This window comes from Pezoporus wallicus, unplaced genomic scaffold (genome assembly GCF_028554395.1).
Source record: "Pezoporus wallicus isolate ANWC-B61680 ecotype Strahan unplaced genomic scaffold, APGP_CSIRO_Pwel_v1 contig_3817, whole genome shotgun sequence".
Classification (NCBI taxonomy): Eukaryota; Metazoa; Chordata; class Aves; order Psittaciformes; family Psittacidae; genus Pezoporus; species Pezoporus wallicus.
Genome location: NW_026635157.1, coordinates 6,003,201 through 6,147,379, shown reverse-complemented (window position 1 = coordinate 6,147,379; position 144,179 = coordinate 6,003,201). Strand labels below are relative to the sequence as shown.

The following is a 144,179-nucleotide window of genomic DNA, read 5'->3' as shown; positions in this document are numbered from 1 at the left end:
TTAAATTGCATTTAAAAAAAAATCTGGTATTTTCTGGTATTTTCTGCTTCTCTGTTCAGTTAGCACAAATCTAATGAAAATACTGTGCATTGTTAAGTCCTCCATTTGAAGAAGTTCCATACAAATGTACCAATGTAAATTACTTCTGTGAAATTTATTTGCTGTGTGGTCATTAAACTTTTCTTTTTTTCATAGCGTCATATAATCATTTATGTTGGAAAAAGCCTTCAAGATGATCAAGTCTAACTGTTAACCTAGCAATGTCAAGTCCACCACTAAACCATGTCCCAGGGAAGTGGTTGAGTCACCATTCCTGGAAGCATTTAAAAGAAGTGTAGACATGGTACTTAGGGACACTTTGCTTCTGTTTCTTGTCCATGTCGCATGTGTTGGTGTAGATGCACTTCAGCTGGGCTATTGATCCAGCCACCTTTCTGGGGAGGAGAAACCCTAATTTCTACTTGACCACTTTCAGGTACTTCCATGGTTTCTAACATATCAGTAACCTTTCTGTCTTTGCTGCTGCATGGATCTCCATCTCCTATTGCTACTGAGATGGCAGACCAAAGGACCTCGCTAGCGCACTGCCCTTCAGATGTTGGAGTGCTGCCCCCAGGCTTATTTCTAGCAAGCCTGGTTTTACCTCTTTCCCAATTTAAATCTAGTTTAAAGCTTTTCCAGTGAGCCCTGCTAACTCCTGAACAAGAAGCATTGTTTAATATATTTAATTTCTCTCTCTTTTGTTAGTACTGCGGAGCTGGGGGGATTGCTGCTTTGTCTGACCTCCCCTCCATGGGAATAGTAACTATAATGGGTTTAATTAACTATGTAGTATTGACGTAATTAGTTATCCCAGTGATTACACTTCCTTAATAAAGGCACTTCATTTGGGATGCATTTCTCTTCTGCATGTGCAGAGTCCTACACCTATATTTCATAACTGTCTAGACATCAGAACTGTGTGCACACTTTAGTGAAGGCCCTTGAGAGAGAGGTTCTCTTGCATAGCTTAAGATAATTGGGAAGAAATTATTTGCCCCCTAATTTCAGACTCACCTACTGAAAGTAAAGGAGATGGGGGAGTGACAGCAGCTCAGTTGGGGGAAACCAAAAATGGTGAGGGGAGAAGAGCAAGATTTGGAAACTACATGCTCAGGCACTGGCTCTTTCTAACTTTTGGGGTCCAGAGACAGTAACACTAGAGGAAACAGAAAGTTTAACCTGTGGGCAAAGTAGATGTTGTATATCTGGTTTATTGATATATATTTATGTACATAGAACTATTACTGTAGGTGTTTATGACATAAGCCTACATCCATTGTATTATATTTATATACATCAAGCCTCAGTAACTCTGTTACTGTTACCACACAGCCAAACCAACAATAAGGAATGTATTTTAGTTTTCAATTTCGTTTTGCCTTTTGTTGTGCTTTTGTTTTTCTTGGAAGTCACTGTTCATTGTGTTTCATCCCTCTGGCTAATTTTGAAAAGCAACACTGTAAGGAGAGATTACCATATGAAAATGTCATTTTATATCACATGAATACCTCAAGAAAAAAAAAAAGTTAAAAGATCTAAGGGAGGAGATTAACTCACTCTTCACAGATCAATCTACCACAAAACACTATGAGTGAACTCCTTTAGATTACATTTTAGGTTATATCTGGGGGGAGGGATTCCTATCTGATAATATATACTAAGAGATTAATGCATTCTGCACGCAGCCTACTTCATAGGTAGGAGGTGTTATTCCTGTTCCTGTTGCTGTGTTTTATCTAACATTTTTAAAGGTGGGTTTTTTTTCTCTCTCACCCTATCTGCTCTTCTTCATCTCTTTAGTTTGCAGAACTGTGCTGCAATCCCTTCAGTCTTTCTTTCTTTCCCTGTTGAGAGAGACAGACTGAAATCACTGCAGGCATTTGAATGCTTCATGCAGCACAGGAGTGAACTCTGTGGGTCATTGTAACAGCCAAATACATAAACAAGTTCCCAAGAAATGGGGAAAGCCAGGCAAACGGGAAAAAATGCTTGTGTGACTGGCAAATACCACTTGTTCCCTAATCACAAGGGACGCGCCACTGGGGCCCCCATCCCTCATTAAATCAATAAAATCATGTGTCCTTTATTTTAATCCTGTATTCCAGTACCATGGATAAAGTCTGAGGCTTTTTATTTCATTGTTTCTAGCAAATCACTGAGATGATATTGACAAAGGTTGATTCCCCTACCTTAGTGTTTCAGAAAATGTCAGTGTGGAGGCAGGTGCTGGGCATTCAGCCACTTTTTTCAAAAGCAAAAAAAAAAAGAAAAAAGAAAAGCAGATCTGTGGCAGCCTTGCTGCAAATACTGTAGCTTTCTGAGACGTTTTGTTTGGTTTGATGTTGTGCTGCAATGACGAGAGAGGAAGGATCTGTTATGTACAGCTGCATGAATCTCTGGATTGAAGTTTTTACAGCCTTAGATCTTCTTTTATACAGTAAAGGGGAGATGAAAGCAAATAACTCACATGCCATGAAACAGGTACAATGGGATTCTGAAAGGCTTAGCATTCCTGGTAAGTATTTGATTGAAATTCAGACAAGAGAACTTTGCACTGTCATTCGGTAGAGTGACAAACATGGTAAAAATACCTCCAAAATCTTCGTTATTTTGTCAGCTCCAGCATGATTGAATTAGCAAAAAATGAGTCACAGTTAAAAAAAGAGCCATTCTCCCCTGAAATTTATTAAAGTTTGGGTGGTAAAGAAGTGCATGTTTATTTCCTAAATGAAATGCAGGCAGAATATGTATCAGGCCATGTAAACAGTAGTGCTACTTTCTTATGCAAGGCATGTTCAAAAATTATCTTTTACAGAGATACATAAAATGGCTCCAAATCTCACTGTAAATGGGGTTTCTGTTCCCCACAGTTATTTGTCCACTGTCAGGTCTTGTATATCTTATATTAAAAGATGCTTGGGTGAAAATGGTGAATAATGTAAATACAGGCTGGTTGTTTACCAAAGATTGTTCATCTTCAGGGAGAGTTCTTTTGTTCTGAAAAGCGTTCTGTGTGTATTTCTTTTCTGACAGATGCCACTAACACTACATTTGCGGTCAGTTTAGGTAGGGCCTAACCAATGTAAGTGTTAGTCACAGAACTGGTATGTGCTGTTGCTTTCAGTAACTTCAAACACTGGTTACTGACCTAGTCTGCGGTTTACTTAGTTTTCAAGAATGCTACATGGCAATAGATTAGAAAAGCATAAAATCCTTCACTGAATGTATCTGCTGACTCTTGGATAATGCCGGATAATAATAATGCTAACAATTTTTAAAATGGCAGTAAAAGAATTAGAATTCTTTTTAATTATTCTGCTTAGAATAATGTGGAACATTCTCACCTTCAAATAATATATGCCACCACATAGCCTTTCACTTGATCACTGAGTGATTGTACTTTGGAGTCAATAAGACCCCAATGAAAATCCTTGAAATGTTCTAGACGTACCATGATCACAATTGCAGACCTATTAGGCACTTAAACAGAAGACAGCAGGGTGTTTGGCCTACAGATTAGCTTTAATCCGTAATTTTTCTCCTATAAGTAAGTCATTAAAACCCACCAAATCTAATAAATTAATTAAGTTAGAATGTAGCTCATGCAGTCAAAGCTTAACTATTTTTTTTTAGCACTAATATGTGAAACAAAAGTCCAGTTTTTTTACCAGTTATAGAAGCAGGTATATTCTATGGCTTTGTCCACACACAGTCTGTCATGAGAAGGAGGAACAAATGCTGTGGCTTAGAAGGAGCTAGTTTCCCTATTGGGATTACAAAGCTCTGCATGGTCACACAAGCAAATTACCCCAGAAGATCTGCATACCACTGTGGCTAGGTAGTCAGAGATGTGTTTGGGATTTGTTCATCACCTATACTCAGGTCTGTCCTATTGCATTCAGGTCTGTCCTATTGCAGTGCGTTACCACTCAGTAACATCTAAAAGTAATCTTTTCTAGGTCGTCATATTCTTTACATGAGGTCCTGCTGCCTACCAATCACAACAGACAGCTTTCTCTACCTACAGCACCCTGGCCTGCATTAGGCATAGTTTTGCCAGCAAGTTGGGAGAGGTGATCCTTCCCCTCAACTCAGCACTGGTGAGACACAGTGTTAGGTCCAGCACTGGGATTCTAAGTACAAGAAAGATATGGACAGAATGGAGAGAGTACAGTGAAGGCCCACAAGGATAAAGAACATCTTATCAATGTGTATGGGAAGGTATGAAGGTGAGGAAGCCAGGCTCTTTTCAGTGATACTCAGGACAAGAGGCAATGAGCACCAATTAAAATGTGGAATTCCGCCTGAGAACACCAAAACACTTCTTTTCACTGTGAAGGTGGTCAAACACAAAAACAGGTTGTCCGGAGTGGTTGTGGAGTCTCCATCTATGGAAATACTCAAGATCTATCTGGACACGGTTGTGGGCAACCTGCTGTAAGTCACCCTGTTTGAGAAGTAGGTTTGGACAAGACAATCTCAGGAGGTCCCTTCCAACCTATATGATTCTGTGATTCTGTCTGTGTCAGACAGCTCACAGGAACAAAATATCATCAACAGTTAACATTTTGCTGGTAGCTGTGTGTCATTACAACCTGGAGTTTCCAACCAGAACAGTGATAAACTAGTTTGCAGACAGGCAGGCTAGCCTAGCAGTCAAAATGCACTTTGTAGCTAGATGTGGACACACCACTGGGACACTCCAAAGGGACATCCATACAGATTTAGAAAGACATGTGCTGTAAACAGAATGTTTTCTGCACTCTCTGTTGATTGAAATTGCATCCAGGGAACCCAGAGAAGGCTCAGAAAAGGTGCCAGGTTAGTACTTTCTCCCAAACTGACTTTGTGCAAGTAAATGAAATCTGTGCTTTAGCTTCCTACCTGAAAAATCAGGGTAACTACTAATAATGTTTCCTTTTCTATCTTGTGTATAGGTCCAGGTGTAATATACCAGACCTATTCTAATTGGTATAGCTCAATTACACATGAACACAGAACATACATAACAATGATGGCAACAAACTAGGATCCTGTCTATTGGAAGAAAAACATGTCTGTAGTGTGTTGACCTATTGAGTTTTCAGAGTAGGACTTAAGTGCTAAGCAGAAATTAAAAAAAAATATTCTTAAACTCCAGCAGCTGCTATGTAAACTAGACCAAAATGACACCAGCAAGAGATACCTGTCTCTATTTTGCAGACCCTAACGGATTGCTAAATGACCCTTCAATCAGTCTCTAAATCAATATAGTATGATACTCAGGAATATTTGTTTCTGCTTGTGTTAAAGCCATTCAGTACAATATGCTTAGTGATAAGTCACTAACCATCTTCCTGTTTTGTTGACTTCTTTCTGCATATAGTAACTAGGGCTGGCTGGAAGAGCTGTGGCTGAATAATCAGAGACTGTCAGTTTTATATGAATCCAACCACTTCACACAATTCAATCTTTTTTTCTGAAATTCCATTTTGAAGAAAAAGGGAAGAGTAAAGTTCTAACAGACTCAGACTGCCTTGGTTTGATAGTGTCAGAATGAAGACTGCAATTTCTTCACTTTTAAATACTTTATTTTAACATGTACAATATATATATTATTAAAACAAAGTCAAATTGAACCAGTATTTATTTGCAGTAGTTTAAGTTCTGATTTTTCTGAAATGTAAAGAATATTTAGACAATGGTGGTGCATAAATTTTCTGAATACATTCAAAACAAATTCAAAATTCTCTAAAGATTGGAAATTTCCATCTCCAGAGAGCTCACAGAATGTTTTCTATTTGTATGAAGTGCCCTAGCAAATCAGTTTAATAATGCTTTTTTATTGATGCTAAGCTACATATGTTGGCTGCAGAAGATATAGAGGATTCTGATGCATTTCAGATTGTGTAAGATGTGAATATGAATAGTGTGAAAGTTGCTACATAACAGGAAGGATGATACAAGTAACAAAAGACTGCAGGATCTGTTATGCAATCCAGTTCTAAAGCATAGCTGAAATAGATATCTACTGTGCCAGCCTTTACCTATTGATAGTCATAGGTTTAGCATGAGTTAACAATTTCCTCCAAGGAAAATATTATAAAAAAATAACACTTCTTCAATTATGCAATTGAAAGCTTCATTCATGCAATGCTTCTACTAACATCATTATCAGTGATGTGAAAGTCAGCACTGCAGAAGGTACAGGTGGGAAACCATATTATCACCCTCATTACTTCTGTATTTTTGATTTAGAATCATGCGAACATACTGCATTCTGGAGCATCTCAAGAGCTGTTTTACAATTTAAATGGCATTTTCTTATTCAACCCATTTGAGTCTTGAATTTAGCCCATTATATTTATTCACACTAGTGTCATAGAAATAAATCGGTATTTCTGTTTCCTGTCTTTAGCCCCACAGAGCCAAGTCAACTATTACTGTGAGACCTGAACTTTTCCTGTTAAGCCTATGAGCAAAATAACTAACATGGATTTATTTTGGCTTTTGGCTCTGCCAAGGAAGGCAATCATCTTGTGCAGGTTTAAGAGACCAGCATTTGGCTGTAAATTCTTACAGCTGACTATGATGCAAGTATCCTAAAAGACACACTTGACAGTGGGAACCAAGGCTAAGTTTGCAGGGCTGGCTGTTTAAAAATACATTTTTTTGCATTAAGACAGAAAATTTGTGACTTGGAAGTTCAGACACAGCACCAGATTAAATATAGTTGTCTGGTTAGAACAAATTTGAATAATATGCTTTATATTTTGGAAACAGAATTAGAATCACCAGAAATATGGCAAAAAGGCTGATCTTGTACTGTGCAGTGGTTACAAGAAGTGCGGGAAAGTTCAGGAGAAACCCTCTTTTTCTAAATTTTCTAAACTAGCACTGGTACTTCAGTCAGATTTTTCTTGTATCTGTGTTGCAGGTGAGAAATAATAACAGGAATCTTTTGATGTGTGCTGCTCCGTACACAGAAATCCCCAGTTATGCATTTTAATAAAGATGATAGTAAACTAACATCTAAACCAATGTTTTACAAAGCAAATGCTGTTTGGTGAGCTTTACAGAGTTTGTCAAATCTTGTCAAGAATGATTTGTCAAATAATTTAAGGCACAAAAATATACAAATAATCAAATAAATCATAAGAATATTATCTGATGAACTCTGCCTTTATGAATTAATGTCATCCTGTTATGTGTCAAAACAGCCAAACTTCATGGACTATTTAGAAAGAACTGATGTGGGATGAGTTTGGTGGGAACATACAATGCTGATCTGCTCAGTCTAAGGGTGCCTCTCAATTGGGCACACTTTTAACAGATGAACAAGGATCCTATAACCAGGATAATCCCAGTCAAATATAATGCAAAACTGTCTGGAGCCATCAAAATAGTAAAATGGAAAAAAAATCCAAAGTAGCGTGGGAAATGATGATATGAACTTAGAGATGAAGGGAAAATAAATTAAGTCTGGAGACCTTTTTCCGTATCAGCTTTGACTGTATGAATATTTTCCAATTACTTTCAACATGCTCTCAAAGTTAATTTGCACTGAAGAGCATTAAGACTGTAAAGCAGTAGAACTGTAGCCATTAATTCAAATCTGTAATGTTAAACAGGAGAGGTATATCAACAGATATTAAGAGAACACATAGATTCACAGGACTAAAGGACTGAGGAGGTTATGAAAGTTTCCAGTCAGATCACAGGCCTCTGAATTGTGCCTCTTACTCCCTGTACTGAGCCCATAAAGCTCAATGTTATCTTTCTCACTTGAGCAGTTAGCCAGAAATCCAGATTCTGTTGAATAGTTTAAGTCAGAAGGAAAGAGAAATTGATGCTAAAATCCTACTTTTTTATGATTTTTTTTTTTTAATATACAAAGGCTTCTTTTCTTCAGTACAACAAATATCAAATGGAGAGAGATGCTATCTTTCCTCCAAGCTCTGAGTTCTTTTCTAATCCGCACTTATCGCAAAAGCTTTCTGTTGGCTTGTCTGTAGGCTGTGTGTCGCAGTTTGTGTTCTGGCTTTGTCTGGTGCTCTCTTAGTTTTTTCTGCCTCCTATTCAAAGACATATACAAATTCATAGTTGACATTCAGCCACATTTCCACCAAACTATCTGAGAAAGGGTCAGGTAACTTGTTCTAATAACTTCTCTTTCTTGAGTTTGCATCTTCCGGAGAGATAGCTACATATTCCAGAAAGGTATAATTTGATGTCATCTTACTTCCAGAGGATGAAGCTCTAAAGCTTGAATAGGTTGTAAATAAAAAAGAACAGATTGTTGGGTTGTTTAAATTAGGTGTGGTAGCTGGCATTGCAAATAAGTAAGTGCACAACTTGTTTATCAACAGTTTATCAATACCTATTTGTAGTGAGCTGATGTGTATTCAAATGTCAATGGTCTGTGTTACATGCAAAACTGGAAAGCTTAGATTTCCTAGAGAAGGACTTGGTACAAATACCCATGGTTTTGACTTGTGATCCAAGTAAAATCTTTTTCCATTGCAAGGGCTTTAAAGAAACCATAGCGAATAATCAACCTGCTCATTCACCAACTAGAGAAATTTCTTAACTGTGGGTTCATGACCTAATTTTCATTATTATTTGAAATTAGATGAAGAGAAAAGGGGACACAACTTTCAGTACCACCAATGGAAAGAAATAGCACTACACCAAGAAGGGGCCAAAGGATAATACAAATTAGAAAACCAGAAGATTACTCCCTAGGGACCTCCTTTTTTTGTTAGTCACATGCCAGAAAGCATGACCTGAATGTAAGTTAAAAAGTAGGGAGGGAAGGTGAGGTGCCAAAATTTGTATCACAAAGTCCATTGTGCTACATGGGAGAACTACATCCCCTTTTTTCACCTCTGGTCTGGAAATATAAGCCTACTAATTTGAATAATACCCTTTCCACTGAGTTTTTCTGTTTACTTATCTATATGAACTCTTTTTGTTTGTTTGTTGGTTGTTTTTTGTTTGTTTTTTTCCCTATATATCTCTACTGTCTCATGAGAAATAGGGCTGGGTAAAAAAATAAACTACACACAGATTTGATGTCAACATGTGATCATATGGGTAATTTCTATTTTGCTACATTCTCCCATATGTTGTTTGACATGTGCAACCGGTCCTCTCAACAGAATTTCAGGCAAACCTCAGTACATTCATTTGAGTAGGAAATCCTCCTATGGATCGCAAGTGCTGTTCAACTATTTTGCCTGTATTTTAATAGCAGTAATAATTCTGTCACTGATTGTGTGATGAAATACATGCAGGACCTTTTTTTACAGGGAGAGATAGGAGATATATATATAAAGCTAAATGAAGGTAAAGCTGTAAACGAAGCTAAATATATGACTCTTCATCTGAAAGCTGTTTAATACACACTCTCAATCCCCATTTTATTTCTGACAAAGCCTCTCTGAAATCCATGGCATTGACAGAATAGAAAGGGACCAGTTTAGGCTCAGTTTAAGGTATGTATTTGGCCAGGGTTGTTTTGTTTTTTCTAAAGAGGTCCTTAATGTATTACCTTTTTGTAAAATGTACACTAGAAAACAAAAAGATTTACAATAAACTGAAGTGGAGGTTCGTGAGATTTGCAGACTATATACACTGATTACTATTTGAGCTTATTTAAAATCGATACCATGGGCTTTGCCAGGATCATATATTTTTAAAAATCCATATCAAAGTACTTTTATTAATACCTTTTAAAAGTACATTAACTTTTAGAATTAAAATTAGAATTACAGTAAATTTCCACTCTAGTGCTCTAACAATCAAGTTTATTTTGGCTGTAACATTGGGGATGGAAAGGGTAGGATACACCATGTCAGTTTTAAACACATAATAGATAAAAAACCTCCCTGGATGTACTTAGTATAGATGGTTGAAATTTTTTGTCATATAATATAGATATGCATGACAAACTATTCATATGTTTTGCTAAATATGTAAAGTTATGTTGACTGAAAAAAGGATAAAAAAAAAAACAGTAAAAATAGAGATTTTTTACTTTTGAAATGCTGTCTGACTGTGGTTTCCTTCAAAGGGCCTGATCCTGACCCAAAGACGGGGAGGTGCCCTTCACCTGATAGTCTTCTACAACAAAATTATTAACTCAGTGGACTAGGGAGTAGTGGCTGATATTGTTTATCTTGATTTTAGCATGGCTTTCAGAATCACATAATACCTCATAGACAAGGCTTTCAACACTGTTTCTTGTAAGATCCTCACAGAGAAGCTGACCGAGTATGGGCTGGACAAGTAGACGGTGAGGTGGACTGAAAGGGTTGTGAAAAGCAGCACAATATTTAGCTGGAGGCCAATCACTAGAGGTATACCCCAGGGGCCAAAACTGTTTAACATCTTCATGAACTACCCTGATGGGACGCGGTGTACCCTCAGCAACTTTGCAGACAATACAAAACTGTGTGGAGTTGATTGATAGCCAAAATGTGTGAGTTGTCATTCAGAAAGACCTTGACAGGATGCAAGAATGGGTCAACAGGAATCTCATGAAGATCAACAAAGGGAAAGGCCAAGTCCTGCACTGAGGAAGGAATAACCCAAGCATCAGTACAGGCTGGTAGAAAACAGCTTTCCAGAAAAGGCCTTGTGGTCAGGGTAGGAAAAAATTAGACAGAAGCCAGGAACGTGCCTGTGCAGCAAAGAAGGGCAATGGTACCCTGGGTGGCATCACAGGAATTGCACATGGCAAAATGCACATGATCTTCCTCTCTTCTTAGCATTAGGGAGACACATCTGGAGTACTGGATCTTCTGCTGGGCTCAGCAGTCTTCGTGGTTTAAGCCCAGCTGGTAACTCAGTACCACGCAGCCGCTCGCTCACTCCCCCACCTTCCTCCGCCTCACTCCCGGAGGGATGGGGAGGAGAATCGAAAGAATGTAACTCCCACGGGTTGAGATAAGAACAGTCCAGTAACTAAGGTGTAACACAAAACTGCTACTGCTACCACCAGTAATAATAATAATGATAAGGGAAACAACAAGGGAAGAGAATACAACCGCTCACCTCCCTCCAACTGGTACCCAGCCCGACCCAAGCAGCGATCTAGCCCTTCTGGGTCACTGCCCCCGGTTTATATACTGGGCATGACGTGCTGTGGTATGGAATACCCCTTTGGTTAGTTTGGGTCAGGTGTCCTGTCTCTGCTTCCTCCCAGCTTCTTGTGCCCCTCCTCCCTGGCAGAGCATGAGACTAGAAGTCCTTGATCGGAGTAAACATTACTTAGCAACAACTAAAAATATCTGTGTTATCAGCGCTGTTCCCAGGCTGAAAGTCAAAAACACAGCACTGCACCAGCTACTAAGAACGAGAAAAATGACTGCTACAGCTGAACGCAGGACAGCAGTATGAAAGATACATAGGCATACTGGAGAGAGTCCAGTGCAGGCCCACAAAGGTGTTTAAAAGGGCTGGAGCATCATTCATATGAGGAAAGGCTGAGAATTCTGGGACTCTTCAGACTGAAAGGGAAGGGGAATGATGAAGGGGAAGCCAGACTCTTTTCAGTTGTTCCCAGTGACAGGGGTATAACTGAAATTATACAGGAAATTCCATTTATAAACTTAAAAACATATTTTTACTGTGAGGGTGATCTAACACTGGAACAAACCCAGAGGCTGTAGATGTTCTCCATTCAAAATCTGGGATAGTCAAAATCCATGTGGACATGGTCTTGGGCAACCTGTCCTTGTTGATCCCTCTCTGAGCAGGGGCAGTAGACTGATATCCAGAGGTCCCTTCCCAGCTCAGTGACAGTGACTCAGAGAAGCTGCTTATGTTCAGAACCCCTAAAAATAAGGCCTTTTGTTTAGAAACTTCTGCTGGAATATGTTTGCTTCTAAAGTCAGAAAAGAAAGTTAAGTCATGTTAGACTCCATACTAGTAATTAGTTTTCTTAATTATCTGGCCAATGTTAGTCCAAGACAAAATGCAAGCTATCAATTCAAAAGTTACTGTTAGACACTGAAAAAGAGACTGAATTTTTCAGCTGATATCAAGGTCTCAAAACAGTTAGAGGTGGTCTGAGTCATCTCTTCCAGACCTTGTTTATTAGGACATGTCTACTAAAAGCTCTGTGACACCAACCAAACTGAAATTTTACATGCTGCTAAATTTAATTCATCCACAGCCAGTAGAATAGATGGTTTACCTCATCTCCTTTTACATTTCAGTAAACTGAAGCAATAGTCTGCTGAAGCAAAAATCACGTTGGCCCTAGAACATGAAAATGGACCCCATTTCCTTTAATAGAACAGTAGATCATGCTTCTTTGTCAAGTTTTGCCAGTAAAGCCATATTTCTGTCTGGATACATGATTTCATTAAAATAATTTTAATGGGTGACTTTACAGGGAAGGTTACTGTTTTACAGAAAAAGAAAATAGAAAAAGTACAGGAATGCCTCTTATACTGTAACATTAAACTACACAGTGGGTTGGGAGACAGGTAAAATAGAGTCTGATGTATCTTTCCAGATTACTGTATAACAAAATTAGCCCTGGCTGGCAGACATTCAAATAGAAATATTTTAAGTTATTTCCAGACTGCTAAAATCATCCTATTCCCTAAAATGATATGGTATACATAGACAATTTGTAAGCAATATGTTATCGAGGTTCATGGATCAAGGATATATTATTCCAACCTTCTGAAAAAAATTAAGCTATAGGGGTTCCAGTGAGATATCTGTTGCAGAGATGCAACCCTAAATTGATGCACAAAAGAATAATCCTTATGCAAAATGCCAAATGTCTGGCAACTGTAGATAGAACAAGGAAATCTTCTGAAAACAATGATCCTGTTAAGGAAGTATTCAAATGCCAACATTGTTTTGCTTCAAGTTCCTTAGTTTTTGATTTTGGATGAGTGATTCATGTGTAATATTCTTCTTTAGATCTGGATAATTGTGTGAAAACTACCAAAATATACTAATATCTAGCTAGTCTAGAATTACTACAGAGGTATCATTGGATGGACATGACAACAGCAAATGTTTTTATTGTTTAATAATATTTTATTTTTTCTTTTAGAAAAAATGCAGGTGTTTTTCATAGATATGGCGTAAAGTCTTGCTTAAATTTATGGTGTACATGTTCAAGTTATTTTTATTTGAAGAACTTTCTTGCTGTGGCTCACAGAGTAACTGAAACTCATGCCTTCATTGCAACACATAATATGCATTCCTTTCTTGGAGAGTTAACAGCAAATAACATTATCTGTGACTCTCCAAAATATGTTCATTCCAAAAGAGTGAGCTTTCATAAATGGTTAGTTTGTGCCATGCTCAAAGGACAAATGCTTGCATGAAACTACAGAACTGTGAGAAATATTGCTTAGGATCACAGACCTTTGTGAAAAGAGTGGTGTTGCGTTGGAATATACAGATGCAATGATTCTGATTCTCTTCTCTATTCAAATTGCACTTATTTTTTCAGGATCAGTACCAGTTGCCTGACAGCATGCCTAAGACTCCAAGGGAAGACCTGCTGCAAAGAGCCTACAGTATAAATAAGTGAAAACAAATTGCTAGAGACCAACAGAGAAATATAAAGATCCAGTAAGGTAGGTCTACATAATAGGCAGCGGCTTCACCACACCAGTAGCTAAACCATTGCCAATTCTTCTTGCAAACTGATTGGTAAGAGAGATTATTAAGAAACAATTTATAGTAGTTTAATGAAATCTATTTGTTAACTAGAAACGTCTCCCAGACAGAAAGAAAAACATGGGAGAAAACATGTAGATGCCTATTTGAAATTCTAGTGGGTGAATAAGAGCAGCATTTGTGGTATGGCAAGGAATAAAATGTAGGAATATAGGGATACAGTCTTTAGACAGTGATATACTGTCTAAATTTCTGTACTGCTTTCAGTATAGGAATGCTGTCATACAATTTCAAGTACTTGCTTTACCTATGTAAGCAGATATCTACAGTATAAGACTTTCCCTGGAGATACTACGCAGCTAGAATCTTCAAAATTTACATATACCCTCCAAATGAAGACCTAAGGAGTGGTCTGACTGGTAGATGACAATCCATAGCGCAGGTATCTTATACAGTCAAAATGGTGGTCTGGTATGCATGAAGGGAACTGTGCTTGAGTGAATAGAGAATCAGCCTGGGATTTCTGTTTGATCTAAAGAAGATAGACATATAGCAAAAAGACAGCTTAGTGAGTTGTCTGTTCAGAGATAGTGACTGGATGAATGTTTGCTTAAGCGATTACCCTGGCTAGAGGTGGTAGCTAAGTTAATGTTTGCAGTCAAGATTACCCATAAATATGGTAGGTATAGAAGGACAGTAATTTCTCAGTTTAACATTTTGCTTTTGGAAAATGCTACTTTTTACAAAGTGTGAAGTTTTGTAGAGGAAATTAATCTTCAGTGTCAAAAATTTGTCACTGGTAAAGATTAAAGGAATTTTGATTTATGGAAACGGAATTTCAGTTGACTCACCAAGATTTTGCTTGGAGAATCTGTCTGGCAAGTAATGTATTTGATCCGAGTGGAAAAAAATGGTGAAGATACTGGTTGGTTGTACTCTATGAACCCTGTGGCAACAAGAACTTGTTTCCTGTGTGGAGAATGGCAGTCCACACACAGAAAATAGGAAAAATTGGTGGTTGTTGGACCAGGAAAAGATTATTACAGATTTTAATGAGTGTGGTTCCCACTGAGTGGATTCTATGTTGGATGACAGTGCTAGAAAAAGATGAGTGGATTGAATACAAGGTCATCTCTCTTGGACAAAATCAGTAGGACTCTGTGAGACCATACAGACAATGACTCTGCTCCTTCCACTTTGAGCATGCTTTGAGCTCCCCCTTAAAAAACTAAATAGGGCCTCTTGGAATTATACTTGAGTGGGCGACTTCATGTCTGTGCAAGGCTGTTGGAAAGAAACCTGTGTCAACCTCTAGTCTCAGCCAGCAAAGATGGTAAAAGTGTTTGGATATAAAGAGAGCAGGACCCTTTCATACTGTGCTCTACCTAGTCATTGCTAACCAGGGTGTGCTTTCCTTGAGCCCAGGCAGGTTGCTGGTGGCTCTGCTGGACTTCAGAGCAGAGCTGAACTGAGTGTCATCACTTCTCCTCCGTTCATTTCTGTGCACAGAAGTAGGAATGGAATAAAAAGGGCTCAGAAGCACCATGGCTTCTGAAATATACCATTTTATTGCATTACTGGCTTCTTCTGTTCCACTTGAGTATTTTTTAAATTTAGCTTATTCTTGGTGTTTTCATAATTTTATAAAGTTATATAGCAGATATGATGTGAGAAGACATATCATGGGAATGGGAAAAGACATATCATATGCTCAGTAAATACTGGAGGAATCTTATATACTCTGTTTTGTGCTCATCAGAAGCATGCGAATTTGTCCTAAATCAGCTCTTGCTAGCAGTCTTCCCTACTGGAAATTATAATCATATGAGCTGCTCATGATACCACCATGAGAAAACCTTTTGTGTGTGAACCAGCTGAGTGTGCTCACAGGGGGAAGAATTCAGCCCAGCAATGCTATGCGTTTAATAGCTTTATCCATTCAGCTTTATAGCTTGCCATTGGGTGCAGATGTTTTATGACTTGTAACAGCTTAATGTGTCCTGGTGGATTACCCTCCAAGTTTCTCTTCATCAAAGCACTTGCTCCAGGTAACTGGAGTGTCAGATTTAAATAAAGTGCAATGTGAGAATGGGGTTTATCAGATTTTAAACGAAGCACACAGTGGTGCTAAGTAAAGTTTTGAACATGGTATGACATTTCCATGGCCCATCTCACAGGATCTCTACACCTCTCTTTCTTTCAGTGTGCAAATTACTGTAGTGAAAGGGGTAAAGCAGTCATGCACTGCATTCCACTACAGCACATAGCCAAGCTAAATAATATCTGAAAAGAGAGATATAATGTTTCACTTTAATTCAAAGTCAGACAAAAGATATAATAGACAGGGCAACACTATTTTGTTCCCCAAAGGTGAGCAGGCCCCTTATAGGCACACTGTTCACTAGCAGAGCTCTGAACCTTTGCCTCACTCCTTCTTTGCTCCTCCTGCTGTTATTCACATGTCCCTTGGGGCCATGAATATCCCCAGCCCTGCTTCCCATCCCTTTCCAGAGTTTTCTTCCATCTTACTCTTCCAACAATGCAATCTTCTTCCTTCTCATCTGTCCTCCAACCCCTCTATTGTTCATTCCAGTTGCTCTGGCTTAGTGCTGGTGAAACAACTGAAACCTCTGGAATGCTTGTTTCAGTGGAGGGCTGGCTGGTCTGGGGATCCATGCTGGTAGTCCCCAGGGTCTTAAAGTATCTTCCTTTTTACCTTTTGCAGAAATTTACTGGAGCAATAAATCTAGTGCAATGATGGAGAAAAACTAAGGCAGGGGATCTCTGGAGAGAGGGAGAGGGAAAAAGAACAGTACAGTGCAGTAGCAGTTGTGCTACTTTTGCCTGCCTTATGTCTTACTGGCATGTTTTTCAGTAAATCTTATCTACTATGAGAGGTGAAGGGGGAAAAAATCCTTTCTGACAGTAGGTGCATTGCCACAAAAGGCTCACAGGACAGTGAAGTCCAAATTTCTCAACATCTGGAGAGCCAGCACTAAGTAGGTTATCTGATATCTAAAGAGTCACAAAGGTGGCAATGTAAATGATATCTTTTCCTGAGGTAGACAACGAGGCAAAGATAATCACAGGGCTAAAAAGACAATGCATGTCATGCTGAAACAGAAAGAGTAAAAATCTCCAAGACCTCAGAGTGTCTCTGAGACCTTTAGCTTTTTTTTGACGTGTTTTTCCATGTTTGGCTATTATTAACACAACAAAAGGTTGCACATGGTTATTACTGAGGTGGCAACCTCCCCTGAATCATTTTTTTTGTTTGTTGTTCTAGATGCAATGCAAAAGAGTCATGTATTTTCTGTCTTTGCACATTTGGGCTGTGATGTCTGGAGTAGAAGTTTTCGGATTAAAGATAGTGAGCCAGAAAACATTCATTGACTTGAAAGGTAACAAAATGCTTCTATTTTCAAAAATGGGGGTGCTTTGAAAGTTCTGAAAGTGTTACTCTATAAATATCACTGAGCAAATCATTTGTACAGATACTATGCCTTGGTTATTAATTATTATTAATTCTTTATCCTACTATTAACAGAATACCTGCGAGCAAAATTTTCCATCTTTCTGGCTATTGCTGTTGTTTGCATTTATTTTATAGATGGTGGGAGAATCTTGGGATCCCAAGCAACATTACTGTCCTGCTTGCCTAAGTACCTTTTGGACACCTAATTCATTGGCCTGCTGGCCTGAAATGATTCAACCTGATCATATTTAAAGGTCTGTGACTTGTGTCATGTTTTATTTGGGTCTGCTAACTGTAATTCTTCACATATATGGTATTGTTTCTGTTTTCTAGGTTGGAGGAAGATAACTGACAACAGCATTATTCCTGTAACTGCAGCAGGTAGCAAAATTAAGATCTGAGGGAATTTCAGTGTATAATCTGTAATTCTGCTTCCTGTATTTCATGCATGCTACATTGAAAGTGAAGAAGGAAGGACAGGGTGAATGTAACTTCCTACACATCTGTTGAAAATGTGGCTTGAGTGGTCACAAAAAGGATTTATATGCATTATTTATTCCTCTATAGTTAAATACATGTTGCTCACTGCTCACTAGCTAAGGCTGGTAAATGTGCACCTGCAGAAGGGAATCTGGTGAGAATATGATAAAGGTCTTGCTTGGCTGAAGCACAAATTACCACTAGATTTGGGTGCAAAAGTTAGTCTTGTGATGATGATGATTCACTTGGGGCGACCGTGGTGTGTTAGTAACATGAGTTATAGCAAATGTTATAGCTATTGCATAAATGCAATGGAGTATTCACAATAGTTTTCCACAGCAGGAAAAAGCAATGGTAGAGGAAGGATTTTTTTCTTATGTACTTCTGTTCGTAACCCTTGTCTAAGACACTCTGTGCACTTCATGGAGAGATAGAGACACTTTCAGGAAGTGATTCATCTCAGTTTTAGATGTCTAAAATAAGGCAGATGGAACAGCCTATTTCTCTCCACAGAAGAACTTGTAGATTGAATTTCACTGTAACAAGCAGGCCCAGTAGTTAAAACAGCATGACCACCTGCAAACAAACACAGTTCATGTCTTAGCACCCTGCCACCAGTATAGTCAAAGTGCCCAACTCTATAACCAGTTCTTTCAGCTGCAGCACAAGTAGCTCTTCTGACGAATCAATGATAATTGTGCTCAAGTGTGAAGTCAGATTTCTCCAACACAGAACATAATATTCCAGTCTGTCAGGAATGTGCCCCTACCATGCAAAAAAAAGTCTCAGTTTGCATCTGTGAAGTCTGTATCAAGAAAAATTCCAGCATGGCTGTAAATTCATTTATTTTTATTTTCACTATTGAGATTTAGGATTTTATTATGCAAAGATGCAGAGCATTTTCTGGACACTTAATTCCATGACTACTTTGAAGAGAAAGCCATATTTTGCCCAGTGAGATCAAGGCCTTGCATCATGCAGAATGTCTGAATAGCTATCTTCCATAGATGTGTAAAACTTCGAAATGCCTCCTAAAACTATCATTTACCCTCCACTACTGCTTCCAGCTGCCAGACAGCAAAGAGTCAGGTGTCTAAGCTTGGGTGATTGGCCAAGCTCCATCTATAATTGATGGAGACAAGTACTTCTGAGGGAGAATTCATCTGGTCTATGGAGACTCTGAATCACAGGCTTCCTGTCTCTTGTCCCACGGCTATTTGTTGGCATCCCTGACTCACTTTGTGGCACCTTTCTATTGCACTGATAGGGCTGTTTGTGGCTACAGCATTAATCAAGCAGTTTCAATTGTTTGGGCTTAAAAAAATAAGAAAAGCACTCCCCTATTTAAAAGTAAAATCTATTCCCTGCCTATACTTTTTTGGGGTGCGGATGTAGAATTTGAACAAATCAAGTATTTTTTAAACAGCAATGGCAATATCTATTCAGGGAACTGATTTAAACAAAAAAAAAACCCTGTTCTTTTGCTATGTCTTGCATGCTTTAGTACAGGCATTAAAGAATAAAATAAAAGGACGTGTGTTAAACAGAATTGCCTGCTTTGTAGCTCTTTTTCTTAACTCCCTAGTTCTTTCCCTGCCTGGTTCAGTCCTTCTCAAGCCCTGCAGATCCTGGGGGAGGGAGTATGTACTAAATTCCTTTCAGCCTTGGTAAACATACTTCGCACAATCTAAACCAGGGTAGTGTTACACTGGTTTGCCAGACCCTTTTGAGTTCTGGAAGAAAATTAGGGAAAAAAAAAAGGAAAAAAAGGATATTTAACATCTGCATTTTAGTGGAGCAGCTACAAGCACTGTTTGTTATGGAAAAGGGGGACAATGCTAGGGAGTTTGAACTGAAAGGAGCTGGCTTGAATTTCTGGGCCTCCTGCCTCCCCCCTTCCTTGCCTGAAGGGCTGCTAAACCTGCACTGCTTCCCACCAGAGGAGAGCAGGCAGCTCGCTCCCCCGGCCCGAGCAGGACCCTCATGGCAGGCAGGCTGCAGGAGGGGAATTTTACTGCAGATGAGGGACAATCTTTATTTAACATTCTAAGTGTATGTCTCTTGCAGAAGGGTTCAACCTTTTGCGTTTTAGTAGTACATGGGTCATTTTGTTGCTGGTCTTAATTTCACAGGCCCTCCTTTCTATGCTAAGTCAGTGCTGTTCCACATAGCTGCTTAGGATCTGTGATAGCAACAGTAGATATAATGAAAAAAGAATGTTTAAATAAATAATAGATTTGCAGTGAGGATCACGGGTGCTGCTTGTGACTAGGCACTTCTGTGGACATCTGAGTCCCTGTAATTGTAATCTGTCTTTGTTTTAGATCTGTTTTAGAGGGAATGGGATCTTCAGCTAAAGTTAAATGCTTTTTGAGATGCTCTTTGGGCCCTGAGGTCACTGACACAGGGAATTTAGTTTTTGCTTTGTGCTCAGGATGTGTGAGAGCAGATTTTGGTGTGTTTTTTGTTTGTTTGGTTTTTCTTTTTTTTTTTCTTTTAATCCCAAATGCACTCATTCTTAAAATTACCTGCCACAGTCACCTCTCTCATACCCTTTTGCAACCAGCTTGCTGCAGTTCGTATTTGGAATTCAAGCTGTTGGCAACTAGCCACAGAAATGGCTCTGTCTCTGTTCCTCAGCTGACCAAATGTAACTAGCAAAGAGGAGAGCATCTTTGAGAGTCCATGGAGGATTTGCTTTTCCCTGAGAGAAGTAGCAGATAAACGGGATTAGAGTATTTACACAGTCCTGAAATCTGGGTCGACTAGGTCTTGCCCAAGGCATCCTTGTTTAGCTGCAAGATTTGATTGACTGTGCGCAGTGTCAACATTACTTTCTACCCTCGCTTTACACAAGCTAGTTATCTGAATGCAGGCAGCTCCAAATGTAAAAGGTGTGGTCAGGTTTTTCCCCTGGTTTGCTGATAATTGGCTCAGTCCCAAGGCTGTGCTGGATGATTTCGGAAACACTATCCTTACACCACATGAAGCAGTAACAAGCAGTATCTCAGCTCTCCCGAGTCTTAGTTTTGTTATTGATCTTGTCTTAATATAGGGAGGAATTGAATTCAGTGGTAGATTTGCCTGTGTCAAAAGGTTTCATAAGGGCTTGGCTTGCCTGAGCAGTGAAATGGCTTCAGAAGAGCACTGTGGCTGCAGCTGTATTTATGCATGAAGAAAACACATGTTGGGGCTGAGGTTGCTTGGGAAGCTTCCACTGGTGGCAGCTCTTCATCCTCCCTTTTCTCCCAACTCCCTTCTCTACCTCGGAAGGAGGACCTCCTTCCTCCACCCTAGTTGCTTTTCTTCCCCCCTGTCAGCACATAACTCCTTTCACTTGTGTGGTTGCACACTAACCAGGCCTCCCAAACCATCTACTTAAACCAACTAACCCACTGCCTTGTTTCCAGGAAAAAACAAGCAAACAAGCAAACAAACAAAACCCAACCGAAACCGTAAAAAAATATAAAAAACAGCCTTTCAAGGAAGATCCTTTCTCTGATGCAGCTCACAGCACAACTGCAAAAAAGCGAAGGTGGCACAAATTAGGGGATCATAGCTGTTTGTGTAAGGAGTCATCTTGTGCAGTATGACATTATCTTACACAGCATCTAAAAGCCACATGGAAATGTAGCCTGAGACTGTGATTTGATGATAAAAAATAATTAGTGTCATTTCTGGCCTTAGCAGTTGATTTTGTCCCTCTGCTCCCATCTTTATTGTTTTATTGTTTGATTTTGCCTTTTTTTTTTTTTTTTAATTGGATCAGTTTTCCAATTTGGTTCATGGTGCAGGCCTGCAAATGGCTGTGGTGATGGAAACAGGAACAAGCAGCTGGGAGCAGGCGGGAGGGACAGTTTAAACCAGTACTGCTACTGAACATTTGGTGTCATTGACCACAGCCTCAGCATTTCCCTGGATAAGCAGTAGAACAATATCTTCTCATCTAGTTGACATTTCACAGGTTATCTTAATTCTAGTTAGATACACTTGTCTCTGTGTTTATTTTGTTCTCCATTGAAACTGTGCTATGAGCAAGTTAAAATAAAAATATCAGGCTCAATTGTTTTATGCTATTACCATCAGCTCAAGGAGAACACAATCTTATTTAGCTTTTCTGGGCAATTTCTTTGAATTAATACCCAGAAAACTAGAACTAGGCTGCAAGGAAGCAAGCAAGACACTTAGCTTTGAATGACTTGTGTGGACTGCTCACTTGGGAACAAGAATGAAAAAAATAAACTACAGTTTATCACAAAAGATCTTTGCCTTACTGCAGTGGTAAAAGTGATATAGCAAAACCATATTGATTCTCTGGGTGACTGATAAAGCTACAGCACTGAAAGGATTCCTCACAGTAAAAGTAAATCCGAGTTTAATTTATCCATCCGAATGCCTTGAATAATGCAGCCTTCGTCTGCTGGTCACCTATCATCTGTGGCACTGTTTAAGATGATGATAGCCCTGTTTAGCCATGATAGGATCCCAAATTGTCTGGCATCATGCTAATTCCCAATAGCTTCCCTGTGCGGAGAATCACATCTAGAACGATTATCTGAGAACTTGCCCACTGCACAACAATAGAAAGGCTCTTTATTGTTTCTTTTTTTGGCTGCTATTCTCAGCTTGGTGGAACTACTGCTGAATTTTCATTAAACCAGCACACTTGCATGTACACATGACACACACACATGCACTTTAGGCTGCCTGGCAATCTGAGCTCATTGTATATTCATTACGTTTTCCTTATGGCAGAATCCTCTTAACCAAGGCAACTACGAAATACGCTGTGCCGAAAGATCTCTTGTGCGGGTATGTGTCCATATGTGCACATGCATAAGGGTATGTGCACACATACAGAATGAAAAGCGTTAAGTACCCTTAAGAGCAGTCTCCATCTAGCTCTCCTTGAACCGTATCATATCCCACAGCCCTGCCTCCCCTCCTCTGCTGTGCAGGATAATAATGTGGTGGAAACCTTGTGTCTGTGGGGGGAAGGGTTTAAAAGCATCACACTGAGGCTGGGCATTCTGCCAGGGGGAAGGGACAGAAGTGAAGTGCGCCTGGAGGTTTTCTTTTTTTAGACAGTGATTACTGAAGGGGAAAGAAGGCCAGTCATCATAGGAGTACAAAAAGACCAAAAAAAGTATTTACTGTGAGCTATTGGCAAATACTTAAGTCTCACTTTAGGCAAGAATTCCTCACCAGAGCTAAAAAAAGGCACAAAATGGTTGCTCTTAAAGAAGATGGTCCAGTCTCAAAAGCTGCTTCAAAATTACTGAAAATTAATGTTCTCTCTATCATTTCCTTTTTTGTATTTCCCAGACATGCACATATATATTCACACACATAAAATGCATGTCCCTAAGGTCTTAAGGAGTTGAAGAGAAGGACGGTGCAGAGGGGATGCCTTTGAAAGGGAGTGATTTATTTTTACTTAAAAAAACAAAATTCAGTTCATGCAGGTCCCCTTTGAGAGATGAAATAACTGAGTTATAGAAATATCAGGTCAGTAACTCTCATTTGCCCTAAGCTCTCTACAGAATCATTCAGCTTCTTGTTGCCCTGAAATGTGGAATACTTATACAACTCAGAACCACTGGCATCAGAGACAAAAGCCTCATGTCTTGTTGGCAAGGCAGGGCTGTGAAAAAACTCTAGATGCGTCCTTTTTTGGGGGAAAAAGTCCCCACCAGGCATGTGAAGCCTGTCATTGTATTAAGCACGTGCGGACAAGAATATCTAGAAGATTGCATAGTCTTTTCTGTACCTAAGGAAAATCATAATTATAAGGTTTGAATTCACATTCCTTGTTAGATGACAGCATGTTTAGGAAGCTTATGTCCCTGTTAAGCTTCTGACTTTTGAAATTAAATTAGGCATGGCAGAGGGAGGGCTTGGGTGATGAGGGAATATTTTTTGGCAGGTGAATGCAAAACTGAAGAGCCAGATTTGCCAAGCATTTTCCCAGGGATGTATGCATGATTTGCATGTCCCCACTCAGCCTCATAGCACATCCTCAGTGTGAAACTGATGGGGAAATGTCAGTGGTGACTGAGAAATTGAGTGCAACATGAAAAATATTTGGTTTTCCTTGATGCAAACTACTTGATGCTGGTGAATCGGTGGATTTGTTCCCCCCAACTTGCCCCAAGGAGAGTCTTCTGTCTTTTTAGTAAACACTTGAAAATGAAACTCTGATCATTGCATTAGCACTGGTTGGTGAACCTCAGAAGGAGATTTCCAAAATTTCTGAAGCTAATCCAAAGGCACAACAAAGCATTTTCATTTAGAAATTAGGCTAAAAATCTTTCAAGATCATAGTCTCATGCAGAAAGTATCATGAGACTGTTCTTGTGTATCATCATTGCAGTAATTCTCACTGCAGGATTTACAGTTATATGTGAATATTAAAGTAAATAAATAGCTGAGCTAAAATGTTCTGAGTTCATTTTAGGTTGTAGGCAATGGCTCTCTACTGATGATGCACTTTCGGAACTGTTTTCTTTGTCCTTAGGCTCTGATTTAGCAAAACATTTTAAAGCATACTCAAATGTAAGCATCTGGATTTTCCCATCAAAGTCACTATTCTATTCACATATTTAAAGCCAAGCAGGTGTTAGAGATTTTTTTTTCTAGGTAACTGATGCAGACGAAGGTCTTCAAAAATGAGTCAGAGCTGCCTACAGAGGAAACAGGAGAATCTGCCCCAGGCTTCCTCCACTTACTGAACATTAGAAATTCTGACTGCTCTGCCCAAAAGAATTCAACATTCCCAGTGAGGAAGGGGCCCAATTTCTAGCAAGACTGTGAAGATTTTGTGACGATTTACCCCTAATTAGAAAGTTGTCCTTAAGGGGCAACAAGCTGCAGGATATAAGGATGACAAGTATCAAATCCAGCACCTGGGAAACAAGTCAGTGCCATAAGTGAAGATCCAAAGTCTCCTAAATTTTTACAGTAGAGTGAAATATTTTTTATGCTTTGCAAACATGGGAAGTGGTAGAAAATTTGACTTTTGGAGGAGGAGTGGGCCCTGTCATAGCCCCCTGTTGAAAAGCAGCAGTTTTCTTTTGTAGTGTTCAGCTTTATTGACAGCCCCCCAGACAACTTTTGGCATGGATAAGGGCATACATAGAATCATGCATTGTTTTCTGGAAACCTCATAATGTCAGTGAAAATGCAAATAAATCAAAGGAGGAACATCATGAAAAGACAAGAAGAATTAATTTATGACAGAAGTTTAAAAGAATCAAATTTATCTAGCTTGTCCAACTTAAATCTCAAATCATGATGAGTAAACACTTTAAGACTGTGAAGAGCAAAGAGACACATTAAAGGTTTCCAGAGAATTATCTCTGGAAATATCAGGATGAAAGTAAGCAGCAAGAGATACTTGCTGGTTATGAATAGAAATATTCTATAGTGGTACAGAACAGGTTCACAAAAGAAGTAGCTCAAATAATTAAAACTGAATAGAACAAAACATTGGAAAACTATCAAAATTATATTTTAATACCTCAGTCATCACTGTGATGATATCCCTCTAGAAAAGAAAATTTCACTTACACAGGACTGTGATAGTGGTCCATCTTTTCATTTTTCACTAATTTCTATTTTCTTTTCTGCCTCTATTGTCTATTTTTTGCTGAGAAATGTATATCGGTCTGATGTCTAAGATTCGGTTCATAATCAGTGATGTCTCAGCTGTTACTGTTTCCTCCCTTCCCACAGAGAGTTCTGAGGTACCTATGGTACAGGACTTTTGTCAGTATTATTCTGCTTCATCCTGTCTGGTGTACGTGATAGGAATGCTCAGGACTGATGATGAGACAGTGCTGTCAGCAACATTGTAAGCTGTCACAGAATCATAGAATCATAGACCTTAATGGGACCTTAAATGTCATCAAGTTCCAACCTGCCTGCCATGGGCAGGGACACCTTCCACTTGACCAGGTTTCTCAAAGCTCCATCCAGCCTGGCCTTGAAGGACCAGTCATAGAAACTGGGGATAAAAGAAGTGGTCTGTTTAATCATCTATTTTAGCTGCTGCTATTGATTCTTACTCTGTTTCAGATTCTTATTCAGAAGTTTACATACTTTTGTCTAAGCATTGTGAGATTAGCCTGTAATTTAAATGCATTTCATCAGCAGGCATGCTATTTCTTTCCAGAAATCTTCTGTTCATCTCTTCTAACTTCTATTGTATCCTATATTCTAAAATTAAAGACACTTCAATATTTGCTGCTCCAATCTTTCCTTACTCCTCTCAACCATACTACACACTCTCCATCTTAAATGATCCTGTTTAGCAGAGTCAAAAATATGTCTCAAAAAGTCCAGCCTCTCCTTGGCTCTCTCTCCTTGGCTCTTCCATTATGTCAGTATCATATATGCAGTGCCATATAGATCTTATTGGTAATAAATAGGATATAAATCTGAACATAATGAATTGGGCCTGAGTCCAAAAATACATGCTTTTAAACAGGTAAGGAGTTGCCGTATTAGACTAGAGCTCTAAGCTGATAATATAAACTGCATTTTTCCTCATTATCCTGAGGTATATCCTGCAAAAAAAGCACACAACTAAAAGGCTGTGCAGTGTGAGCAAGGGAAATCCATGAAGAAAATTAATTCTAGAAGTTATTTTCATTAGCCACACCAAGTATGTACAAATGGTGTCTACTGCCTTTAGCATGAGTTTTGAGTTGCTGAGGTACTGTGGAGACAGGGCAGTCTCTCAGGTGAGGGGAGGCAAGCCCCAGGTGCCAGTCTAGCTCCCACTCAAAGCTGCCATCTGGTTAGTGTTGCTGTTAGCAGCTCAGTTTTTCCTAGCATATTACAGGCTTGAATATTAATACTGAGATGTCAATAAACTTCTCAGCCTTCTTCTACTGCATAGGAAGTCTGAGCCTGTTTAAACTCAAATACATCACAACTTCTTTATGATACGATTTGTTTTGTTGGTTTTTTTTGTTTGATTGGTTTGGGTTTGTTTGTTTTGTTTTGTTTTTTACAAATTTTGCAATTCTGCCCAAGCCCAATTCTCCAAAGTTTCATTTCAGGTTTCTGACAAAAAGTCACAGAATGCCTCATTACTTAGAGGTTGTGGCTCCACCGCCAGTTTTGAATGTAAGGGTTTCTTCCATCTTTCTAAGAGAGGAATAAAGACCCAAAGTGCTATGACCATCTGGTTCATCTTCCTTCTCCCCAAAGCTGGAACTGGAGCTATATTGCTTTTCTCTAGTCTCACAAGACTTCTCCAGCACCCAACTCTTAAAGTCAAGCAGTTCAAGCAGTTAATTTTGGTGTTTCTGATCACTAATAAAAACTCACCAAGTTGGTCATAAAAATGCCCAGTCTGAATGTCAGTAGAAGGCATCAGCTTGTGCATGGAGTTTGAATTTTGCCTGCACTGATGAATTCTACTTCTGTTGAACTACATCCTCCATTATATTTCTTAATTTCTTAATTTTATTTTAATTCCTTAATTTAATTCCTTTTTAGTTTTACCCATTTTTTTTTCCCTGTAAGAAGACATTTCACGATGAAATGCAAAATAAATGCATTTTAGCTTTGTCCTAGTTTCAGTGTGTTCTCACAGGTACCTATTTACTAGTTCAGCACTTCTGTTTCACTAGATAAAAGGACCTTGCAAGCATCTGTTCCCTTGCCCCAACTGTCTTACATACTACAGTGGAGACATCCAAAGCAGCAGGACTTCAGGGAGGGCAGCCAAACTTCAATGATGATCTGGCAGCCACAGGCAAATACTGAATTGACTGCATGTGCAGTGAGAAAGGGTTGAACATGCTGGTTAGATGCATTAGCTGTGTGCACACTTATGTTTGTGTATGCAAAGGAGTTACAGAAAGAAAATAAATGACTGTCTTTGTGAATGGCAAGGGTAAATGGGACTACTGGTGGAAGATCACTTGTGGCTCATCTTGTAACTGTGACAATGTGATTTCTGTAACATCCCGGCAGTTTGTTTGTAGCACATGGAACTATTACATAGTGTACAATCTTGACTGAAGTATACCATTGTTTTCCCCCAGTCTTCTTAAGCTTAATCAAATTAAGCAATTTGGTGTCCTTAGCACATTTGTCATATGCAGCCTCTTCCCAGCTCTTGAGTGGATCAAATTCTGGTGTCTTTACTTCTTTCCCTGTCCTTCTCTAAGGAGTGTGTTTGGCAGACACCATGGCAAAACTGAGCTGCATTGAGCCTTGTAGGATGTAGCTGGACAGGGAAATGTCATGGTGCTGAGCTCACTGCAAAATCATGGATTTTTACAGGAGTCTTCTCCATATGATAAAACAAACACCACATTAATTCCCATGGTACCCTCAACATCAATCTTTGCTTTATGTCACCACTTACATCTGTGAAAAACACAAAGGCTCAAACTTTTGGCATGGTAGCTGGTACCTGCCATCACCCACTGGTGCAAATTCAGTAAGATCAGGGCAGGAAGCAAAATTTTAAACAAGAATGTGAAGGACGTCCCTGCCATTGTTAACACAAAAATGAGATTTCTTTCTGCCTCTGCTTTTACAGTCTCCTAAGAATGAGGATTAGTTTATTACTAAGACAAACCTTATTCTGGAAATTAAAGAATATAATAGACAAAACCCAAGTCTGCTTTTGCTATTTAAGGAAAATACCTTTACCATTTTCTGCATACATATGGCAAGCAAATGCATACAATTATTTTTGCTGGTATCTGAAAAGTGAAAATCACAGTCTTTGTGGAGGAAAGTCTTTTTCATTACATAGTGTGTGGCTGGCCAATGACAAGCTGCAGTTTATTGTACTTTATCCTGAAGCTAGCAACAGTTCTCTTATGCTGAAAGGCTGTTGCTGGTTTAGTTATTGATTGTAGCACATTTGAAACAAATGGTTTAACTACAATTTATCCAAGTCTATAATTATTCAAATTGCTCAAGGAGTTCTGTAGGTTCCATCCCAGCAGGAATTCTTCTTCCTAGTTTTGTAATTTTTTTAATTGAAATTCTTAAACAAAATACACATTATTTTTTATTTCAAAACAACCTCATGTACTAGTTCAGCTGTCTCTATTAGTCTCTCTGTGCGATACTTCTCTAGCAGCCTCTGCAAGAGAAGGAGGTTTTTTTTTTTCACTTTATGTTTCTCTCTTTGTTCTTTCCTTTCTCTCTCTCCTTTCTCCATCCCCCCTGCTCCCCATCCCCCTGCCCCAGTCAATAATTGACCTACAGGAATCCACTCAAAGCTGAAGCTTGAGAAACTTGTGGGAATTTGGAAAGTTGGCTGCGTTTCTGTGAGTGTTAATAGTTTAATATTCATCATTTTCCTTTATTTCTTGAGATTTTGACTTGGAATTTGGAAAAGAAATAGTCATAAAAATACACCCCCCCCAAAAAAAAAACCAAACAAACCAAACAAACAACAAAACAACAAAACCAACACAAACCCAACAACAGCTGGCTGCTTGAAAAGACAGTGTAACGAGTTTCTGTCTTTTTGGATGCTTATGTGTTGCTTGCCTTCCTGTTGCTCTTGTTTAATGGAATTCCCATAGCTGTTGGAAGTTTTATGTCAACTGCTTTGGAAAGTTTAAACCCATTGCTTCATGATGTGAACAGGATCCTTTTGGTCTTTCATAGCAACTTATTTTTCTATTCTTCTTAATCAGAGTATGATTCTTTAGGTGCAGCATAACAAAATGTGACATGCAGTAATGGACAGCTATTAAATAGCTCCAAAGTTAATACTGACTAGTCAAGAATTCACAGCAGATGAAAAGGATCCTAGCCTCTTTGGTGTGGGGAATTGTGTATTTCATTGTATATTTAACTAGAGGCCATTGATAGTATGATATCTTATAAATTACCATAAATACAAACTAGTGCTACTCTCTGGAAAAGCCCAGGATGTTACTTAGTAATACACAGCATTGCTTGGTCTACTACCTTCAGTGTTTCATCAGGACTGGTACCATCACAGTTGCCATTTTGCTGTTTGCATTCATATTCACTTTTTCAGTCACCGCTACGAGTGGCAGATACGAGGCCTAGAATCAGGATTTCACAGTACTCTATCTTAAGCTTGTTGTTTCAGAAGTCAAACTGTACAAAGTGTTAATATCTGACTGTCTTTTCTGCAAGAATATTGCCTGCAAAACCCATGCTGGAGTACAAGTGAATGTAGAACAAATAATCAGTTCAGTGTCTTTTTGGATCTCAAGCACCATCTAACTTGTTAAATCAAAATTAAAAAGAAGTTTGACTTTTCTGTCCACTTGGAAGGAGGACATTATGGCTGCCATAAGGATCCAACCTGAGGTCCCCCTGTCCTATTGTCTGTTTTCTGACATTATAGACCCATAGGTGGAGGAATGTTGACAGGTTTACTTATGGGAAAACAGATTTCTGAAGTGATTAAAGGCATACCTACTGGCCTGATGCTGAAGTGCTCTTGCTTGGATCCTCTTTCACGTGGTGGTATGAAATAAGACCCCTCCACCAGGCTTGTTCACAAAAAAATCCAGGGAAATTATTTTATTGTCACAGTTTTCAGAAAACATAAGGTGCTAGAAATGGAAAAGTTAGAATTGCCTATCCTTTCAATCCTTTCAATGTTTTATTTCTGTTTGAAATAATATAGCTTTCAAAGCTAGGACTCAGTCATCTCTGCAGCCTGGTGTAGTCTGGTGACTTAACTAACACATTACACTTGACATTTGCAGTGGACTGAGAACACACCCTGTCAGTCATCATGTCCCTTCTGAGTGGTGCTGAGCTGAGCAGCTTCCACCTTAGAGGGAAAGGCACTGTAACAGAATCAGCCGTGATCAATGAAGTATAGCCTTTAGCTGTGTCTACACTGCAGAGTGTTCCTGAAATAGTTACATTTGTAAGGAGGGTAAAAATACATATGGGATTACGTGGCAAACTTGAACCAGAAACCTTCTCTGCATCCAGGTAGATGAAATTCATTTTGTTTCTTTTTTTTTCCTGCATATGGCTAAGTGTTAAAATATCTGCTTCTTCGGCTTCTGAAACAGTTTCAGGAATTATTTGAAGGCATTATTTTCAAGCTCAGACTTGTGCACCCTGAAAGTTGCTCTACCCAAGGGGGGATATGGAGATAAAAAAAATCAAAACATCCAAGGTCTTTGTGTAAAACCTTGCAACCAGCTAAAAATTAAGACAAAAAAGCTCCATAAACAGGTCCTCTGATATAAGGTCACTGTAGCCTAGCTGTGAGTGGAATCGGAAAAATTCCCGTTATCCATTTTAAGTGCATAGAAAGACACTAACTGATTTAAATTAAGCTTTATATACAGTGACTTGTGTTCAATACAATTGCTTCCATTTGTACTAGTACAAGGAAAAGGAAGGCTGGGTCTATTTTCGCTGCCCTGAATATTCTAAATAGTTTAGTAAAACTAACATGTCTATATCTCTTATTGTCACTTCACAGTGGTAATATTTTATAAGCAGGAATGAAATTCTTTCAGCAATGTCCCTGCTGGAAAGACTTCCCATTTCACAGCCAGGGAGCTGAGGCATGTAGGTCAACAACCTAATCCAAAGCCCAATTTTTAGCTCTCTTATGAAAGACACTTGAATTACCTCATTGTGAACTGAAGATAGGTTTGCTTACTTCTAAGCCGGAACACGTTCCTTAATTTGTCTGTAAAGCAGCTGTGCCCAAGCACGGCACTCAAGGGGATGGATGTACAGTAAAGCTTTAGCCTTAAGTGTCAGTCTCACAGAACTTTCTTTACATCACTTTGACTCTTACAGCCAATTTGGTTTAGGGTGCTGAAACCAGCAGCAGTGTGGAGGTCAATTTCTAAAAACACCAGTAGGGTTAGCACAGAGATGGTTTTGGGGCTGTGCCATCTGGAGAGAGACATTGGTGGCTCCCACCTTCTGGCTCGTTCTGAGAGCAGCAGGAGCTTCTGCCTCGTACAGATGCAATTTAATGATGATAGAAAATGGTAGCATATTGTTTCTGTAAGAGGCAGTCTCTCATGGATCCCACAGTGTTCTTACCAGCATGTTTAACCTCTAATCTGGGAAAGAAAAATACCATCTGGTACACACCATCCTTGAAAGGTTGCTGTCCCCTGCCTTGATGAGTACCTGGAGAGCTCATGTAAGTGCTGCACTGAGTTACCCATGCTGAATGAACCTGCCTGGGCCTCAGAAGAAGTGAAGAAACATTAGTGTGATGCACTGTCTGAGTTAATATAGCTGACTTTGCAGCAGGGCTAACGAGCTCTGCAGAATGCCATATTTGCCTGGCTATGCTGCTTCCAGTAGTGGAGCTGGCTTGTTTAGAGCTCACTTAGGTATCTGCTCAGAACTGCACTGGGCCATGTTGGCAGATCCATAAACTCTTAGAGTTTAATAAAGCATATTTTGTTTCTTCATTTTATTTAATTCATCAGAAAAAATGTCACACTTTCTGTCCTAAGGAAACTCGTGCTTCCTTGTTTGCTTATTTATGCAGTGTTAATCTTATTTGCACTAGTAAATTGAGAAGGATTCTGGCACTTGCTGTTAAGCTCTGACAACCCTGTCTCAACACCTGCCAGACTTAACATATCACCTTTGCAGTCTACACCTTACCTCTGTATTGTCTCTGTAGAAGAGGACAGGAGGGGCTGTGTGTCCACTCTCAATCAAAATCTGTGGTAAACTGGCGTATTGGTTTAAATCGTCAACATTTTCATCACATGCGCCTAGGTAAACCTGACTGTACTGCCATAAACTGAGCTGCTCTGTTTCTATCCCAGGTGGGTTCACCCCTCCTTAGGCAACCCGCTGAGCCTCTCTGGGATGATCAGACTGATACCAAACACGATGCGGAAACCTGGTTGGCCAAGCACACTGAAGCCCCAGGCTTTTGGGCATCCACCCACCTCCTGAGAAGCTGAGATGACAGGCATGGGCTACCACAGCCAGCTTTCTCCTTAGAGGTGGCCAAAAAGTACTAGTGTTGACTCTATTTCTAGTCTTGAAGGAAGGCTGTTGGATCGGTTTTCAGTGAGCAAATACAGCAAGGCCTTGGATTGACCTTGATGGTGAAGACACTACCAGTGCATGAACACAGCTCATTCTGCTACCTCTGTGAAAGAGATGAGGTGAGACTTACAGGTGTTAAGTACAGAGCTCATGGATTACTGCTGAACACGTGGATTAAAGCCCCAAGACCACTGGTGGCATTTGTCTGTTGCAAATAAGCATTCCTTCCTCACCCCAGTTCTGCAGTTCTTTATTATTAAGGTTTCCTCTCAGAGACAAACTGAAAATGTGAGACAGACAGAATTTTAAAAACGAAGCTGCATTACTGGCTTTCATGTGCATAGGGACAGAACTGACTGCTGCATTGGTCTGTTTGGAAATCACTGTCCTGTTACTGCTTTTATTCCTTCAGCAGGCTGCAAATAGAGCTGTTTTGGTTTTAAAAGATTCCTCATATACATGCTAAAATGTGTTTATTTCATTTTTTAAAAGTGCCCGTAAAGTAGCTTGGAAATAATTGCTCCTGATGTTTAATTAGGTGGTGTTTGAAAAGCACTTTGAAAATGAAAAATGGAGTAAAAGTGCTAAGTATTCTTGCCTGAGGTTGATTAATTGTGGACAGTAAATTTTACATTAACCCATGTGACAAATGTGAGCAAGTAGACTACATAATCTATTAAAGGAAACCCAGGCATATTTTTCCCATTTTCCCTCTGCATATGGATCTGGGGATGATAATCTGAAGGTTGGAGTATTTTGTCTGCTTTGTAGCTTCTTGTCCCTTTTTTTATTCCACACTACTGAAGACTTTAGTAGAGAATTCAGATTCTGGCTTTTCAGAGCCAGCAGAGAGGCGATCCAGGGCATAGGAGCCTGCTGGGCTCCTTCAGATGTTTCCGCTTTCAACTTCACAGGAAGTTGTTAGACAGTGAGGCTACATCTATATTAGTAAATCAAACATGTCCAGCTCTCTGCCACTGAAGTCACCTGGCACTGAACTGCCCTCATCTGCACGGTTAAACGTTTTTACCCTGTGAGAATGAGGTGGTTGCATTAAGGCACTCTGTTGGGAAGAGTCCTTGGCCTGTGCTTGCTTGGGAAGTCTTCCTGAAGATTGCCTGGGTGCGTGCAAGTTGGCCAGGGTCAAAACCATGCTAGAAATTTAATAGTGGAGATGATGGAGGCTCAGTGCCTAAGCCTGCCCAGCATCGTTTTACTGGTACAGATATAGCCTATGGGGCTATAGCATCTGCCTTGATTATTTACCTCTGCTGTCTTCAGGGCACCTTCCAGTGATGGAGGAGCACAAAGCTGCTTTCTACAGGCCAGATCATGTCACATGATGTATGTATTTTCTGACCTCTCCCAGCTGTGTCTGTTTTGGGGCAGCAATAGTCTTAAAGGGCTGATGAAACTAACAACCCAGATTCACTTGCACTGCAGAATAGATGATAGATTGCAGGACCACTTGGTGGTTTTGACAGGCTTTAAGTGGGGCTAATGTATAAAGAGCAAATGTTCTTATCAAACCTAGACCAAATATGTGAGAGGTCTGTGCTAGTTCTTGCAAATATGATAAGTGCCTTGAATAAACTGACAATCGCTTACCTCAGATAAAGAGTCTGGAGAAGCCTGTAGAATCAAGGCAGAAAAGGAAGAAGGGAAACCTCATGAGAGTCTGTGGAAAATACAGACAGCATCTGTGCTTTTTTTCCCCTTTTTTCCCATATATGACAGTTTGCTTATACACCGTATTGCTGTGATCTTCTAAGACTGAAGGAGTAAGTTTTCTCCTTAGAGAGGGGGATGGGATCAGTTACTGACATTGACACACTGGAATTAGCATAGAGGACTGATCTGAAACTGTTGGTTTAAAAGGGTATCACCCTGAGATATATCAAAAACAATGACTAGTCGTAAACATTGTTGACTTACAAGAAAAGAAGTGGCGTCTATCCAAATATCATAACTGCAGAACCATCAATAAGGTCTCTGCTGCAAAGTATACTGGAATCGCGGCAGTTGGGTCTGAAAAGAAAATACAAAAGCCTTGCTTTTTCAATCCAGGTGTCAGATTCTAAAATGCTAAATTCTGATCTGTTTGGAAAAGATTGTCACGTGTGCCTGAAAATGACTCCTGACTACAGAGCTTCAGAGAGATAAAGTCTTTACCAAAAGCTCTGGTTCTTTTAGCTTTAGTGAGCAAGCTTCAGAGAGAAAAGGTACTAAGGGCAGATTTAGGCATAAGGAACTTGAGGCAAAAACAAGCGCCTTAGGCATACCCTTTGCAGCCCCTCTGAATTTCCCTTTCTCTTCATCTATTTGCCAGACTCAGCCTAGTGGAGGGAACTCTGAGAGGGGTCTGTGAGCCCAAGTGTGGTACCTGATCTGCAAATACAGGGGAAAGACTTAGATTGTGAAGGCACTGCTGGAAATAAGGAACTGTTAGTTCGCCTCATGTGTCCTGCTGAAAAGGTGCATGCTTGCTTCTTCCCTTGTGCCTGTCCTCTCACATGACTTTCCCACACCAAAACTTTCCTGTTAACACTTAGGTGGCAATGTGATGCTTTTTGATAAGAAAATTCAACAAGACAGTTCTGCAGAGTGCTTTAAAACATCTCTGAGAAAATGTTTAGCTGATTTAGACGGAGCTGATGAAATGGCAAATTACCTGGTGGTTAAGAAACTTGCATGCATGGTGCTTATTGGAAAGAAACAATGAGAAAGAGATATTCAGAAAAGAGAGGAAAGGACTGAGAAGAAAGCACAGATACTTGGAGGGCAGAATCTTTTTAATTTGAAAAGGAAAATCCATACAATGCACATCTTCCCTGTTGTTTTTTATTTTTACTCATAGAAACTTCTGAAATCTAGTTAACTAAAGGCATGATATTTAGCACCCCACTTTTGATTGATCCTTCTCTCAAGAATGTGTGAATGAGATGCCGAGGTGTAAACAGAGACCACGAGACATGCATCTATGGTAAGCTACACATACCCATTCTATTAGCATAATTCACTTTTGTCAGGTGCTTTATGCAGCATTTCATTTATTTTAGCAAGTTTCTCAGTTTCAAGAGCTTCAAAACAGGATATCAAAGGAACTGAAATTTTTCCTTATTTTGCATCAGGATTTTTTTTAAGATATATGATGGTATCTGCTTCACAGTGCTATGCAACTTGGTCACAAGCTATCACAAGTGACCTATAAACCAGATTTATTTGACACTAAATTCAAGCTGAAAACAACTTCCCAGAATCCTAGAAAAGGTAGTGAAACTCTATATACTCACTCCAAGGAGGCATTCACACACACAAATATGCATACTTTTATGCACAGATATCACCATGTATCATATTCTTGCTGACCATCTGTTTGCTTACTGTGAGCTCTGAGATGATTCAGTTGCTATGCCTTTGGGGAAAGCACTGGGTAAGACCTGCATGTAAATGTGCAAGGACACATTTGGGGATACACTAACTCCTATGTGCTGGGACCTGACATGCTATGCCTGGCTCTGTCTATCCCATCAGTCCTCCTGGTTGGGCAGTCAAGATGTCTAAGAGATCCATTACCAAAACTGGAAGAGCAGAGCCATCTTACAGCGAGGGAGTGAACAAATAGACAAATACAAATTCTGGCTGAGTTTAGGTTGCCTGCAGGAGCTGGGTGGGGTTCAGCACACAGAAAGCAGCTGGCTTTTGGTATCACTTAGCTCAGAGGAGCAGATACAATTGCTGTGTCTTTGTGGGACAAGGCAGAGAATAAACCAGAAGCATACAAGCAGAGGCTGTAGCTACTTTTATTTAGGTGGGAAACATTAGTTTGAAAAATAAACACCCTTAAAAAGTGAGGGAGATGCTGAATCCAAATTGCATAATAAATAAAAGAACCCTACCTTCACATATGTCACTCTGGTGAAATGGGGCTGTCAGAGCTGGAGCTTAATCTAAGGCAGATTTACCTGTGCATGAAAGAAGTTCTATAACAAGTACAATATTACATTACCAGTGCATCTCCACTTATTCACAGGTAGCACAGTTGTGCATTTCAGATAGGTCTGAAAAGACCCTGCTGCTGGAAGTCATGAAGCTTTTCATTTATATTTCCTCAAATCCAGATTTTATGTAGCATTTTCTGTGTCTTTCCTAATGCACAATGTATCTCTGTCAGCCTTTATAACTGAAAGTATATCACTGTCCTAAATACCTACACTGCTTTTTGTGCAATGGATTTTATTTCTGTCCTACTTTAGGAACTTTCAGAAATGTTGTCATGGGTTGGGAGCTGAAACCATCTACTTTACAGAGGTGTTCTGTTAGGCTTTTGTTACCAGGCATGTGAAAATCAGGGCTGCTTGTAAGAAACTTCACCACTGTTCTCTGCTGTACAAAGAGCTGGCACAGGCAGGCCCCACAGTTGTGTGCAGTCACATGCAGGATAGAGGCCTAGAATTTTTTTCTGTGAAGTCAGTTCACAACTGCTGGCAATTGAGATCTATTTTCATTAGGGCTTTTCCTTCTTTTTCTCCTTCAGAGTCAGTGATGAAGGAAGCTCTCAGATCTGCCCTTATATTTTTGTCCCAATGAAATAGAGCTTCCTATGGCATTTTCTTTGCTCCAGAACTATTCATCACTAGCACTGTGTTGATAATGTGATGACAGTTGTTGCCAAAACTTTCCTGTTCACTCTAAATCTGTTTTTCTTGGTATGAAAATAAAGATACAAAGCTCAGCAGAGAGAGAGCCCTCTGTGGTATGAGAGCTCAAGGTGACTGGGACAGAGTAATTATCCAAGGACAAACCCTGGTGTGGGCGGATGGGCAGGCAGCATTTTCCAGATTCCAGAGGGGAAGAGGAGAAGAGGGGTGTGAGGCTAAAGGGGGTGGGCTGGGTGGGATGCGACTGCTGGGGGCTGCAGAGAGAGCCGGTGCTCCTCTTCTACAGGAAAATGAGCAGCCAGCAGAAACTAGATGCTTCTCACTATGGGGTGAGGGTGGAGAACCCACCAACTGCTGAGACAGTCAATAGGCATATTATTCATCACACATTGCTAGGAGATTAACTGAGCAAACGTTCTGACAAAACTGATTAAAGTCTTCATCCTGTAACAGGAGAACAAAGAGACACCAAGTTATTACACCCAGCCAAATGCTGGATGATGATTACATGTAGTGGAAACACAAAGTACGCAGTAGGTTCCACCCCCCCCCCCAAACTGAGGTGACTGTCTCTTTCTTTATCATGTAGCATTGCAAGTTACAGTTTGTAAATACCGCTACCTACTGAACATTTCAAAAGCCAGATTACTGAGATGTAATAGATAAAGGACACCACCCCTTAGTTTGCTTCTCTTAAAATGTTATCTCAGAGTCTTATCCTGTCTAGAGTAATCTCTCCTGTGAAGTACATTCTTTCCCAGTATTATCGCTGCTGTTTACAATTGGAGATACTTAAAATGAGCTAAATACTTGACTTCCCCTTATAATAAAGTTTGGATAGCACTCTGTCAGCTACATGTAAACTTTGAACGTGAGTGCTCCCTGTATCAGTGTTTGCTCTGGTAAAGGGGAAATGGACATGATTTTTTACTGTGTTCACTAATTACCACAGTTTCTAGCCTTGCCACATCCTAAAACAAGAGAAGTAGTATCAATCAAACTCAGCCACTTAATTGCCCAGTTCTGAAGACTGGGGAATTCATGAAAGAGAGCCTGAGAAAGGAATTCCTTTCCAGACAACTCTGATTGTTTTCTTTTGACAGTCAAAAACTCACTGGGTCATGGAAGTGATCAGACTAAATCTGTCAAGTGTCTACTACCTTTTAACAAGTGCCTGTTAACAAGTGTTAAACCTGAGGCACTGCTGAAGCCTAAGCACTGAACTCAGCATTGATTTAGATATAACTATGTGTGTTCACTGTTTCTCAGGCATGAAAAATCTCCCCGTAAATCGTTTTGGTAATGTACAGAGACTTTTGGAAAGGAAGGCCATGGTCTGTCAGGACCCTGAGACATAAAACTAGACACTGCAGCCCCCTGGGGAGTGAGTAGCAGGAGCTGGGCGATGCCACCAGTGGCTCTTCCCTCTCTAAACCCCTGACTCTGAGGGTAAGTACATTACAACTAATTACGTCTTTGGACTGTGCTGACACGAATAAACCATTTAAGGTTAACTGTCATGCTTCTTAACGTCATAAAGCCTCCTCTTCATAGAATTAAAGCCCTATTAAAATTGTGTCAAATCATTCCCTTGTGCTGGGTTAGTTCCTATAAAATGGTCTAGAAATGTTGGTTTTTTTGGGGGAAGAGTTGGGTGCATTCACTGTAGTAGTGTCCGAGTAATCTTTATTATAAATGAGTTTTTCATGTGTCAGAAATGTTGATGTCAAGTATGCAGTGGCTTTTGAAAACAAATGTCATCTAGTGTAATAACAAAGATCTGTGTGAACATTAGGGAGAACATTGGTATGGTTAGGAAGGCTCCAAGACTGTTAAATAATTATATTTTGCTACCGCATGGGGGTTTTTGCTTAACCATTTGTATTTATTAACTTTACCTTAGCTGTGGTTGTCAGTGCCATCTTTTTAATATAAACAAAGAGGAAGGAAGTAGCAAGTGATAAAAAGATCTATTTTGTTAACCCTTGGTTAGGAAATGGCTCACATGTATTAGAAGCAGATGCAATAGAAATATTAATACTAAATCCAGCAAGATACTGGTACAGTACAGTAGTACATACACTGTAATAATTTGTAAATATAACTCATATACTCTTATATACTCTTATGTACATGAACATTTTATGAACCCAGTTGATGCGTTGAGGTGTAGCAGTGAAAAATTAAGAAAACCCTAGAGAACTGCCAATACCTTACGTAATTTATTGTTGATTTTATCCTAAGTTGTTAACTAGCTTTATCTAGCAACATGTTGCAAGTACGTCAGCGTTTCATAGCTAACATAAATCTACAAAAGATGGTGTTAACTGTTGTTTTTTTTTCTGTTTTGCTTTTGTTTCATTAAATAGGAAGCTTCTTTATGAGTCAAATTATTTGTGCAATTTTGAAAGCACCCCAATAATTAGAAGATCTTTGAAAAGGCAAGCATATACATCTGGATTGCTTTGGCAAGGCAAGGAGCTTTTTGAAATGAGGAAACAGCTTCTCTTTTAAAAAACCTTTTATACCCTTGTAAAAGGCAATAAAATATATATCAAACATAGATGGTACTGACTGCTCTTTACAGTTACTATTAAGATTTATGGTCCCTGAAGTTAAATATTGACTTTGGCATCACCTTGGTCAATATTTATCTCTCAGATCAATAAATCTTAATATTGACTGCAACTGAAGTCACCATTCTGCCCAGTGTTACTGCTGAATGATTTATATCAATATATTTTCCTGTCCCCTCGATATATCTTTTACTTTCCTGTGTTCCTGTTTGGTGATCTTGGAAGATCTTTTTGCATCAGGAAACTTTTTCTCTGCATAGAGCGTTGTCCTTCCAATCCGGTTGTTTTACTCCTTTCCTTATTTCTTTATACGTTCTACCATAACTTCATGAACCATCTAAGATAGTTTATGGCATGAAAACATTTTTCCCAGTGCCTAAGTGAATGTATAACTTGTGAGAGCATACTAGGCTGGATAATTTTCATTGTGATTTTACGTACTGGAAGTTATAATCATCATAATCATCCTAATCAGTATTAGTGCTTTCTCTTATTGTCCTTAAATTTCTATATTAACATTTACTTTCCTGCCTACCAATGTTTTCACTCATTTATTAGAATTATAATACAATTGAAAATTACAGTTTATTTAAAATTTAATTATTCAGTCCTATTTGGCAAGATTTTTATTACTTTGATTTCTGCAACACAATCCAGTCCATGAAGAAGTTAGAGACATGATCACAACTAGCTTTTCATATATATAGTTTTTCTATTATTGCTGGAATTTTTGTATTAGCAGGATCTTTGAAGCTAGTTGAACAAAGCTCTTTTACCAAGTCCAATTGAAATTGAAGTTACTAATGAACTTTTCTGAACATGATATATAGATACTTATTAAGGCAAAAATAGGTTGCTGTCTACCTTCCTTGTATTATCCTAAACCAAACCTTGAAAAAGATCTTTTTTTTTTTTTTTTAACATAAAAGATATGTATGTTATTTCCTGAACTGTTTTCTCACCAATGGAAATGTACAAGCATGTCCCTGGCAGTGTTCAAGATAAGGTTGGATGAGGCCTTGGGTGATATGGTTTAGTGTGAGGTGTCCCTGCCCATGGCAGGGGGATTGGACCTTGGTGATCTTAAGGTCCTTTCAAACCCTAACTATTATGATTCTATGATTCTATGATTCTGTGATTCTATGTTCAGTGGAAATTACCCTTTCTGCTCTTTTTTTTTCTTTTTCTTCTGTTTCTTTCTTACTGTTCTGTTTTTCAGTTTCTAAAAAATCTACCTTTCTTTTGTTCCCTTGTGCGAATGCTGTCTGTGCCCTGACTGTGCTGCCTTGCGTCAGCCCTGGTGCATCACTGCTCTGCAATCCTGTCCAAGAGGCTGTGGTACAGAACCAGCCCCAGCACTGTGTGCCCGGTGTGAATCACAGTATCATCCACCCATTCAGCCTTTGATCCAGTGTTGCTCTTTTTCTGCGATACATCTCCAACCACAGTGATAGCTTAATTAAGCAATAGTAATATAGATGGTCTCTCCATCCATATCAACTCCAAGAGTAGGCATTTGAATACAAAAGGATCCTAATTTTTTTAAAGTGTAATTCTTTCAGATGTTTGAGACTGTAAAATGTCTGTATGAGTTGTGCTCACACTTGAACAAAGGAAGAATAGGAGTTTCAAGAAACTTCTACATTTTATTTCCACCACTGGGAAAAGCTAGAAGAATGATATTGTTAAATAATGAAATGAAGAATACTAGGCTGCTGCACCCTACTGAATAAAATAGCTGCCAAACAAGGTAATATAGAAACATTCTCTAAATACTGAAATGCTGATCTGTCTAACAGTATACCCTGTGATGATTAACTGCTTCTCAGACCTCTAGGGAAACAAGACTGAAAATGCTGGTGGCCTTGCACCACACATCTTGCTCTGCTCCTGAAACTGATGGTTGCTGATGAGGACAACAATGCTAATGTGGAGCAGTGATGGATTCTTTTATCCTCTGATGCAGCCCACAGGCTTAGAACACCTCACTTGATGTGGCCTCTGACTCCTCAGCTAACTGCAACAGGGCTGAGTAAAAGTGAGGATGGTGGTAAGACCATGTAAAATTGTAAGAAGAATTTATCTCCCAGTTGTTGAGCAAACAATAGAAGGACATTTCTTTTATAGGTCCTGATAATGAGCAAATCAAATTTGTAGCCACTTAAAAGCATCTGGGCACATGTGCCATGTTTCCAAGTCCTGCTTTTGAAGTTGAGACTGACCTAAGAAAACTATGGTGCTTTCAATGGCAGATAGAGATATGAGGCTGGAGGGACTGATCTGAGAACAAATTAGAGCAATAAAATATGTTTAGCTTGGATAAATAACAGCTAATGGATTGGGAATGCATATAACTGACAAGTTTGGAGAAGGCTGTAAACAACAGCAAACTCAATGACAATTCCAAATGTTCAAGTAGATTCAGCTAAAGAGTAAGAGATTGTTTACACCAATAAATTCACTTTTATAATTATGCAGCATAATTATACAGCATAATTGTAATTATCCTGGAATTATTCTGAAGGAAGAGTGTCCACAAGGGGAGTTATGCTGATATAAAGATACTACTGAATTTCCCTGTGTAGACAAGCCTCAGCAAAAGAAAGGATTGTTTTTGTATAAAGCCTCTGTGCAGCTACTGTTACTAGTACCACAGTGCAATACAAAACAGAGAATGTAAATTACAGGCATAGCTTTTAGTTGATTGAATCTATCTAGTTCAAGCCATGTCCCCAGAGAGAGACCTCCTACAAACACCGGCTTGTGTGACACTTATTCCTATTTTATATGAAGAGTCTTTGCACTTTTCAGTCTCCTGATTCGCCTGGGACTGTGTCCTGCTCTGTAGTTTAGCTCAACTAAATAGTTTGCATGACAATAGCTCACTCTCTGCCTCTATGGCACTGACATCCACAGCTATAAGGCACTTGTCCTGAAGGTGATTTACTCCAGCCTATTGCTGGTGTGTTTGTATCTAATAGGGTTTGTTTTTTCATACTTCTCTAGATTTTAGTTAACAAGCTTTAAGCTTCCTCTGGGAAGCTATATTATATGCCTAAACCTGTCTGCAAAATGTTGTTCTGCATTAATGGTACCAGAAGAGCCAAAGTGGTATATTCCCCTCAGTTATGGATGCTCATATACAACCACATTTATAAACCATTTGCACGGCTTTGTTCTCTTTGGCCATCTCACTGGACTAGAATACAAGGTTAAATGAGTATGCTGTCAGTGAACAAAATCTATCAGTTCCATGACCCTAGACAAGCAATGGTGCAACTGCTTGAGGAGGAATATTGAGGCTTCAGGATAATCCGAATGTCCTTCTTACAGTGTATTTACAAGGAGATTTATTGTTATAATCTGTTTAAGATTTCAAACTGAGCTATCCAGAGCAGTTTAAATATTTGAAGGAAGGTTGTCCTGGGTTCAGCAGTAGCAGTCGTTTTTCTCCTTCTTAGTAGCTGGTGCAGCTCTGTGTTTTTGACTTTTGGCCTGGGAACAGCGCTGATAACACCGATGTTTTTAGTTACTGCTCAAGTGTTTAGTCTGACCAAGGACTTTGTGAGTCTCATGCTCTGCCAGTGTGGAGGGGAAGCGGGGAGGAAGCAGAGACAGGACACCTGACCCAAACTAGCCAAAGAGGTATTCCATACCACAGCACGTCATGCCCAGCACATAAACTGGGGGCAGTTACCCCAAAGGGCTTGGTCACAGCTCTGTCAGGCTGGGTATCGGTCAGCAGGTGGTGAGCAGTTGTATTCTCTTCCCTTGTTGTTTCCTTTATCATTATTATTATTGGTGGTAGCAGGAGTGATTTGTGTTATAGCTTAGTTACTGGACTGTTCTTCTCTCAACTCCTGTGGGAGTTACATTCTTTTGATTCTCCTCCCCATTCCTCCGGGAGCTGGGGGGGTGGTTGGGGGGGGGGGAGAAAGGTGGGGGGGGAGTGAGCAAGCGGGCTGTGTGGGTTACTGACTGCACTTAAGCCACGACAAAGTCCAGAAAGCAAACAGTATGACAAGGAATTGCTGTTATAATTAGTTTGAATAATAACATAACTACTCTTGCCTAGCATTTTTTACAGTCATTTCAACAGGAAGATGATGTCATAATCTTCATTCTATAGAAGACAGGCAAAGAGAAGTGGCTTACCCGAAGTCCCATGCCACTTCCCTGCTGGAAGAAGTAAACTGATGTGCTAAATTCTTGGATAGCTACTGCTGAGAGGCCATGATCCAAGGACATGTTTGTAATGACATATATTTTAAATACCTTAGGAACCTGTGCAGTTGCATGAAAGGAGAAGTCACTTTCACTGCTGAAAGAGGAGGTTGGAAATATATAGTTTAAGTGAAATAAAGAATTTTAAAAGGCATCTGACTGTGGGATGGGTAAGATAGACAGATTATTCCAGAACTGTGTTTTTCCGTGGCTAAACATTTTGCTGTTTTTTGTTAATACATAGAATTTTGCAAACTTGATTGCTTGTTCCTTGGTCCTTTCTTTAAAGTGACAAGTAATTCTTACTCAGTTTTCTGCATCCAAAATAATGACTCTTTTTGTCTTCAGCTTGTCACTGTGTTTCCTTCTTTCAATTGTGCTAATTTTAAAGTAAGAAAGCACAACAAAAATAATGTAACTTATCCGTCTGTAAACTCTTCCTTGCCACAAAACTTGTGTCCAAATTCCCATCTTCAAAATGGGTGAATGACTTTCATACAACCTTTCTCTTTCTTAGTTTCTGTTTCCAATTTTCTGACATATTTTTGTCACATTCTTCCTCTCCCAGTCTGGGAACTTTAGGTTAGATTCACAAAATGACTTAGGCTTCATCTGGGAAACACTGCGGCGTCAGTGTGATCCCACATACCCAGGTTGTACCTTCATACCATGAACAGCCCCTGGAGAGCTGGCTGTGAATGAGGTTCCAAAAGGCTAGTGGGCTGATCTGTTGAATGTAACTCTGGGGAAAATCTCAGGAGAGTGTCACACTCCCTGCTGCACCTTTGGAGATCACACTACTTAGCTCTTCTGCATGGGGTTTGCTGAGAACTGTGTGCCCAAACAGATGGAATTAAAGTAATGGGAAAGGTTTTGCCTTTGTCTAGTTCTACAGTGAGCACAATACTCCCCTAGGATGCAGGAAAGCCAGTTTTGTCTTTGTTTCTTCCTTAAGGAGACCTGAGTCTATCTCTTTCCCCTCTTAGAATAATGTCATCAGCACTAGGCACTTGCAGAAGATGTCTGATGAGGCTTATAGCTCCACTGCTCTCCTCCCAGTACAGTTCCTTAATCACCTGGGTATTAGAAACTAGCTTAGGTCTCTCTGCAAAGCACATGTCCAGAATGAGGCATCTCTCAGATTAAGCAGCAGATGAGAGGAATTTAGAATCATCTTTGTGTAGAAAGACAGTTTTACAAATTTATCCCTTTCTTCCCTTAAAACTGTTTGTCTTGTCTGTAATTCCAGCTCCATCACTAGTGTGTGGGTCCACCAATTGCTAGCCTGTGGTGCAGAATTCTCCTTTTTCTGAGCCATTATTACATTTACAATTATACTGGCTTTTAAAGACACTACGGCTTTGTCATTAGGCAGAGTTAAAAAGAATGCTAATTAATTCAACCTAGCACACACCTTCCAGAATTTCAACAAAGGAAAATGGGTCTTTAAACAGGATAGGCAGTTGTAACTATAAGCTTCTCTAAACAGTATAGCTCAACTAGCTCAGCACCTTTTATGTTGCTGCTGTCTCTGTACTTACAAAAAAAAAGAGTGAATTTACAGCTTCTGCTAAATTTGCTTCTTTCAAAGGCAAGGTTGGATTGTCAGTCTTTTACATGCATGCCCTCCTCCCTACCCCCCAGGAGAACTGGTTCTAAAAATGAAACCACTTTGTTCTCCTGGAAAATATAAAATTAAATTCAAATCTCAGGTAGAATTCAGATAGTTTGGAATACTTCCTTAAATTACGTTTTCCAGTACCTAAAAGGTGCGTATATTGGAAAAAATGTCCTATGTGCTGGGACATTATGGCAATATGGTATGAAAAAAGATTTTAAAGTATTGCGGCCTAACATTACTAGTAATAGATTTTGCTGCAGGAAAGAAGTCGTCAAGTCAAATCTCATGTTCTAATTGTTAATTATTGTTGTCTTTGTCTCAAAGAAATTCTGAGACTAGGCAGCTTTATTTAGTTAAAATATTCCATGAAAATTCAACACCAATCACATTTAAAAATAAATATTCAGTAGCACAATGAAGAAATAGACAGTACCATACCTATTACATTTGCTGTTCTTGATCTCCAAATAATATTTATGCTTATGATGTCATCTATCTCTTAAAAGTGAATACTGTGTTGATGTAAGCTGTTCATTTGACTGTCCTAGGGAATGAACTCTGCTTCAGTGGGTGAGTTAGTAATGCATGCCTTTCAGCATGTGAACTAATCATTGTTTATAAAGCCCTGCAAATGCAATCTGGTATTTATTTGGTGAAAAGACATAGTTGCAAACTGATTGTAATCCTGACCTTGATAAAATAAGACATAATTTTATGCAGCAGTGATCTCCTGCCCTCCTAGGGGAGCCTTACCAGCTTTGTTTGACATTTGTCTCAGTCTGAAATTTTACTCTGACCTAAGTGTGCATCCATTTGATGAAAGTCTTGCAGAAAGAAAATCTTTCTCTTTAAGGCTAGGTCCCATTCGTATCACCATATGCAGTGTATTTTGATGAAATCATAGTTCTCAACACTGGCATTAATAGAAATTAAAGGTTACACACATGAATTAGCTATGGTAGTTTACTTCCTTGTCAGATGTCAGCTTAACTATGCTAACTGTTGGTAAAATTTAGGCACATGCTCTGAGTATGCTCAGATGTAAAGTAAAGTAAAGTAATATGTTCCTTAGCTCGATCCTGATGAAAGAGTTTGAACTAAACATGCATACCATTGCTCAGCTGATTGGAGGTAACTTGTTCTGCAGCCATAACTTCATTGTATATCTATGCCTCAATTATCAGCTCATATCTTCCATGAGTCTTAGAAATGCTGGTATCAATAAGAGCTAGGTCTAGCAGCTGGAAGTTATGTAGGATTTTATAGGCCTATGTGGACAGAAAGACTGGAAGCACCAAGATACTTCATTTAGCTAACCCTCAGCTACCAGGAAGTAATGCTTTCAGTCCTCAATAATCTGAGCTAGACTGTAAACTTCATGGTAGGGATTGTCACTTAACTGTGTTAGTATAGTGTTGCAGTATAAGAATCAGCCCGTTTGAGTAGTGACAGTATGTAAAAATAATTTCTGTTTTATTCTAAGCAGATTTGCTCACTGTAATGTCACTGATCTCCTCAGGCATGAAGAATCTCTTTCTTTTATCAGTCCACATCACTAGCTGTTTGTGCTGTAGATCATGATGAAACATGTTTACATGCATGGACCATATGGCAAATTCAACATTTCAAGCACCTTTGTATGAAGAATATCTGAACTATGTTTAATATCCCTTTTTTTTCCTTCAACATCAGTCCAAAAACACATGACTCCAATTAGTTCCTATCTATCTCAAACAGTTTATTGGCAGCAATCTGTTCTCAGTATTGCCAAAATACATAAAACTGTTTCAAGTCCCATGATTATTCATGGCTTTCTTTACAATTCAAAATTCGGATGAATACCTTAATATTACAATGAGATGAAAAGAAGTGAAAATTACCTTTAAACTCAGAAAAACAAACCAAACCAAAGCTTGGGTCTAATTAACCTTGGCAAGAAAAGAAATCACTGAGAAAGAATGAAAATCTCTCCAACTCAAAGAGGCCAAAGCAAAGCCCTCTGAAGTCCTTACAAAACTCTCAAAATAGGATTTAACTGGTACATTAGTGCTGCTCAGGCTGATGTTGATGCTCTGTACAGAGATTAATTTTACCCTCAAAAAGGAGGTTTCCTGACAAATACATTCAGTCTGTATTATTTATGTCTTTAAGTCCAGAAAATCCTGGAAGTTCTCTGCTTACTCCCTTATATCTCAATGAATTAGGTTAAGGCAAACATCGCAGGGACTGAGTATTTCCTCATGCCTGGGTGTTTACTGACATTTTAAGTAAGTTCCAAAATTTATGTAGGGCAAAGATTTCTGGGGCTCTGTGTTCATTCTTCACTCCACTGTCACTACTGTGAAATACTTGGATTTAAATAAAGTTAGTACAAAGTTGCACAGAAATTATAGTCAGCTTACCCCAAGGGAGCTAATAAACAAGACAATATAAGCAAGTCCTCAGAAAAGAGTCTTCAAATCATATCCCAGAAATGTACTCTGACAGCTTGCATCAGAAATAAAAATCGGAATTAGGAGCAGGATTTTAAACATCCCTTTTAGGCAGCTCATCAGATTTCATCTCCATTTTAACACAGGTAGAATCTGTTCCAAATATGAGAAGAACTGCCATTTGTAAGTATTTTGATTTCATGTCTCTCTTGTGACTGAATTACTTTGGAGAATGACAGAATAAAAACTGGGGTAACAAATCAGGTGATATTTGAAATAGCAGCTCCCCATCCTCTGCAAACATATGGACAAAATGCTGTATAGGTGGTATCAGGGTACATTCAAAAGAGGAAAAAAGCATTTCCCTTTTGCCTCAGTTCCATGAATCAGATCCAATGCTACAATCAGAACTGCAGCATCTGCAGACAATATCTATACGGAAAGTGCCAGAGTGGCATGTCATGATCTTGCAGGCTGAGACCCCCAAGCCGTAACCTTGTGTTGAAAACTATAGCAGCTTCATTAGCTTCAGTACCGTTTTCACATGTGTGATTACTTTTGTAAATCAAACCACTGGATGAGTGTCTTTCTTCACTATATTTCTCAACATCACTCCAGCTAACAGAAATTGAAGCTTCTCTGAAGACTAAGCCAAGCCTCAAATTATGTCTCAAAAATAAAGAAATTGGCATACTTTTAGAGGGTTTTTCAACACCTTTGACCGTCATTACTTCTGCTGCTGTTGTTTGTGCTTTGCACCATGCTTTCAAAACCACACGCTTCAATGTTGGAATACTCAGTACTTCTGTAAAGGATGGGAAGAGTAGGATGAGATAATCATATTCTATTTTGATTCAGGGTTGCTAAAAGCTGAATAGACAATATAGAATAACTGCAGAATCATGATTGTTCTATGAAGTAATTCCAAACAAAAGCTTCAAGGTCATCCTCTCAACTCCCAGGATTCTGATTTGCTTCTCTTTTGGCTCTGACACTCACTAGACTCTCTTTTTGAGCCAAATCAGTTTATTAACCCAGAAGAAAATAATAATTTATCTTTTTGATATCTTTTTTTTTTTGCCATGTTAGTGAGCTGGTTTACAAAGGAGTATGACAAACACCAGAGCTGGTACACAGATTAGGTGACGGAGTAGGAATGTATGGAGGAAGTGTCAGGACCTTTCCCTTACAGTCACAAGGCACTGTTAGATTTACTTATCTTTTATAACTTACTCCTTCTAGCAAGTGAAAATACTAAGATAAATTCATAACTGTTGAAATGTCGCATGAACTCAATCAATTTGTATACGTTTCATGTGGGATGTTTATAGTGAAACTAATCTTAGAAAGATGTGCTCTGTTTTATTTTCAAGATCCACTTGGATTTCTGCTAGAGTGCCTTTCTACAGAGAGTTACCAAAATGAGAGGTTCAGCACCAGCCTTACATGTTTTACATAATTACCATTTATATTTGCTAAAGTGGCCTTTCAGGGATAAAAAATAGCTGTATGAAATCTATTCTAGAGAGGGAAATATACAAATATTCTTCAAGTCAGCAAAAAATACTTGCAAGCTCTCAATGAAGTGTTATTCTGCAGGGACATCTACAATTTTATAGGATGCAATTTCACAATTCAGGCTTGGTTTGCCATGTGTGGAGAGCAGGCTGATTGCATCAGGTGGTGGAGCATTATCAAGTCATTGTTAACTCATTGCCACAGAGAACATAAATGGTTTTCCCCACTGCAGTCACTAACAGTAAGAGTCAACTGGTTTGGCAAGCATTTGACACCTTATCCCTCAAAATACTTTAATGTTTCTCTTCAAAGTGCTTTTTAAAGTCCTTCTTCACTCCCATTCTAAATATCTATCGATAGGCCACTAATAAATTTTGACCTTTTTGCTAACTACCAGTTCTAGTAATTCTTGTATTTTGAATCTGTTCTTGGCAGGATCTTAATTTTATTCTGTATTTGCATGATAGCTTGCACCTATTTTGGTCCATAAATCTGACGAGCTGGACTAATGCAAATAATAAATGCATATAATAGTAAGCCAGCTGTACTGGCCTGAAAGTTTATCTTTGTATTATTCAGATACAGATATTGACATATAGACCTACTGTGATGAATCATCACATTTGACAAACTGAGTAGAATAAAATAAAACAGCTGAATTTTAGGAGATAAATATAATGTGCTGAAACAACAGTTCATTCTACTAAGCTTCTACCTGGCAGGAATTAATGAAGGGCAGATACCAGAGAAGGTTGTCAAATCAATATGGAGGCCAGCCTTTAAGCTTATGATGGAAGTGGGGTGCTACAATTTTCACAAGAATTTCTGAATGTGCTTGGGGTAATGTTTCTTTGTGTTTATATTGTTGGTTTGCTTATCCGCATATGCTCTGTATTTTTCTCTCTGTAGCCCAGCAACATGCCTGGCATATATATATTTCAAATAATATTGTGTATGTAACCAAAAGCTTTAAATTGTTCTCAAAGTAACTTTCAAAACCTCTACATCTTGAAACATGAGGTCCCATGTACCTCAGCTGTTCAACTTGACATGGGCTTGAGGCAAGAGATGGTACCAGTGATTCCTGTGTGACACATAATAGTGAAGCTCCAGTAGCATTCCCTTGCCCACAAGGAAACTGAGATAGGTAATGGCTGTCATTGTACTAGGTCATGAACCCTCAGGAGACAGTGAAATAAAATGAAGCTTATTGGCTAATACAGTAAATTTTGGGTATAAGATTGCAGGCAGGAAGCCTGATCACTTGCAAAAGTGGCATGGGATGTATAAAATAGCAGATGACAGAGAATATTTGTGAAGGTCAGAGGATCACACAAACTTTATACAATAGTAATAACAGTCAGATTTATTATTAGTATTCTTGTTAGCAGATTGGCCAAGGCAAACCGCAGCATGACACAATTCCATAAACTTAGATGGACAAGCCAATATAACTGGGGCTCTAGTTGTCTCTAATGAACCAATTGCCTGATCAGATGTGCAAAGAGATTGCAGAGCTCTTGCAAAACACAGAAATCCAATTGCGTTCTGGAAGTATTCTAATAATAGTAGGACATGACATAACCCATTAGGGTTTTCAACAAGCAAGTAGCTACCTACTGATCAGTCTTTCTGACAGCAAATTACTGATGGGGAAAGATGGGATCAGAGGAGATGTCTACTGTGACAACCTGGAGGAATGTTGAAGTTATCAAGGCAGAACGTTGGAACAGCCACAGTGGGTTGGAACAAAGATCCACCTAAACTGCTACCTGAAAGCAGTCAAAAGTGGATAACCACTTTTGGATAGGTGGTGGACAATCCTATAGTCATAGTTAATGAAATTCCATCAATATACAGTTCATGTGTTTCCCTAACCATGTATATTATCTCTGTGCTTAACAGGTATTAATGTCTTGAACAGGTATTAATGTCTTGTTTTTCTATTACTCTATTTAATCATTTGGGAAACCATAAAGCCTTTTGGCATCCATGATATACTGTGTCAATAAATGCCACAGTTTAATTGTGCTTTTGGAGAAGAGTATCTCATTTCATTTATTTTCAGCATGCCACCATAGATTTTAATTCTAAACAGGCATAGCTGTTCCAGTCATATCACCTCCAATTGTATCTTTACTATGTGCTTTTAACTATGCTGTTACTTGATTAACATGGCTTCACTATGAAAGTTTGTGAGAATAATATTTTTCACAGTAGTGGTAGCAGGGGATACTCCAAAGCCCTTGGTCCAATATACAGGGATGCATATTAATTGCCATCACACAGTATCAGCAGGACAGCATTCCACAGATGTACAGTACAGAAGAAGGGCAGATTTCCAAGGAGTCAATTTCAGATCCCGAAGTGGACCCAAAATGCTTCCCAAAACCCTCATTTTTATTTTGGTAGCCAATTTTACCAGAAGGTCATGATAAGTCTGAGCTCCGTCAAAAGAAATGTCAGGAAAAATATGTTTTTCTATGGGTTACTGGGTGGCTGTTTATATTTTCACACTGAAGAAACATCATGGAAGTAGGAAATGTATACAATTAATCCAGAAGGGGTTCAGTTCCAGTACTCAGTTATGGCTGTAGGTGAGTATTCATCTAATTCGAGCTGTCTTAGTGTTCAGAAAGGATCTGGGGATATTCATGTAGCTGAACTTACTGGATAGATTTTCAGAAAGACAATTGTGTACATTTAAAAACAAATACTGCTACTGTGGAATATTAAACTAGGTAGTTGAGCTAGGGTTTCTCGGAATTGTTTGTGCTGTTTATATGGCTGGTTTATTCTAGCAAGTCTTCTTGTACTGAGGAAAAAACAAAGTACAGTAAGTTCCTATTCACCCTTTTTATGCTACTGATTTTATAGACTTCTGTCATGTCCCCCCTTGGGCATCCTTTTTTTTTCAGGCTGAAAAGCCCTGGTGTAGTTGTCTGTTCCTTGTATGAAAATTATTCCGCATGTTTGATCTCCCACATTTCCCTTCTTTAAAGTTTTCCAGTTCTTGTATTTTAAGGTGGGGGCCCAACATGGCACGCTGCATTAATGATGTCTGTCGCCGTGTGTTTATACAGAATATGGAATAATGATGATAAAGAGAGAGAATAATGTTCTTTTTTTTTTTTTTAAATAGACTCATCATGTAATGTACTTTTATAAGTCCTCCTGATCAGCAAATTGACATTTTTTCTCTGTCATTATTTGACTAGTTATATCTATGATCTCAGGTATCAGCAATGTACGTGGAACCTCAGACAGAACTGACCTCACATTCACCCTTCCCATGAGTAACCCGAAGGACTTGGGTGGCGTCATGAAGGTGCTTAAGAGCTTCTGAATCATACCCTATGTTAAATGAGAATTTCTTTGTCAGTACTAAGTATATGAAATACACGAGACATCTTCTTGGTTGTCCAGTTCCCACATTTATCTTCTATAGAAACAAAACTTGACTAATATTTGATTTTTAAGACAGGCCTCATTTTTGAATGTATTGTATCATAAAGATAGGTTTTCTTGCTAACTAGGACTACTTCATGATTTTGGGTTGAAAAAGCTTTAATTCTTGGTGAGATACATAAGAATGACTTTAAGTGAAGTTTAATCTGAGGTTTTCAAAACATTTAGATCTGAAGCTCCCAGTGAAACTGAAAAGGCTAAAGTTGAAGCCATGTGGACTGAAATAAAGAAAAAATGTACAGATAACCTTTCCATGAGTACAACCTCTTGAGTTTCAATGAGATCTAGTGACAATGAGCTCAGCTAGTTTCTAAGTTCCAGTCCTTTGCCTGAAGCATGACATTACCAACTCTTTTCATTCTTACCATGACTTGGTTTTCATGGTTCATTGTGCAAGAATGAACAATGATCTCTTTTGTCAGTCATCCAACTGAAAATTGTTTTGCTTATTACTCAATATAAATTGTTCCTCTGCTAAAACATAAGCTATCAGCATGTAAGGATTTATTGCCCAATTTTACCTCTCACAATTCTAAAACAGTACTTGCTCTTTTGGTACAGAATGAGAAACATGGTAAAAGAGGGAAATGTAGTTTTCTCTAAAGAGAAAGTATTGAATAACTCCCAAATTTGCTATGGTTCAAAGAGTTAGCTCTGGAAATCCATTATTTTGGAAGAGGGTTATGGAAAAAATTCATCTTTGTATTGAACATGAAATGATAAGGTTTTCCAAAATGTCCTGGTGAAATAGGAGGCTACATCTTGTTGACTCAAGGATCCTTTGAACTTGAAGCTCCGAATATAGGACTGGAAAAGGTACAGCTGAATTATGCAGACTGAGCACAGCACTTAATATTTGAGTGAAGAGCATCCTCTGAATTGCAGCTAAGTCTAGCCAACTCAATGGATTTAGAAACATAGTAGTCTTAAGTTTTATCTTTAGTCATTGCACACCTACGATCAGACTTGATCACCTCTGTGGACAGCTGAGAGGTTGACCTGAGGCTGATGAATTTAGGACCGTTAGTTATAGTAAGGTTTTACCTCTGAGCAGGCTCTGAGAATATAATTATCATGAAATAAATATAGATAACTTAACATTGCTATGAGTCCCCTGAAGTCATAGCTGAACTATTGTTGTGGTGTGACCACAGTTAATGTATTTCTGACAGAGAAATGCAGGAAAGCCAAAGCAGCTAAAAAAATTACCTGGTTTGTGATCACAGCATATAAAAGAGTTTTTCCAGTGTGAGTTGTAAGAGCTAGAAGGAAAAAAAATGGTTCTATTTATTTGTACATTTTAAATTAAACAGTAACATGATAGAATTTATAAACTATTCTTGAAGAACAGTCCAAAAGCCAGGACTTTATTGAAATCTCCTGTTGTTAAACAGTGGAGTAAATGCTTTCTTTCTGTATTTTCTCTTTGGCCAGTGAGTTTTAAAGGCTTTTTCTTGACTGTGAGACAGGTTCAGCAGAAAGAGTAGAAGTGATATTTTTAACCAGTCAATGGCTCTCTGACCAAGAAATTTAAACTCCTCTGGAGCTGCAGGAAAGAAGAAATCCAGAGTTTTGGAAAGAACCTATTGTAAGTAAAGGGGCTCTCACTTCATTGTGTGTCCTGCCCTTCACAGTCCCATGAGTCAACTGAAAATGAACTTCAGAAAGAGTTACTTGGGGATGGTTTTGAAAAACTGCTGTACTTTTGGATTCTATTTGGAAATTCACTGTGGGACTACTTTTGAATTCCTTAGCGTTGTTAGAAATGCTTTCCATTGGTGGGTGCAACTACTCAGAATAGCACAAACTGGTGACAGGGAAAAAAGCACACTAGAAGACCCAAGATGGGTCAGAATAAATACACAGAGCTGAAGGTTAGAGAAATCATCTACTGAGGTGAAAATCAGTGTTATAATAAACAAAATGTTGGAATTTTTAGAAACACATGGCTAAGATGTCAGGGAACAGCATTAGCGGGTTTGTTCCGTGAGGGAGGACAAGGAGCCAAGGGTGACCTTCACATAAGCAGGATGCTCTTCAGCTAGGCACTGTCTCACAAGGTCTGAACAAGACCAGGCTGGTGATATGGTGGCATGCTCCATCAGGGCAAGGCCTATGGATGCCCTTGGGATCCTTACATAAGAAAACTATCATCTCAGTGAAAGTTGTCATGAGTCTAAATCTTACTAGTTTTGCTTTTTGATTATTTACTGTAGTGTGGATTCAACTTCAAGCCACAGATCAAACGTCTGAAAACTCATGACAATTTTGTATTTGCATCCAAACACCCTTATCACTGAGGGCTGCTTATTTGGAAGCAGACTGGAATTTTGTGCTTTGTTGCATCTCTTCAAAGCAAATTCAGCCCCTGTGTCCTCAGGCAAGTTTGCACATGGATGTCACTTGAAGGATTCTTGGTTTCAGTAGCATCTATTCACGGTGCTACAGGATGCCAAAAGTACTAAACAATCATTGTTACTTAAGTTACGTACTGCATCGCTGGGAATTTTTGAAACATAACAATGCCCATTACTTCTGCAACTCTTCAACTGAGATTATTTGTCCCCCATCTGTGGACTTCAAAGTAATAATTAACTAAGCACACTATTTCCTGAACAATTGATAATGCTGGAGAAAAAGAAAAGGTGGTTTGGCATGACCAAAGGTGTATTTTAAGGGAAATACATAATTAGGGCCTTGATTACCTATAATCAGTAATATTCTAAAGTGCCATAGGTGTTTTGGCCTGATTTCACTGGTTAGGAAACACCACTGTAAAGATATCATATTATTGCATAGGTCTTATTATATAAACTGAAGATATTAAACTGAAACAGATGTGTTGATTTCAGCTTGGCTCAAAACACACACAAGACGCCAATGTTTGCCAAATGGAAAAGGATAAAAATCAGTTGATAAAATGTTATTTTCATGCATCTGAGATAATTACAACCACTAGGCAGTGAAACAAAATTAAAACCTATAAAGAATAAGCTGGCAGCAGCTGACAGTAGATGCTACAGAGGGAGGTGAAATCCTTGTCAGTGAACCAAGCCAGTAGGCTAGTAGAACTATATAAGGAAAAATTGCTTTTTCTATATTCCCCACAACATAAGATTTAATATTCATTTATGATGACTTTCATGTCTACAGACAGTATTAATAGTTGTAACATTAGATTTTTTTTAAACTGTGTTTATAGTATTTCACTTAATAACCTTGTGCAGTACTACATCTCTTGTAAGTAAATACTTCTCTTTCTAATTGAAATTTATTGCCTTTTAATTTTCAGTTCTGTGTTGTTATATGATGGGACAAGTTTAATAAAAGGAGAGATTGATCAGTTTATTACTATACCAGTAGCAATTTTGTACATCTCCATCAAGTATCCTGTTTCTCTTGTTCTGTCTGAGTTAATCTCTCCAATATAAATCCCAGTTTACCTCTACTGTTACTCTGAACTTCATCAATCTCTGCTTTATCTTTATAGAATCATAGAATAGTTAGGGTTGGAAAGGACCTCAAGATCATCCAGTTCCAACCCCCCTGCCATGGGCAGGGACACCTCACACTAAACCATATCACCCAAGGCCTCATCCAACCTGGTCTTGAACACTGCCAGGGATGGAGCATTCACAACCTCCCTGGGCAAACCATTCCAGTGCCTCACCACCCTAACAGGAAAGAATTTCCTTCTTATATCCAACCTAAACTTCCCCTGTTTAAGTTTTAACCCGTTACCCCTTGTCCTATCACTACAGTCTCTAATGAAGAGTCCCTCTCCAGATACTGGAAGGCTGCTATGAGGTCTCCATGCAGCCTTCTCTTCTCCAGGCTGAACAGCCCCAACTTCCTCATCCTGTCTTCATACGGGAGGTGCTCCAGTCCCCTCATCATCCTCGTGGCCCTTCTCTGGACTTGTTCCAGCAATTCCATGTCCTTTTTATGTTGAGGACATCAGAACTGCACACAATACTCCAAGTGAGGTGTCACGAGAGCAGAGTAGAGGGGCAGGATCACCTCCTTCGACCTGCTGGTCACGCTCCTTTTGATGCAGCCCAGGATACGGTTGGCTTTCTGGGCTGCAAGCGCACACTGCAGCTGGCTCATGTTCATTTTTTCATTGACCAACACCCCCAAGACCTTCTCTGCAGGGCTGCTCTGAATCTCTTCTCTGCCCAACCTGTAGCTGTGCCTGGGATTGCTCCGACCCAGGTGTAGGACCTTGCACTTGGCATGGTTAAACTTCATGAGGTTGGCATCAGCCCACCTCACAAGCGTGTCAAGGTCCCTCTGGATGGCATTCCTTCCCTCCAGCGTATCAACCGAACCATACAGCTTGGTGTCATCGGCAAACTTGCTGAGGGCACACTCAATCCCACTGTCCATGTCACCGACAAAGATGTTGAACAAGACCAGTCCCAACACCGATCCCTGAGGGACACCACTCATTACTGGTCTCCAGCCGGACATTGAGCCACTGACCACAACTCTTTGTGTGCAGCCATCCAGCCAGTTCTTTATCCACCGAGTGGTCCATCCATCAAATTGATGTCCCTCCAATTTAGAGACAAGGATGTTGTGTGGGACAGTGAGAGTGAGTCCACCACAACTCTGCTCAGTATTGTAAGTCAAAATTGTTAATTTTTATATTGTGCTGTATACTTCCTATATTGTTTCTATGCAGCTAAAAATGTAGTCTTTTAAAGTAATTGTTAAAATCTGGCATTTTTCTTTAAGACAAAAAGCCTTCTTAGCAGTTCTAGCATGCAAATGTACATGCAAATTGAATTTTTATTTGGCCTTTTCAACAAATGCTTTATAACAACACTTTGTTTTCCTTGAGAGTTGAAAACTAATGAGCTCTGTCAAATTGGACAGCACGGTGTCTAGGAAACTGTTAGACAAAATGCTGATTAGTTAGTGAGCTAAGACCATAGCCACAATTTGCTGTTGATTGTTCAAGGCAAGCGGTTATTGAGTTTATCTACAAGATAATTCTTAAACAGAATGTATTTAGCTGGTTAGATTCAATAACAGGGAATCACATTCATTCAGTGGAAAGGACAGAATTATATTCTGAGTGATGGTCTAGGGAGAGTAATAGAGTGGGTGTTAATGTCTTTAGTTTGAAGCAGTTATTTTTCTGAATTAGGGTTTTGAGTATACTTACCATGATATGGAAGGAAGTTAGTAAAGTATTTAGGCATTTAATTAGGACTCAAACCCACCTGAAATTCTCTTGGAAATCAATAGAAGTTTGGAAAATTTTAACAGGAATCTAAAGTAATAGACATTCATGCTGAACCTTTCTCCTGTGTATCCGTCATTTGGAGTATAGTACAAAATGCAGGTCTGCATATGTCCTGGGTTTAGCAATAGCAGTCCTTTTTATTCCTTCTCAGTAGCTGGTGCAGCGTTGTGTTTTGACTTTCAGCCTGGGAATAGAGCTGATAACACTGATGTTTTTAATTGTTGCTAAGTGATGCTTACTCTGACCAAGGACTTTGTGAGTCTCATGCTCTGCCAGGGAGGAGGGGAGGCTGGGAGGAAGCAGAGACGGGACACCTGACCCAAGCTAGCCAAAGAGATATTCCATACCACAACATGTCATGCACGGAGAGGTAACTGGGAGTTACCAGGAAGGGCATGGGCTCTCTTTTGGGGTTGGGCTCGTTTCGGTAGGTGGTATCATATTCTGTTCCCTTGTTATTTTCTCTTATCATTATTATAATTGGTGGTAGCAGTAGTGATTTGTGTTATACCTTAGTTACTGGATTGTTCTTATCTCAGCCAAAAATGATCAAAATCATTATTTTGATTCTCCTCCCATCCCTCCAGGAGCAGAGAGGTGGGGGGGGGAAGGAAAGAAAGAGGGAAGAAGGAGGGGGAGTGAGTGAACGAGCTGCATGGCTGGGTTTAAACCACGACAGTTCTCTGGTGCCCAACGTGGGGCATGAGGGGTTGAGATAACGACGGATCTCACCAGAGTGTGTCTAATCGTATTTGTGATAAGCATTCATTGTTTTAGATTAATAGTCACTTGTCACAATGCTGATTTATTGGTTCTCAAGGTTGTTCCTCTTGATCTCACAGTTTCAGTATATCGTATCTTACTTCCATCCGGTATTTGCTGTATTAGTGTTTTTCAAGTGTGGGGCTTGGGCTAAGGTTCTTTTCTCATTGTACTTTATGGTAATGACTTGTAATACAATAGAATCATTGATCATGAAACTGATCTGGCTTATGTTCCCAGTGTGGTCACGACCTTTATACTTTGGGAGGTATATAATAGAAGTGCTTAGCAATTACACATCTTTTTTCTCCTTCTCGGGTGGTCAACCTGTGAAGGAGACATTCTTTCACCCTCCCAGTCCACCCCCCAGACCGTTTACAGCATCATTTGAGAGTTTTGAAGTTTTTGAATGGCCTTTTAATACGGTTGAGTCCTGTTTGCTGATTCTGATGGGGATCACCTTGTTGGCATGCATACAGAGGGTATTTTGCCCACGACCATCTTGTCTTATTTCAAGAGTTAAGCAGAGTCAGGTTTGCGTCTTGTCTGGAGTCAAACAACGATGTAGGAGGACCAAGAGATTTTCCCTGAGGCTGGACAGCCATGAGTGGCAGGGTGTGTGGGATAGTATGGGCAAGTATCTAGGTCAGTGGGCCCCTCCAGTACTTTGGAATTTCACCACCAAACAACTGCAAAATCCAGAAGAATTAGTAAAACACTTAAATGAGGTGTGTGGTCATTCTGGCCATACCAGAGATGGACAAATCATGGCAACGTGCTGGGGCTTGGCCTATGCTTACAGGGCCTTGTTCAACACTATTCAGCACCTTCAAAAGGCAAAAAATGTCCCTGGATCTGGGGGCTTAATTCATTATATGTGTTTTATACTGATTTCACATATAAGGGCATTCCCTGCATGAACTAAATAAATTTAAGGCCAGATTCTGCTTTGCTCAGTGGGAACAGAACAGAGCACTTTAGGATATACTGGTGTTCAGGAACTCATGACTGAAAAAGACTATGTGGTCAGTAATTTTCCAGACAGGATATTCTGGCACTAATGGCTATTGTAACCACATCTCTGAAGTGTTTGAAGGCTTTTTGTGATTTTGTGATGAGTGCCTTCCAATAAAAGACATTTACATGAATGTGGTCAACTATAAATGACTTAAGACAGATCTTACACTGACTCCAGCTTGTAACATCTCTATTTGTTTCATTCAGTGCTTGATCTTTATTGTGACAATGACCACCTACTAAAACAATTATTTTACTTTGAGCAAAAAATTACTTTATTGTTAATATTTGCAGCCCTATCATATTTCTTAATTTTCTCTAACATCTTCTCTAAAAGAGTTTCAATATTAAAAAAAACAACAAAAGTTATTACGGACAGTTTCTTTTTGTAGTCATAATCTTGTGCTGAGAAAGCCGCTATCTTGGTGAGACAATCCATTAATTGATGGTACTATAAAGCTTACCTTTATTTATAAAATTTAATTCTGATTTAATAAAAGCAACTTGTGAGAAGCTGATCTTTTTTTCTTTTCTTTTTTTCTTTTTATTTGATAGAAATATGCCACAATAAATCATTTATAATAAGATGAATGATGCCTACAAGCTATGTTGCAACAGTCATCCCACAGTCTCACATCTCTTTTTTTATTATTGGATCTATAATTAATCCTCACTTATACCAAATGTGTGTGAATCAGAAACACCGACAGAGGGCTGATGACAAAACATATTATTGTTGATGATGCAGAAGATCATGTAGATGCACTGTCATCATCTTCCAAGGTTTGGAGAACACCCCCTGGTTCAAGCTGTTTACTTAGTCATCACAAATCACAACGGCACTGTCTCAGTCCACTCTTCAAAGCACCATTGTTTTCTTTTTGAAGATTAATCCAGTCTTTGATGAAATTCCATAACACTTCTTTCCTTGTTTGCTGGATTTGTTTCTATATTTAGACAATCAATAAGAATGACTAGCTGAGGTAAAGCAGCTGACCAGCTAGGCTTCACATCTCTTTATTTGCATCTCTGAAACACTGGAGGACAGAAAAGTCTTTTAATTGGCAAGTCAACCTGAGTAGGAACATGCTTTTATGAAATAAGACCTACACACTTTCTTCACACCAGGCACACTTGCTCTGGTTGTCATGGTAATCTGCTGGAGCACGCTAGGTCCAATGATGTGGAAAACAAGATGGCTTCCTTATTTGGTTAGCCTTAAGGAAAATTACAGTTATTAACAAATCATTACAGGGCTAAGAGACACTCTGAAGACTTGACCTAAATAAACAGCATCATATCAGATTGCTAATAGCTGCCCAAGTTTTACTTCTGTGACTCTCCTGAAAGTCTTTAGTTAATGAAGGTTTTATTACCCTAAATATTTGTTTTTCTTCATTTGAAAGTAAAATCCTGTACTTTGAATATTAAGGTGGACCGCCTATTCAGGGAGGTGCATTTAATTTGTCAATCAATTGACAGGAAATTTAAATATTAAAAAACAACTGATACTTTTGTGAATACAAACCCCAAATCTTGAGTTTTTCTTGCCACTGTCCCCTGGAAAGGTTTTTCTGCATTTCACAGAAAGCTCTTTCCTGGTGCGGAGCAGCAGACATGTGGTGTGTTCCTTATGGTGATGGAGCGAGGTCTCAGGCTCCTCAGTCTCTGTGGGGCTGGGGAGGGTGACAAGTCTCTGAGAGAGAAAACATTGCATCTGGAGTTGGTGCTTTGAGGATGGAGGGGAGAGGAAAATTAAGTACAGGCATGGGAAAAAGAGTACTAGTGGATGAAATTGTTGTTAAAAATACAGGAAGAATTGGCAGCCAAAATCAGTAACTGCAGATACGATGGTGGTAGGATCATATGAGGGAACCACAAGGCCAATAGAAAAATAGACTAGGTCTTTCATGTTTTCTCAGTTAAGTGGTCTGTAATTTCAAAGCGGATGATTTGTTGGTGCTGTCCACTTCCTCAGAGACTGCTCCCTGGGGAATGAAAGATGAAGGTGAGGAATTTCACAAGTTGCTGAAAGAAACATTAAAAAAAAAGGACTTGTTTTGTAAGTTTTCCGACATACCATGTCTTTACTGGGGGCTTCCAGCATCCTCTGGAATCTGAACAATAGAAGAACCCAATTAACAGAGAAAACACATGGGACAAGTTTACTGCTTCCTTGATTGAAAAGTTTCACTGACAGATACACATACGTAGGCACACACTCCCCATCTAGCTCTGTGCACTGTAATACATAACTGGAGAAACTATGCCTTCTGCTTCCTTTGATAGCTTTAAAATGCAATTGCTCTGGTTTTTGGTTTGACCCAGGAATCTGGGAGATTCCATGTGGAAATGCCTGCACTGTATTCAAAGCAGGGTGGTTTTCTAAACTATAGAAAATACCAAGATTGAGTACTCCTTTTTAAATGTAGGAAAGCTGTCCAAGCACTGCATGATTAAGTGAAATGGCTTCCCCAGAAAAAAAAAAATTAACGGCATTCCAATATCATTGTAGTCATGCCAAAAATCTGAATTGCTCAGATCATTATTGATATTCAAATGGTGATTATTTCCATTTCTATGAATTCCTTGTTCTAAGATTCACCCTTGCAACTGAAATAAGAGCATGCGCTTCCATTGTTTTTCAAGACTATTTTAAATTTCAGCAATGAAAACATACATTTATTTAGCAGAGGCAACTGGAAATATGATGGATCAGGGCACTTATTGCAACTGCCTCAATGTTGTTTATTCATTATGTTCTGGCTTTTTTACTATATTAATATATCATGAGATAATACACCTTATGCCATGTATACTATCTGTGTCCATAAATGCACTTGCAATTTTCCTTTTATATTGCATATCAATTAAGTAGATTAAAAAACAGTGGGCACTGTGACTAATTTATTTTCTTGATGTATCAAATTTACTTAGTTCAAACATCCTTAAATAAATGGGATAAAAGATTGTGTATGATTTCATGGATAAGATCTATCATTGCTTTTATCCCATAGATCTTTATTTTTTTAAACAACTTCTGTGTGTGTCTTACTTCTCAAGCATGCCTGTGATAACATTTCATTGTGATTCTCTCTGCTCTGACATCTCAGGTATAAAGTTTCTGATATGCTTTATGAAGCACCATGTCAATGTGTCAGCCTTAACAGCTGAGATTTACAATTTGAGAAGAATAAGGAAATTCCGGTTTGGTTGGGGGTGGAATTAAACCAATTTGGTGTACAAAATTATCTAATCAAAGGTCTGGGTTTACAACTGAAGTGTACCCAAATATTGGATCTTCAGATATAAATCTACTAATATACTGAGAATTCAAGAGTCTTTAATGAGAACTGTTATATTTTACAATTGTTTCTTGGAAAGGCCCAGCCTCTGACTCTAGATGTTCCTATTCTGGAACATTTGACTTGTTTCACTAAGTATGTTAAGAAGAAACATGAACACATATAAAAGAGAATTTACTCTCTGTACAGTTTCAGCAGTGAAAGCTTGGTTCTGGTTCAGGTAAGCATTACAAAAAGCACTGAGTGTACTGTACTGTTATTTTAATTTGAAATTATTTGTTCTCAATTGTGTTCTCAACCTTTTACTTCTGGAAAAGGAAATATCATTTAAGCTATGCCATCAGAGCTTCAACTTGGTAAAGGATGAAAATCACTCATAGCTGTTGCAGGAAGGGAAAGCACATTTGAAAACGAATGGGAAAAGAACAAGGAACTCAAAGATGAAGATATTAGTAGAAGAGAATGAGTGAAAAAAGAATGTGGTGATCTGAAAAATGTTTAAAAGATCATCCCATTACTTCTTACAAGGGGAGATGGAGTTGCTGGATATGACTTTGTCACTTTGTAAACCTCTCCTCCATAACAAATCACTTCTTCTGTTCTGGTACTGGGGAAGAGTAACAGTTTTTACTTTTGATTATTCCACATCTTCATTTCTGAATGTGTTTTGGGCTCTAGAGGCTTTGTGAAGCAGGGTGCTGTGGAATGGGCCCTTGAAATTCTTGGATGACTGTAGTTACAATGCCAGCACTGAAGGGACAAAGCCTGGCTATAAGTATGGACCAGTCTCTTCTCATTTAGCCAACAGCTCTGCCTCTCCTATAAGTCACCATTACCATTTCTAAATTTTTTAGTCTTTTTTCCTTGATGGTAGATCCTATGAAAAGAAAGTATTTTTATATTGTGGAAATGATTTGGATATTCCCTGCAGTTTTGAATTTGTGATGATTCATGGGGAATTAGAAGTTTGTTTAATATCAGTCAACAAAAAGCAACAAAAACAACCAAAAAAGAGTAAAAAAAAAGGGGGGGGGGGAAGAAAACCCAGAAAGAAATATAAAGGAGGGGGGTAACATTTTCTGTCTGAGCAACTGATATTTTCCCTGCAATGAAGAAAACAAGTGAAGGATGAATTTAACATGAGCATCCTCAGGGTGGTCATGGGGGAAGGAATCAATCTAAAACCAGTTCTCAGAGTCAGCCTAAAGCCTTTAACTGTGAACTGGTTGGGAATCCTTGTGCTGACTTATGCTTGGGCAGAAAAGAAATGAGATTACCGGCTTTGGGAGGCAGGTAGTAGCAGAGCTTTTGTCTTAAAAGTCACCCATGTCAGAGCCAGGCTCTGTTCAAATCAAGGTTAAATTCAGCATAGCTTCTCTTCATCTTTGTTTTCCAACATGTATCAGGAGGTTATTGTCTTTTGCCATGCACAGAAGCAGCTACTACTTCTGCATGCATTTCAGTTCAAATTTAAGAAATTTAAATATTTTTCATTATTTCAGGCAGATCACTCCGTAACAAATAGTTAAAATTATAGTTCTTGCTATTATTGACTCCCCACTATTATAAGATGTTACTAACTTTCTGAAATTACTTGCCTTGCATTCTACTGGTGTAGTTTCTGTCCCAGTACTATTTGTGAGAAAATTATTTAAATCTTGAAAACAAAAGATGAGCAATTTCTCAACACGACAGACAAAAAAGTACATTCTCTTTTGTTTCCCTTTTGCTCTTTTTAAATGTCATTAAGAAAGTGATTTGAAAAGTGTCATTTGATATAGAAAGTCTTCACTAAGAGGCAATAAATCTCAGACTGTTGGAGAAATAAATATTTCCTGTGCTATGCTGTAATTCTGAACTTCACAATATGATCCAGTCATTAAGAAATGCACTGCAGCTTAATAACTCTAACCCCACAGAGAGGGATAAAGTTGAAAGTAGTTGTGGAATTCTGGTGATGGCAATCCCTTTTTCTTCAAGGAATAACTGTGCAGACTTCCTTTTACATTTACGTCTCTTTTTACTTTAAATTCATGTTACTGAGCTTTCTTTCAAATCTTTGCTCTCACTCTCTTAAGAATTTCTCCTCCCCTCCCATAATTTACCTTATGTCATGATTTACAACAAAAGCAGAACACATTTCTTCTTTTCCCTTTTATATTCTCTCTTCCTCTATGAGTTATACTCATTTGGTTGCCTGCCCATTATAATCGATACGTATTGTTGACACTTTGACACTCACTGATAAAAGTCAACTACATGTGGACATTAGCCACTCTCCTGCTTCTGACCATGCCTGTCTGCTACAGACATTCTGGTATTTACTCTTTCCACTGTCCTTTCTGCACCCAGTAATTGTATTTTTGATTCTTTTGTTTTCACTGTAAACAAACACAGGTTATTTAGAAACCCCCCTTGCTTCTCTCTCCAGAGACCAATCTTCATTATATCAGGGTTTTTTTTGTTGTTGTTTTTTTTTTTATCCCATTAAGGATTACCTTCTCTATCTCATTGTCTTTTTTCTAATTATGGTATATGTTAGCTGCGTTTTGATAGACGGTTGTCCAAAACACCAGAACAATGTTTAAATTACCATGGTCAGACATCAGCTGCTTTTTCCCGAGAGTGCAATTACTTCTCTTTGTAAAAGTATCCCCTTATTTCTTCTCAGCTTCATGTAAAAGGCCGAGTAACACATACCACATGGGTACTACAGATTGACATCTATAAGGAATCATTTTTCAGAAAGTGGATAATGCTGTTATGATAGTCCAGAGAGGTTTTCCTCAATGCAGGTGTTTGGACAGGACACGAATCCAGTACGGAGTTAAGAACAGGAAGACTTTAATCGTTTTCATTACAGATCTTATAATAAATGCAATAAATGCCTTGCTCTTTCTTTTATTTTCCTTCCTTTTTCTTTTTTCTTTTTTTTCTCTCCAGATTACTCTTTGAGACCAATGAGAAATGATTACTGGCACTTGCAGAAAAAAACATCTGGGTTCTACTTCCAGACATTAAGCTAAATATCTTGTAAATATTTCATGTTAAATCAATCTGTTAAGCCTGGTGTGCATCCCACAACCTTTGCACAGTTCTTTACATAAAATGTTAGACTGGCTCCATGCTTGCCATACTGGGTTGAGTCTGTAAGAAGGGAGCAAAATGATTGCTCAGAAGCATGGAGGCAGATTCTCCCTGGGTGGCTAGGGAACCGCCTGCACTGCTATCAAGCCAGGTCTTGGAGGATGGAGATGCCATCTGGAAAGTGAAATCCTCTGCAAAATCCTGCCTGCACAAAGAAATTTTGTCTTCAGCAAAAAATGGCCCAAAGAGGGTCACAAGTGTGAGTTGCTGATCTGGGAAGGAAGAACATGGAAAGGAGTAGCGGGGGAAGGGCGACAGCTCAGATTTTACTCAGGGCACAGAAATAATGTCTCTCCTTTTTTGTTGTCTGACAGGTAGTGTACTTTGGTTTTTATCCCACTCTTTGCAAAGTCATCTTAGAATCATAAGATAGCTAGGGCTGAAAGAGACCTTAAAAATCCTCTAGTTACAGCCCTTCTGCCCTGAGCAGGGACACCTTCCACTAGATCAGGTGGCTCAAAGCTGCATCCAATGTGACCTTGAACGCTTCCAGGGACGGCGCAGCCACAGCTTCTATGGGCAAGCTGTTCCCTCAGAGTACCCTCAGAGTAAAGAATTTCTTCCTAATATCTAATCTAACTCTACTCTATTTCAGTTTAAAGCCATTATCCCTAGCCCTATCACTGCATGCCCTTGTAAAATGCCCCTCTCCAGATTTCTTGTAGGCCCTCTTCAGGCTGCTGTAAGGTCTTCCCTGAGCCTTCTGTTCTCCAGGCTGAGCAACCCCAGCTCTCTCAGCCTGTCTTCATAGAAGTGGTGCTCCAGCCCTCTGTTAATCTTTGTGGCCCTCCCCTGGACTCACTCCAACAGGTTCATGTCGTTCTTACTCTGGGGGCTCCAGAGCTGAACACAGTACTCCAGGTCAAATGTTTTTCCCTATCGAGATCCACCCACTTCAAAAATAAGCAAAAAAAAGGTACCACAGCTCTGCCTACTGGCCCCAGCCACTTCTCTGTTCATGCACTCTCTTAGGTCATCTCTGTGCTCCAGCTTGTGAGATTTTGAGAGGTGGACTGTACTAACACTGGCACACAAACACTGACAGTTCGAGTTGTGTAGAAAACCTGTAGTGAATTCAAGTCAGGAAGTCCATTAAAGATTTTTTTTTTTAGCAGCTGGTAGTCTTTTCTCAAAAAAAGATGCATAATTGTATAATGCATTGCACTTTTTAACTGCAGACTTTGCTTCTCTGGCTCCCTTTTGAGCAAATATTTGGAAACTGGTATGTGCCTATGTCTTTATTAGAGCTACAGTTCTAAGCTGTGTGTTGGAGGCAGTGATATAGTACAGTTTATTCAGAACCACATACTGAGGAATTTGTGCAAACTAGTGAAAATTTGCCCAGGAGGGGCATGATCTATGCTTTGTTCATGTAGGCACTATAGTCTTAAAAATGTAATCAGTAAGAACTTGCAGGAGTTACAAATTGAGGCCAGAAACATAGTGTTCTTGTGCAGTCTTGAAAGGAAAATAAGCTATGCACATTTTCAATCTGGCAAAAATTTGGCAATAACATTAGAACACTTGTCTCTAACAAAGCATTCAGAAACATTTTTAAGTAAACAAAGCCAGCTAGCAGCAGACTAAAGTTGATTTACAGCAAAAAGCAAAAGCCAACAAAATGTTGTTAATTTCTTGTTATTGTTAAATATTTAATTCTACTATTGCTAACTAATAATGGATGCCAAAAGCCATATATAGAGTGCCTTAGGTTTGCATACTATACCTATCTGGGTATGATTTTTCAAAATCTTTAGAATATATGGATTTGGTTTATTTTATTCATGCTTTCTATACATATTATGTATGCATGTATATATGCGCACCATATACATGTATATATGCATGTATGTATATTATTGAGAAAATATTTAAGCAGGAGACTTATGGTTTTATCTCATCAATTTTTTATTTTATTTTTTCTTAATTCTTCATTAGTTGGATTTAAATTTCCATATCCCAAAGCTGATACAGACCAGTGCCAAAGGCATCCAGGGTTTGAAGTGATGAGAAGTTCCTTTTTAGATCCATGTTCACCCTGAGAGGTTTAGCAGTGGAATTTCTGGAAGTGCCAAAATTCCTGAGAAGTGAAAGCTTTCTTGAACTTAATGGGACTGGTATTTATCCATGTATTCTTCTAGATGGCAGTGGGTCTCTTATAGTCCACTGTTTCACGGACAAACTCTGTGAAAAATTGGAAGCAAAAGTCTAAACTTAAAGCAATGCATTCCAGTAACACACTCTTTCTCATCAGGAATCCACCTCAAAAGCGGGGCTTCGTGTCAACACCTGCCAAGGAAAACGGACAGCATTCAACAAGCTGGCCTGAGAAATGGCTGCTTTATATATGTCATTTCTGTGCCTGAGAGCCACTTCTGAGTAAAAGAAAGGCATGTCATGAATTGGGAGAGTTTGTTCTAGGAATACTGTCAGAAAGTTACAGTTTAATGTTACTGGCGTGAATAACGGTGCTAAAGTAAGGCAATGGCTTTTTGTGCAAGTATATGAAAGTTAGAAGTGGAAAGACTATTAAAGCAGCTCCCACTAAGTTGTGTAATAGGAGAACTCATTAAAGAGTCCCACAAATGTAAAAAGACAGAAAGTTCTCTTGCTACTGTGCATATCTTTATTAAGAGGTGAAGTAACAGAAACTGCAGCAGTTAACTGACACAGCTAGCAGAGAGGTTAGTGGGAAAGGGGAAGACAGAAGAGTAGAAACAGCTTGAACGGACCTTTTTATATGGGAAAACTTGACAATTTCAAAGTGGGAAGGAGGAAGCAACTGGCTGGTGCAGCTTTGCCAAAAAAGGCTGCAAGACATTATACTTTATGGCTTAGGTGGTGCATATTAGCCTGTTGTTTTACTTGGTTAGGAATTTTCCCTTCTCCTGTTGGTAAAATTTTCTTCTTGCCATTGATTCAGATTTGCAAGTTGGCATAGTTAGCTCACCGACCATCAACAGTGTAATTTAAATTCCTGGCTGAACTTGGATTTCACTGAGAATCCCAATTCAGATGGGACTAGCCCCTTGCTGCCAAGTCTAGGGAGTGAAGTTAACCAGGATGGCCAGCCATAGCTTATCTGGTGGTTCCTGGGTGTAGCAGGGTGTCGAGGTGTACAGCGTGTGCTGAGGATGCTGTGCCATGAGGACATGACAAAGTTGGCAGCACCTGAACGTGGCACAGGCACAGCTTTACCTGCTTTTGAAAGCAGCCCTGGGAAGGTTTGTGGATTCTGTTGCTTGCTCTCTCTCAACGAAAATCTTCCCCCTCACCAGCTGTGAAATGCATCCTCAGAGCCCTTCACACCCTCATGTTCACTCCATAGTGGAGATTATCTGTGGAACCTGAGCCACACTGTGATGTGTTACAGACTTCTGCTCTATAGCCTGGCAACCAGAAGCAGATGGAAGTGGGAGATGCAAAGTTTTGCACCTATAAAACCCCTCTAAATTCTTTTCTAGGATTTTTTTTTCTGGCTCAGTCAGCTGGAGGCTTACCAGCCACTAGCTATTAGTGCTGTCATTTCCCCTCAGGAAATACCTGGTGGTGTATCAAGGGTGATTGCTAGCAGTCAGCTGTATCCCCAGAGGGTGCATATATATAAAATCATCAGGAAAAGGTTGAACTCTTCTTGGTAGGAGGCAATAAGGAGTGTGTGTGTATGTATGTATGTGTATGTGTGTGCGTATTTTTATCTTAATGAAGGATCTTAATGCAATGTGGGCTTTTGTTTCAGTTTTAACCCTGGTTGTGACTCATCCTAAGTTTTCTGCTGAAGCTTGAATTTTACAGACTCCTTTTCTTATCTGAGGCCACCACTTGCAACACTGGCTGGTTTGTCACAAGTATTCTCCAAAACAGAGTAGATAATTATAGCTTCCTGAATGGCTTAGTGTCACTATGTGGTTTTGTTTCTAGAATACTTGAAATAGCATTCCCGAATGCCCTTCACTTTGTTATGCTCTTGCCATTCTTTCCTCTCACACAGGGAGTAAACCTCTTCACTTTCCTGAGCTTTAGTTAAACTATCCATGAAGCAGGTATATCAAATAATTCCTTTCTTGTTACCCTTTAAAGTTCATTCTAAAATTTACAGCATTATAAAGATGAAAAGCAAGGCAAAAAATTCAGAAGCACTCGTGCAGTCACTTTAAAGATTCATTCCCTCTCCTGCCCAGGCAGAGGCCTCGCCTGAATATCGCAGCCTGTCGGTGTTAGCCTGTCAATTAAAGCACTCTGCCTCCATCCTTTCTGCAGTAATAGAGTTCCCAGAAGTGCAATAAAGCCAGACGCTCAAAATAGGTCACCATACCTGACCCTTGTCTCTTTGGACATGTCCCCACATATCCGGGCTTTCATGCTCCCTGGGCTTTTTCCCGTCTCCCAGAGGACTCCTCCAGGCAGCAAGTTTTCACCTGGCTTTAACTTCAGAAGGAGGCGCTCTCTGCCTCTCTGTCCCCTCTCATTCTTTCTTCCTGCCTGACATCATCTGAAGGTGTGTATGAGTAGGACCCACTCCTTCCTTGCCCATGGAGAGAACTTGTGTTTGTCAAACGATGAAGTGAGCTTCACTTGGTTGTGAAGCTCGAGTTTGGTGTTTCCTGGATGGACTCAACACTTACATGCTCTCCAGAATAACTAGTAAAATGTGTCATGATCAGGTCATGAACTAAGCACAGACTAAGGTGCTTTTTGCACAGCAGTGAATGTCAAATATATAATAGATTAATAGAGTTCATGATCCATTTTCTGGTAATTCACAACTAGGGAAAAAGGAATAATTTGATGAATAAACTATTCACAGTGCAGGTGCTCCTCCAAAGCAGTTTCTCAGCAGAAACTCACATAGGATTCAGAAGTAAACCATCATTATTTACTTTCCTCTTTCCTTCTTGTGTTCACTTCCTGAAATGAGAGAAAATATCTCCTCTCAGACTGCTGTGGTTGTCTTATGACTAGCGAGGTCTTCTGTGAATCATATGCCTTCAGATACTGAGTGTATAAGGAGATCTTAAACCTTTGCATGATGTATATGGGAAGTATGTCAGCTTCATTATTCTAATTTCCAGAACTCAGGAAACTGCGAGGTTAAATTCTAAAAGAGTTCTCAATTATAAAGTTAAAAAAAACAAAAACAGAAAAAAGTCTTGCAATCCAAATTTTTCAGCTGAGGAGAGTTTTTCTTTTGCTTAATGCACTCTTCCTGGGACACTTTGTAGGATGCTCAGAAGAGGCCTGAGTAAGGCACATGATTTGATTTCCTAGTTCATTTCCAAAACGCTCTGTTGAAACCTTTAGCTCATTGCCTTGTTGCCCTTTGTAAGTGGATGGTATCTATTGATGGGAAGAGATGAATTCTCTCTACAACAGAGCAGACCTTTGTGAAAATGGGTCTCCTTATAAATGGCCCAATCCTCTCTCTGACAAACAGATGCCAAAAGCAGTTGTAGGACATTATGTTTCAGCTCTAGAGACTTCCACATCTAAGAATAAAGTAAAGGAGTCATTATTTATCTAAACAAGGCCTTTATGCTATGGTTCAGTGGCTGCTGGACAGCCGTGTGATCTGTCTCGTGTAATGCCCTCACCCCTTCCTTTTCCCATTTGGAGAACAGAAAAAAAGGACTTGTACTAGCTCAGAACATACACATCTCACTATCTGTTGTGCTCAGGCTCTCTCTATTATGGTCCATTAGATAAACATGGTGTTGAGCAGGCACCCAGCTGCTGATACGTACAGTGGTGCTGATAACGTGCTCTATGTTTAGAAGGGAAGCAGTGCGTCACATACAACATTTACATATACATGTGTGCTTTCTCTCAACAGCAGAGAGCTTCCCTCACAAAGCTCCTCTCTGAGGAAAGAGGCAGATTTTCAAATTATAATCTTTTATCTTTTGTGATAGATTTTTTCATGCTGCTCCTCAAAATACTGCCTTGTATTTCTGTGTCTGAGGGTAAATGAAGTGAGATACAGACTCCTAATCTTTTCCCTTTCCTGAAGAAAATTGTACTTTAAATACAGAAGGAAGGAGGCAGCTGGCTAAACGTGCAATTTCCGCATGCTACTGTGCCTGTCGAAGATTCTGTGTGCATGAGGCAGCTGATCTCTTTCAGGAGCCAAGCGGTCAAACAAGTTACATTTTACAAAAGCACCTGATTATATTTTTTCAAAGGCGACTTAAGCACTTTAGAGCCAAGATCTCTTTATCTGATAATGGGGTTTGGGACTTACCTATTCAGGGAGGCATACTGCTTTGCTATGTTTGGTTTTGACCTCCAGATATGTACACAGCCCAACACAAAAGCTTCTCTTGTGCTTCTGAAAATGTCACCCAAAGCACACAGTGCTCTGAAAGCTATGTTCTGTGGAGGGCTGGTCCAGGATCAGTGAGTACAAACTTGCAAAGAGTAGACAGACTCATGAGGGCTTGCTGGTATGAAAGGGCAAATGATCAGGAGTTACTTCCTCCTTGATTATACAAAACAACAAACCAAGCACTGAGACTGTCCTTAAATTATGACAAGTTAGGTGTTCTTGTTCTGCGCAAGAGAAAGGGGATTTTTCTTTGCTCTCAAGGTAATGGGCATTGCAATGAAACTGGAGCTCAGCAACATCATTTGCCAGCCAGTGTTTTATTGAGCAGATTTCATGATCAGACCACCACTGTGGAAACAATAATGGTGACCAACCTGGGGTGATCATAGCCTCTTTCTTGCCATGTGCTGGGCAAGCTGCAAACAGGGTGTACGTTAAGAAATATAAAAGTTCTGCTGACTCCTCTGAGGCTTGGTGAGTAATGATTAGATTCTTTCTAAGACTGCTCAGTTTGTGGTAATGCTCCAATGCAAGGTAATAAAATAATATATTTGTTAAGAGGTACCTTACACAGTGTCCTGGGTTCAGCAGTAGCAGTCATTTTTCTCCTTCTTAGTAGCTGGTCCAGTGCTTTCAGCCTGGGAACAACACTGATAACGCCTATGTTTTCAGTTGCTGCTTAGTAATGTTTACTCTGACCAAGGACTTTGTGAGTCTCATGCTCTGCTGGGGAGGAGGGGAAGCCAGGAGGAAGCAGAGGCAGGACACCTGACCCAAGCTAACCAAAGAGGTATTCCATACCACAGCATGTCATGCCCAGGATGTAGAATTGGGGGCAGTTACCCTGAAGGGCTTGATCACAGCTCGGTCAGGCTGGGTATCGGTCGGCGGGTGGTGAGTGGTTGTATTCTCTTCCCTTGTTATTTCTCTTATCATTGTTATTATTGGTGGTAGCAGCAGTGATTTGTGTTATACCTTAGTTACTGGACTGTTCTTCTCTCAACCCGTGGGAGTTACATTCTTTTGATTCTCCTCCCCATCCCTCTGGGAGCCGGGGGGAGGGTGGCAGGGTGGGGGGGAAGTAAGGGGGGGGGAGTGAGCAAGTGGGCTGCATGGCAGCTGGGCTTAAACCATGACACATAGTATCCAAATACTTATTTTAAAACACTGAGAATGCAGACTGCTATGCTACACAGCAAAAAATACTTAGAATTGGATGGTTCATTGCAATAGAATGAGTCCAGTGAATCACTCATTCTTACTACTTTTTTTCCCTGTAATTGTGGTGTTATTAACAGAGCAACAAATTAATTCATCAAAATCTTTAAAAAATTCAAAGTTGTTCCCATGAACCCATTGAAAAGAGCTCAACTTTTCTTTCAAAATTTTCTTGGTGACACACGCTTATGATATTCTTAATTAGCATTCTATCGTAAGATGTACTAGTTACAGTATTTTGATTTCCAATGTATTGATAAACAAGACAACCCACATAATGATTAAAATGTATTACATTTATTGAAATGGAAAAGTATTGATAATGCCAATAGTTTCTCATGAGTATTTTGATATATATTTAGCATTAAACCCCAGATACCTTTTAATTTGATCATATTCAAGGTTTCTAATGTCCATAGTTTTGTGGACTTATTATTTTACTTTTTCTTTTTCCTAGTTTGAATCATTCTGAAGCCTGTAAAAAATTCAATGCTTATAAACAGATTTTATACTGCAGTTGTGTTTTCACAGCTTTACTTGCTCCCGAAGGGATCTGAAGTTAGTTTCTTTACCTGAATTGTCCTATTGCAAGATTCTTTTTGTAGTGTCATGGGGAATCGTATTAATAGAATGCCTTCATTTCCAGTAAAAATTTTGGTCACGATTGCAGACTTCAAAAATACATGCTTTTTGCTTGGTCTTATTTCCCAATATTCATATTTTTTTTTCTCTTTCTTTCATCTACTCTGCTTTCAGTGTCAAGGTATGTCATAATTTTTTCTGATAAAGGATTAATTCAAGCTCAGTAAAAATAAGAAACAGAACACAAATACATGAATAGTGGAATCCAGTCCATGATCTGAATGTCACAGCATTTACACAGAAGCCTTAGAGAATGCAGGGCATATATCAGATATTTTAATCTATCTATCAGAAAAGTTCTGGTAATTTTCTTTACTGTATTAGATGTCTCTTTCTTTGGACATTTTCCTAAGTGACTGAAGTGGAGCATGAAGGTGATTTCTGTTTTTTATCTACAAAAAATATTAAAATAAATCTGTATCAATATCTGTATATAATCTGTCTCCCATTGCATATTCATTTTACTACATAATCACCTACAGTGAATCTGGTTTATAACTTTTTTTCATCTCAATTTTTTTTTTTGATATTTTTCTTCTCATGTAAAAATTATATCACAGGGCAGGTGTGCGCATTAGCTGCACTTCTGAGTGGGAAGCCTAATAAGAGAAATAAGAGCCAGAAGTTTCTTGCAGAGCACAAGCACACAGACTCGCAGACTGCCAGCTCTGCTTTCTTCCCCGCTTGCAAATGATATCTGATGGAGCCTACACCTCCTGTGGCACAACCTGTGACAACAGGAAGGTATGGTGGAGCCAGGGTTTCAGGAAGACAGAGGTTATGTGGGTGTTCAGATACAGGTCTGAATGGGAGATAGCCATTTCAGTGCCCTTGCTATGTACATCTTACTGTGGAGGGCTGCAGGCTGACTGAGCTAGGAAGGGCACCAGCTCTGGGATGAGTTGTCCTGGGTTTTTCCCACTTTACAGATGTTGCTCATGTGTTCCTACTAAGCTATGGGAAGTTTAATTCCAGAACTGGAGAAAAGAGAAAAGAATGAGGAAAGCACACAAAATGTGAAAAAAGAGGATAGCCTACACTGAGGACTGAAATCTTACTTTGCTTTGCAGTTCGCAGTATAGCCCATGTTGAATTTCCACTCATTCTGGTCAAATTAGGCATACTGCTCAAGCTAGGGGAACCTGCTTCCAGATTCAACCAAATCATCAAAGTATCTCCAGCTAGGCACTTCTTTTGCTCATATTCCCTTAATTACATCCAATCAGATGTTTCTTTTGTTTGATGCTGTCTTTTATAGCAGGAGTTTTGTGTAGAATGCTCTTCCCAAGCTCAATTAGCATCAGTAGTTCTTTTCTGATCTGGCTTCTTCAGCTGACCTCCTGCAATGGTTATAAAGTTTAGGCAGGGAGAAAGGCAGTCATACATAAGAAATACTCAAGTGCAATCCCCAGTGAATGCCAAGCTGCATAGGATGCCTATTCTCTTTGTATGCCTCTCTGGCAACAGTATATCACTTTGTAGTGATAGTATACAGTAAAGCTAAACTGAGTCATTTATGCACAGAAGTGCAGTTCTGACAGAAGCAGGAAATCTGAAGTGCTAGTGTACATCTGCAATCAAACCGTATAAATCTTGTTTCTCTGCAGTAATTTGAGTAGAAAAGGGTTCAGCTCTATCTGCAAATATGTTCGCAGTATGTGATTCTGTTTAAATACAAGTAAGTAAATAAACAGCATAGAATTTCTGGTTTAGAAATCAATGCAAGACTTCTGATCATTAGGCAGTGGCAGCTATTGAAATAGTTTCTAGTTTGGTTTTATTTTCACATGTTAGCACCTACTGCTTTTATACAGCACATTTTCTTTAGGGCTGCCCAAAATTAGCACTGGTCATTAAAATGAAATAAGGATGGAGAGGGAAATGGAGTGATGGGATGGTGTAGTGGCAAAATACAAGCCAAAATAAATAATGACATATCTTCTGCTCTAAAAGTTTATGGAACATTACACTGGCATTTCAGTTTCCATCACCCACTTCCCACCTTCCTACACTCATGGGTATTCACTCTCTTCATGCCCTTTTCCTTGACCATGTCAAATGAAGACCAGCAACAGGAAGGAAATATTTCTTTCTGGTGCTGCAAAGTCTATATGGCCACCATGGAAAGCTGATGAGAACTAATATAGAATCATAGCATAGTTAGGGTTGGAAAGGACCTTAAGATCATCTAGGTCCAACCCCTCTGCCATGGGCAGGCACACCTCACACTAAACCATGCCACCCAAGGCTCTGTCCAGCCTGGCCTCGAACACCACCAAGGATGGAGCATTCACAACTTCCTTGGGCAACCCATTCCAGTGCCTCACTATCCTAACAGGAAAGAACTTCCTCCTTATATCCAATCTAAACTTCCCCTGTTTAAGTTTTAACCCTTTACCACTTGTCCTGTCACTACAGTCCCTAATGAAGAGTCCCTCCCCAGCATCCCTATAGGCCCCCTTCAGATACTGGAAGGCTGCTATGAGGTCTCCACACAGCCTTCTCTTCTCCAGGCTGAACAGCCCCAACTTCCTCAGCCTGTCTTCATACGGGAGGTGCTCCAGTCCCCTGAGCATCCTTGTAGCCCTCCTGTGGACTTGTTCCAACAGTTCCATGTCCTTTTTGTGTTGAGGACACCAGAACTGCACACAATACTCCAAGTGAGGTGTCACAAGAGTAGAGTATCACAGTATCACAGTATCACAGTATGTTAGAGATTGGAAGGGACCTCGAAAGATCATCTAGTCCAATCCCCCTGCCGGAGCAGGAACACCTAGATAATGTTACACAGGAATGCGTCCAGGCGGGTTTTGAATGTCTCCAGGGAAGGAGACTCCACAACCTCCCTGGGCAGCCTGTTCCAGTGTTCCGTCACCCTCACTGAGAAGAAGTTTCTTCTCAAGTTTAAGTGGAACCTCTTGTGTTCCAGTTTGTACCCATTACCCCTTGTCCTATCATTGTTTGCCACTGAGTAGAGCCTGGCTCCGTCCTCGTGACACTCCCCCTTTATATATTTATAGACACTGATAAGGTCACCCCTCAGTCTCCTCTTCTCCAAACTATAGAGACCCAGCTCCCTCAGTCTTTCCTCATAAGGGAGATGCTCCACTCCCTTAATCATCTTACATCAGTTGCCCTGCGCTGGACTCTCTCCAGCAGGTCCCTGTCCTTCTTGAACTGAGGGGCCCAGAACTGGACACAATATTCCAGATGCGGTCTCACCAGGGCAGAGTAGAGGGGAAGGAGGACCTCTCTCGACCTACTAACCACCGCCCTTCTAATACACCCCAGGATGCCATTGGCCTTCTTAGCCACAAGGGCACAGTGTTGGCTCATGGTCATCCTGTCGTCCACTAGGACCCCCAGGTCCCTCTCCCCTACACTGCTCTCTAACAGGTCATTCCCCAACCTATACTGGAACCTGGGGTTGTTCCTGCCCAGATGCAGGACTCTACACTTTCCCTTGTTATATTTCATCAAGTTACTCCCTGCCCAACTCTCCAGCCTATCCAGGTCTCGCTGGATGGCAGCACAGCCTTCTGGCGTATCAGCCACTCCTCCCAGCTTAGTGTCATCAGCAAACTTGCTGATAGTACACTCAATTCCCTCATCTAAATCATTGATGAATATATTAAATAATACCGGTCCCAGTACTGACCCTTGAGGCACTCCACTAGTTACAGGCCTCCAACTAGACTCAGCCCCATTGACTACAACTCTCTGGCTTCTCTCCTTCAGCCAGTTCGCAGTCCACCTCACTACCTGATCATCCAGTCCACACTTCCTCATTTTAGCCGTGAGGATGCTGTGGGAGACCGTGTCAAATGCTTTGCTGAAGTCAAGGTAGACCACATCCACCGCTCTGCCATCATCCATCCACCGTGTTATTTCCTCATAAAAGGCTAAGAGATTGGTCAAACATGATTTCCCCCTGGTGAAGCCATGTTGACTGCCCCTCATAACCTTCTTATCCTTGATATGCCTTAAGATGGTACCAAGGATAAGGTGTTCCATCACTTTCCCAGGGATGGAGGTGAGGCTGACCGGTCTGTAGTTACCCGGGTCCTCCTTCTTGCCCTTTTTGAAGACTGGAGTGACATTTGCTTTCCTCCAGTCCTCAGGCACCTCTCCCGTTTCCCAAGACTTGGTAAAGATGATGGAGAGTGGTCTAGCAATGACTTCCGCCAGTTCCCTCAGCACCCGCGGGTGCATCCCATCTGGACCCATGGATTTATGGATGTCCAGATTGCTCAACTGGTCTCTAACCCATTCCTCATCGACTAAGGCAAACCGCTCCGTCGACCTGACTTCATCTAAGGTCTCAGGGGTACAGGGCTCTTCAGGACTGCCCGCAGCAGAGTAGACAGAGACAAAGAAGGCATTCAGTAACTCTGCCATCTCTGTATCTTCTGTCACCAGGGCACCCATCCCGTTCATCAGTGGGCCTACATTGCCTCTGGTGTTAGTTTTGTCTGCCATGTATTTAAAAAAGCTCTTTTTGCTGTCCTTGACCCTTCTTGCCAGGTTTAATTCTAAGGATGCCTTAGTCCTCCTAGCTGCCTTCCTACATCCTCTAGCAGCAGCCTTATATTCCTCCCAAGTGGCCAGCCCCTCCTTCCATGACCTGTAAACTCTCCTCTTCCACTTGAGCATACCCAGCAATTCCCTATTTAGCCACGCAGGTCTCTTGGCCCTCTTCCTTGACTTCCTACGTGTCGGGATGCTCCGATCTTGAGCACGGAAAAAGCAGTCCTTGAATGTCAACCACCTAGCTTGGGCCCCTTTACCTTCAAGCAGCCCTGCCCATGGGATTTCCCCTAGCAATTGCTTGAAAAGGCCAAAGTTTGCCCTGCTAAAGTCCAGGGTTGCAATTCTACTTGGTATTCTACTAGTCCTGCCACACAAGATCCTGAACTCCACCATCTCGTGGTCGCTGCAACCAAGGCAGCCCTCAACCCTTACTGCTTCAACCAGATCCTCCTTGTTAGTGAGGATGAGATCCAGCAGCGCTCCTCTCCTGGTCGGCTCATCCACCATTTGCAGGAGGAAGTTATCATCCATACACTGGAGGAACCTCCTGGACTGCGGCTGGGTTGCCGAGTGGTCCTTCCAGCAAACATCAGGGAAGTTAAAATCCCCCACGACGACCACGGCCTGTGACTGTGAGGCCGCTCTCAGCTGCCTGTAGAAGGCCTCGTCAACTTCCTCACCCTGATCCGGTGGTCTGTAACAGACACCTACAACAGTATCCCCCCTGCCAGCCTGCCCCTTAATTCTCACCCACAGACTCTCAACTCGCTCATCATCTGTCCCTGGACAGAACTCGGTGCACTGTAGTTCCTCCCGCACATAAAGAGCAACCCCACCACCCCGCCTGGCTGGCCTGTCTTTCCTGAAAAGGACATAGCTTATCAAATCATGTTGTCTGTTTCTTCTGTCACTTTCCCCTTAGCTTCTTCCTCCCAACAGCCTGCACCTTTCATGCCCAGAAGGTGTGAAACCCGTTCATCAACTTAGAAAACGCTCGTAGAAGAAAGATGAAAAAAATTCAGCCAGGATATATGGCATCCAATGCTTAGGTAGAAACCAGGATGAATGTTTTTCTGGGAAGAAACTCTGCTAAAACTTAGTCTATTATGTATTCTGAGAGGAGGCATCTAAGTGGTCGAAGTATGTGTACTGGCTAGCTGATCAGTGCAGCATAGCTCTGAGCCAGATAAGCTGCATAATGTGCTTTGTGTGCGGCAGGAGAAATGAAGAGAGCAGTATGTGAAAGATGCTATTTTGGGGAAAAGGAAGGAACTGGAAGTGCTAAAAGAGAGAATTACGGACACACAGACTTCAGGTTTCACTATGAAAGGAACAAAATGTTTTTAAAGAAGCAAAAAGTTATGTGTTGTGCATCATCCTGTTTATCGTTGCTGCTGTTGCAAGCAGCCCTCCCACAGGAATGACTGCTTGCAGGGTATATTTAGATTACAGCGATCAAATTCCTCCACACTGCTCTACAGTACAGGTCAAAACTGTGCTGCTTGTTTTCATTTTCAGCAGAAATGTTAAACATTTTGTACGTGGATGCATAAACTCTTCCTTTTCAAATAAGGATATAAACAACAATATCTCTTCCCAAGAGTTGTTTTATTTTATTAAAATGTTTATTTTATTCTTTTTTTATTTTATTAAAAAAACCCCAAAAACCAAAAATACCTAATTGTCCTCTAATTCAGTGCTACAAGCACCAAATTTTTTCATGGGATCAAAGCTATACAGCATTACATAACGGTAATTGGAATAGCTGTGTACTGTCAATATTAACTCCAACCTTGATTTCCAGTTCCTCTTACCATTAAATGTCTTATGTGGTTTGCAAATCCTGTTTATATGTTGGCTCCTCAGATGGAGAAACTTATAAGACTCTACAGAATCTGCCTGGTAATTAGCTTTGCTCAACAGGTTGTTAGGACAAACCTCATTGCAGGTTTTGACCATCCGGCAATATCAGAGATTTACTGTGTTTTCTTCCTTTACAAGTAGCTCAGAAAGTGAGTTGATCATGGTAATAATTTCTTAAAACCTCCTTCTGAAATCCCAGGTGGTATGTCTGTAGCTGACTAAGGGCTCTGAAGATAAAATTTCTGTGGGCACTGTTTTAGGCATTAAGGGGGCTATTCGGGAAGTGGTTGAAAGGACTACCAGCTGTTATGAGGATCTCAGGCCCTGTGTAAGGAGCAAATGATGCTGGCAGAGCACAGTGCCTCTGAGCAGGAAGATCTCTGAGTATTGGTTCACCTCACAAGCCTCATCCCAGAGGAATAAGCATTAGAAATCCCTGTCCAACCATGTTTGTAGGCCACTGGCAATCTAGACTAACCAAAACATGACAAGCAGAGTGGCCTTGTTTGATTATTGTTGCAGAACAATCAACACATAGCTGGTATGGTTAAGACTGCTGTATGCAGTGCCTGCCTTAGTTTTTTTTGGTAATCTTTTGTGGAGCCCATCCTTCACCTGTTTTGTTCCAGGTCACTTTGGAGCCTATAACGAAGCATCTGTGCAGAAGCAAATGGCAGTTCATATCCTAATGTGCATTGCCAGAGTTCTGGTAAGGCCAACAGCTCCTGTTCAGATCCCAAAAGTCAAAACTTCAGGAAAGGCAAAGCCACCAAACAGAAAAAAGTAAAGGCATGAAATGGAAAAACTCAGGCATTGTTTGTGCCAGCTGCTGGGTACCAAAATTCTGACTACTTGGAGCTGGTGCAGGAGTCCATGGTCAGGAAAGGTTCAATCACACTGACAAACAAAAATGGAAATACAGCCAAAATAGAAGCTCTGGGATCATGTTTAGAGAAGGCTGGTGACATCCAGAGTCCTTTGATGATACAGAGCAGGAAAGGCAGGACCAGACTAAATGAGGGAAGTCCAGAGAAACTCTTGCATGGAGTTGATGAGCAAACATACCTGCATGGAAACAGCCTGTTAGAAAAAAACTGGGTGAATTTAATGCAAAATCATGAGTTTCAGCCAGAGCAGGGCTGTGCTTCACATTGCTACACTATTAAATTGGAGGCCTCAAGACAGATTTATGGTGCCATCAAACCACAGTCTTAGTTTTACTAACTACTCTGTCTTTTTAATGGTGCTTAGGAGCTTTATTGCAGTTGGGCATTTTGCTGTGTTTAGACATGGTTTTAACAACTGAGATAGCTCTCATGATGCTGTCAATTGCAGTCAGTGTGGAGACATAGAAGTCTTTTCGGCTCTGTAACCTAGTAGACAGGGTTATATTTTGGTCTTGCAGAGATTAAGAATAACTAGAGGCCATTATTTTGAACACAGCTTCCCCCTGTATTTGCTGACGTCCAGTTCAGATGGTGTCAACTGACTTCGTTTGTTAAGAATTGTGTTTAAGCAAGCTAAAGAATTTCTAAAGGAGCAAAACTTTAGAGGCTTTTTCCAGCCTTGAATGACTCCCATGGAGCGAGATAGTTGAAAGGAGACAAGGAGAAAAAGTAAAATGCAGGCAGATCCAACCTAAAATCAAAACTGTTGCTTCATGCTGAGAAAAACAACCAAATGTTCTCTTCTAAACTTTCTTTCAAAATAGTTGAACTTGTTTGAAAAGTCATAATGTGACTTACTTGACTTTTAAAACACAAGATAATTTAAATTTTAAAGGACAAAACCAAACCCTAAAATTTCTGAAAGAAAGAATAGAGGGAGAAAACTTATGTTTTGTCCTACAGTTTTCATGTTAACACAGGAGTGGTACACACTGCAGGAGACTGACTCAATTTTTTTATGAGCCATCAATGATTTATTAGAAATCACCATGTTGTTCCCAAAGAAACAAACATATTTCATTAGGTGGCAAGGGATGGCATAAGGAACTGATCTGCTGAGCTATTCTCTCTCATATCCCATTCTCTCTTTCCAAAATACATTTATTATTATGCAGTATTAGGTGAGGAAGTGAGTTCTGGAAGCCAAAAAGTCCAAGGGACATTATTTAGCATGCTAACATAAGACCAATGTTTCCTAAATCAGGTAGGAAAAAGTATGCCTTAGCTGCTTTAAATAGGGTAGAAACATCCCAAATTTATCCTAAAAAAAATGATAGTGTTAGATTACTATTTATTATTAGTCACAGCTGATTATTTCAGAGATGATAGTTTTGGCTCCATTTTGCAGTAAATCTGCTGTCACCAGCTATGCACTGTGGCCACCCTTCTTGCCAGTAGTCAGCTTTGGGCAGTGGATCAACTGAATGCCTTAAATTCTGTGTTGAACCTTGGCATTATTATGGAAGAAGTCTGCAGCCAATTCATGGGTCCCTGGTATAGCTCCAGCAGCTTAGCAGATGGATCACTAGCAAGTCTTTTCTCAATTTCTCTGTTAAATATTCATGGAGCCAGCATGCACATAGGACCAAGCATGCCCCTGGAGGTGCCAGCAAGGGTCTGTGGTTTGGGGAAGATGTCAAACTGGCTAGTGGAAGTCTGAGGGCAGAAATGTTTTCTGCAAGGACCCATCCTTCAGTGCAGAACATGGAGTGACAGCCATATGTGCAACTGTGCTGGTGAATATGTCTGCAGTGCATGCTTATACAATCTATTAATAGGCTAGTGTCATACTGAATGTTAATGTGGGGAAACAGTGAAAGACAATGAGGAAACGACTGGGACTGAGTTGAAGCATCAACCAAAGTAAAAGGCTTCCTCTTAGCTTGCTGTGAACTTGAAGAAAAAAAATCAGCTACTTTGCCCCCCCCCCCCCCCCCCCCGAATATATGGCTCTTACTTTCAGAATGTGCTACTGAAAACATTGCGAAATGCAAGTTCATACAGCTCTGCAGATTGCTGAGTGGTTTTAGATCCCAGTCAGGGTTAGAATGATGTTTTCTTTGCTATTATTTAATGTCATTGAAAAAGCAGTCAAATAGGCTTCTGGAGTACCAAGCTTCCTATATGAGTATTGGACTGCCTTATTGGGCAGTACTGTATATCAATACCTACAGTGCTTTTTAACTCTGCAATATCTACAAAGCCTTAGGAGTGCTCTTTGAAAGTCTGCCTATGGTAAAAGGAGGTTGCAATTTCTTACTTTGACAAATTTATGTTTCCTCTTCTATACCAGAAACAGAATTTATCATTATGTCTTATTAAAAATGTTTCAGAGAAGTAATTTGTGGTTGTTACATGATCTATACTTCACAGAGTATGGACAATTGAAAAAAAAAATCCTGGGAAAGAACATGTTTACTCCCTCTTGACAGATTTGCACCCAGCCCTTTGAAATTACACAATGGTGACAAGCTACTATATAACCGGTATTCATAATATAATCAGTTTGAATAAAGGTGAAATATTTCAAGTGAACTTAATGCAAGTCTTTTCATAACATGGTATTACAGAATATATGTGATATTCACATGTAGTAATGAAGAAACAAACATCTGCATTTGCAAGTGACATACTAGTCACAAGTACAATAAGCATTAAAATTAAGATTGGATGCCTGGGAAAGGCTGTATTGCAGGCTCCTGTTTCCTTTTACACAACAACATAAGGCTTTTAATGCTACTTAACTTAGTCTGAAGTCTCCTCCTTAGGCAGGAAATCAGAAATGTGACTGTTTGCCCCACAGCTGGTTCTAAGCATGATTTCATACTGTTGCAGTATTAGCTATATTAATGGAAGAAAATTAGTGTTCTAGTACTGTCTTCTATTTCCCAAATGATGCAACAGAGTATGTGTTTCCATAGGACATCGTAATCTGTACAAAAATGGTGTGGTATATTAACTGGTTTTTAGATACACTTCAGATATTTGTCACAACCTGAACTGTGTACCACGATGTTTTTGCAAGGTGATGTAGTAAAGTACACAGCTCAGCTAATATACCATTAAACATTGTATCCAACATAGTCTGGTTATCCTTGTAGCCCAGGAAGATCTTTTCTCTGTGATAGATAGAGGTATTTCTGAAAAGCTGCTGTCTTAATTTGTTGTAAGAAGTAGTCTTTCAGTCAGCTCAAAACTAACACAAACCAAGTGTTTTAGAAAGAAAATTTAAAGTATGCAAACTGAATTTCATTTACAAAAAGGACGATAGAGACTATCACCCAAAAGTATGTGTATAATACCAGGAGATTAAATTTGACACTTGTAAATGAACATATTTGAAAAAGTAAATGCCAGTTTACTTTAAAAACAAAACTATTTTTGCGGTGTTTGTAGTCAGTTGGGCTGGGGAAGGGGAAATAGGAAAATACTCCTAAAGGAAAATTTTGTTCTTTTTCTGTCAATAAAAGTTTGTTCCTTGAGACTGATTGTTCCGACCTTCCTTGAAGTTCTTTGGTAGAGACAAATAGTGAAAAAAATCCTGATTTAAAGCATAGTTAGAAAACTGGCATTTATGCTTAAGACCGGAAATATGATTTCAAAGCTTCTGTGCAGTTATGACTGATTTCTTTCACTGGGGTGTACAACTGTTCAGCATATTTGATCCACTGATTGTTCAAGATGGACTCCTTTTATTGGTCTTTCTGTGTGTGACCATGATCACTTCCCTTAATTTTTTATATTTCACTACATCTATTAGAAAAAATGAGTAATAGCTCTTGCCTAAGTGTTGATTCATTCAAATGTTAAATCATAAAAGCATGGATAAGTGACTAATTAATGAGTAACTGTATCAACATCTTCAGTCAGAATATCCCCTCTAAAACTACAAAGAACATATTAATCAAGAACACAGTGTCACATGCTTTTGGGCACTAATTTATAAATTATTCTGTTCCTTGTATGCTAGCAATTGAAAACCTGCTTTACAGAAATGTTGGGAACCTAATTTAAAACTTTGTAGACTGTAATTTTGGCTAGCTCTTGAAATATCATGGCTTAAACCATTCATACTGGAAATGAAGTGAATAGGACAGATCACTTCCTAGTGAAAATTAATCCAGTAAGTGAAAATTTATTTTTGTTCCAGAATATATCCTTGCTCATTTGGTTTATAAATTTATAATCTATTTATTTTTCTTCACTTTAACACACCTTTAGCAATGACTATCAACAGCCTTCTACCAGTATTGGAAAATCTTAGTTAAAGCTAAGAAGGAAACATTTGTCATGTTCTAATAAACCATTAAAAAACTTGAAACATATCATTTAGTTAATCATGAAGTGTTTGATTTTTGATCACTGTTACAAATAAAAATCAAGCATTCCAAAGTAAGAAGTAGATTGTAACTGAAGAGTTATTTTCTTTTTGTGGTAATTAAAAAAAGAAATAATAAATAATTAACATCTTCAGAGTACTTTCAACATTTTTCCATGTAAAAAATTTACAGCACTTGACTTGTTCCTGTTACTAAAGTAACAACTGTTACTTTAGCCAAATAGTTTTTAACACAGAAACAAGTTGTAGAAAAACTCTCAATCATTTTTTTAGTTTCAGTAGTATTTTATTAATATTTATTTCACAGTTGTTCTGTTTGTTAGATAAGCGAGAAGTGAACTTCACAAACATGTGAGTGTTAATTATAGTATGTTTGATAAGCAACTGAAAGTTCTCATTTCCATTTTGACTGATACTAAAATAGCCCATCTTATGATATTTTGACACATCTCTTTAAAATACTCTGGTAAATAGGGAAGACAAATAAATGTGTGAAAACAGAAGCAGAAGAATATATTTTTTTTTAAGATCTGAGAAGCTTTGAATTTGTTTATTATTTTCAGCAATATGGTTAATTCTTCAGTAGAGTGGAATTGCTTCAATTACATTATGTCATACTCCACAAGTGTTGGCTTGGTACTACCACAGTACTTCTTGATCTGGTTGCGGTAGGTATACAATGTATGCACACACATGCAGTTGGGTGAGACAGAGAGGGAGGAGGAGAATTAATGCAATAGTAAGAAACCAACATGCTAACACATTGCATCAAAATAGGTTGTTATCATCTGTTCCTGGTAGAAGTCCAGCCACATATGTCACAGGGAACCTTATGGGTATAGCGGAATTGTGTGTTAAGCATGTGCTGCAGTGTGCCCTGCTGAATCCTGTTCCTCTCATCATCCAGGCATATGGCCAGGACCATACCATGTTAAGCTCTTAAGGCCACAATGCTCAGGTTTCTTTCTCAAGGATAGCAGTGATACAGTGGAGAAGCCGAATAGAGTGTAATTAGGTTTCATTCCAGCAGGGATCAAGATATGACTGGAGAACTCACTTGACTTGTACGTCTGAGGAACATTCCAGGTCCCTGACCTTTAGATGACAATGTGCATAAAAGGACCATCTAGATCCTTAATGAAACTCTTAAATTACTTTTAAAGGAACCACTTAAAATCTGAGTCAAGAGGCAACACGTATGTCCAAACACAAAAGCAGTGCTATAGGATTTCTTTCCTGCATTCATTTACGCCTTGTGAAATTGTTTTCTGCACTGCTGTGATACAGTTCCTTCCATTATTCTCTCAAAGGAATCATAGTCTCATATTTTTTCCCCTTTGGTGTGTTTGGCTTCCTGCTTTAATCTAATTCTCACAGCTCAGGGGAATCATCAGACCTGGCTGAGATTTGTATCTTTTCAGAGAGCTCATCAATAGTTTACATAATGCTGTGGCAGGGCCAGGGTTCACACAGCTGGAGAGCTACTCGGCAAGAGTCCCGAGTTAAGCAGAAAAAGCCGCCTTGAGATCTCAACTTTGTTTAAAGAGGGATTTTTTTCTGAAGAAGAAGCCAAAACAACACAAAAGCGGTGTGTGCAGGTTTGCTGGCAGCTGGTGTGCTGTGACTGATGATGCTTGTGTTAATTATGCTCTCACTATTACCATGTGATCCACCCATCTGCTGTTCGAAGCCAGCTGTTTTCCTTTATCTTCCTGTTGAACTACCAGTTATTCAGGGCAGTGGCCATCTTTAGCTGGTGATCAAGGAGAGAAGCAAGCACAGTGAAACTCTGATATGATGATAGCAGTGTTATTACTCAAATAATCAAATTAAAAAGCTAGTAAAATACAGCTTTAGCAGTATTATGTTTTCCAGCTTATATGTCTTTAAATATTAATTAGGAAGGGACCAAGAATGTGTTGGGAAGATTAAATTGTTGAGTTTTACCCTTCCTGGAATTCAAAAAATGTTCTTAGCCAATGTCAAATGTCTAATACTGCAAGTTTTAATAAAAAATGTTTGCCATGCAACAAATACAAATGTATTTTACCTGATTTACTTATTTCTCTCTAATTTGTGACTGGTTGCTTAAGTCACACAATAGACTTCCTGCCCTTTACCAGATAAGCCCTACCTTTTAGCCTGGAAAAGTCATGCCTTTTAGCCTTTTGTTCAACAGAGCACTGGCATTCATGTGGAGAGCAGCCATTCTCCAGGCAGTCATACACATGGAAAAAAAAAAAATTCCTGTAAAATAATGAAAAAGGCACATGAACATAGTTAAAACAAACAGCTGTTCAGAACTAAAAAAAGTTTGTGAACTGTTGCTTTGCAGTGTTTGCTCAGTTCTTGACCAAACAACCAAAGATATATATATATATATATATAAAACCACACCAAACACAACAGAATAAACAAAGCTGTTCTTATTATTCCAGAATTCTTGTTCTGGCCTTTAACCAGCAAATATAATCTTGTTTTCTCCCTCGGAAGAACACCCTCCACCTCCACCCTGCCTTTAATGGTCCCATGTCTTATTTTTCTGATCTCATAAAATATTTTCCTTTAAGAAGCAAAAAGATCCCAACCAACCAAAAAAAAAAAAAAAAAATCAGTTAACAGGATTTCTTAGCGATCTTACCCATGCATAAAGAAAAGGCTATACAATATTTAAAATTACCTTAATGTTGCCCTGTGGAAATTTTAGGAATATTATTATTGTTCAGATTATCTTTAGCTTTCCTCATTCTGCTGATCTCTTTGAACTACATCTCAAAGCCTACTTTTCCCTTAAACATCATTTGATCAAAAGGGTAAAAAGAGAGTAGAATTTGAAGGGATATAATATTGCATGTTAGAGACTGGAAATTTCTGCGGGATAGACTTGTTCACACTGCACAAATATTTAGGCCTTTCCTTTTGTCACATGTGGGAAGTACTAAGTGAAACTAGTCTGAATATATAAGATGTGTTGATATAATGGCATGCTAGAATCAGAAATTTGCAATTGCCAAGTTTTTCATGTAATTGAGACGTATCAGAGAAATTTGAGATTTCCCGTGTGTTCCTTGAAATTTCATGGCAATATTCACAGATCTGACTCAAATGTAATTCTTAGTTGAGTCAGTGCTTTCAAGTTTCTGTGACTTATACTTTGCTAGCAAGGTATCTTTTGTAATTGGAAAGACCTTGAGTGTATGCAATCAGAAATGCAGAACTTTAAAAATAAAGTCTAAAAAATATAATTTAAACTTTCAGAATTTTTGTAAATACATGAAAAATATTAATCAGTCTGATGTTGCTATGTAATGTGATAATCTGCCTGAGCTCAATTTATTTTCCAGCATAAGGAAAATCTGATATCACTGACATATTGCAGCCTGGATTGAGAACTAAGAAGGAAAAAGTATTCAAGGCTATGAATGAAATAATTCTTAAGGGAAAACTGGAGTCCCTCATTTAAAAATCTGGCTCCTATAGCTCTGGCTTATTGCATTTGAGTGAGTATTGGAGGGATTTATGAAGAGTCTGAGATTCCTCTTGTTAGCAGTGGGTTACACTTAATTTCAGCATGGCAGCTGAGATAAAGATGCAGATTCTTCCTGTCATCCTAGTCTTAATGCATCTAACAGGAGCTCTGGCACTTCCTCAGAGCCAAGATTTTAATCTTAAAGTTTACTGTGAATTTTTCTGGATTTTGATTTTTTTATAAATCTGAACAAGTTGAATAGATATTTTTCTTGTGGCTTTATTGTTTATGTGTTTTCTTTAAAGCTCTGGCCACTTGTTTGTAAGAAAAGTCGCTAACTGACATGTCAAATTTTCTTGAATAGATAATCCAATTCTTAGAAAAAATTCCATCATCTACTGTTGTCTCCAATTTCTCAGTCATATGTAAACATTGTTCCATGTTAATTCATCCTGAGTGTAAGTATTACTTTGAAAAGTGCGGTAACTAGATTGCTTTGTGTACTTCTAACATCTAAAGAAAAATGGACCCTTTAAACACATATCAAAGCAATTAACCTTCTTATCATGTGCTTGGGAGCATGCAAGGTGAAGCAGCACTCTGGTGGCGTCATTGTCAGGTCACCCTACAAATAATAATGAAATCATACAGAAAGGCGTGCCCTGAGGCATGCTGTTGCCATAATTAGGTTGAATGCTCCCTTGGAAATGATGCCTTATTGCAAGAGCATTTGCAGAAACTAATTGTGGTATGTTTTTGCATCAGCATTGGCGTACTGCATCATTTATGGTCTGAAAATAGCTGTAATTGTGTGCATGATTGAGTCATTTCCTGAATTTAGTATCCTAAGCAGAGTACGAATTAAATGACTAACACACTCTTGACTTTGTCATTTTTTTTTTATCTCTGGCTGGATTCTTAAAAATATCTCTCTGTGCTTTTGCATTTTTAAGCCAAATTAGATTTGGTGTATTTTAGTGCTGCTGAAACTGACAGGTTAGCAATAATCATTGTTCCCAGACAGAGCTCACACAGGTACTGTGAGATCTTCCCAGCCCCTTGCAGCTCTGCCAGTGTGTTTCTGATCAGCACCACATCTGCTGTGCCAGGGACTGCAGGTTTATTCTGAACAGTAGGTGCAGTGAATTTTTGAAACGGAGAAATGGTCAGTGGGTGATGAGGTTGAGGTCGTAACTCCTGTTTCATTTGCAGCTCAAGTTGGAAACAAATGCACTCTCCTCAGGTACCTCTACTCTTATATCATATAAGCCTACACCTCAGGAGGACCCATTTCCTCTGAAATTTTGCCTGTGGTCCTCTGCAACTCACAGGGGCACTTCCTCTTTGTTGTGAGGCTGCACTCTTGTCTTTTTAACTGGCAGATCCTCCAGAGAGGATGAAATGACAGTTGTTTGCAGTCTCGTGAAAGCAAAATAAACAACTGGCACTGTTTTTTAAAATAGCGCTAAAGATCTGGAATCCTGCTGCCACTCAGAGGTTGCAGCATATTAATTATGAATCATCAATATTTTTGGTGCCATTATTATCACACACACAAAAAAGGAACCTAAGGTACTTGCATTCATATCAAACCCTTTTATTTCATTTATTTGGACTGCTTTTCTATCCTGTACCAGTTAATCACTAGCCCTATTTCAACTCAGAATCTGAATGTTATTTACCATCTGTCTCCAAGGGATGCACTTGCCAAGTCCCTTAATTTGCTATAATTGGCAGGTTTTCAGTGTACATAATTTATATTAAAAAAAAAAAAAAGCCGCAATCCTGAAAAAAAGAAGATTAATTAAACCATTTCTTCTGGGCCCCTAGAAGTGTTCCAAAAGGATGGCTTTAAGGCCGCAAGGTCTGCTCTGTGTATGTGCTGTCACAGCTGATCACATTAAAAATGTATGTTGGGTTGGTCCCTTGTGCCTCTCCGCTGGTCAGAAGGATGTCACTGGCACCTGGGTAACATCACACATAAACAGTGAATTAAACATCTTGCATTTGCATTTGTGCCTTTTGTTCACACACTAGAAACTCCTAGGCTGCAGTATAATTTATGGATACCTCAATGTAAGCAATTCTGTAGCTGATATGATTGGAAACACCATGGAAGATAAAAAAAAAAAAAAAAAGACAAGCCCAAACCAAAAAAAAATAACATAACCCCAAGCAGATGTACAGAATATTAAATAGAGCCACTGAAAGACCACAAATGGACTGAAAGACATCACACATGTGGTTTGTAAACATGATTTATACCTTCCTTTCTCTTAGCTTCTCGCTCCTGACAGCACCTGGTTAATGAGCGCGTAGTGCAGTGATGTAATGCCCTGTGTAGGCAGCTGTCAATCTGGGGGATGTCAGCAGTTCTCCTGAGTTACCTGTATGAGGATGCAGCTGACTGCTATGTCTCTTCTGCTGCAGTTCTCCCCCTGCCCTTTCAAGACAGTGACAGATACAAGGTTGATAAAGAGATGGCGATGATTCATTATGATTTGGCCTGGAAAAGAAAAGGAACAGATGAATGTGGATATTTCCTTGTTCCTTTTACCAGCTCTATGATGATATCCAAGTGATATGTGAGACCTTCATCAGCCTCCAAAGTTGCTGACATGTGACCATACAACCTTTTTGTGTGCAAGTCACTGTGTATTTATTTATGTAAACCACCCGAGAAAAGTATAAATTAACTAAATATTGTTAAAGCTGGAAAGGTCTGCTCCTATTCCTACTCCATTATAATTTGACATGTACCATTTCAGACTCAAATGAGAGATGCTTTTTTCTTGTGTTGCTCATTTTCCAGTGGCTCAAATATCCCCTTTTTCAAACTCGGGTATTCAAGTTTGCTAACACTTACTTTTCTAAGGCACATTGAAAACATAGGTGAAGTTAGAGAGGAAATTTTAGTTTTCTTTTGACTTCATGGAATTTCGGTCATCTTTTCTTCAGGGAAAACATATTTTCTAATGTCATGACATGATTATTTCTCATAGTATTTCAAATGGAAAAATGTAGGCTTTGTGACTGGACATAACCTGTACTGATAATAATGGTTTAGGAGGTCATTCTGAAATAAGGAGGGATGAAGCAATAGTTGTAGTGTTCACTAGATTAGATACTGACAGTTCTTTGAAATCTGTTTTGTATGGAAAAATGCTTTCAAGGTTTCCTTCCCCAGTAAAATTCTGGAAAATTTCCTTCCAGGGCTGGTTTCTGTGGAAATTAAAACTTTTCCAGTACAGCAGAAAAGTACTCAGATAAATACGACAGTGGATATGACATAACGTCTAGTTGAAGACGCCCCTGCTCATTGCAGGGGGTTGGACTAGAAGACCTTTGAAGGTCCCTTTCAACACATACTATTCCATGATTCTTTGATTCTATGATTCTACAAATTCCTAAATGTATTAGATCAGAGAGAGACAGCAATATTGTGAAATGAAGCAAACCTGAACAAATATACATCCTGAACTGCTTCCCTCAGAACTGGGAGACTGAAACCTGCTGACACTGGCAAAAAAATTAAGACAGATATCACACTATGGAACAACAGAGATCTTGGGAAACTAGCAAGAATAGAGACCATCAGTTCTCCAGACTTATACTGAGGTCTGCTGTGAGACACAGCTCTCTAAGACTTTGTAATATGAAGTCTTATCCCTTCCCTTAGTTGAAAGACTTCAATAAAAGTAATATTTTCCTTGTCATGTTAAGGTCTAGGAAGTAATGTGGGCTGTAACCAAAACTTTCCCTGTTCTGCTGGAAATGGGACTAGTTATTCAAGTGTTCCAGGGTATTCTAGACTGTGTCACTGTTTTCTGCAACTGAAACGCACTAATTCATAACCAAGCTCATTAATAATTGACCTACATCAGGGATGCCATGCTTTTCCCAAATAATATTTTATGCCTGTATTGGGGTGTTTATTGCCTGTCCAATTCCCAGTGTAAAACTAAAAGCTTAACAATGCCTTCAAGCATCTCTACAAAATTTTGGCAACTGAATTGCTAAATGGGTACATTAAATATAGAGGGGAGGGGACATATTCCCTTTAGCCTCTTTCTGGACTAATTGCACCAGGAGTTAATGAATATTCTTATACAATATTGAAGTCACAAGGTAATATGGTCCAAAAAGAGAGTCAAAGCTTCACAAAATGTGTATATGAAACCAGGAAGACTTGTTCCTTTCAGTGATTTAATTTCTTGCAAATGCATTGCAGGCTCATTTGTTGTTGCAGGCACTCTTGTGAGGACATCAGAACAAGCTCCAGATTTCCTGTGATCTTTGATAAGTAAGATGCATAGAATTTGGTCTGGTCTAGATAATTACTCAGCGTGTCTGAATCATTGGCTGCTCAGCGGATATTGACAGCTATGAGACAGAAAGAGGGGCACAGTTATTTTGCCCAAACTGTTATAAGCATGAGTGAGACAGATGGTTATCTTACATAAACCTTGCACCTTAGGAGAAACTATCCCATACATTGCATGGCAGTTCTAGATCCAGTTTTCTTCTTGATTGATGGCAAAGTCCATATCACAAATCTGTCATGAGACTGAGAGCACCTGAGGCTAAGGCATTTCAGAGATTTTCATTCTAAGTCACAGCACCTCTCTATATTTGTGTATCTATCTACCTGTCTATCTATCTACCTACCTTATCTCCCCAAACTATTGTTACTTTTAAACAAGCACCTGACTTCTTGTTAAAAGAATTTTTATCTAGCCTTTCTTACAAGCCTGGAAGTACAAACCAACCTTAGACAGTGAATCAAAAGAACACAAACTGTATTTTATTCAAGTTTTATACTTTTGCAGTCAAATGTCTGATTTTGCATGGATCTAAAAAATTATTTGATTTTCTGGTGTTAACAAAACACTAATCTTAACACATTATTTTCCAAAGCACAGAGTCTAAATTTGAAAAGCATGTTCCATTCCCTGTTCTTGTACATACATGTAAATATCATCTAAATAAGGCAATTCAGTTTTTAGCCATACCCAAAAGACACAGATATGAGGTAGCAAGTCATATTGATCTTTTGAAGGCTGGACCAGTTTCAACTTCTTATTTCCCCTGCCTTGTTGTGTGAGGACTAGGTGCTTTAAAGTGAAATGTACTTGAGAAAGGCCTTTTCCTGGTAGTTTATTTCAGTGGCTAGGATTTTAAATGATTTTTTAATGTTTCATCCAAATCAGACATGTTCTGGAAAAACACACGTATATTTATAGCACATCTTTCATCAAAATACCTAGGAAAGAAAAAAATAACAGTCAAAGATAACCAGTAATGGAAGGAAAGGTACAGAATTATTTACAGAGAGTGCCTATTTAGAGCCTATGGAGTTCAGATAAAGTCTATTTCCTTTCATACCTAGAGTACATCAAGCTGAATTTAAATGCTTTTAGTTTCTCAGAATAAAACAATTTAAATGGGGAAAAGATGAGGAGGAGACTAAAGACAAGCACATTCTTATGTTTCTACATAGAATGCTCATCATGCTATCTATCAGAAGGACTTTTTTTATGTATAAACTTTTTGTGTTACCCGTGTCTTATCTAAGTATCAATGGTCGCCTTCTGGAATAAGCTCTACTGAAAATCCAGTTTCCTCAGGCCTTTAAAACTCTGATCTTTACTGAATTTCTCTAAGGGAAGCTGAGTCCTCTCGGAAATGTGGCCTTTGAAGCAGGCATGGTGACATTTATATACAAGTCAATCTATGGATAAGATTTCAGTTCTTGGTGTTTTCAGAGCAGTGGCTCTCCTTTAACATTGGAAGATATGTCCTCTGCACTACAGTTCTTTTATTTTGTTAATTGATTCACGCAGCTTTCAGTGGCTATTCCAAAGAACGGCTGCAAGGTCACAGGAGTCTTTGCTGATTCAGGAAAGACATGTTTCATTGCAAAAAGCTGCTTTTATTTTGGTTTTGTTTTCCAGCGTGTGCGCATGGAATGCTGTTGTGGTTGTTTCAATGTTTACAAGATATTTCCTTCAGTGATAGTTTCATTTCTGCCAAAAGAAAAGTAAAAAAAAAATCCATTAATGAGCTGACAGTGCTTTTAATACTGATTCAAAAGGAGAGGGAATGCTTGTGTGCCAAACAAATGTTTGGAACAGTCTCAGACAGCAACATTTGTTCTGCAAGGGAATGATCCACAATAGGACACTTCAGCTGCTGAACATCTAAAAGTACTCAGATGATGTAGTGCTCAAATGATCAGCCTGTTTCCAAGATAAGTAGCACTTCTGTTATCGTGGTAAAAGGATGTGCTCTACCTAATGCAGAGGGAAAATCTCCCAGCTCAAGGTTTAAGACTTCCCACGGGAAAAGGTTGCAGAGCTTTTGGCAGAAGTGTGAATGTGGGAGTAGTACATGTCTTGGCTCATCAAGAAGGGGGATGCTCTTGACAGCATAGAGGCACATTCTTAATGTTTTTCAAAGTTTCTGACACACTTTTATCTGTTATGAGACCATGACAAAAATGTTGCAAGCATTTTTGTGAAATCTTAGTCTCATTTTCTGACCAAAATCTTATGAGAAAATGACAGCAAAGATTGAAAAGTAGGATTTCTTGCTTTCACAGGCACTATGCTGTCTGAAATCATTCCCAAAAGAATGAGGATGAGCATGAGCAAGGAAATAGCAAATATACCTCACTAGAAAGCTTCTAAAACATTTTCATTTTTTATTCGTAATAGTTACTATATTTTTCAAGAATTTTCCACCAAGCATGGAATTTTGCATTGAGCTTTGAAGATTATTCAAGAGGACAGTTGTTCTTTTCTGGTTTTCACAAGCTTGGCCTAGAGGTCCATTTGAAGACTGAACACTCGATGTTGCTGGGTGCATTGGTTTTGTTTGTGTAATCTGAGTGAAGGCTTACCTTCTTTGACTTTCTCTTGCAGGAGGTCTTACTAACTTGGAATTAACTTGATATTACCTATAACTGTAGGTAGCCAATTACACTTAGAGCATGATTGTGAGGGAATTATTCTGCAGACTTCAGAGAAGCTGCTTGTACATTTCCACCTTGGAGAAGCATCAGAATATGGCCCTGTTCACTCAGACCAAACAATGTGGATATTCTTACTGATATTAAGGTAACTTGTGTTGATTTACTCCACAGATGATCCTTTGGACTCAGATCTCAGCTAGCGTTAATTGATGTAGCTCTGAATTTAATTAAACTTTGGAAGCTCTCACTGCCTGAGAATCTGTCTGTCCTGTAGGTTGCTTTAGGAATAAGCTTATATTTGGCTTGATCTATTCACAATTGAAATTTATGCTTTAACTGAAGGTAAATGATGGCTATTTAGTGATTAATATCCTGTTATCATGCCAAGTCAACTTCAGATGTGCTGACTTAATTTATCACTAAACAGCACTTACTGTCTAACCGTAATTATAAGAAAAAGCACATCATTTGGACCTTTGAGCGATCATGTGGTCAGACCACCCCTTAAAGTTTGCCTCTAATTTTCTATAAAGCTAGGACTTTCTTCTCTGGGGAGATCTTTGCAAGTCCTTTGCAAAAAGGAGAATCATAGGGAAGTGGAGGCTGCAGTTTTGAAGGCAGTTTATGAAGCTGAAGCTGAGATGGGACACTTTCAGAAAGATCAAAGGCAGCAGCAAGATAATTTTTGTTAGACAAAAAGATCAATTGCTAATTATGACATTATCACAGTGCAGGCATGTGTGTGTGTATTTATGTGTGTGTGTAAGGATTAGTGGTGGGTAAATTGTAGTCAAGCAAGGTGCAGATGGGCCAATCATGAATGTAACAAGGTTAAAGTCTCAGGGACCCTTAAGGAAAAAGGATGTAGTTGCAGTAGGTGCCATGATCACCTTCGCTTCTTTTGGAAAAGATAAGGACTTGGGCTGCTTTGAACATTCTCAGGGTCCTACTGAGTACTGCTTGCAATGGTGTGATTCACCACTGCATTGAAAGAAATTTTTCTTCCACCCAGCTTCAATAATTCTTTCAAGGGGAATGCAGCGAGGACCTCATTGTACAGCACTGTGTTTTGAGAGTGATTAAGATGAAATTTCATGTCTGCTCAGATGTACTGTGTTTCGGGGGCAAAAATATTCTGTATGTATGTTCTTTCTTCAAATAACAGAATTCCTCCAAGAAAACAAAACCTGCTTGCTTCAGCTCTGAAAGGCAGTAAAGAGGTGAGATTGCCTGCAGTTGGGTCCATGCCTGTCTATTTCCAAAGGCAGGGAAATTATAATTTTTTAGAAATTCCCTGAGGCAGCAGTAGCCAAGCCAAGTTGGCTCTAGCCAGCTCTTGTTTGTAAAATGTAATTCTGTGGTAATGAGCTGGTGACAACTTGAAGAAAAGAGTCTAAACATCCTGAAAACAATTCCAAACATGACTAAATATGAGAAGAAAACTTCTAATAACTGCCTCATGGGAATCAAGAGCAGTACATGCAAATCCAAACATCATTTATTTTCCAGACAAGAATATATACGTTATGATCCTCTTCCTTTTTTTTTTCCTCCCTGAATATATATGTAGGTAAGTATATATCTCTATACCTGTTATTTGTCTCTCCAAATGACCTATATTTCATGCAGGAGTTAGCAGTTTTGTCATTGTTGGAAAAAACAGAAATTGAAGTCTTAGCCAACACCTGATGTGACCACAGGAGATGTAAACTGATTAAAGCTCTGTAGTGATGATCTATCTGCCTGGAGATTTTTATGCTACAGCGTTTTGATTCAACAATTCATGAGACGCTAGGCAACAATGCATCAAAAATAGCCAACTAATACAGAAGAATTTGCATTGTTTATTTTAGCAAAACATGAAATAACCAATATATTGTATACTAAGTGGAATCAAGCTGGTTTGTTATCTCTGAAACAATCCACTGTATTCCTAAGCAACATAACATACTCTTCTTCTGATGTTTCCCCTTACCAGTTTATGGCTTGGCCACCGAAGCTGATATATATTTCTTTCACTCCTGATATGTTAAGAGGCAAAGAATTTTATTTCAGTTTAAGGCACTATGAAGAACTGCCGCAATAATGTTGAAGGCTCCATAGTCTAAAAATGTAATTTCTTAGAATATGAATACTGGTTTTTGGACCTAAGGAACACAGAATCCTCTATGTAGCCCTGTTCCATGTCCCAGACCTCTAGACCACTTGCACTGAGTGTAATTTCTTACAAAACCATGTCTGTTTTTACCTCCTGAGCAGTGAAAACAATCTTAGAGAAACCAACGTATTGGGCTTAAAAATTTCAGACCAGTGTCAGACTTCAGAGGCAGCTTGCTAGGGAGTTACTGTTGTATGTGTGTGAGTGAAACTGCTTGCATTAGCAGTCTTAGTTCAAAGCAAGTCAGGCTGTAAGACAGCTTGCCAGGGGTTGAATCCTAAGTGTTACCTGTTAATGGATAAGCAGGGCACTAACACTCAAATCCTGTTACTCAAACGGTAATCACAAGCAAGTGTGTTTATAGTGGAAACCTGAGACTCATCTGAGGCATTTGAATAGCATGTTATTAATGATCCCATTTTAAGGAAGTTCTTGCATAAAAGAATTACTAAGAGAGCATGTGATGACTCATTAAACAGAAATTCAGACTTCATTTTGCTTTGTACAGCTTGTCTAGTGCCCATGTTTAATACTTTAGAGTTCTTCCAGAGTAATGGGAATGGGGGGAAGGCATATTTCAGAGTACACTGGCAATTTATTTTTTTACCATAAGGGATTTCTGTCTCTAACAATTATGCTAGATGAATCTGATAACCATTCAGTAACACTGAGATGGATTTTTACCACAGTAATTACTTTTGTGGTGGTTTGCTGCAGAAGATAATACAATGCAGTGGGTGGCTATTCTGTGTCTTGAACATCCACATTATCTTCTCACCAGATATAGTCTTGAAAACTTTTTATGGAGTCTGAGAGAACAGAAATATAGCTGGATGTTCTCAAAAGTAGAAAAACAAGAGCAACAAATTTTGGGAAAAACAGACTCAGTTGTAAGATCCTTTGTAGCAGAGACTGAGTTGGCCCTTATGGCTGCTGCAATATTAAAAGGAATAATAATTCCAAGCATTTAATGATCCAGGATCCCAGTCCTATCATCTTCTCTATGGTAGCCAACAGTAAACTCATTAAAAGCCTCTCTTCAACATTCTGAAATTACCACTTAACACCAAGAGTGATATCATTTTTTATACCACTGTGTTGCGAATCTATTTAACTTCCAAATACCTATGCCCACTGTCTTTGTAAGCACATGGATAAAGGGGAGCTTTATCAGGCTGTGTGAACATGTTTTGCTTTGTTTTGTTGCAGCAACAGAGCACACTCTTTGCAAGATTGATATAAGAAATTTTCACTCTTGTTGTCTGACCAGAGTATCAATGCTTCCTGCTGATGAATGTGTGTGTTCAGCATAGCTGCACTCCAGAATTTGCTGGTTGGGTTTACAGTTGAAAATCCAGTAACATCAGGTGTTTTTCCTCACATTGATTCCTCTTATTCAGAGATACAAAGCTTTTCACACTAGTTGGTTAAGTAAGCCTCACAGATTCAACATTAGTGCACCTTGTGAAGCAAAGTTGGAGGGAGCTGCCTGGGGATAGCCAGTGAGTCAGCAGCAGGGCTGAAAACACTCAAGGAGCCCTCGGAGGTAATAGCTCTTATCCTTTTGACCACCAAACTGCAGTAAGTGCTTGCTTAAGTGCTCGGCTGCTGTTGAACCTTGAACTTTCAAGGACATCAGGATAGCAGATAAATGCTGAGCAGACATCTATTTTTTTTTCAGCGGAGGGGAATTAGCAGCCAAAGGGTTAATGGTACTTGCTGGAAGACTGCAGCAATTGAATGCTCACTGCCTCAGCCCTGGGGCCTTTCTCTGAGGGTTTTCGGGAAAACAAGGCCAGGACTCTTCGAGGGAAGATAAAAGGTTCAAACACAGAGGTTTCTTTTGCAGCGTGGCAAAAAACAACTGTATATTCATTTACATTGTTCAGGGAACTTTTATTCAGTTGCAGTTCCAACCCTCTTGATCATACTGCTGAGTGTTCAAGGCTAACAACTGGAGAGTCAGTGGTGGCTATTGTAGCTGGGCAGTGCCCTGACGCTGCCAGACAAGAGAGGGGATCCTGCAAGCCTCTGAGGACAGCCCTGCTTTATGCTGCTGGCAGGGAAATTTCCTTTATGAAGAAAAATCCTTTTCTTTCCTCTCCTTCGTTCTTTGAAATAAGATTTGCTCAAAGCCCCTCCCAAGAGGTATGTCTGTGTTGAAAGGGCACTGGGCAAATGTAAGCCCTTGAATATGGGAAAGCATAGGCACATGATGTTAATGGCATTACTTGCTGTGCTTTAAATTAATCACTTATGTATGTCTTTTGCAGAGCCAAGACTATGATGAGCTGTCAGCCAGTATAAAGCAGAAAAAGGGCAGATTTTACAGTTGCTGTAGATGCCTGATATCAGCTTCTCTGGAAACATTCTAGGATATTTTTGGTTCAAGATTGAGAAGTCACCAGATAAATTATTAGCCAGTTGAATCCTACTTATTTTACATATATGAGCAAACTACACTATTGAAACAATATTCTGCACTTAGCGCTGTCAGAGGATATTCACACATTGTTCTTAATGTGTTGTTTCTTTCCCAGAGCAATATTAGTTTAGATGTTTTAAACATGAACCTGATTTTACATCTTCATTTGCAGCCTGTTTTGCCCAGTATTGACAAGATGTGAATCTTCTTTCCACCATGAAGCTGCAGGCCTGGATTCTCACTGTTTATCTATACTGTTGTACAAATTATGTCATTATACTGGTCTAAAAAATGTCAATAAAGGAGTTTTAATGGGTTTTGAGAGTGTGCAGACTGCTTGTAATAGACTAAATGCTGCCACCGGGTTTTTTTATGCAACATTTTTTGGAATCTGGCTCAGATTACCAGAAGAGTTGTTAATTTTGAATTTGTTTAGTTTAAAAAGAAAGAAATGCAAACACAGAGGAGACAATGCCTTAAAGTAGAGAAGAGTGCCAGGTTGTTCTCATTTAAGAAAAACTTTTGTCCCTTCATATCTACCCCCAGCTGGATCTCTGTGAGAAAATTGCCAGGCCCTTTAAAGACACTAAAGGGGAAACCTTTGCTAAGACTGCCCTTCACCCCAGCTCCTGAATGTCTTTTGATAATGCTCTGCAGCTTCCTAAATATGCCTATGAAAAAAAAAAAACCAACCCAAAAACCCCTCACAAAGCAGAAGCAAAAGAATTCTCTTGAATGCTCCTGAATGACCTACTGTGCTGCACAAGGGAAGGACTAGCTGATTTTATCATGTGCTGCTTTCCTTGCTCTTATCTTAGAACATTTAATGTCTCTTTTTTCCACCTACATATTGTTATGGTGATCCCTGGTTTCCTCCCCCTCCTAAGTTTTTCCCTCCCCCTCCCCAGTGGCAGTAAAGCCAAAGGGAGAAGGAACCTTTAAGAAGTGGTGTAATTATTAACTAATTTTGGTCTTGGGAAGGAGGGCAACCAAAGTATTTCCTGTTTCCTATAATTAAGGACTCAAGACTCAGTTCTGCCACACACACACACACACACACAGCGTTTATTTTTAATGTACTCTCCATGGAATATAATCTGCTGCTTAATTTCTATATCTTCGGCCAAATTCATAATTGGTGTAAATAGCTGTTACTCAACTGACAAGTCCTAAAATGTGTGTGAGGGAAAATGAGGTTATAAGGTTTCATCTGCTCACATCAGGAATACATTTGTCCTGTTTGTTCTTCCCCTTCACCTCCTAGTGATCTTGGGAATAACAGCAGTGGAGGCAAAGAAGTCCTGAGCTATGCTGAAGCAGAACAATTTGGCCTTGGATACTCAAAAGAACTGGTCAATCTATATATCCATGGGGCAGGTCATGGACACTTGGCTATAGATACTAAAGATGAGAGATCCCATACATCCTGCTGGTAAAATTTCCCAACAGGGTTTAAGAGCTGCATAAGGAATCTAAATGTGTAAATACTGGGGTGGAAAAATGAGATGCTATAATTTGGAATGACCTGAATAATTTCATTGGAAGATTCCCATGCAAGTTGTTGAACATACTATTGGAACTCAACAAATAGCCAGATGCATGTAGGTTTTAGTGTATTTTATGTGATATCTGTCTTCCTGTGTGTCTAAATGCCTCATCCTCCCTAGAACAGGTTGGCTGAACCATTTTTTGAACGGTTCCTCATTTTTGATCCACACTTGAATGTGTTGCTATTGAGAGCTGTCACATCAATGTACACAGAACACCAACGCCTTGTCACAGTTAGACTTCCATTAATGCAGGTTTGGTACTGGAAACAGTAAAGTGATATGGTTTTGGAAGTGGGTACTAATGACTAGCAGACAGAGGAGGACATGAGTGTGACTGTAAGCTCTCCTCTTACCAGCTTCATTATGTTTGGTATCCCCACTTTTCATTTTCTGGGGCACTGAGGCTATAAAAAATAGCAACAATAGTAGAAAATATCCTTCCCAGTCACCCTTCCTCAAAGAAGAGGCCTGAGTAGTGATAATAGAGAATATCTACCTCTTGCTTTTCCATTTGAGGACTTCTATATTGTTTTATATTTCATTTTATTTCACACTAAAGTGTTTGCCTACTTGTGTTGCCTGCAAAGGAACATATTTCTAAGGTATACTCCCAAGAGGAGTCAGGTTTGTTCAGCAGCACAAATCTGTTTGCAGTGCATAAATATTATTCCACTTTAGCAGCTGTTTTGCAATGATACTTGTGACTTTGACTGTCACCTGCCCATACTTGAGTAGCTTCTTTTTACAGTATGTTTATTCATTTTTTTGTAGCTCAAGTAATTAATTCTTCCTTACCCTCAAACACTAGTTACTCCTCAGCAAAACTTAGGCTGCTATGCCCCATTTAAACTTACACCATTTAAACAATATTGATTTCATAAAAAGCAGGAAAAGAAGTTTGAAAGCAGCAAAACCAAAGTGGAGCTCAGTAACTGTGACTCAGCAGCACCAAATTCTGGTGCAAATTTAAACCCCATCTTTTTGGTTGCAGCACAGGTGAATGAAGTGAATGACTAGTGCCAGCCTCAGAGTTTTAAGACAGAGTGATTAGAAAACTTTGGCTACATGGCTAGCAATTTCTCCACTAGATTTTAGGAGATCTAGGTTTGGGTTTCTATTTGGAGTTGATAAGCAATGTGACAGCCAAGGACATGACCTTACTGATGTGCTGCTGTCCTGTGACACAGACATGGTCATGCGGACATTCAGGGATGCCTCCAGCAGCTGCATTACTTTAGCAGCACAACCCTCAGCAGTGCTTGAAATAGAGACATTTTCAAGGTAACAGTGCCTGACAGATTTATTACGCATCCATACCCTCAAATCGAGGGACTTGGCTATGTGGACCATTCTGAAAGTGAGGAGAAAGGACCACTTTGCTTCAGTTGTCTGCTTATTGAATGCTGGAAGATTTTAACTGCAGAATTAATCTTGCTATATTATAAGAGAAGAGTTTCACCCCTTCCAACCTGTGAATTCTTTCCCAAACCAAGGGTATTCACTAATAGCTTATTCTTCATACTCTATGTAGGTCATTTAGCCTGTGGGCTTGTGGTGATCACAGGTTGGAAATGATGGTTTTGGAAAACGTGCATCTAATTTCTTCCCTTATCTGCCTACCTTCTCAGGAGTCTGGCATGGGAAACCACTGGGGCCTCACTGCAGGGGTACCTCGAGGCTGCTTTTGTTAGGCAAAATTTAGTTACTCCACCAAGTGTGGTGTGCAGGGTACATGCCCTCTCTGTCTTGGGAGGAGTAAGGACACAGCCAAGGGAAAAGGAATGTCAGGGAAAGCTTTAGACAGTCATGCTTTGTGGGGAAATGGAAAGGGAAGGAGCAGCAGTGCTGCATCTGGGGCATCTGCCACTTCCTCCTGCTCCCTGCTTCTTACTTTGGCAGCAGCAGCAACAGCCAGACTATTTTTGTGGGGAGAAAAAGAAGGACAGTTGTGCCCTGGCCTTTGTGTCTCCACCTACAGCTGCCTCCTTTGTGTGTAGCTATAGCTGCATACACACAGACAGAACACTGTGCAGCTAGGTATTGCTGGCTGAATCCTGTACAACCCACCACCCAGCAGACAGGATGTTTTAATCCCATGTTAAGTATTCCTTGGTTTCCTCTGTACTTACTTTCTCGAGGTGGATCTAGCTTGTACTCTGGTCTATACGGGGAATTTGTATGAGCTTTACGTGTGCAGATAACTTGGGCATCCCACTGTAAGCTCAGTTCTCTTTGATACGTGTACTCATGCAAACCTGTTTTGCCCATTCTGGGGATATTTGAGCAAAGAAGCAGAACTGTATTCCCTGAGAGAAATGATACAGCTGTTCACCACTAAGGCTGGAGCTTAAAGGAACAGTGTTATATACCATTCATTTATTCCATTTACAAGATATTTTCTTCTTTTCTAGTGTTAAAAGAATAATGGTTAAAGTGTGGTCCTGCTATAAAATAACCATGGAGACTATATATGTATATTTTGTCTATGTGGGTTTTTTAAGTAAACTGTAAAATGAGATAAAAAAAAAAAATTGTTGTGAATAGTTTTCTGCCATGCAGAATAATGAGTTATGACTTCCAAAATGAAATGGAGCCCTCGAGCTGCTTCGTCTTTGTCCTTGAAACTTCCAAAAAGCTTGAATCAAGGTCTACAGGAAACTTTTTCCCCCTTCCTTGCAGCTGAGCTTCTTAGAATCGCATACACATTTTTCTATTTTTACTTTCTGACCTGGGCCCATTTCCAAATGCAAAGCTGAGGAATTCCTGCACTCCTACATATGTGAGACCCAGACTGAACTCACAGAGCTGGCCAGTTTACCCCCCTTTTCCTCCCAGACAGCCTACTTTCATCACAGTGCACAATTGAAATTGGAGACCACTTGGGTTTCCTTACTTTGAAAAAGCTCAGAAAGAACCTTTGCAAGTCCTGATGAAAGGCTGCAGAGAGGAGCTGAAATTAAGTCATCAGAGTTCACAATTTGTCTTGGATAAGAGCCTAATTCAGTTTATAATGCAAAGCCTATGCTGCAGTTCCAGCACCAGGTAGGTTTGAGCTGTTCTCCCTGTGCTGTCTTAAGAGCTGTAGAGTGCTTTCGTGTATTTTCACCACTCTGTAAAACTCTGGTGCAGTGGTAAGCTCCCCTCTTTCTCTGTTATTGGCGGAAGAAAGATGTTGTCATTGTCTTTTCCCTTGAAAGGGATGACAAGCTTGATCTACAAGCTGGGCTGGCATGGGGGAGGAAGGAGAGCAGAGCTCCCTTCCCCCAGCTGCTGTTTGTCTGACGCAGAGCTTGTACTTCAGTTGTTATCAGCTGCTTTGGTAAGATCACAATGTGCTGGAATTGCTTAGAAGGTTAAAATATGTTGACTGAATTTTCTTCAGCTACCAATGTAAAAGGCTAGCTAATAGCATCGCCAGCTGTCAAAAGCAGCCAGACCTTGCATTTCTCATGGTAATGAAACACACCAGAGTTTTTCATGGCTTATATACATCATGATACCTATGCTGTGTATGTCATGTCAGGGAACAATGGACATGGGCATGTCAGGGAACAATGGGCATGCCAGCCAATAGATCCATCAGGGCTTGCAAACAAACACACAACATTGCCTCTCTCTCATTTCTGTGAATTACTTGGTTTGTATTGACTTGTGATGATGTATAGAGAGAGATGAGGACTTTTAATTTTGGACCTTTTTCTCCTAGTCTGAGTCCCATAATTCTTAGCTTCTGTAACAGATACCCTGCTGTTTGCCTTGGTGACCTCTTGACTGTCTTCAAATCCTGTTTCAAGAGCTATCTTTTCTCTGTGGCCTCTGACTTCTATAAGTCTGTATAATAAAACAATCAAATGGTACTCCCTAATCCTTCCAGTTTCCTATGGTAAGTTCTTCTTTCTAAAATGCTCTTTTCTTGTGTCTCAGCACCTGTGGATGGTTAAAAATAGACCTTACGCAGCCATAAACCCCCTTCCCTGGAAAGTTCAGCTGTGGGGCATTCATACATGGTGTAGGAGACCTCAGCTGACATACTTTTGTCAAAGGTGGTTTGAAATGCTATCTCATCTGCCAGGAAAGTGCCTTGAATGCATGTTAGCCTGTGATGTGTTTTGTTCTATAGTCCTGTTGACAGCACTGTACAATTTTTGGAGACATATGTTGAACTGGGGCTACATTCAGAAATATCAGTGTCTAGATAAGAAGGCTCTTAGGTAGAATTTAAAGGACCAAGTACTTAAGACAGCTTAATTCATATTTAAAGCCACTCCTATAAATCCATATTCATATTCAAGGCAAATATAGCCTGAAGGACCATCTTGTCTTTCTAACATCTCTTCTACCCCAGGATACCTTACAGAACAGTCAGTGGGTAAGATATTTCCTTGGGAGATGAAACATATGTGTTCAAATCCGCTTGTGCTGAGGAGGAATTTTAATCTGAGTTTTGTTCAGACTCCATAAAATCCCTAGTAGCCAGTCTACTGTGAAAAAAAAAGTTCTGCTGCTTCCTTCAGTACTAGTGTGCATTTAGCCCTTTATTTTATTTGTGTTTATTGCATGTGCCTGTAAATGAAGTGTTTCAGAAATGTCAGAACAGTTCACTTAGACTTTCCACTTTCTTTTTCTTTGGTTGAAAGTACTGGGCAAAACATAACCTTTGCTATCAAGTCATTTTGTCCTTGGAACAACTTATTAAGAATACATTCCCGGTTTTACCAAGAAACTGTAGTCATAAACAAGGAAAAAAACCACAGCAACATCTACAGCAGCAAAATCCTACCAGTGGTCAATGATGAAATTTAACCTCATCTCAGCAAAATGCTCTTCTTACTCTGAGGAAGGCTACCCTGGCTTTGTCACAGAAAGGCTCTCAATAGTTCAGTTAGAGATAGTGGTTCAAATCCGGCTGGTGCTGGAATCCTCCTTTGTTTGCCTGAGGTAAAGACATTGATTTTGGCCTTTGTTTACTTTAAAAGGTCTTACATAGAGAAAAAAATTTCAGCGGTCCTTATTGTGATCAGCATAGATCAAAGTGTTCTTTACCCAAATTACCCCTTCTTATCAGGTGAAGTACAACTCATGAGAGTTTCCTTGGGTCTACAATTCTATGGAAGCCAGGTCTTACTCTTTTAAAGTGATGTATGCATGTATCGTAATATTAAACTGCTTTGGACCAAAATCCTTCATGTAAATATGAAACATTATTTTTGCATTTAAGCTGCCTAATGAGATGATCCTAGAATTAATACAGAGCTGCAGATGTTCTGTGGTGCATTCAAAGCCTGGGCAAACAGGAGAACAAGTGCTTTCTGCAGTACTCTTGGGCAGCATTGTCTGAAGTTCACAGACATTCACAGTGAAGAACTGAATCATAAACTCTTGTGTGAGATTCCAAGCAGGGAAGAGAAACTGTATCTGCTGTTCTTTAGAGATTCAATTAGATATTCTTTTTGGGAGACCAAGATTTCTAGGCCTCTTATAAATAGAAGGCCGCATCTCAGCTTGATTACTTCAAAACAGCTTCCTGCAACCTCCCACTAGGAAGATGAGCAATTAGTATAATCACAGCAATAACTCAAAGATACTTAATGCTGATACTTGCGTAACAACTTTTCTTTTCCTGGTTCTTTGCTGAGTTGTAGGCAAAGAACAGCTTAATGTTCCGATTGCTGAAAACACACTGTCTGACAGGTCTTCTTTTCTTGCTGTAGTTAAAATTTGACGCCGTGAAATAGTCCAACAAAATTGCAGGGTGCTGTGGCTTAGGTGGAGGCCTTTTAGTATGAAGTACTGTCATGCAGATAGAAGTGTTGTGAACAAAATGGAAAGCAAAGATCCTCATTGTGAGTCAATCTGCTAGTAATAAAGGTGCCACCGGAGAACATTCCACCTCATTTTCCATCAGGAACATTCCAGTAACCCAAGGTCAGGAAATAGAAACATGTTTTTGAAAAACATGAAAAAAAGGAATGAATTAGCCCCCTCTTTTGGCTAATTGGGAAACAGTAGGAATTGGTCAAATTTCAGATCCTGAAAGTACTCTTCTTCTCACCTATGTGTTTCTTATGCTGTCAGATATAATTTTATGCACATAGATGCTGGGCCTCCATTGTAAGTATGTGCCCTATCTAAACATAGGTCTCCCGGTTAAACAAAGATTTTGGGGTTTAGTATCTAAGCTTCATGTCTACAAACACTCTCTGCATCTAGTAGTTCTACAGCTGATACCATTTACTAGCACAGGAACCTCAGAAATGTGTGCAAGATCCTCCCAGCACAGAAACACGGGAGTAAATTTACTGTGGGAAGAATCTCCTGGAGACTTGTGGGTTTGGAGGGACATTCTGTCACTACATAGTAAGGCACTATTTCATATAGCATTTTTTTAAAGCTTTTGAGGACAAATATCTGTTTTTGAAAACCCGAGGATTTTTACATTAAACCCACTACTTCCTGCTTCTACAAAATGACATGGGCTGGTGACAAAATTTAGCTATGATAGAAGCTATTAATGCTTATGTCTGATTTCTAGAAGTACCTCCAATTTTCTATAAGTAATAAAACCAGTATGGTAGGGCTATTATTCTGCCTCTCTAGTGAAACTAGTTTGAAAAATCTAGCAGAAAATTTTGGAGAAAAATAGACTTCTAATTAAATTCTTCCAAAATTTTAAAAAGATAAAATCCTGAAAGTGTTTAAAAGTTTTCCGCTTCAGAAAGAGAAAAGAATCCCCGTATTAACAAGAACATTAAATTGTCTTTAAATGTGTATGAATGTGCCTACATGTAGTGTGAAACCCCCAAAAGCCAGATGCTGTCAAATGTTAATTGAAACTGAATAGTTGAGTTATTACGAAAACATAGATGCATATAACAACACTTTTGCTTTTGCTTTTCATAATATTTTTATTCAAAAAATATGCATTTTATTCAATGCAAATATGCATTGATCTATGTGCACTTAGCTACTGTTTAAGCACTTAGATAAAATATATGTTTTCTGGAAAGGGGAAATTTTTTGTTTATTTGAATTTTGGATTGTCATCAAAGTTATCAGTGATAATTTCATCTCCCATGTCCTCATCTAGTTGTGTTGGATCAAGAAGTGATCACCTCCCGTCCTTTTACTCTCTCCAGAGGGACTACCCATTGATCTGACAGCTGAATTCATGTGTGTCAGTCAAAAGAAGCAAGGTTACTGAAGAACCAGTATTTGTAGTGTCTAAAGTAACACGTCATTTTGTCTGAAGCAGAAAAAAGCATGAGCTCCAGCAGGAGACTAGAGGTGGTTAACTTGGAAAGTGGGGGGTTGCCAGTAATGCTGTTAACCTAACTCAGACTTCCTGACTTTATCTATTTACTAAGTAAAGCAAATAAATTATAGTTTAATAGATTTATTGTCACACTATGATTAGTAGCACATTTGGTCTTCATCTTTTCCTCCCTTTCCTCTCCCCTCTCCCCAGAGCTTTTCCAAGCTATTTTCCTGGATCCAGCTCTGCAAATGTCTGTCTTTTTTTTTTTTTGTGGGATATCCAGAACTCTTGTTATCACCTAGTTGTTTTTCTTGGTTCTTGTTTCTGCAGTTTCATAACTCAGCTTTCCAACTAAACTTTGCAGGGAGAGGGATAACACCCAAAGAAATCCTAACTTTGTGGTTTTGGAAAAGTGGAGAATCTTCAAGACTTTGCTCCTAGGCAGGTGACACAACTTGCAGTAGTTACCTTGAAATCTGTGACCATGTTGATGGAAGCCCAAAAAACACTGAACCAGTTTACCTACTGCAGGGTTGCAGCAACAGCTCTCATGCCTACCACCTGGTGATACTCAGGTATTCTCATGCTGGCAGCTGGAGATATGTCATTTGAGATGGGACAAAGGTATGTACTTTTTATAGTGTTGTACAGGCTGCTCTACATGTCAGGGATTAAGAAGGCTGTTACAAGTCTGTCTAATCCACACATATCCATACTACCACTCTGTGCTGTGTGTGTAGGCTTGACAGTGAAGAGAACCTTCACTGGATATGGGAGAGAACTCTAATGAGAGTGTTGCCAGGTTTTTGAACCTGCAGACATCACACTATGGGTAACTGCAAATTCCTTCACTTATTTTCCCTAACATATGTCACTGTGTGCTATAAGGTCTAAAACTTATTTAATGATACCAAGATCCTTTCATGTTTTATATCAGCCCTTGCAAACCTTTAGGTGAAAGGTCTGCTGGACTTTTGAAGCTTGCCAGATCTGTGTAGGAAGACACTGGGTCTGTGACATACCTGCCTTGCTCCTTTGCTGGCACTGGCCTGGTGGGAAAAATCAGCAGCATTTTGCTAATGCTGCAGGATTTTTTGAGGTGTCTGGAGGAAGTACTGATCCACAAGATAAATAATAGGTTTCCCTGGCCCTTTGTTCCATGTTTAGACACACCAGTGTCAGAAGCATCTTCCTATATCACTTTGCAGGGGAAGATTCTTTTTTATTTGATGGAACTAATTAAATGCCCAACATATTTCTGAGTTAGACAGATGTTCCTTCCTTTCTAATATAAAAAGAATTGAATACCATGATAGTGTGTGCAGTTCAAATGCTTGTGCTTTTACTGCCCCGGCCTCCCCCTCCAGACAACTTGGTAGTGTTATTTAAGACACATCCTTCCTACCTTGCATAAAACAGACTAACTTGTAAGCATCAAGGTGCTGGCTATTGCTGAGGACTTCTTCATTCAAAATATGTGAAATGACTCAGTGAAATACTGACCTGTAATGGCCTGCACCTGATACCTTCCAAGTCAGAGAGGACTTTACTAGAAATTCCCTTGAGCTTTATTTTGGTCATAAGGGTGCCAGTTCATTGGGACACTCAAGCATGTTTAGACATAATTAATTCATGACACAGCAGGTGAAGATATATATCTGTTTTAAAATGTAGATTTGATAAGGGATAAATAAGCCTTCTGCTTGAAGAGGAAGCCAAACTGAGGACAGAGAGGAGGCAGAATGATGTTTTCAGTCCTGATGAAGAGATCTATTTCTCTCTACCAGAAACTTTTATAGAAGGATACATGCAGTCTAATGACTGGCCTGCAGTGAAATGGTTATGGACCATAACAGTTGGGAGAACCCTAGCAGTGGCCCTCTCATGACAGAAGGATTCCTTCCAGAAGTAAGTTCAGAGGTACAATAGATGTGGCTTTAACAGCTTGATATCTTTAACAACCCCTAAGACTGTGAATCAAAATATGAGAGTGGAGTTCATCAGTTTTTCCTCCTTTGGTAACTTGCAATTTCTCTGATAAATTTGTCTCTATTCTGCACATGCTGGGCACAGTGTAGCTATATGCTCCTGCTGCTGACACTGATCCAACATGAGCTGGAGGGTATATAATCCGAGGCTTTTCTAGAGGTCTGTGGTTAGATGGTCCCTCATAGATGTCATTTGTTCCTCCTGCCTTCATGGGCAGAGAAAAAAGAATCTTAGATTAGCAATTCTCCCACAGAAAAAGACCAGAATCTTCTGCAGCAGTGTTTTTTTTTGTAGAATATCTGCTGCAGAGAGGGCATAGGACACCTGCTCTCAGTTTTGCACACTCACTGTTCAGCAGGAGAAGCAGCACACCCTGCATGGTGCTTGGAAGGCCTTTTGAATAGGAGCAAAAGAATTACAGAGGCCCTCAACCTTCTTTGGACATTTTCATTTAAACTACTACTGGTGGGGATGTAGAGGGGCAATGTTCTTTCTGTAGCCCCGTAATGTCTCCTATTTGTTAAAAGATTCTATCAGAAGCCTTCCAGATCCCTGATTTAGTTTTATTTCCAGAAACATGTTTTTTTACTCCAAGCTGTATAATCAGTGTGTTGAATTCAGTGAAAAGACATGGGGGGTATAGTTCTTGTACTTGCACTTTTAACTGAATGCATCATAATTTAGCTGTACATTAGTTAGCCTGTGAAGAGCTGTCATTTTATCCATGCTATCCTATTTTTTTGTGGATTTACCTCTTGTTACAGTTTGCATTAGTGCATACTCCAAAACAAGCAGAATTGGGAACAGCAGATATCAGCTGCTCTCAAGCACACAGCTACTGTCCCTGACCAGGAAAACACATACTCTCATGTGAATAGAGTGGGTGGGAGCTATGCTTCTCCGTAGTTAAATTTTACTTTTATTCGTTTGCCTCTTGCACCTATGTGCTAAGAAGAGGTCAAGGCTGTGCCTATGTGCTATATCCTGCTCCCTTGTCTGCCTTGCAGTCTTGCACAAGAAGGCCACCCCTGACACATATCTCAGCCTTGCTGTCATCCATTACCTGAACTAGCGCAGAGCACTATGCAGTATAAAGGGAAGGACTCGGATGAATCCACAGCTGTATAATCTAAACACTTGGCTTTGCCCATCTCTTATTCGGGTGGGTATTTTTGTAAACATGGACAATTTCACTAAGTTTAGTAAGATGGAATAATAGAAAGAGGGTATGGAGAAAAAACCATGCAGAGTAACAAAGGAAAAATGTTATTACATAAGAATGACTTGAGGTCTTTAGTTTTCAAAAGCTTGAGCACTGCATTCCTGTAAAACAAATAGGCCTTGAGTAGAAAGGTAAGGGGAGGTTCTGAGCCATAGTTAATGTGTGACCATGGTTCCCAGAGGTCAGAGTCAAATGGCAAGTGACAGAAAAAAGGCATCTACACTTTTTTTTTTATACTGTGAAGAGTAATGCATTTCTGGAGCACAGGTACTTGCTTGAATTCATTATCATGAGAAGCTTCACAGTAAGGCAGGATGTAAATTTGGTGCTGTAAGCCAGACCATGAAAAGACATGACTGATAAAGGACAGATTATTTTTACGTTCAAGGTCAAGTGGCATTTAAAGAGCCATTTTGCAGACACAGTGGAAAATTACAGAAGCAGAATTTTTGTTGGCCACTTCATCCTTTTCAGCTCTACAGCAAAACTGGAAAGAGGTGAAAAAATCAGTCCCTTCTTACGGCTGTTCTGTCCTGTCAGCATTTTTGGCTCATGTTACAGGTCTGCCATTTTCTCTGTAATTATTTTAAAGCCTGAGTTATGTGGAATGTGGAGATTTGTTCACTCTGAAAGTCTGAACTGTGTTCTTTCATGGTGCATGAGTGGCGGTGGCAAGCTTAACTCTCAGCCCCTTCCCTGGGCACTGAAGTATTTCTCAACACTGGCTTGAGAGACTTTCTCACAGGAAGATATGTTCAGGCTCCCTGCTCTCCCAGTCCATGATCTTTCAGCTAAAACTGCCAGCAAATGATTGCTGAACCCTTGCCAGACAGCAGTAACTTTCAGTCCCCAGTTTATAATAATACAAAATCAGTATTCTGCTGTCAACCCCTGGTTTATAATAATGCAAAATTGGTGTTCTGTTCCTGGGAATGTCTTACTCATTATGGGCCACATCCAAATCACTTGAATGTGAAACTGTGGTGATGCACATCAGCTAATCTGCCAGAAATTGACTCATAAAGGTGCAATTTGCCATACAGGCAACATGTAATTTATGAAGTCTCCTTTTCAGACCAAAATGCAGGTTGGCTTATTCTAAGAAGGCTAAGAAAGATAAACTCTCAATCAATAATAAAACTCGAAGGGAAATAAGCACCCAATTCTATAAGACAACACTGAAAAATCCCATCTGTTAATGCTTAAAACGATATATCTTCATAAAAGAAAAATGCATTCAAACAGCTAGTTCTGTCTGTGCCATATTTTTCATTTTGCCTCTCACAGTCCTTTTACTTACTTTCTGGAAAGATACGGGGTTGATACACAAGGTCAGGACTGGCTTAGCCATCCATGCAGTAGAGATTCTGTTCCCACTCCCACTAGAGTCTTTTTAGTATACATTCAATTAACCTCAGTTAAGCATTGGCTATGCAATAACATGTAGGCAGCAGAAGAGTTCCTCTAGTTGTTTATGACTCCAGCATCAGATAAGAATAAATACAGAGCATGACCTGACCCTCCAGGGCACTGGCCTAAATCCAGTAACGTAGAGACTGGAGGTTTTTTTGTGTTTGTAGCTGACACTGATTTGATGAGAAAGCTGCCTGAATGCTTAACAAAATAGTGCAACAACAGATAGATAGGATTTTCCCAACATTATTTAACATGAATGCATGGTTCTGCACATGCTGGCATTGGCATATGTGCTGTATTATATGTTGTTTGAAACTTGTAAAGGCTTTTGTGAAAAAAAGCAATATCAGACTTTGATATAAAAATGTACAACAGGGAAACATGCAGTAGGCTGGATTACATTTATACTTGTAGTAAATCAATTGACTTCAATGACCCTCTGTTAATGGGCGTTTAACCACTTATGAATTATAGGTATACCTGTTACTTTATATTTACTCATAAACATTTGCTTAAAATGATTTAACATATGATTTTGCTTTACAATTTGTAGACATACAGAAGTTTCTGGTTATGAAAGGTATCCAAACACAGTAATATTTTTATGTCTATAGTTTTTCCAGGCATGTGTAAGGTGATTGCTTCCTTGTAAGTTGCACTCATTATATAATGGGAGAATAGTTTTGGTGTTCCCTCATAACCATATGTGGAATATTTTAGGATATGCAATACAGAGGGCACATCTCTCTTTGGAAACACAACCACATACTTTAGTTCATGACCTCGTTTACTGCTGGTGAGTCCAATACTAATTGAAACGCTATACACTTAGAGCTGCATCCTTCCTGCTTTTTTTTTTCCTTAAAAAAAAAAACCCACTCCACCAGCTTGAGTGGAAATATGATTTGAATACCCTAAGAAAAAAAAATGGATTAAACAGCATGTTCCAAGATTCCTTGTATTTGGTCCTTTGCTAGCTCTGTCTTGATATTAAACAGGTTTAAGTACAAAGGAAGAATTAGGCTTACTGTAGTCCCTTAATACACAAGAAGTGTATTGGACAAACCCAGAAAATACACATAACAGTATCAACAGCAAAAGTGTTTGTACAGTGCTAAGCTTTATGTCAGGCTGTATTGGTTTTCAGATGTTAGCACTTCCAGCAGGCTAGATTCCCTGCTGGTTGTAGTGTAATGAAGTTTACATAAAGCAGGAAGTTAAATTTATTTCCATACCAAAAGACAGTGGGTTGAGAAAAATGTAAAGTCACTAAAATAATAATGAAACGGAATGGGTGGAAGAACAGCCCCCTGCAGCAGGCCATGTTAATTACCCTTGCAGCTGGGAGATAAATTTGCATATACATTCTTTGAAGCCTGTCAGGTATAAATTGAACCACTGAACTGTTACATTTGATAATCTAGCTCTCCAAAGCATTTTTGCTAAAGATGTTATATTTCATAGGACTAGTTATTTTTCTATCTCAAAGTAAAGAGCTGTACTTAATTTGCTCCTGTATAAACAATTCTATGTTTGTGACTTCCTGGAGCACCAGGTTAGCAACATAATCTCATCAAAAGCACTGGTACTGCTGATTAAACACAAAAGAGATGTAGTCGCATAGCCTTGACAACCAGTGAAAGCAAGGAAATTAAAACTTAAAGCTAGTGGTGACAAGCATGACTCAGGGGATAGTTAATGAGATATGGAGCTTTTCAGCTCCAGGACACATATTCCATTATGTTCTGTACTAGTGGTGACAAAATTGCTGCTGTTTGATGGCTGCTTCATGGCCTGAATGAACCTGGTGTGTGGTCCCAGGAACTTCGCAAGTCCATTTGTTTTGTACCATCCATTACTGTAGCATCTTGATGTCCATGCTGCAAAATTGTTTGCAGTGAATGGTAGCAGTTTACCACCTGTTGGCAGCAGTTTCAAGGGAGCATCTGAGATTTATAGAGCTGTTGGAAAACCTGTTTCTCTGTCTGGGTAATCCAGAGTAGCTCGACTGAAACCAGTAGAGCCCTGGGCTTCCACAAAACAACACCAGTGCAAAGGGAGAAACTGTGCGTGAAAATGAATTTTACGCAGGAACGGGATATAAACTGAAACTTGCTTGTTCTCATTTAACAAAACTATAAGAATTATGTACAACAGATTTCATACAACTCACATGATCTCACTTTTTCTGAAATCTTTAAAAAACGCAATAAACCAAACATCCCTCTCCCCATCTCTCTTCCCCAGCAAACAAGCAACATAAGAAGCAGTACCTTATCTGAGCTTCAGAAAAGCATATGGTCCTTAACACATTCTTTTCAACACAAATGAACCCTGGTTCTTCAGATATTTCTCAGCATTGGACCAAGGGTAACACTTATTCAATAATAATTGCAGATGATATTGATATGGGACAAATGCTCCATTAATACTATCAAGAGCCTTTGGAAGAAGATATTTTAGTGTGAGGTGTCCTTGCCCATGTGAGGGGGGTTGGAACTAGATGATCTTAATGTCCTTTCCAACCCTAACTATTCTATGATTCTAAGATTAAAAACCCTAGCACACACAATTCTATTGCCAGATCTAGTACAGGGGACTTGGACTCTGGAGCCATTAACATGCTACTTAATTTTGTGAGGTTGTTTCTTTGTGTGGTTGCTTTGCCTTAGTTTCTTTCTATTTGGTGGGAAGTTTTATATAGAATTCCCTCCCTGCCTGTCTTCATTGACATAACAGAACATCCTAGGACATTATTGCTTTCCCATTTCTGAATGTAAAGAGTTAGACTTGCCAAAGATGGGCAGGGCAGGGTATGTGGTAGGGTAAATGGAGAATACAGTAAATTAGTGTGTTCAGACTGCTTTGATTTAATAGCCGTAAACCTCCATCACCCATTTGACACACTTTTCTGGAAGATTTCTTCTGAAAGTCCAGGAGAAATACTTTGTAATATTTAAGCATTGTTGAACCTGAGGCAAGCTTCTGTGGTCTTCCGTGACGCTTGCTGGCTAACAAATCTAGTTCATGTATCTGGTTGTTACTATCAGTGAGAGGGGCTCAGTTAGGTTTCCTCTCTTCATTAACAATGTATCACTGGGAAAATTGGACATCTGGGGGTCCCTGTTTGATCTAGGATTGAAAAGAGAGATTGATACCCAGGTCTCACAGAAAACTAGATGGAGTTGCATACCCATGGTAGAAACTTAAAAAATATTACCAGAAGTCAGCTATGAATTGGAATAATTTTATCTGACAGGGAGGACTGGCAAGAGAGCAAGTAAAATAATGGAGTTTTTCTTTGGAGAGCGAGTGAGAAGGTTTTCTTATTATCTACACCTTTCTACATAAGTATTACTGTATTTCCTCACTTGTATGCAGCCTTTCAAAATAAAAGAGCTCGCTGATATAATTTTAATACTCTTTAATATAACAAATCTCTTGCATGAAAGATGTTTATTTAATGATCATATATTAAAGATAAGCGTATTCCTTTCTTTTCCTGGCAAATAAAACTCTCCAGGTCTAAAATGAACTGCAAGTAGTTGTAATGCAAACCATGCCTAGAAAAATAAACTCCTTCTGTATTATCTTAAGTTCTTTAAGATTTAATAAAGTTGTACATTCATTGATCAAATATGCAAAGGGTGTAATGCAAGCACAGCATTCCATTCATAACAGGAAGAAAGTTTTATACAGCAGAAATCTTACCTTACAATGGAAATGGAGTTAATTATAAGGACTAAACTTTCTTTAAATCTTTTTGAAAAATGTCCAGTGAATGCAATAGTCCATATAGAACGTCTAAGATGAAGAAATATTTCTTCCCCTCCATTTTCCTTTATTTTAGCAAGAATAGCAAAATGAAAGCAGGATGAATATAGCGGAAGCACAACATACATCTCAAAATTATTTGCTGGTTAAACAGGTTTTTGAAATTTCCATTTATTTCCATTTTTAGAGATATTCTTTGTTGAATTCTTGTGCTGATTCCACCTGGAGTTTCCTGTCCAGAAGCACCACATGCTTTTCCCCCTGCTTTCTTAGGGTCAGTCTTGACTATCCAGCAGTTACTTCATCCTATAATGCTTTTCAGGTTTACTCACCTGTTGACTGTTTTTTGTTGCATGTCATTTATACCATGTTTCTCAGCAATATTGCTCATGGTTTTTATGGCTGGATTTCAACTATTTGTAATTGGACTGATTTTTTTGTAAAACACCATCAGGTAGGCCACTGTATAAGGCATGCTAAATTAGTGGTCTGACCAATAGTGTGATGAATATCATAACTGGAATGATCTACAAAAAAGTTAATGTATATAAGCTGAAAAAAATGTAGAAAACACAAAATTTTGTCTTCAGAAAGGTTTCTTAGCTGAAAAGGTTCCTTCCATTTAGCTTTCTTGTATGCTGAAGATTAACTAGAAGACACGAATCCCAAGGGAGTATATGAAATACAGCACATATCAGATTCTGAGGTGAAGAGTTCAAGAAAAGTGTCAAGTTTTTCTGATATCACTATGAAATCTGGAAAAAGATGAAATAAAACAATTAGCTCAAAGGTTTATTTATTTGTTTCAAGTTACATTGACAAGGCACAGAGAGAATGTTAAGAAGCTGCATTTAAGAAGCATTAGCAAATAACCTTTACTAAGGGGAATTCAGAAAAAAGGAGGTCATCTGAAAACAAGACAACCTTGATAGCAAATCCTGAGACTTTGTTGAGTTCCTTCTTTCCCTGATGGTGACTACTTGTACTGTTGTTTATCCTTCAGGCCACAGCTGCTTTATCAAGGACATTTTCAGACTGACTTGTGAGTGGGCTGGTATAATAATAACAATGATGATAATAGTGAGTATCATTTCTCCCTTCTCTGCCTGCCCTATGTATTCTGAGCAAATACCATTATCTTTCAGGCCCAGATAATTTCTGCCTATCTTTTAACTATAAAATGGTATTAATTTATAAATTAATTTTACACTGTCGCTGAAAATGTTGAAGAGGGACCACCTGACACCCCTTTCCATATCACTATTTGTTGACCACTAACTAGTGGTTGTAGTGGTGAAAAGTACTGGCCACTTTCTAGCTTGCCTTTTTGGCAGCTGGTGCAAACATCCTAGGACTTAGGTTTATAGCCGCATTGTTAGAGTTGTACAGGACATATGCTACTTATAGCACATTGAGGTCCAAATATGGTGTTGTGCTTTTCCCATCCATAAGTGAGATACTAATGCTGTGAAAACTGTACTGTTTTGTGATAAACTTGTACTTTTTATATCGCAGCATTCTATTTTTTTAAGGTTGGTGAAAAAAGAAGGATAGAAAAGAAACAAATTTTGAGGTTCCTAACCTTCTGCACCTCCATTTCTTCCAATTTAAGAAAAAAAGACTGTAAAATGAAGTTGGTAGGAGACAGGATCACAACCATCAAAAGCAAACAGCCCTATAGAATTCCTTTCCAAAAGGTGTTAGGAATACAGAAATCTTGCATGTGTCACAGGAGAGACTGGACAAGTAGTTGAAAGAGAGATGTGTTGAGTGTCATTAAATAGACAAACTACATCAGAATCAGGAAATCCCCTGAGCTGAAAATAGCTGGAAAAGTATAATGCATCATGTTGCTGTGCTTCACAGCTTTTTACTGTGAAGGTGGTGAGGCACTGAAACAGCTTGCCCAAAGCAGAGGTGAACGCTCCATCCCTGGCAGTGCTCAGGGCCAGGCTGGATGAGCCTTGGGCAACATGGTCTAGTGTGAGGCATCCCTGCCTATGGCAGAGGGGTTGGAACTACATGATCTTAAGGTCCTTTCCAACCCTAACCATTTTATGATTTTGTGATACCCTTTGCATCTGTCTATGGTCATTGCTGCTGACAAGGTTCTGGTTTGGATAAGTGCTTTGTTTGCACCAAATGCCCAATATATGTTTGAGGATCTTCCATGTCCCACTTGTTTCTCCTCTGAACCACAAATACTATTGTTTTACAAGGTAAAATCAGTTTCTTTTTTCCTTTTTTTCATTATTCTCAGTCAGAAAACAAGTTCCATTTCTTTCTGTTCCGTTTTCCTTCTCTGTTCTCTATTTTATGGAAATTCCTTTAAATTCTGCTTAAATTGCTATAACTCTGTTCTAGATCTAGGATTAACTGATTTTATTTTACTCTATTTCCCATTCTCCAAATGTGATCTCTTTCCTTCTCATTCACAAAGTCAAGTTAAACAAAACTGATTTCACTTGAGTAACGTCAACACATTGTACTAGAATCCTCCCATTCATGTGGGATTTGTGTTTGTTTAACATACCTCCACCATTTGTGGTCTGTGTATTACATGATATAATTCACTCTGGGTACAACTACATTTTCATTGTTGCAATTCATGTGCAGTATATTGACAAATTACTCACTTCTCAAAATCTGAGAAATCAGACGGTAAGGGTTCAATCTGGGACTATTCCAAATGTTGGAGTTGAGGTTAAAGATGCTTGAAAGACATGAGCAAGAGCTAAGTATCCCCTATTAAAGAGTTCTCCTGCACTTGTTCCAGCTTTGTATATTATTTCAAATTTGTTTGTCAGGGAAACTTTTCTCACTACATTTTATGACCTTAATTAACAGGTCAGGGTCCACTATTTCAAGAGGTTAAAGAGCTTAACAGACCTACTAGCTAATATTTTATCTCAAATTTTGGGAGTGGAAAGACTGACAAGTCACTGAGATAAGATGATATATATATTTTAAATAGGTTAGTGGGGAAAAATTACATTCACAGTGATAGTCTTAGAGAATTCCAGGAATGCCATCCAGAGGGACCTTGACACACTTGTGAGGTGGGCTGATGCCAACCTCATGAAGTTTAACCATGCCAAGTGCAAGGTCCTACACCTGGGGCAGAGCAATCCCAGGCACAGCTACAGGTTGGGCAGAGGAGAGATTCAGAGCAGCCCTGCAGAGAAGGACTTGGGGGTGTTGGTTGATGAGAAAATGAACATGAGCAGGCAGTGTGCACTTGCAGACCAGAAAGCCAACCATATCCTGGGCTGCATCAAAAGGAGTGTGACCAGCAGGTCGAAGGAGGTGATCCTGCCCCTCTACTCTGCTCTCATGAGACCTCACTTGGAGTATTGTGTGCAGTTCTGGTGTCCTCAACATAAAAAGGACATGGAACTGTTGAAGCAAGTCCAGAGAAGGGCCACGAGGATGATCAGGGGGCTGGAGCACCTCCCGTATGAAGACAGGCTGAGAAAGTTGGGGCTGTTCAGCCTGGAGAAGAGAAGGCTGCGTGGAGACCTCATAGCAGCCTTCCAGTGTCTGAAAGGGGCCTATAGGGATGCTGGAGAGGGACTCTTCATTAGAGACTGTAGTGATAGAACAAGGGGTAACGGGTTAAAACTTAAACAGGGGAAGTTTAGATTGGATATAAGGAAGAAGTACTGTAAGGGTGGTGAGGCACTGGAATGGGTTGCCCAGGGAGGTTGTGAATGCTCCATCCCTGGCAGTGTTCAAGGCCAGGTTGGATGAGGTCTTGGGTGATATGGTTTAGTGTGAGGTGTCCCTGCCCATGTGAGGGGGGTTGGAACTAGATGATCTTAAGGTCCTTTCCAACCCTAAGTATTCTATGATTCTATGATTATTTTATATGCTCAAACTATGTCTACACCATCTTGGATAAAAGCAATGGTATTTATATTTGGTTAAAAACACCATCTATACTCTACTGGGATAGGACCTGTGTATTCAAAGACTGTTAAGGGCAAAGGTCTCAATTTTGTTTTGTTTGAGGAGTTCATAACTAACTTTCAGAAAGAACTGATGCTGCAATTTTCTCAAATTGTTAAAGAGTCTAGGTGAACTACTAAAAATGTGAAATTGTCTTTGAATAGAACTCAAAGGCAAATGTATTGATATGTTTGCTAAAGACTAAATGTGAAGGTGTTATGTAAAAGCCTCACAAAGATATAGATGCATAACAATGTGAAAACTGAGGAAGAATTATCACTAGATTTAGTATTTAATATCTTTGTTCAAGCTTTCTGTCTGTAATCCCGGCACCCTTTAGATTAGTATAGAAATTGCACTTTGGTGTGTGAAATGTAGTTTCAGGTTTTAAGTTGTTGTATATAGCTTAATTATGTTTAATGTCTCAGAAAAGACAAAAGCATTCTCTGCTCCAGCAAAGAGTTAAGCTGAACTTAGAGAAGGGAGTTTAATAGAGCTATGCAAAATATTACCTCAGTTTTTTCACTCCAGCCAGTTATTTGTGCAGATGTGAATTAATGGACTGTTATAAAATATATAGTGTGATTTCTGTCTTTTCAGTTAAGGAGTGATGATGGCCAAGGTTACTTTTAGTGTGCTACCTTTAAGTAATACCAGTATATTAATAAAAAAAACCAACTCTGCATATCCTTTAAGAACAAACTTAAGAAATATTAGGAAGGGTGGAACTTTGCACCCTTTGAGAAGCAGGGCTGTCCTTCAGACATCACCTGAATCAGTTAGAACTGCTTATATCTGAAAGGCTAATGGCTGGAAATGTTGAGGATATTAGAAGTCATACCATACATCAAGTCAGAAAAATCTAATTGTTTTCTTATAAGCATTTTCTAGTGCTTGCTGCTGTACTGAAGTTATATAAAAATATTTTGCAGAAGTAAAGATTTTTGACCGCAACTAGTCATCTGTTTTCTTTCTCTGACATAATTCTGAAGGTTGTTCTCACTCTCACTGTGAGCCATGAGACCACAGATATTTCTTCCTTGGTATATGTCCCAGGTTTGAGCATTTAACTGGCAATTCTGCTTTAAAAATTAACTGGGTTACCATGTACTGAGACTGATGAGCCTTCATAATAAATAAATCAATAATAACTTCTTTTTGGTATATAAAAAAGCAGTTATTCTTGGAGAGAAACCTTTTCTTCCCTGAACAAAATAACTCAGATCTGCAAAATTTTGAGCCAGACTTATAAGAGATTGTTATGATCAGAGTGCAGCTAAGGGAAATAAGGCTCACAAATTCTAATTCAAACACCCTTTGAAGTAAAGAATTTCTGACTCTTCCCCTCACACACATAGTATCACAGTATGCTAGAGATTGGAAGGGACCTCAAAAGATCATCTAGTCCAATCCCCCTGCCGGAGCAGGAACACCTAGATAAGGTTACACAGGAATGTGTCCAGGCAGGTTTTGAATGTCTCCAGAGAAGGAGACTCCACAACCTCCCTGGGCAGCCTGTTTCAGTGTTCTGTCACCCTCACTGAGAGGAAGTTTCTTCTCAAGTTTAAGTGGAACCTCTTGTGTTCCAGTTTGTACCCATTACCCCTTGTCCTATCATTGTTTGCCACTGAGCAGAGCCTGGCTCCATCCTCGTGACACTCCCCCTTTATATATTTATATACACTAACAAGGTCACCCCTCAGTCTCCTCTTCTCTAAACTATAGAGACCCAGCTCCCTCAGTCTTTCCTCATAAGGGAGATGCTCCACTCCCCTAATCATCTTCGTTGCCCTGCGCTGGACTCTCTCCAGCAGGTCCCTGTCCTTCTTGAACTGAAGGGCCCAGAACCGGACACAATATTCCAGATGCGGTCTCACCAGGGCAGAGTAGAGGGGAAGGAGGACCTCTCTCGACCTACTAACCACCGCCCTTCTAATACATCCCAGGATGCCATTGGCCTTCTTGGCCACAAGGGCACAGTGTTGGCTCATGGTCATCCTGTCGTCCACTAGGACCCCCAGGTCCCTCTCCCCTACACTGCTCTCTAACAGGTCGTTCCCCAACTTATACTGGAACCTGGGGTTGTTCCTGCCCAGATGCAGGACTCTACACTTTCCCTTGTTATATTTCATCAAGTTATTCCCTGCCCAACTCTCCAGCCTGTCCAGGTCTCGCTGGATGGCAGCACAGCCTTCTGGCGTGTCAGCCACTCCTCCCAGCTTAGTGTCATCAGCAAACTTGCTGATAGTACACTCAATTCCCTCATCTAAATCATTGATGAATATATTAAATAATACTGGTCCCAGTACTGACCCTTGAGCCACTCCACTAGTTACAGGCCTCCAACTAGACTCCACCCCATAGACTACAACTCTCTGGCTTCTCTCCTTCAGCCAGTTCACAGTCCACCTCGCTACCTGATCATCCAGATCACACTTCCTCAATTTAGCTGTGAGGATGCTGTGGGAGACTGTGTCAAATGCTTTGCTGAAGTCAAGGTAGACCACATCCACCGCTCTGCCATCATCCATCCACCGTGTTATTTCCTCATAAAAGGCTATGAGATTGGTCAAGCATGATTTCCCCTTGGTGAAGCCATGTTGACTGCCCCTCATAACCCTCTTATCCTTGATATGCCTTAAGATGGCACCAAGGATAAGGTGTTCCATCACTTTCCCAGGGATGGAGGTGAGGCTGACCGGTCTATAGTTACCTGGGTCCTCCTTCTTGCCCTTTTTTGAAGACTGGAGTGACATTTGCTTTCCTCCAGTCCTCAGGCACCTCTCCCGTTTCCCAAGACTTGGTAAAGATGATGGAGAGCGGTCTAGCAATGACTTCCGCCAGTTCCCTCAGCACCCGCGGGTGCATTCCATCTGGACCCATGGATTTATGGATGTCCAGATTGCTCAACTGGTCTCTAACTCATTCCTCATTGACTAAGGCAAACCGCTCCATTGACCTGACTTCATCTAAGGTCTCAGGGGTACAGGGCTCTTCAGGACTGCCTGCAGCAGAGTAGACAGAGACAAAGAAGGCATTCAGTAACTCTGCCATCTCTGTATCTTCTGTCACCAGGGCACCCATCCCGTTCATCAGTGGGCCTACATTGCCTCTGGTGTTAGTTTTATCTGCCATGTATTTGAAAAAGCTCTTTTTGCTGTCCTTGACCCTTCTCGCCAGGTTTAATTCTAAGGAGGCCTTAGTCATCCTAGCTGCCTTCCTACATCCTCTAGCAGCAGCCTTATATTCCTCCCAAGTGGCCAGCCCCTCCTTCCATGACCTGTAAACTCTCCTCTTCCACTTGAGCATAGCCAGCAATTCCCTATTTAGCCACGCAGGTCTCCTGGCCCTCTTCCTTGACTTCCTACGTGTCGGGATGCTCCGATCTTGAGCTCGGAAAAAGCAATCCTTGAATGTCAACCAACTATCTTGGGCCCCTTTACCTTCAAACAGCCTTGCCCATGGGATTTCCCCTATCAATTGCTTGAAAAGGCCAAAGTTTGCCTGCTAAAGTCCAGGGTTGCAATTCTACTTGCTATTCTACTGCTCCTACCACACAAGATTCTGAACTCCACCATCTCATGGTCGCTGCAACCAAGGCAGCCCTCAACCCTTACTGCTTTGACCAGATCCTCCTTGTTAGTGAGGATGAGATCCAGCAGCGCTCCTCTCCTGGTTGGCTCATCCACCATTTGCAGGAGGAAGTTATCATCCATACACTGGAGGAACCTCCTGGACTGTGGCTGGTCCTTCCAGCAAACATCAGGGAAGTTAAAATCCCCCACGACGACCACGGCCTGTGACTGTGAGGCCGCTCTCAGCTGCCTGTAGAAGGCCTCGTCAACTTCCTCACCCTGATCTGGTGGTCTGTAACACACCCACAACAGTATCGCCCCTGCCAGCCTGCCCCTTAATTCTCACCCACAGACTCTCAACTCGCTCGTCATCTGTCCCTGGACAGAACTCGGTGCATTGTAGTTGCTCCCACACATAAAGAGCAACCCCACCACCCCTCCTGGCTGGCCTGTCTTTCCTGAAAAGGACATAGCCCTCCATGACTATATTCCAGTCATGTGAGCTGTCCCACCACGTCTCTGTAATTGCCACCAGATCATAGTCTCCTGACTTAACACAGGTTTCCAACTCCTCCTGCTTATTTCCCATGCTGCGCGCATTGCTGTACAGACATTCCAGGGAGCGAGCTGAGCACACCGATTTCACCCTAGGATTATAGGAGGCCTCCCAGTCTTCATCAATTCTGGAGTGCTGCCCCACCGGGGCAAGCCCAGCTACAACCCCATCCCCCTTCGAATCTAGTTTAAAGCTCTCCAAATGAGCCCTGCTAATTCGTGCCCCAGCATCCTTTTGCCTCTGTGAGATAAACCTTTCCACTTGTCATTGTCCAGACTGGTGCCCTATAAAACCAGCTGATATCAAAGAATCCAAAGCCCTGCCTGTAGCACCAGTCTTGAAGCCAATTGTTTATGGACTGAATCTTCCCATTCCTTCCCACATCATCAGTGGAAGATGGAAGGAGTGAGGAGAAGATCACTTGAGCCCCAGACTCTTTCACCATCCGCCCCAAGGCCCTGTAGTCTTTCTTCATCCCCCTCAGACTGTGGGAAGCAACTTCCCCCCCACCTGTCTGGAAGACCAGCAGTGGGTAGTAGTCTGTCGGGTGCACCAGGTTGGGGAGCGCCCTAGTGATATCCCTGATCCGGGCTCCAGGCAGACTACACACTTCCCTATGATGAGGGTCAACTCTGCATATCGGGCCCTCTGTTCCTCTCAGAAGGGAATCACCTACTACAATGACCCTTCCTTCTTTCTTATCAGAGGCAGTCTTGAGGTGCAAAGTCGGCCGCCTTTTCCTATGTGGCCTTGTAGGCAGGCCTTGTCCCACATTCTCACCTACCTCTCCTTCAAGATCCAGGGCCTCGAACCTATTACGGAGGGACACCTGGGGAAGCAGGGCAGGAAGGGGGGAGGGTTTCCCACGACGCCGAACTGGAACTCGCTTCCAACCCTCGTCGTCTTTTTGGTCCCCTACCTCTGTGCAACAGCTACAGGGCAGGGGGTGTCTCGGGCCATCCCCCTCTGTCTGAGAGGGCAGAGGGTCCTTCTCCTTTTGGGAGGTATCTCCCTGGAACCGTTTCGACTGGCCCGCCAGGGAGTTACTCCACCAGTCGATCTCCCTTTCACACTCCCTGATGGTCCTCAGCGTCTCAACCTCCTCCTTAAGTCTTGCCACCAGGCTAAGCAGATCTTCTACCTGCTCACACCTCACGCAGGTGGAATGCTGTCCTCCCTCCCCCGGCAGCAGCAGGCTCTGGCATTCCCTGCATCCAGAGACCTGAACAGCCACGGTTTGGGACGGGGTCTCTGTCTGAGTTGCTGCAGTCATCTTACTGCAAGCTCTCCTTCTGGAGGCGACCATATTGGTCAGCAGTCTGGGACACCAGCAACAGGGTCAGCAACACGACCTGCTTGTTCCTCCCTGCGCCTGGTGGGCAGTGACACGCCCCAAACACTCTTATGTCTTTAAAATACAGATTGAAGTAGAGAATAAGGGACATATAAGCCTTATACTATTCCCTGTGCAAAGGTAGATATCATCTGGAGTTGTTATAGCCTTGTATTTGTAAATGTTTTAAAACTGAAAAGCATTGTGTAAGAGTAAAATCTTCTTTTTATCACTTAAGTAGTTCTAGTACAATAACGTAGATTTTTCTCTTATCACTTCAATTACAAAGGCAGTTGATAATCTCTCTCTCCTTTGGGTAGTGAATGCTTTTGATTTTCACATCTGTTTATCTCATCATTTTCCTAGAATTTAGCCTGCATGAAAGAAAGAAACTAAAAACATTTGCTTTGTAGGAAGAGCACATGTGCAGCAGCACACAAACTTTGATGTAAGTGTGGCTGTTGTTGATATTTTGGAAAACTTACTATCCAAAAGTAAGGACTTAATTTTTCCAAGGCCCTCAAGAATGGGGAGAAGTTGCTGTAAGCTTGGTTTAAGTGGTATGATGTTATTCTATTACACATTTGTCCTTTGATTTAGGTAAACTTTTTATGTAAGTGAACTTTGCATGTTTTGCAGTGTGTGATCTCAGTCTGTGCTCCATGCTTTTCTGAAGGATGTCAATGTCTAAATATTTGCAAGTTATGCAGTTTGTGAAAATAGTACCTAACAGCAAGAGATGGACATACCCTGGAACATTACACTTGTGTTTAGGACTAATGCCACATCATGCTTATGTATTAGGGTTATGTTCACAAAATCTAAAACTTACTCCATTCGCTTATGGACAAATAATTCTCATACCTAAGCTTGACAAAGATGGATAATTCATGTGAGGATTGTCAATGTCTTTACTGCTTCATGGCAAGGACATAGAAGGGACATGCAGGGTTGCTGAAGACACAGCAGAGAAACTCAGTGAAATCTTTGCATTGGCATTTAGTCCTGTGACTCCTGTACCTGACACATTGCTGAGGCAGATTGTCTAGATGATATGGATCAATTTGAAGTAAATACACAGGAAGTATTAGACCAGCCAGGCAGGTTAGGAAGGTCACCAGGACCAGATGGCATAAAACCAAGCGTTCTGAATGTGCAATTTCCAAACTTCTGGCTAAGGGATGTAAAATGTCTTTACAAATGGACACAGAGCTAGAGGACCAGGACAGCTGTTGTATCTACCATCTGTCAGAAGGGCTTTAAGATGATCTTGGGGATGACAAATTAGTAAGTCTGATTTCCATTTCCATTAAGATGGTGTGTACATTGATCCCCTTGTCTCAATGTATATGAATAAAAACAACCTGTTTAGAAGGTCATGTGTATTCTTGAGTTTAGTGACGTTTTCAGTAATAATGTGGATAAATGGGATTAAATGGATATAACAGATTTTGTTTTCTAACTTGTCTTTTGTCAGGTTCCCCACCAAAAGGTTATTAAAGAAATTATGCTGCCATGGGATTAGATGAGAGCTTTTTAAAGGAGAGAAATCAATGGATAGGACCTAATAATGTCAGTCTTTCAGAATGGAGATTGCTGCTGGGACCAGTTTTAATCAGCTTCTTCATCTGCGGTCTGGAGAGGGCAATGGACAGTGAAATCTGCAAGTCTGTGGATAATAACAAATCTTCCGTTCTTATCAATGCCATTTTTTCAATGCCAATGCCTTCAATGGCAAAGATCTCCAAAAGTACACCATAAAATCAAGCAGACCAAAAGTCAGCAGGTCAAGTTCAGTGTGAGTTAACACATTTAGGATAAAATAATATAAACAACATTGACATGATACTGAACTCAGAAATGGCATTTAAAATTCAGAAAGGGTCCTCCAACATTTCTCTGAAGTCAATGGCTCAGTGTTAAATGGCAGACAAAAGGCCACCAAAATATTTGGCATTTTTAGCAAAATTTGTTAGATTATCTTTAGTAACAGAGAACACCTGAGATGAGAGGACAAGACATGACTCCGTAAATTAGCTTGCCAGTATCCTGAGTTTCACATGCCCTTTTGTCTCCCTATCTCAGGAAAGGTGTAGCAATATCCAAAGAAGTATGGAGAAAACCAAGTAAAATGTTCAAGATAATTGGGCAGAGTCTATAAAAGGTTGGGACTCTTCTGGTTTGAAAAGAAGATATGACTGAGTTTCATGCAATTATGTAGGGCATAGCTAAACCAGGTACAGAATGGTTGTTCACAAACTTCTAAAACATTAGACCTATAGCAACTTGGAACCATTAAGGGTTTTGTTGAAAGCTGGTGAGAGTACTTCTTAACATAGTGAACTTCTGGAATCAAGGGTCACTGGAGAGTGTGGAGGAAGCTACTACTGAGAGATTCAGAAAGTGGTTAAACAAAGTCATGGCTAACATTCTCACAAAGGTACCCTTTAGTCCTTTTAATACTGGGCAGGCATGTACTCACTGACAATATTAATGAAAGCATTCTGGACACCAAGGACATGTATGAAGAGAATGAACTGCAGAAAGCGGCCAAGTTTGTGTGCTCTCTTTTTGCCTCTCTTACTGGAGGCAGTATATTAGGTTGGATGAGCACTAGCCTGTTCCTAAAGGGCATTTCTTACTTATCCTTGCTTTTATTTGGCCAAAGAATTTTGTATGTGGTTTCTTTTAGTGAATGCCTAATGTGTTCTTTAAACCAGATCGGTGTGGATATGCTGTCAGGTTGTTTAGTTAGAGACAGTTGTACTATTATAATAATACCTTTAAACATTTTTGATAATGATAACATCTAAATTACTCAGTGGCTATGGTTATGCTTAGCTGAATAGCCTGTGAAAAAGATTCTACATGGAGAGTTAAAAATAGTCAAATATTCCAATTTACAGTGCAACTGTGGAAAAAAAAGACTAAATACCATTTTCTCTTTCCTGAAAAAGTAACTTTTATTTACAACACATAATGCAATTAAATCAATGGTTCTTCTATATGGTCTTAAAGATGAGCAAGTGCTTCTGTGCTGTTTGGAATAGAAATAAAATTAGGAACATGTTAAAGCTCTGTCCTGCAGTCTCCTAAGGGAACACTGGAAAACATTCCTATAAAATAAATGAATAGTTTAAAAAACCCTATTATATACATATTTAGATTTGATAGAAAATAATGCTCACATAAACCGCATAGCAATAATTAGGCTTATAGAGACAAAGCACTCACTGTATTAATAGTAATATGCAGGTAAATTTGCTTTGTTATCTTGCACTCTTGAATAATCAGTAGGTAGTAATATTAAATTTCAGTATGACTCAATGGATTGCTAAATTTAAATCAGGTACTTGGATTTTCATTTGACATTCACTGAAGCACAGATCTCTTTCTCTCCCTCTCTTTTTCCTCCCTTTGCCTTCCCAATATTATTTGAATACTTACACAGCAAATCTCAGAAGTCATTTCAGACCAAGCATTGTGTGCAGAAAATATTTTGTAATAATTTGGAATACTAAAAAAATCAGAGAAAATTTTCCTTTGGATTAGAGAAAAAAATTGTTGAATAAATTATATTTTCTGAATTATTTCCTCTCCTCTAATAAGCAGACTAAATTGAGAACCCAGTATAAAACAGCCACTGGGATATCTGTTATCTCTTCATCCTTTTATCCTTTTGCAGTTCTCTTGGGAAAGTATACATGTATATGCTGCAAGAAATGTTATTAACTGTCATTTAGTCTCTCATCCCCTTAGGCTGTGTCTTTTTTGCTGCTCCTGTACTGACCATTAAGCAGCTCTTGTGGATGTGATCTGACAAGCGTTGTATTTATACCTTCTAGAACACCTGTATTAAACTGCTCATTAGGTTTTGATATTATTTGACTTTGTAAGCCTTTCATAAGTTACAGTATCAATTACAGTTTAGTATAATGATGTGAAAAAGACAAGCTATTGGGTCTTTGCTCTAAACACTTGCCAATGTCTTTTAAAATATTAGCAGTCATCTCTCAGGTATCTGTCTTTCACTCTTCTTTCTGTCATAACTATGTGTGAATAAAGACAAAGTAAGATTGCCTACCAAGAGTCTTGGAGGAAGCCAAGTGGAATCTTTTTCCTCTGACTTGTCTTGGTGGAAGGCAGTATTTGGTGGCTAGTGCTTTGAATGGGAAAATTAAGAGCATACTTCATGTCCAGGCATGTTTCTGAAGAACGTTGGCACACAGATTATTTGAGTTACTGCATCAAATTTTATGCTGAAAGGTAGCACAGTGAGAAGGAAATTAGGGTTTTGCACAGATCTCTTGGTTGCATTCTCCACCAACTACAGTGAAAATATTTGCCTGTTTGTACCCTGCATCTGTATAACAACACTAGCAAAGAGCAAGTACAATGTGCCTCTTACTCACTTTTCTATTTGACCAGAAGCTTCCACCCAGCTTTAATATTCATTTGTACTAAAATTTTGCACTCGTTTTAAGCTTAAAGGCTCAAAACCTCAGCTCCCCATGGGAAAAGCATAAAGACTGTACTAGTACAAGAATCTCATTTTACTCTGCACCTCAACTGTCTCTCTCTTTTTTATATTTTATGGTCCTGCAGTCCTTTGTACAGTCACGCTGACTTCATTAAATTATGTAAAAGCACAGTTTGTGACACCTCCGAGCCAACCTGCAAGAGAATACAAAATCTCTCTTTTGTTCTCACCCTCACCCAAAATTAAATTCCAAAAGTTATGTGCAAATAATATCACCAGTCTAAATTTAATGAATGGTATCAAAGAAAGGCAAGGGCAAAGGCCAGTTTTATCCTCTACTAGTGCTTAAGAATTAGCACTAGAATTAGTATGAATTTGCATTACTAAATGGTCTTTGAATGACATGATAACTGTGTGCAATTCAGGTTTGTTGATATTTCTAAACAATAGCAAAAGATGAACTCTCTGCCTGAGGCTTGGGGCTGAAGCAAGATGCACCAAGTTCCCAGTCACAGGCTTGCAGGGTGACCTTGGCAAGTTACAGAACATACCCATGATTCAGTGTGAAATGGGGGATATTAAAACATTTCTAAGCTTGCAGAGGTATTGGTAAGGTTCAATTAATCAAAGTCTTTCAAGATCTTTATACAGAAGAGTCTAGATAAGAGCAAAATATTATCATTACTAAAGTGGACCTCTCCTGGGCACTTAATTCTTCATTTTATGTAAACTTTTTTAGCTTATATGCACTATCGACATGCAGAGCCATAGATCCTTCAGATCTAGTTTGTGTGGAGTTTGTCAAGATACAGCTGGTTTTGGTACTATATCCCTGTTAGGGTATGACGTAATACATCATAAGAGCTCCATCAGAGCCGTTAGGGTGTAAGCTGTCAATGCGTAATAAGATTACTATGCATTACATCTGGTGATGCTCTAATAATTCTGAAGGAGCTACACTATCATAGAGTCTACAAAGCCTTCAAACCATGATGTTGCAATGTTTAATGAATTCAACAAGATTATTTTGAAGTTGAATATCTTCTCTACCATGTGTGAACAGCAATTTATTTTGTAAAATAAATAACCTAAACTTTCTTCTGTTTCAGAAACCCCCTAAGGATGTTCTCTTTGGTATCTTTATGTATAAAAAATCTGCAAATATTTCTATTTACAGGTGAAGTTAGTTTTTGAAGGAAGGGTAAAACTTGCCTATTTTGAAATAATAGCCAAATTTATGCAAAAAGATACAATCAAATAACTGGCCTTAGAGACCATGGACTATAGGAAGTTTGCATTCAGAATGGCTGCAAAGACAGGAACAAGTTCTAATATGCTTTTTGTCTCTTCAAAAAGTTGAATTTCAGAAAAAAAAAATTATACTGGTTTCCCCATAAAGTTAATTGAGTCAGGAAAAAAGAAACGTCCAAATAATTTGAAGTAAGCATTCAAAAAACTCTGCTGGTTGTCTAACCCCAATCTAGGAAAATAACCAGAATTTTCTGTTTCAGGGGAAGACTATATGAGAAGGTTTGTGCTTCCTTGTCTGCATAACACCTGAGCATTAACCAATCAATGGTGAATTTATTTTTCATATACCCTTATGGAGGACCTTTTATTGGAAGAACTGAAGTGCTGGCTTGATGAGGGTTGCAATAAAGTCTGTGGCAGAACAGGGAGATGTGGGCTTTGCTGACATTTTGATATCATTACCAGTAATCTACAATCCTATGTATGAAACTCTTGTTCACAGTATCTCATTATTTCTGAGATAACGTGTCCAAAGTGAGCAAGGTGACTAAACTACAGCAACGGATATATGGCTATAGATTTTGTATGGGAACTTTTATGTATGCATGCATGTGTGTCTGTACAGGAGGAGGTTGTGGTAAGCTTTGAATAAAGGGAGAGGTGAAGGGAAAGTACAAACTCGGAGTGCTTACAATATTTTCAGGTCTTCACAGAGAAGACTGCGCTGAGTGGCTTCAAAAGGACTTTAGCATAACACTTGGCCAGCAACAGCATTAGTACATCTTCAGCAGGTCTGTAGCCTGTGGAAGTTATAGCCTCTCCTAAACAGATGTCTTGTGAATGTGTGAGCTCTTTGATTTTCTGACTCTGCATCAGAGGCAACAGGCAGGTTTATGATCAGAAAAGCTTAATAAATTTTCTAGGAATATATATTCCAAGGAGTACAGACAAAGAAGAGAAAACAGTACAGTCATTTTTCATAATGATAAAGAGTCCTGTTCAAAGACTTTCTCATTAAAAATTAACTATCTTTTGGTGCAGGAAGAGAAGGTAAATAGGAAATGCATTCAGAGACCTGACACGCTGACAATAGCAACCACGAAAACATGCTGTGGTCCTTGAAGGAGACGTATAGCACAATGAAATGAGGAAAAATACAAAAAAAAAAAAAGATAAAATTTAAAATTAAAAAAAAACAAGTGAAGTGAAGGGGAATGGCAATGATGTGACAGGTCGAAAGAGTACAGTCTTTTTCTGTTATTAGGATGAACAGGAAGGTGCTGTAAGAAATTCAAATGCTTTGTGAGTATAGGCTGAAATAAGGAAACAATGGGCTGAAGGGAAGGCTCGCTTACATGTAGAAAGAAGTTGCTCATTTAAAAAGTTATCTAACAAATTACACTGAATTATCTACACTGTTCCATCTCAGAATTTTAGTTTCTGGCTAGAGTAGTCTACACAAAGGAGACCATGAGAAAAGTCAACAACATGAATTAAATCTTCTATTCAGGGACAAAATTGCCTTTCATAAATATAGGAGCTTTCACTGAGATAAAAAGATGTGTAAAATGCTAGAATAGGCAGTGAAGAGCAAGAGTTTTAAGAACGAACCTATCTCAGGTGTGAAATGTCATTTCCCTCATGTGGAGTTCTCAAAAACGTCATGGGGTTTTTGGAAGAGATCCCCAATTCTTCATGGCAAAATATTAAAAACTCAAAAGTCTTCTGAAAGTGTTAAAATAGACATTAAAGGATGCTGTTCTCATTTACAGATTTGCAGTGTCGAGGACAGAGTAACTTGAAGGAAGGAAAATTCAAAAGGCAGTTGATTCAAAGATCCTCCTAAACTGAGCAAGAACACAGAAGAGCATATGCCTTCAAAAGCAACATTTGCTGAGACAGCAGGAGTCAAATTCTTCCAGAAATTAAATGCTCCTTAGCCCCCACTACAGGTTTGATTTATTTATTTTTTTACCCTTTGGAAGGTTATTTTTGAACCTCAGTCCCCAGATGGTTAGAAACCTTCTTCTGATTTCCAGCCTAAATTTATTCATAATCAGTTTATATTCATTTGTCCTTGTGCCAGCACTGTCCTTTTGTTTTAGTAGTACATCTATATTTTGTACCTATTTGTATAATAAATCATTTTGCATTACAAAAGATATTATCAATTTTTAAGAGAAATCACCAGCTGAGATTATGAAGATAAAATTTGTTGCTGCAACAGCTGTTTGATCATAAAGTTATAGCTTAAAAAGATTATAAATGCAATAAGATGTGTTTTCACATCACTGCAGGGGAAACTAACATGTCATATCTTTTTATTACTTCTTTTTATGATATTCAGTAATGAAATACAATTAAAATAAATTTCAGTAAAACAAATCTTGATTTCAAGAAAAGCAGACTAGGTAAAGTAATCATTCATTTATTAAAGGCAGGAGCCTGTGCATCGGCCTTGGTACCAGTGATATGATGTTCTTTTTTAGACCTGACCAATTAGTTACAATTGGTAGCAACATGACAATTAATTGGCAACTGAATAACAACCAGCTATTTTGAAAGTAGATTTGGACAAATGGATGTTTGTTGGAGGGAAATTGAAAGTGTCTGAGTGAAGGAATAGTGTTCTGGTCTAAGCAACCATACTGTAGAAATTATATTGCTAGGTTGTAATCCCTTCTGAGTAATGATAGTCCCTTTCCAAATGCCTGTGAGTATTAACAGTACTTGCTGCATTAGTATATTAAAAACACAACACTAATAATGGTTTCTAGATTTTCTGTGTTTCCTGTGTGGACAAAGAATGAAGAGTAAATGGCATTTTTTCAGAGCGTCTAGGAAATATTGCAGGGAATCCCTTGCAGCACTTTACGTTCTGTGCAGGACAGACTGAAGATGTGTGAAGTAGGTCATCAGAAACCGTTTTACTTTGCTGAATGAAACACAAGATTTACCTTTCAACTCCTGTTATTAGTTACCTGTAGCCCCTTCAGCAACATCTTCTATCCACAGCTAGACACCTCATTCTCCACCCTGTATATGCCTAAGTGACGGTACTCTGTCAGTGCTGAGTTGGTGCCTCCTTTCTCTCTATCCCTCTGCTTTTCATCCTGCGTATTTACGCAGCACAGGGTCCTTCTTTATTAGCCTTTTCCACCTGAATAATGCAGAACAACATGACTCCTGACTTGAAGCAACGCAGGCAAACTAGTAGTCTGGTTCTCTATTTGCACTGTGTTTCTACATGATGTCCATGATTTTCTTCTGTGGACACAAGATACTAGAGATGTATCAGAGATGAGGACAGTGTATCTGCTTGCCTGCTTGCCCTATAGCAAGTAGGGTCATGTAAGAGCGTAGTGGTTTGTGCCCACAGCAGCTAGTCTCCCACAAGTACAGTGAGAGGTAAATGATGTATATTACTTCCTGTATTTTAGCTGATCATAAACATAAACAGGATACAGTTGGCCAAAGGATAAACTAAAGGTACTTGTAGCTACTCTGAAGATTGTACTATAAAAAAATCAGAAACAAACCATTTACTGAAGTCCTGGCTTTCATGCACTTGTGTTTGGCATTGTTATTTTAATCTCCAGACCCCATTTTGTGTTTCTGTACTGTTTGTCTTCTCTGGAAATGTTTAACTTCCTAGGTTAAAATTAGTCTTGTGTTATGGAGATAGTGTGCTAGGCTACTGGGATTTTTCCCTCTAAAGCTAATCTGATCTTTATCGGCAATTGCTCAACATCTGCATAACTCCGTGTCTTTTGAATGTCTAAACAATTACACCTGGGAGGCTGCCAGCTCATGGTAGTGATAGGAACCTCAGATGAATGTGAGAAAAGTTTATGGCCCGCTCAATACACTGTATTCACAGCAATATTTTTCAGGTATACAGATCCTTTTGGGCTTAATCCTATAAATGCCTTTCAAAAGGCCCAACTGCTGAGGAGCTGTCTCTTCAAAGCATTCTCTCCTTCACGTCTCTGAGCCTTCAGTGCATTCCACTGAGAGGCTGTTGACATTAATTTCCTTCCATTACTGCCACATAACCTGTCATTTATTTATTTATCTATCTATCTATTAATTAATTAATTAATTAATTTTGTCCTAAAAGGAGGTTGAGGGGGAAAAAAGAGAAGCCCCCCAGTCTGTGCATTAGCTCTGTACTCACCTACACTTCATTCACCATCTCCACCTTCCTCAGGGTCTTCCATATGTTTCTACAGTCTGGACTGGCCACAGACTAATTTCCTAGGAGGAATGCTGGAATAATTCTACATTTTAGCCTAAACAAACTCTACGTGCTCTACATGGTACTTTGAAGATGTTTTTCCCTGAAAGACAATGACAAATTAATTCCATCCAATGTTAATTTATGCATAAGACAACTTTGGAAATTAACAGAAAAGTCACCTTTATCTTCTGTGAGAACGTATTCTGAAAAATATGTGATGATATCTTATTTATGCAGAAAACACTGGAACATTTTTTATTCTATAATTTCTGTATACAGCGGATCTTGAATACAAGTTTAATTTAATCAGTTTCTGGATAATAATGAACAATGCATATAAAATCCCCATAAATCTACTTAATACAATCAACAAGTTCTCCTAATTTTGTTTTGAGTTGTCTGTTTTTATTTACATAAAAGAAATAACTTTAATAATAATATATAGACTCTGAATTGCAATTAACATGTATGCTATGTACTATTCTCCTTTTATAACAAATATTATTTTGCAGATGTATACAGCCTTTAAAATAGCTGAGAAAATCTAACTGATGCTTGAAACTGCGTATTTTTCTTATGCAGAAAACAACAGAAAATGATCAGAAGTTATAGATCAATCTTCCTAGAAGATATTCAAATGGCCTAAAAGCATAAGTTTCTACGTATGAAGCATGAAGAAGAGATTCTGTTTATATGTGTCCTGTTCTAATTATCTCTTGTTACTTGTATCTGCTTTTTACAAGCATTTCTTATTCCTGCCACCATTTTGGACTGATCAGGCAATTTCTTCCTCTTGGGCTGAATGACTGATCAAATAAATGATGCCACTAGAGCCAGGGGGTATGCTAGAATGAATTATTTTTGTCAGAGTACATATTCACAGGACTGGCTCCAGGATGCTCAATAGAAAGGCAAGATACTAAACGTAATCAGTATGTTGAAGACTTTCAAGTACCCACATGGCCTTCCTTTAGGGGTGTACAATTTCAGAAAAAATCTTGGGTATCTAGGGTTCTTAATTGCCATCCATTTTGTTTGCCTCATCTAGTACCTTGGAGACCCAGTTCCTAGGCACATCAGCCCCCTAGAAACTTTTCAATGCAGTGCTTGGCCAGATTTCTCTCCTAGGTTTGTTCACCAGTGCCAGCTTTACATAAATACTATTAAAATGGGTTCAGCTAGATGGGAAATGTCTTCATAGTGAGAGAGACGGGGCTACTTGATTATTTTCCAGTGCTGAGCACAGGAATGTAAATCTGCAGTGTAGATGCATAGTGCTGAGGCCATGCACCTCCTTGTCTGTTACGTATCTGTCTATCCAGTCCTGGAATACAGGGCTACCCCTGCCCCAGAACTCTTACATTAAAAGTAAGCAAACTAGTACATACTTAGATATCTAAGTTTACTGACTTTAAGTTTCATGAGAGACTACAAGGGTCTCTTGCAGTTTTAGTGTCCTTCAATAAATCAGGAAATCTGATGGGAAAGCAAACGGTGGAACGCACACTAATATGATTCTCATTAATGACATCTCCAGACCAAGATTAGAGAAGAATTCTGAGAGTGATTCTTGACCCTTTTTCTCTGAAACAATCTCATCATCACAGCGTCACACCTGATCTCAACTATCCAAAGGAGAGAAAATTGTTCTGTACAGTTCTGGTGTCCTCAGCATAAGAAGGACATGGAGCTGTTGGAGCAAGTCCAGAGGAGGGCCACGAGGATGATCAGCGGGCTGGAGCACCTCCCATATGAAGACAGGCTGAGAAAGCTGGGGCTGTTCAGCCTGGAGAAGAGAAGGAAGGCTGCATGGAGACTATAATATAGTCATAAACCCACAGCTGCACTCCTGCCAAGTTGGCAGGGGAAGGCACACGGTGTTTGTCACCTTCAGGCTTCCATCCTGGTGTCTGGCCAGCAGAAGGAGGGAAGGTGATTCTTTATAACAGAAAATCTGCTGGAATAAATTATGCTTTCTAAAGGGAAAAGAAAAAAAACAAAAGCGTTTAAATCATTGAAAAGGAATAGCAAACAGGGGAAGTTCAGGTTAGATATAAGGAAGAACTTCTTAGGCTGGTGAGGCACTGTAACAGGCTGCTCAAGGAAGTTGTGAATGCTCCATCCCTGGCAGTGTTCAAGGCCAGGTTGGACAGAGCCTTGGGTGACACGGTATCGTGTGAGGTGTCCCTGCCCATGGCAGGGGAGTTGGAACTTGACGATCTAAAGGTCCTTTCCAACCCTAACTATTCTATGATTCTACGAATCTAAAATTCCGAGGTCACCAGATTCACCCATGGAATGTTGAGTAAATTGAACAAGGTAGAATTAACATCTTCATTTATTAGGGTTTAATTAATTTTTATAAAAAAACAAAACTGTTTTAAAATTAAGAGTTATATAACTCTGACCTATCCTTTGATGTATTATTGGCAAAAAACTGAAAACTTCAGCACATATTACCTAGCAGCACTGAACATCACAAATGAAAGCCTGTCTTTTAGGAAGACATGAGGACAATAAGGTTCTGAATCTTATAGAAATAAAATGGTTTCTCATGTTAAGTTTTATGGAGGTGCAGTAGATCTTCTTTAATGACAAGATTTGCATAAACTTTCAAGAGCATGTGGATTTCAAGAAGCTTTTGACAATGAAAGAAAGGCCAGTTGAGTTTGTTATCAGAGGGTTACTGTAGTTCTAGCTACAGTAGAGAGAGGTTTACTGTAGCTATAGGACTCTATTTTTTTATTTTCCCATGTGGACCAGTCTAGATTTAAGAATTTTTTTTTTTTTTTGTGGCAAGAACATTCCTTTAATCATCCTTTTTATGTAATATTTTGCAACATTTTGTGGGAAAATTTCACTCATCTGAGATTTTTGTGGTGAGATTATTTTTTCTTGTGTTTGATTAGTTACCTGTTGTAGCAACCATAGTTTTCCAAATGTTATGTGCTCAGAGACATTCATATTTATATTACACTATGAAGTGGATTAAAAACATAGCCGTTCTTGCATAAGCACTGAATAAGAGTATTTCTATAAACAGAAATTAAAAGAATTTGGAATTCCCTTGTGCATGCCCTCTTGAGACACATTATCAGTGTAAAGATGTTTCTAGAAAGAGCATAAGTTAAGTTGTCTTTCTGAATCTAAATCCACACAGAATATTTATGTGTCACCTGTGTCTTGTGAGTATTACTTTTATGCTTAACTTATGAGAAGATCCAAGTTAAAGAACCCTATCAATTAAACTTTTATTTACTGTATTTTTTAGGATTTTAAACACTCAGGTTGTAGGAAAAATTACTAAGAACACAAGGAATTATATAAAAGCTTGAAAACTTAAGAAATTAATGCTAACAAGAAACTGAAATTTAGGTCTGACATTATTGTTATTATCCAAACTGAATAATATGTGAAATGTAAGTGTTATTAAAAACTGAATATCAGAAGAGTTTTTAACATTCGTTCAGTTCCAGTTTGCTGTGGAAGCAATTTATTCACTATATTTCCTGGGTTACTCGCTACATGATACTGACCTCTACCTTATTTCCCAAGGGCTTAACATCAAAATGTACTGCTATAATAAGTTCAAAATATGTATATAAGAAACATTCTCATATTTTCAGGGTTTCTATGCATTCATGGAGTGAAGAGGGTCCTTGCACAGACATTTATAGAGGAGACTCTGCTCTCTCTCCCATGCTGTGTTCACATTAAATCAACATAGAAGGTTAGGCCAAGATGATGTGTTAAAAGAAGCAGTCACCTGATTTCTGACTGTAAATAGGCTTCTTGTTTGAAACCCCAGGCAGTCTGAATTTCTCTGCTTCCAAAGGAGACAGTTATTAATTTAAATGAGGCTGTCCAAAGAAAAAATTAAACAAAATAATTATTATAAAACCAAGATGGACATTTAGAGTATTCCCACTGCTACAGTGTAGTTGGTACTGTAGAGGTTTTGTGGAGAGCACATGGTTGGAAAACAGTAACAAATACTGGAGTTTTATCAAAACGTTCATCGTGGAGATTTTTTTTTAATGTTTAATTAAAGACATTTAAAAAGCTTGATATGTTACTAAAACATCAACATTTTGCACTGAAGTACATTAGGTGAATGTATTCTGCATGGCAACTAGTTGACATGTTGGCTGTTTAATCATTAAGAGCTAGAGAAATACTGTAAAATATCTTTTGTGCATTTTTGATTGAGTTCTAAATTAATTTCCTATCCCTTTTACACTTGCTTTCCACAAAGGTTTAACAAACAGGCTTTATTTGCACCATTTTACACAACAGATGACATTTATTCCTGTATGGAGGAAATACAGAAGCACACCTGAGTACAAAACTGACTCAAAATATAGCTTTTGCATTATAAGGGATTTACTGTAAGCTCTTGAGAGACTGCAGTCTCTTCCCCAACTGGATTAACTCTTCCTGCTGCAATGCAAGTTTGATGTCTCAAGATATAAAAGCAGCTTCAGGGATGTGCATCACTTCCAGAGATGGACAACAGCTGCGCCCAGCCTTCCCACTGAGAATGAGTGACTCTCCAGACAAGGAGGTAGCAATGTCAAGCATTAACCATTAACGGTGGCTTCACATGCTTTTTCAGTGTTGTAGTAGCCATGGAAAATTTGCTGTTCAAGAGAATGAAGATCTATATAACAAAACACAGGCAAGTTTAAATAATATAACAGGTTTCTGTGGTGGTTTCCTCCTCCCGCTCCCCCCATCAAGTTCATGGCACTCTTATATGCAAAGACTTTACATAACAGTGAAAGAAAAATTAACTTCAGCTCAGTTTTCAGGAAATATATTCAATAGCAAGCTAATTTTGGTGGCTATGTATCCCTGAATAGCTATATGTCTAAAGAAGACAAGAATTAAAGGGTTCTAAAATTCCTTAATCTTCTTTATCTACTGCAACTCCCCAAGAGGTTCAAAACCTATTAGAAACCATGATCACAGATCAGAAAAATGCTCTGAATAATCTGAACTCTTACACTTTAATTCATGAAACTCAGAATTCTATTGTGATGGACAAATCTCTGACAGAAGCTGTTTGCAATCCATCTAAAGGAATAAAGCAAATAAATTCAGGGAAATCTAGGTTTACTCTTGCACATTCTGCAAGCAGAAAAAGCTAGGCTGGATGAACACATTGCTAATTGTGAATTATTCATCTCACTCTAGCAATCAGTAACATCCACATTAAACATTAAAGACCTAGATTCACAAGGAGAATTTAGGCACATAAATACCTCTTCAGGCAGTCAGGGTTGACATTTAAATGCTAGCGGTATTCAACACCCCCCCATTTCCCCTCCCACCTTTTCATAGGTGTTTAAAACTGCATACATACTCAAGTTTCTGTTGAAAAGCATCAGAATAACTTCCAAAATTTTCACAGTGGGGAGTTGGCATATACCTAGGTTTATCGCTTTTCTGTGTCAAAGTTCCCAGGATAATTCTTTCTTATCACAATTCTGATATCTGAATTTTCATCTTACAAAGTATACATTATGAAACTGTTTCACTAAAATATTGTGGCATTAGCCTAAAGCCTGGAAACTGACTTTCTGTACTGCTACCTGACTACTAACATAAGATGCAGAGTCCATCTCCAGTGTCAGTGGTTTGATAAATATTTAGATCCTACACAGACACAAGCTTCACAAACTGAGCTTCAAGAAGAGAAATTAATTAGAGCTTTCTAGAATGTCTATAACATCAATACCAAAAATGTTTGGTTTAGGACTTTGTGATGATTTTATGACTCATGATGATAACACAATCACTTTTTTGAGCTTTAACTCTGATCTTGGTACCTTCTTTTGGTTTGTAGGAGTGCTGGCTAATAGCATGTTGATTAGTGATTCCCACTACATTCTTTTAGATGTGTTTCAACCTCCAGTAGAAACAAGTGGGCTGGGACCCCATGTTTCTTCCCCAGGGTGAATAGTAATCTTCTGGCAGCTGTGTTTTCAAAGTGACTTGACATCCTCAGTTACTGAAGAGAAGTCTCAAGCTCCCAGGTTTAAAAGAAGGTTAATGGTTATGGGT

General features: G+C 39.3%; 1 long non-coding RNA gene across 1 annotated transcript; it reads left to right on the top strand.

Moving 5' to 3' along the window:
- The first annotated feature begins 38,607 nt into the window (after nucleotides 1-38,607).
- Nucleotides 38,608-101,840, top strand: LOC130598105 (uncharacterized). Its single transcript, XR_008971944.1, has 2 exons — nucleotides 38,608-38,763; nucleotides 101,373-101,840. It is a non-coding gene; the product is annotated as an uncharacterized LOC130598105 (long non-coding RNA).
- The last annotated feature ends 42,339 nt before the right edge of the window (nucleotides 101,841-144,179 follow it).